We start from the raw sequence: 144179 nt of genomic DNA on the forward strand, positions 1-144179 counted from the left end.
ATAAGACCTAACGCCGAACCGCAAAAGAGTGGGTTGAAATCGAATCTATGCATGTAATCACGACTCTTCTACTGCTACCGATTGTTTCCCAAAGAATTACGCGCCATTATTTTTGCAAATTAGCTTTTGGACAGCTAAAAAAATCGTGTGGTAAAAACGATGTGTCTGTCCCTAATTTTAAAATTTGTTCACCTTTTTCAACCTGGCATTTTGGTGCCCTCCCTGAACGTGGTGCCGTAAGCACGTGCTTGTTTTGCTTATTGGTTACAAAGTCTTTATTAATTCAACCATTAAAGTCGACGAGTACAAAAAACTTTAAGCTAGCTCTCAATTTAACATTTTTTTTAAACATTAAATATTTAAAATGATTATCTTATCAGAAAATTATCACCAATTACTCTAAGAAAACTACTACTCTAAGTAATCCGGCACTGTTAACAATGTATTTTTTATGTGAAACGTGAGTGAAATCTCTTTAAAAAATCCGTAGGGGTCGGATTAAAAACTGTAATTAAGTCCGACTCACGCTTGACTGTACATTTCTAATAGGTTTTCCTGTCATCTATAGGTATAGACCTATTTTATGTATTTTTTTTCAAAATTTTAGACCTAGTAGTTTCGGAGATAAGGGGGGGGGGGGGGGGGGGAATGGTCATTTTTTGCCTATTTTCTTGAATAACTTCTAAACTGTTGATTCGAAAATTATAAAAAAATTATTTGAAATCCTTACAATAAGCTCTTTCATTTGATATGTAACATGATATAGTTAGAAAAATTTTTTTTTCATTTTTTCATTTGCCCCCCAAAAGTGGCCCCCATGTTTAAAATTCATTTGTGTACGTTACATGTCCGTATTCGGGTCACAAACTTACATATGTGTACCAAATTTCAACTTGATTGGTCCAGTACTTCCGGAGAAAATCGGCTGTGACAGACGGACAGACAGACAGACAGACAGACAGACAGACAGACGCACGAGTGATCCTATAAGGGTTCCGTTTTTTCCTTTTGAGGTACGGAACCCTAATAACCAAAAATTAGGTATATTTAATAATTTAATATTTAAAATGTATTCTTGGAAAGTAGCTAAATACGAAGGCACGTTTTTGAGCATTTGTCGATTACAAAATATTTTACTTTGATCATGTGTCTGATTTGATTGACTTACATTCATTAAAATTCTGTTCAACATAAAAATATAAATCTTAGCAAACGTTGGGCTTTGTTGGCGAACAGTTTTCATAATAATTGTGACTCAAGATGTGCGCATGTCATGCCGAATATTCGGTATTCGGCCGAGTGAGGGGCCGAATATTCAGTATTCGGTATTCGGCCAAACTCACCATTCGGGGCATCTCTAAAAATTACTATCGACGGAATTATATATACGTAACTAGAACTCACATCAGAACAGAATTTAAGGTTCTTATGTGGACACAATACAAATATACCTAGGATTTCACTAATTCCGTCTTTAAATCCGCTGGAGTACCTAACTGAATTCGCAACGTCAGCTTCAGGTGTTAAATAAATAATTAACTACGAGTAAAATAATCTTTACTTAAATAAATGTTTATGATGTTTATCTTACCTTCGTCCGACCTACAAAACTGTTTTTGATTGAATATATTAGGCTCCGAAATTTCTATGAGGAAAAGTTAAATGGAAAAGTTAGGTACCTACGATCCAATTAGATAGGCTAGGTCAGAGCTTTCGCCCCGAGAGAAAATAAATAAAGAAGGTTTATTTAACAGAACCATAGGTAAATAAATAATCGCTTTTTCATATTTTTTGCGTGCGATATTTATTAGACATGTAATTATGTGTAGGTAACCTATAGTATTTTTTCCTCTGGTGGCGTGTCAAAGTTTTGTGATTGAAGGTCTCTTGTTTACTGAAACTCTCGCAACTTTTAAAAATTCTCCGAACTAGAATCTTATTCAGATATGTTTTCTAATTTTCTGACGTGAAAAACGAAACAGTTTTTCTTTTCAGTTGCTTTATTTTATATTTACCTACATTTATTTTGACAATTTTACCTAAATATCTACTCTCACTGGCATTAATGATGACTCACGTTAGACTGGGCCGTGTCCGGGCCGGAGATTCCGGCGCATCGTTTTCTATGGAAGGCATCACGTGATCACCTGTCATGTAAAAAAAAGAAAAACCTGTCATGTAAGAAAAGTAAGCGCCGGAAGCTCCGGCCCGGACACAGTCCGGTCTAACGTGAGTCATCCTTTAATCTTCCATATTTGAGTGGTGGCACAGTGGTGGTCAAAATCGTGGGTTCAATAAAAAGACGTCAAGAGATGACAAGATTCGCCTGTGTTGTATAAGAACAGAAAAAAAAAGTTCACGAAAAAATGCAAAGACAAAAAATTCGGCCAGCATCCTTATCATACACAGATAAGAGGTTGATCAGACGCGTGTCTTTAATTTAATGCCAATAATAATCAATCGCAATCAAACCCGTACGCGGTAGCTTGTAAATAAGAATAAAAGGAACAAAAAAAAAACAACAACCAGACCCTATTAATATTTTATTAGTAAGGAAGGACATGATTTAACGAACCGGTAAAAAATATATTGTATTCTTTGTTAAGTAAAATGAACCGTATAATAGTCTTTTATATTAAAATGCTTTTAAAAAGGCCGTCCTACTAAATCTTAATGGAACTGAATAATAAGGCCTAAAGGTTTAATGGTTTAAAAGGTTCTTTGAATCGGTTGTGGGTACTAAGGAGTTTAGGAGGGATAGAAGTGTTGATTTACTATGTATTTGGGATGGTGGCAGTCGATAAAACGTTTAATGCTATAGGAGCATTCAGTGTTTACATAAGCTGAGCCAAAAAACTAGGTATTTTTGCGTCCAATAAAACATTGAAATAAAATTAAGTGGCTCCTGTTCTGATTAGGCATTGTTTGTGAACAATAATTAATATCCGGAATTAAGTCGAACTGACGATGGCGTCTTGTTAAGATTGTCGCGTGGTAAGTACCTATTCATTTTATTTTCTAATAAGTTAAAGATTTCGAAAGTAAGTACCTACGAGGCCCGTTCATATAATTCCGAGCGAACATGTGCACCAACGAACATATGCACTAACGAACTGGCCCACTTCGTGGGAACTACGTAAGGCCCGTCTTTACGAAGTAATATATACCTAAGTCAATGGGTTAAGTTGACATATAGGTCGAACCGTGTAACGTCGCTATGGAGATGGAGAGGGAATCCGTTGTGTGACTACGGCCATGAAGACCAAACTAACAGCACATTGTTGAACGCTGCTCAAACGGACGTTACCATGGCGATATGAGGGAACTCTATTATGAAATCTAGAAAAGGCAATAGCTACTACGTAATTGAATGTACACTTTTAATACAAATCTTACAATCTACAATATAATACAATACAATACAATACAATACAAATCCAAAAATTTAAAATTACTAATGTCTTAACCTAAACTAACAACTAACAAAACTAAAACTATTCACAAAATTCGTTCCGAGTTCGTTCCGTTCCGAGTCCCTTTTAATTACATTGAATTAAGAGAATGTGGGATTTTTACAGGCCATAATATTATGATTCAATAATTAGGTAATGCGTAGTCGGAATATTAGCGCTATGCGCCCTTCGGTTATCTATAATTGTTATATAACTGAATATAAAATTTTAAGCCCCAGCACCATCTGTTATGTTTAAATCTATCTGTCGCAGTCGGATCGTATAATCCGCCGTATTACATTACGGCTAGCCGTTTTCAAAAACAGGGGCGTTTTGAAATGCGGCGGTTTAACGATTAGCCGGATTGAATGCGGCTGAATGAGAATCCGCCGGAATGTATTCGGCGCCATACGTTCTTCAACACGGCTAGCCGTAATGTAATACAGCGAGTCATTAGCCGCCGCTTTGACAGTTTTTAGTTCCCATTTTTAACACCCGTGGCGCTGCCTGACAAACGCTGGGGTGTCCATCAAATCTGGAGTTCGTCGGACTGTTTCTTTTCAAAAAACATTTCTTTCGCAACTTAACTAGACGGAGCCCCGCTTCGCGGGGCTCCTATTTCTGAGCGGTTTGCCCTTCGGGCATCTGAAGCTACCTAACGAACCTAACCTACCTACCTATTGATTTAGTGAGACGTCCGTGAAAACATTACACTTTGGGGAAAAAAGCGTAGGTAGGTAAGTAGGTTAGGTTCGTTAGGTAGCTTCAGATGCCCGAAGGGCAAACCGCCCAGAAATAGGAGCCCCGCTTGCGGGGCTCCGTCTATTTAAGTTGTGAAGGAAATGTTTTGGAAAAGAAACACATGTAGTGCGGTGGGACCATGGTAAAAATAAATTAAATTGCAAACATTGTCAAACTCCGGTTACGTAGGCGACCGAAAGAACTGGTCACTCTACAATCTAAAATAGTAGTACGATGCGGCTAAACGTTGGCCGCCTTATTGAAGAACATATCGCAATGACAATCCGGCTAATCGTCGAACCGCCGCATTTCAAAACGCCCCTGTTTTTGATAACGGCTAGCCGTAATGTAATACGGCGGATTATACGATCTGACTACGACATATCTACATACATATATAGTATCTATATCTCGGTGGAATATTACAAATCCTTTAACTACAGAAAACTGACATCGGTCGTTCCGTTTTGGAGATATTTGGGAACATTCATTTTTATATACCAGTCCCTCACCTAAATGGATAGGATACCGTCTCCGTTCCGCCGGGGGTAAAAAAAGCATTTGTATATTTACTAAAAACCTGTGAAAGTACAGAACATGGCAACACTAGCGGCATCATAAGGCCGGTACATCTGTCAAAGGGCTCGTGTGTCGGCTTGGCTTTATGATGGTATTTTTACAGGCAGGTACAGGCTTTGAAGGCCTGCCGTGCCGCCCGCCAATTATAATCTACTTAACTCAGTGTCCACGCACGCACGGCTCCCGTCGGATAGCTACGGGTGTAAGAGATGATTTTTTATGATAATAGCGAGTTTGAACGAGAATTTAACTATCTGACAGACGAGACGCAGGCGATCATATCTGAAATGTTGCCTGCAGCTTTGAGTTATTTCGATTTCTGAGAAAGACTGTGTGAGAAATTACTTCCGTCTTCTTAATTAGAAACTACAAATTGTATTCTAAGCACAATTATAATTAAGTTGCGGGACATACTGTATGCATATGCACTATATATAAAAGCACATCACTTTTATACACAGATTGGGTAGGAAAACTGGTTTACCAATAACGAATGTAAACGTTTTCTTTCATAAATAAAATTGGGTTTCTTTCATAAATAAAAGTCAATTAGCATTGACTTATTTCTTAACAACAGTTTGAGTATTTTTAGTTATTCCGTGAATCCGTGATATAATTGTAGGTACTTAAGTAATCCTCTTACAAAAATTACTTAAATTATTCAACGGAACCTTGGCTACTCTACATTCTATAAGTAAAGCTCTGAGAAGCGAAAATTAGTGCAGAAAAGATGTAGGTACATCAATTACTTTTATATGTGAGGGAATAGAATAGAATAGAATAAATGTTTATTGTATAACTGTGTACATACAAAGGTGGTAATTTACAAAAGAAATAAGTATCAACAGTTGCCTGCTAGGGCGTACAATTATGGTAGGCAACCTACTTATCTTAAAACTAAGCTTATAATACTAATATTGTTATCTGTTAACTTGCAAAAAATTCGTTGACATCATAAAATACTTTATCTATTAGCCAGTTCTTGAGCCTCCGTTTGAACATAATTCCGTCTAGCGCTTTCATGTCTAGAGGGAGATGGTTGAAAATACGGATAGCCATAACAAAACTGCTCTTTTTGTACATAGAGTTGTTAACCCTTCCCTGAGAACGTCTTCGTATGTAGTAAATTATTCTGTTTTTCCGCCCACAGCAGGTGTCGCGACGCTGTTTCTCATTCTTGAGATCGATCGCATAAGGTAAATCATTAGTTACTTATTTCATTAGTTATTTGCAAAAAATAATATTTTTAGTTTTATTTTGCAAATAAATTATTATTATGAATTATATTTAAAATTGAAATTAATATTTACATAACATAATATACGACTTGACGATTAGACGACCGGTCTGGCCTAGTGGGTAGTGGCCCTGCCTATGAAGCCGATGGTCCCGGGTTCGAATCCTGGTAAGGGCATTTATTTGTATGATGATACAGATATTTGTTCCTGAGTCATGGTTGTTGTCTATGTATTTAAGTATTTATATATTATATATATCGTTGTCTGAGTACCCACAACACAAGCCTTCTTGAGCTTACCGTGGGGCTTAGTCAATTTGTGTAAAATGTCCTATAAGATAAAAAAAAAATTAAAATATCTATGTCTGGTACTAATATTTGTTGCTAAAATTGTTATACAAAGATAATACAGCGAGTAGAAATTTTGTATATAACTTTCTTTGTGTTCCAATTTCAAGCAACTAAATCTAGTACCAGGCGCAGATACTTATATGTTGCTTGAATGTTCATGTCTTTCATGCTATTTGGCGACGGCTAAGTTCGCGTGACTCTTAAACAAAATAACTGGATAGTGCAAGTTAATGATTTGTCTTATTCCATTTTATAACCAGCAGTAAGGATGTAATTTCCCGATTGAAGGATAATTATTAAATTTATCTATTTATTGTCACGAACTATGAATTTATGATTGATTCTCGTGCCAAGAGTTTCATTTTCTATTTATAATAAAATTCAATAAGTTACAGTTTTCGATTCGTAACTAGTTCCGAATTAGGAATAAGTATATCCCTTTCGAAACCTAAACTGCTTTTTGGCCCTAGCTTGCAAAATTTGTTACGATTTACGAAAGCTAAGGAGAAGCATAGGTAATATGAGGTTTTAAGATGGAATCACATCAAAAGCGATTCTCTTTACTTTGTCTTATTCAAAAACACTGAACTATTTCATCTGTTAGAGAAAAGTGTATGGGTTACTTGAAGGGTTAGGCGTTCGCAAAGAATTGACATTTACACTAATAAAGACAGATAAAAAATCACAAGCGCCTGTTATACCTAGTAAAATTTTCCTACATGATACTGTACCTACTCATTGCTACTGTACCTACTGTAGGTTTTGTATTGTAAGTATTACAACGCGATAAATACCCTTGTGTAAAAACTTAGGTGTGAACATTTTTTTCCAAGATGTCTTAGGAAAATATAATGTACAGCGCTATACGGTCATTTCGTTAAGACCAGAATAAGAATATAAAATGTAAACAGCGCCGCAGCCCGGTAGCGAATTTAGCAGTGCTCACCAAACAAAGTTATAAAATTTAATGAGGTGCCAAAAATGTTCAAAAAGAACATGTGTGTAATGCGTGGCTAATCAGAGGCGGCCGCTCCAGGGCTCAACGAGCCATTCATTATCAGTCATTGCGGGATGTTTTGCTGGAGTTAACATTTTCGGGATAAAGCAGTTTCATTTCGGGGTTGGTGACCGTCAAAGTGGTCGGTGAGGGATAAAGGACATCATATTTTATTATGTCGGGATGCCGTTGACAGGTCGGAGAAGTGGAGGGGAGGGGTGGCAGCCGGCGCGGCGCCCGCGCTCGCGTGGCCCTCTCGCTTGAGTCACGCGCGCCTCGTAATGCTTGCATAATAATAATGACGGATGCCGATCGCGCGGCGGCGCCTTTGATCTGCGCCGCGTTTGATCTCGCCGCGGAGCCGGTCCCGCTGCCCCTGCGCACTGTGCACAAACGAGCCGCCGCTTGCCTTACCTTTATTCGGTCCGACGCCGCGCAGCGAGAAGTTCGGCCCTTCGCTCTAAATAGAGGCTTTATTTTGTAAACAGCGGGAGAGCTACTGTGCGCGGGCTAGCCTGCAGAGTAGTGCGCTGCGGCTGGCCGTGGAGCGCGCGCGTCAGTATGGGGTGTGCTCCGCGCTCGCCTGCCCACGCTGCCCACCCTGCCCACTGTGCCCAGCCTCGGCGCGGGCGCTGCCAGTGATGAGTGCGCGCTGCGGCGGACGCGGCCGCGCCTGCCTGCCTCGCTTCCTCTGGATCACATGGATACTCTGTGTACGCATTTATTTATTATTTTGATAACAGTGTTTGTTTATATTGTGACGCTATAGAGCTTGGCTCTATAATATAATTGGCAATCGTAATGAAGTGGAAATGGAGCTGAAATTACTTCGGTTCCCTATACTCTCATTTTAATATACATGTATCGGTAGGTTTATTATTATAATTATGTACATACTAGAATGTAGTAGTAGTAACTAGATTATAGTTTGGCGCGTCTTCGTCTCTGTAGACTAACCCCGGATCTCATACTAACTTAACAGTCTTTACATACATACATTTCAATTCGTTCCATGGTTTAAGCGTGAATAGTTAACAAACAGACAGAGTATCTTTCGAATTTATAATACGTCTCACCGATAAGGCGAAGGTCCCTCAAAATAGAGTGCATTTTTATAAAAAGAACCACAAAATTAATACCACTTTGATTGATTATTTCCGTAATATTCCATTATTTAGCCTGCTCCTCTGCTCCTTTACCGAAATTAATTTAATGGAAAATGATAAAAATGCCACAAATTAGGCACTTAACAGGAAAATACCATTAAAAGATAGAAAATAATGTCGTCGTAAATTAGCAAGGATTGATGTCGAATTCCCTTCGTTCTTTTATTACGGTATATACGATTTTTTATAGCGAAACATTAAACTAAACTGGGTTCTTTGCGATATGTGGTTTCCGTAGAATTTATATCACTCTTTGAAAATCTATAACAATGATGCATAGTCTAATCCGCTATTATTAATGCCGACTGTACCTATGATATTAATTAATGTTTGCAGAATAGATAATAAATTTCGCTCAGGTACTAATTCAAATTAATGTCTGACTAGCGTAGATATCTATATTTTGAAATTGAATTAACATAATTATGAATGTTAGGTAATTAATAAATGTTATTATTACGATTTTCAGTCTTTTTACTTAGATAGAAAGCCAATATTTGTATGGGTTATGTTGTCCAAGAGACTTAGATTTTTATTACCAGATACTCATGTGATTTATTTAAATTAAGTAGATGTCAGATAATGTACGTAATGACGACGACGCTGACTGCAGCGTCGTATAGTAGGTAGCATCCAAAGTATTCAAATAGTTCGGTACGTCGTACAAATAATATGGTGTACCGAACTATTTGAATACCTACTTTGGATGCTACCTACTATATGACGCTGACTGTACCTGTGAGTAGGTAGCTGGTTAAGTGGGTACAAATGTATGATTATTATCTACATAAAGTAATCTCACATGTAAATTACATCGCTGTTATCTCAGTACAGTCACGGCCTTAAGGATGACTCACGTTACAACGGTCCGGGCCCGGCGCGGGGCGTCCGACACTTCAGTTTGCTATAGAAACTATCACGTGATCACCGTCACCTCTCATAGAAAAAGAAGTGTCGGAAGCCACGTCCCGGGCCCGGACCGTTCTAGCGTGAGTCATCCTTTATGATTTTTTTACCAATGCAGTCGGCAGCAATGTCGCGCCGCAATACTGCAACAGTAACGCTGCGGCGCGGCGGTAGCACGTTACGGTAGCATTTTTATCGCTTGTCACCATGCCTGTCACGTTCTAACAAGTATGTAAGTGCGAAAGTGACGGGCATAGTGATAGGCGATAAAAATGGAACCATGCCCGCTGGTGTAGTCTGAATTCGTACAGTAATCTTTAAGCGATCCTACTTTTGTATATCTGTCAACTCTGTGCTTTTATCAACTAATAGTACATTGTGTATTAAGGGCGGGAAATAAGAAATTACGAACGAGTGTCAATTTTAAGCCCGACGCGAAGCGAGGGCTTAAAATGTTCACGAGTTCGGAATTTCTTTACCGCCCGTGGCACACACAATGTTTTTCATCACACTTGTAAGGAAAAAAAGGAGAATTAATAAAAACAAACTTCTGTATAAAACACTTTTCCGCCCTAGGGCGAAAATTTCAATTTCCCGCCCGCAAGCCCTACGTGTAAATAAGTGTTTTTCATCACACTTGCTCGGAAAAGATTTTTTCCGCCCTAGGGCGAAAAATTCAATTTCCCGCCCGCAAGCCCTACGTGTAAATACATCTTTTCCGAGCAAGTGTGATGAAAATGTATATTTACAGGAGGTTCTAACCACGTGTGTTGTGGCCACCGTCCCGCCGGACAGTCTGCGGCTCACGTGGCTCTCCAACTCCTCGCTCGTCTGCAACGATGCTTCCCCGGCCGGGTAGGTCTCGTGTGATATTGAAGGATCACTCACGCTAGTTTATAGAAAGTCGGAAGCCTCGGACCCGATCCGAAGCCATCCGAGACCGTGAGTCATCCGAAGCCGTTATTTATAATTATTAAAGTTTAGCGACACTATAGGGACCTTGCAAGACCGGTCATTGTGGCACTCTATGGGGGAGGCCTATGTCCAGCAGTGGACGTCCTCTGGCTGATATGATGATGATGATGATGATAGGGAGCTTGCTCGTTGGAGTGTCTGCCACCTTGTGGCTTAAGTTTAAATTTTAAACTTAATAAAAAAATTGAATTGCTTCCTTTAGCATGTTCACGAGTTCACATTCTCAACGAGTGAATTGCAAAAAAAAATTACGTAATTAAGCGCAGCTGTGATTAGTCTTAACTTAATTGATTCGTGTTAGGAAAATTAACTATGTACTTAAATTGTATTGTATTGTGTTTAATGTACTTAATTCGTACACATAGGTAGGTATTAGTCTAATAGCATACGCCAGCGGTTCTCAAACTTTTTTCGTGACGGAACCCTTTTGGAAAGCGAAATATTAGACGGAACCCCAAATTAAATATTTTCGTTCGTCACTGTCGACCAGATATACCTATTGTTTTTTTCTTATTATTAGAAGTATTTTCGCGGAACCCCAACAGAGGCTTTGCGGAACCCTAGGGTTCCGCGGAACACACTTTGAGAATGGCTGGCATACGCTATCACACTTTCATGGTATAGCTTAACTGTGGTAACACAATGGAATCAATTAACTTTAGACTAATTACAGGTGCTTAACTAGGTATGTACATTTTTTTGCAATTCACTCAAACAGTTATTATATCTAATATTAATAGTTTGTCCGTTTCAGACAATTTGTGTTAACTGGAAAGAGGCAAACAGTTACGTTAGCTTAGACGGACTCTATAGTCGTAATGCAGTTCAGTAGATACCAATTTTTCCAACGACTTATTTAAGGTTAATGATTCCAGGTATTATATCCGGCGCGGCAGCAACAGCGAACACTGGGTCGTGTACCTCGAGGGCGGCGGCTACTGCTGGGACGCGGCGTCGTGCGGCGCGCGCTGGCGCCGGCGCCCCGGCCTCATGTCCTCGACGCGCTGGCCGCGCGCACGCCGCGCACCGGCGCTGCTGTCCTCCGACCCCGCCGCGAACCCGCTGTGGCACGCCTCCAACCACGTGCTCCTACCCTACTGCTCCAGTGACATGTGGGCCGGAACACGAACGGCACGCAATGGTAGCTTTGTCTTTGCCGGCCGACTCATCGTCCGCGCAGTGCTCGCTCAGCTCCTCCACGTCGGCCTCTCGGGACGACTCCTCCTCGTCGGCTCTAGCGCGGGCGGCGCGGGTGTCCTATTCCACGCTGACGCTGCCAGGAGAATGCTCCGACCCTACGGTATTAGAGTCGCCGCGGTCGCGGACTCCGGCTGGTTCCTGGACCGGCCGGCTAGAACCCGACGCGCCTCTTCAGCGGATACTGTCGCCCGTCTTGGCCACTCATTATGGCGCGGCTCACCTCCGAGCTCCTGCGTACGAGAACACCCGCAGAAACCGTGGCTCTGCTACTTTGGCTACCGGCTGTACCCTCATATTCGCACGCCGCTGTTCGTGTTCCAATATCTTTTTGATTCCGCGCAGCTGGCGGCGGAGGGCGTGCGCGCCCCGCGAACTCGGGCCCAGTGGGACGCCGTGCACGATACCGGTTCAGCTATTCGGGACAGTTTGAAGCTGGTTCGCGCTACTTTTGCTCCGGCTTGTCTCGCTCACGGAGCATTAGCGCGTCCAGAGTGGCTGGCTATAAACGTTTCTGGGATAACATTGCCGCGTGCACTGGGATGTTGGGAGCGTCGACTGTGGGGCGGTGGCGGGGTGGCGAGGCGCAAAGGCGGTTGCGCGCCTCGACGACTGATCGAGCGGTGCTCGTGGCCGCAGTGCAACGGTTCGTGTCCGCGGCTGCGCGATCCGCGCACGGGCGAGGAGGTGGCGCTGTCGGCGCTGCTTCAGAGCTTCGGCCTGGACGTGCGCGGCGCCGCAGCCGCCATGGGGCTCGACGCGCGCACTCTTACGCGCATGAGCCACAGTGAGCTCCTATCCCTACTGGCTTCGCACTCTTGATGCCGAAAAAGAGACTGTTTGTGCTTAAATGCACGATTTATCTACCTCGTTTTTGTTGTACAAGTACAATATTAATTTTAAATATTTATTGTTTTCTGATACTATTGTATCTTATTTAAGTAAAAAGTGACAAGTAATAGTTATTTTATTTTCGCCCAGATGTATTCCACGTTTATAGCAGGCTGTCGTAAATATCGTTATAAAACCTTCCACATGCCGCGTTATGTAGGTAATAAAATAAATCCACGTCAGTTCATTTGGCACAAAATATATTTATATACGTAGGTATATACAATTTTTCGTTACTTTATAAGTAGCGTCAATACCTAAGGACTAGTTCTGGCCCTAACTAACTATACAATACTAAAATTATCTCACTATTGTCCGGTGGACGTTATATTAAGAAGTCGGGCAGTGATCTTAGCGCAGCGGATATCTCTGATCAGCTGGCGACGTTTTAAATTGGCCAGTTTAGGTGAGGCGGTTTGGTGCGGATCCTTGCTTGGGGGAGCCACGGCGAACGGTGCGCAACTCGCACAAGTGATTTCAGAGCATTCACATGGATACCGCCGCGGCGGGAGGCTGGTCGCGAGCGACGTCATAACTGACTGCTCTGCTTGGTGGCTCGGCCCCGCTCGAGGCTTATCGCTATCGAAACATCGACAACATCATTGGCTAGGAAAAAGTCAGTGGAAACTATGTTAGCGTTTTGCCGCCAGCGCGTCAGTAGACGCTGCGTCACGTTGCGGTTAACCGCATCGGCGTTGTTTCTGAGCGACCCTCGGAGGAACAGGATGTCGAGCACGGTGGGCGTGGTCTGCGCCATGGCAGAGTGCATGGGCGACCGAGCGTTGCTCTGGTGTACGGCGCCGATGGCCTGGTCTAAGTACGTGAATAGCTCGGTCGGGTTGTTCGTGTTCGCCCAAAGGTGAGGTAGGATCGGCCATAGCCAATTGTTTTCTGGAACAGCCAACAAGTAAATAAATAAGGTGCCAAATGGCAGAACAATATAGTAATAACTATTTCAGGGTTCTAGTTGTCAGGGTACTACTATTTCAAATTTACAATTGTTACAACGTAATATCTTGTTATACCTATTTCATCTCGTTTTAGTACTTAAGTTAGCAAAATTAATCACAGTAAAAAGATAACTATTATTACCATAAACATGTGATTACTAATCACATGTTTATGGTAATAAATGTGATTACACTAAACATTTTATTTAATTGTGTGTTGTTATTGTCCTACGTATAGGTGTGCCAGTAATCGTATCAAAATGTTGATAAGGAAACATAATAGGATTTTTTTTCAACTGAACAAAGAAATGTAAAGAAACAGGATAAGAACACACCTACACCGACAAGTGTGCTTAGGAATGTGTTGAAATAGAATACATAGAGCAACAAAGGTCTGTCAGGGTCGTGACGTGAGGTCGTCACCAGAAGGAAATTAGGGATATTTGCCTTCCCCTCCAGAAAAAAGGCGTAATTGCAGTACATTATTATATTTTATACATATTTCATGTTAAGTGTAGGTAAGTAAATATAATAATGGCTAGTACATGTAAGTACCTAAGTTATCGAATTGTAGCCTCATTGTCAGGCGCGGATCCAGCCCTCAAAAAAGGTTGTGGTCACAGACAACAAAAATTTATTAAAGCATACTTATCGCTCAATTGCCTCTAAAAGTTTGACTAGACTTTTATCAGTTTTAGAGATAACTATCAACATCATAATACCAATAATATTTTGTAATTGATATAGCTACCTGTTACGTATCTATAAATCAATCATTCATCAGTCTTATTACGTACGTAACAATTAATCCCTCATTAGCTTAATACAACGATTTATTTGCGACGATTAAGTATGATCAATCAGGTTAATTATATTCATTACATGACTTGTTTTCAGGTAGGTATATTTTGCTGGTTAAAGTTAAGTGAAACGCGATATGTATTTATCTGGTAGAGCATTTTAAATGTGGTTGTTTTGAATGTGGTCTTGCTAAATGTAACATGAACTTACTTAGTAAAAAGGCGAAATGTATTAATTAAGTTAAATAACAAAACCCTAAAAACGGATTAGGAATTTAGAAATAATACTAGCAATATCCGAGTCATGCTACAATTTTTGCAATATTACTGTCTGTAAACATTAATTTGTATTTACCTACAATATAAAAAATGGAATGGGATGAAACAATATTTACATTTCCACTAAGCCGGGAGCTAAGTCTACGATATTACTTTGGTAATATTAATATTACATTATATTCGGTCAATTTGCGTCAGACTACACAGTACCTACTCAAATTACAATGATTTTTATTTGAAAATCTGGCATTTACCTTCTGTATTGTATTGTGTTAATATGGGGACTAAATTTTTTAAGTATGAAATGTGTGATTCTCTCTCCTTATGTTGGAAAAAACATGACTAACTTAGAGTACTTAGACAGAACTTATCTCTTTAAGGATGACTCACGTTAGGCTGGAGCTTCCGGAGCATACTTTTCGATGGGGAACACCCAAATATTCCGAAATATGTTTTTCCGACTTTCATAACCTCGATTTTCATAATCACGATTTTTTATACGTCCGAAATATCGAAATCACGACTTTGAAAACCACGAAAGAAGAAAATCACGACTGCGCTATTTCCGAATACTTAAAATCCGATTGTCATATGAACGAAAGCTTAAAGTTCCGATTATTAAAAAATCCGATTTTTTTTTCCGAATTTGTCTATTCCGAAAAATCATTGACCGATCGGAAATAAAATAATTCGGAATTCAGAAATTCGATCTTTTGTAAACTCGGAATAATGAAATTCGTGATTTTCAAAAGGGAAGTAATTAAATGGTCAGCCGTTTTTAAAATTGATGTGAAAAAAAATGCATTTAAATCATGTGGACATGCTAGAACTGCTACCTTTACAGAAACCAACTGTTACTAGAAAAGTGGGTTAGGATAGAACTGCAATCTTCACAGAAGCCAACTGCTACTAGAAAAGTGGCTTAGGTTAGAACTGCGACCTTTACGGAAACCAACTGCTACTAGAAAAGTGGGTTAAGTTAGGTTAGAACTGCGACCTTCACAGAAACCAACTCCTACTAGAAAAATGGGTTAGGTTAGGTTAGAACTGCGACCTTCACAGAAACCAACTGCTACCAGAAAAGTGGGTTAGGTTAGGTTAGAACTGCGACCTTCACAGAAGCCAACTGCTACTAGAAAAGTAGGTTAGGTTAGAACTGCGACCTTTACAGAAACCAACTGCTACTAGCGAAGTGGGTTAGGTTAGGTTAGAACTGCGACCTTCACAGAAACCAACTGCTACTAGAAAAGTGGGTTAGGTTAGAACTGCGATCTTTACAGAAACCAACTTCTACTTGAAAAGTGGGTTAGGTGAGGTTAGAACTGCGACCTTCACAGAACCCAAATGCTACTAGAAAAGTCGCTTAAGTTAGAAATGCGACCTTTACGGAAACCAACTGCTACTAGAAAAGTGGATTAAGTTAGGTTAGAACTGCGACCTTCACAGAAACCAACTCCTACTAGAAAAATGGGTTAGGTTAGGTTAGAACTGCGACCTTCACAGAAACCAACTGCTACCAGAAAAGTGAGTTAGGTTAGGTTAGAACTGCGACCTTTACAGAAACCAACTGCTACTAGAAAAGTGGGTTAGGTTAGAACTGCGACCTTCACAGAAACCAACTGCTACTAGAAAAGTGGGTTAGGTTAGAACTGCGACCTTTACAGAAACCAACTGCTACTAGAAAAGTAGGTGTAGGTTAGGTTAGAACTGCGACCCTCCCTCCCCTAGAAACTTACTGCTTACAGAAAAGTAGGTATAGGTTAGGTTAGAACTGCGACCCCTACAGTAAATAACTGTTTTTAAGAAAGTAGGTTTAGGTTACGTTAGAACTGCTACCCCCCGTAGAAACGTAGGTACCTTTATTTATTAACAACAAATTCGGAATATCGTTATTCGGAATTTAAAAAATAGGAATCAATTCAATTCGGAATTTAAAATTTCGGAATTATGACAATTCGGAATTCGTGATATCAAAAATCGTAAATGTTAAATTTGGTGTTTCTCCCTATCGGAATTGTTATATTCGGAATTATGTGGTTCGGAATTTAAAAAATCGTCGGTTTTACTATTCGGAAATATAAAACTTCGTGATTTTCATCGTTCGGTAATTACGACAATCGGAATTTTGATGGGTCGAGCATTTAAAAATCGGTATAATAAAATTCGATATTTTAAAATTCGGCATAAAATATTTCGGAATTATATTATGTAGTGTACCCTTTTCGATGACATGACAGGCGATCACGTGATGCTTTCCATAGAAAACGATGCGCCGGAAGCTCCAGCCCGGACACGGCCCGGTCTTACGTGAGTCATCCTTTACGTGCAGTTTGTATTTGTAATTCTACCTTCTGATTAAATCTACTAATCTATTTCATGGCATTATTTAGGTGCGTAGCTACAAAAATATGAGATAGTCAGCTTTACAAAGGCTGGGCAAAGTCATTGAAGACAGACAGAAACATTGGATCCCCTGGTTTCGGCGTTGGTCCCGAAGTCCCGCGGGTACGCCACACTGTCCCAGCTCGCGCTTCATCAGCTGAATCAATCCTTACCTGACACAATTGCATTATCCACGTAGCTGAAGAGTAATCGCTTGTCAGCGTCCAACAGAGACTGGACAGTGGGTCCCCTGGTGCCGGCGCCAGTCCCGAAGTCCCGCGCGAACGCCACATGCGGTCCCAGCTCACGCTGCACCAGCTGGATCAAGCCCTGGTGCACGGCACGGATGGGCGAGCCGTCCGGCTCGTAGAAGCCGATCGGGAAGTGGTGCGCGTCGAGGAAAACGATCTGCGGAAATAATTAATTTGAAATATGTATTTAAATAGTTAAAATGAACAACCGCTTGCCATGAAATGTCCGCTATTATATCAACAGTTGATGTTTGACGTACACTTGAGCCTATAACTCGGTAGTTTTGACTATGAAACTATGTGCCAAGAGGCATTATAGTGTATAAGTACCTAGTAGGTAAAGTCAGCAAAGCTAATAGTTTTGCTAACTGTACGTACAAGCATTGATTATGTCGGGATCTTGGAACTAGTTCGAACTGTAAAGGATTGTAACCAAAAATGCATTCAATATTTTTATCTATTTGTTTAGGTTGATATGATGAAATTCTAAATCGCGTTTGTATCCGTTCTTTATAAAACCGGAAAACATGCAGAATCTTCCCATCTAAGAATTTTTAAGAGCTTTAAAGTCATGTTTGCGCTATACAATTTAATTCCCTGATCCCTTCTTAAACAAATACAATACACCGAAGGTCGACGGATCGCCAGAGGTCAGAAACATAAATGTGCGCCATTAAAGTTTAAATGGAACATTAACGGGAACCCTATTTAAACGTTTTGTGTTTTAATAATTACTTCTCTCTCAACCTAATAAACTATTAGGTACCTGTGTTTATTTTCATTACACACCGTGTTTAACACTATATTATTACTAGACGGGCCCGCAGCCCCGCTCGCGTAAATGAAATAAAGAGTGTGTCAACCCTGCCAGGGTTCATAACGGTGATAGGGATTTCTTATTTGTACCCGTTATTTGGATAACTTAATACGCAAAATATCTGAAAAAAATTATGTGATTTGATAAAAGGCAAAATTATACTTTTTCATCTACGTAGTTATTTATTTAAAACTCGTTTCAACATAAAATTATTATTTATTTTTATAAGCCTAATTGCAAAAACGTTCATTAGATTAATTTCCGCCTTAAGACGAATATGGACGACCACCGCCCATAAATCGCCTTTTGGTACAAACGTACGTACTCCCCATTTCCCTTTCTGAATACTAACATTACTTACTACGGTTATGTGAATCCTGGCCTCCGAGAAAAGACAAAACAAAACACACCATGTTTCTCGGTCTTGCGATAGCTCTCGCCAGTCCCCATGGCCGAGGATAAGCAGATAGCGAGCAACTACGTCGTTCCAGCGGTAGGTACCTATGACGTCCAATTGGGCGTCTCCCATTTCGTTGTCCCAAGTACGCTCTCGTCACGGCACGATCCTCTCCCATTCTCTCTAAATGTCCGAGCCAATGTAAGCTTAGCCACTTTTGTCTCTCAGTATTCCGCCAGTTTATCGGAACACATCCTTATTTCTATGGCAACAGAGTTATATTACGATATTTGGCCGACTGCTGACTGTACGTTTGCTTATTTTCACCAGGTCGTTTCGCTCAAAAATATCTGAACATGCACTTAAATTTTATCTACCTACATTATAACTTGCTATCAACTTTAATTGTATTTTTGGCCCATCTCGGCAGCCCGGTCCCCGGACGAATTTGTTTGCCGAAGCTGTGAAAGTAAATCTGAATAACATAACTCAAAAAGAAATTTAAAACAACAAAATACAAATTACTATTGATATTGATAAGTCATTATCAGTCATTATATGGCATGTCACTCGTATGGGCATAAACTAAGGTAAAAGGTTGAGGTTGACAGCACTTTTTATTTTACTTCGAGTAAAAAAGGCCGAAATCACTGCATACCAACATAACAAACATAATTTTGGTTATTTGAAGTTCGAAACGAAACCAACCGAGAGTTTCCGAAAATAGCCGATAGTCGTAAAATGAAGAATGTTATGAAAATTTCTTTTGCTTATTGTAAATTAAATACGCATCGAAAGCGATAGTTTTTATGCTCTAGATATATTCTCATACTTAGATAATAGATTAGAACAGTTATTTCTTATCATACGTGCGTCGTATTTGAGAAACGTGTCAAAAACTTTTTTAGAAATTTGTAAGGCGCCATCTCGCTTCTTCTCTCGTTTTTTATCCCGTTCTGGTTTTTCAATTTTATATATATGATATATCTGCGTTTGGTTGCCTAGTTTTTCATACCTACATTTGATAGTGCCCCGTCCGAGTGTTTGCGCGCAAACCTCACCAAAATATGAACTACGTAAATAATTTCACGAAGCACTTATTTCAGAAATATTTGCATTTTATATGTCCGAAGTGCATGGTGAGGTAACTAAAATCATTCCAACGATTAGCAAGAATAGGAACTTTAGGCAGGCAGGTATTAGGCATAATTTTTTGTGGTCCATAGCCGGCAGGGTGGTAACAGTAATGGAAATATGTAGCTAGTAAATTGAAGTACCGACGTAAAATAAAATCTTGGTATCGCGTTTAGTTGTGTCGATGAAAGTTGTTTTCATTTTATATGCGGTTTTACATAATTACTGTTTCATAACATGATGTTGATGGCCTATATAGTTCAGGTGTATAAAAGATTTTAAGACTAGTAGTAAAAAAAATGCAAAAGGTATAGGTATGGTATAGGTATCATTTTGGCATTAACTACTTACCGGGTATAACTACCCTATGAAATGAGGCATAAGATAAGATCTATGAAATTTTACATTTAATGGTAAAAGCGATTTCTTACCTCTTTTGTGCTATCCAAAAACGCTCTAATTTCTTTGAGCAATGGTACTAATGGACGGACTCGTATTAAGTTATGGTTCAACCAATACCTGAAAAAACAAAGAATAAAATATTAGTCTTTTGTTAAACATTTCAAAATGTATAAGAAATTAATTTGCAATACAAGTATGTATAAGTAAAGTAAGTAACCACAAAGTAACCAACTCGGTACAGCAATGCGCGTCGTGTGGACGGGAATGGGACTACCTAACTCTTTAAATAAAACAAGCACGTTTAGAGTAGGTACACGAGTATTACATGCATTGTAAAAGATATATGACCAATTTATCCTTTCTTCGTGTAGCGTCGCATCGCACCTTTATTATTTTAGTATTAATGTCATATCCAGTATGCACCCTTAGGGCCCAATTTAATAGAAAGACAAACATATACAAGAGCTTTAAACATATTAAAAAAAAGTAAAAATAAATTAAAAGCTTAAAAGTTTCCGCAGAGTGCAACGGTCGTGTCACAAGTTAGATGATGTCAGGTACAGTCAGAAAACAATGGCGAATCGCGTCCCAGATCGACCGATTTTCCGTCGATATCATGGCATTATGTTTGAGACATTAGATAGGCTTGCGTTATGCAAGTAATCAAGGAAACCACGCGAAGCCGATTGCTCGCAGTTTCCACGTAACGCTGTTTAATGTTTATCTGCTTCGTGTATGTAACGCAATACAGGGAAAATTTTATCGTTTTGCGAGATTGTATCTCGATAAAGCTTTGATGTCGTTTCGATGATATTTATTTGTCTGCGGTAAAAATGGCATTAGCCCTTGATTAAAATGGGTAAAAATTCAATAGAAATAAAAAGTCCAATTATGCGTTTGCTTTTAAGATGGTATAAACGACGCGAGCCTAATCGCTAATGCCACCCGCCAGTTTAGCAAGAAATTATCGGTCATCGTAGTGTAGTAGTGTATTCAATTGCCAAGGAAACCACGTTTATTAAAACAATAATATTTCTTAAGTAATCGGCGATACAATAACATGTTAGATCGCGGATTCGCAACGCAATATTATTGTTGTCATTAATAATGATTTTCAATTGTTGTCATTAACAAAGTAATGCTTGGTATAATCATTTATAAACCATGTTCATTTTATTAACATTGATTACGATTAAGCATACGGAGCAATCGTTGTTACATCCAACTGTTGACTGGATACGGATACCAACAAACTCACGCGTGACGGTGTGACTGTGTGACTTGTGCAAGTCACGGTATCCGCCATATGTAAATATAGTAAGTTGAATCATCGAGAGCGTGGAATTGCATATGTAGTAGTATTGTTTGTTTACAGGCATTCTATATTTGAATTTTCTATTTTCTTGTACTATCAGCATACAACCACTACAAATGCAATTCCATCTCGATAATTCAACTTATAACCGGACTATGTTTTTATGTATGTGTGTGTTATGTGGTTAGAGCAAACGCTCGAATTGCGGAGGTTGCGGGTTCAAGTCCTGCCGGAAGCGTAAATTTTTTCATTCTTTTTCCTTTGATATAAAATTCGTAAGTACTATGTTTATCTATCACGTATGTTTATGTAACTTATGCTGGTAGTTCCTACCAACAACAATAGGCTATTTAATGGGGATTAATGTCTATTCGAACCCAATAGTTGATATTGCTAAGTAGGTTGGTACTCGAAGCAAAAAAACGATCAGGACCACAAACATTAAATATCTAAGATAAGAAGAAGTTGCCTCAAAGTCAATTTTAACAAATTCATTTTGTCTCGATACTTAGCAAAGATGAGTAAAACGTATTAGATGTGGGAGTATTGTAAAAATGTCTCGTCATACAAAACCATCAACTACTTGCCCCCTAGTTAGGATTATAATCAGATAATCACATTATAACGGAATGTGATATTGATAATGTACCTACAGTCGACGTTAGCAGAGATAAAAGTATACGTATCGCCTTATTGTAATGAAGCTAGATAATACAGTAAAATTATACATTTTGCGTTTGCGTCAAATCCGGTAGTTCTGATTTTTTTCAGACTTGTTTATGATGTTGGCCCAATGAATAATCCAAGTTTGTGACCTCGAGCGCCGAACGCAACTTTGTCAAAAATCGAATAAACCGCAATTTTTTTTAGATTTGAGCGATTATAACCCTAAAGTACTAGTTTTTGATAGTAACTTCCTAGGGCGTTTTTAAAGTAGACTAAATTTGCTACAATAAGACACTAGAATTGTCTCTGTACATCTAATATTTTCCGAGATAAAGACTTTCAAAATGTATAATTTTTTCGAACTTGTATTCGTAGGCTAAGTAAGTGCAGTGAGTATACACTTTTGTCTCAGGCGATGCCGGTTGGCACAATTGTTTCTAAGGTAAATCAAAGCTGATTTGGCCCGGTAGCCACAAGATCGTACCCCCGCCCCCCAAATTAGGATTGACAAAGTTGCGTTCGGCGCTCGAAGTCACAAACTTGGATTATTCATTGGACCAACATCATAAACAAGTCTGCAAAAAATCAGAACTACCGGATTTGACGCAAAAGAGCCAGGTTACAAAAATCGACAAAGTTACTGGATTAAGATGACAAATTATTAAGACAATCACGTCGTCTGTAGGTTGTAGGTATACTATCACTATCAGGTACTATCACGAATTAAGGTGTAGCAATTAACTGCCGGTATCTTTACGGCAGTTGCTATACCTTAATTCGTTGTATTATGGTTTACGATAGGTCAGTGAACTGTTTTGACGATGGTACTTAGTGGTTTAACACAACGAGCTCATTGGTCCCGCATCCCGACCACACACGGCCGATTAAGTAAGTAAAGTGGGTGCAAGTAGTTCGCTCCACCGGAAATTACATAAAAAGTATAATATTGTTTCAAGTTACAGAAGTTGGCAGAGGTATAACCACAATCTTTTTATACGATCGATTTAGGTTGTAAGACCAATTCTGAATATTGTGAGCAAGTCCTATACCCTCGTCGGAAACTCACAATAAACAAAAAATGACTAACATTTCAACGGGTAATATCTGATCTCAAGACCCCTATATCAAAATGGACGCATTTTGATGGAAATTGAATCTGATTGCAACTTTTCTTAAGGGTTTTTACCATAATTGCTAACTAGCGAAATATCTACATATCATTGCTATTACCTATCATCCTCATTAGGATAGAAGTCGTAGTACGCGACTCTGAAATCGAAGTATCTGATGCCGTGGACGAGCTGCGCCCAGATGGAGCGGTCCTGGCACAGCACGAAGCTGTCCCGTGACACGGTGCTGATTTCCGTGTCGAAACGCCAGGCGCCTGCGTTGTGGGTGCCAGCTAACGCTAGCTCACCAATACGTAGTTTGTTGATTTCGCTGGAACAACGATGGGATAATAACTTATACCTACAGCTCATAGAAAAATCAAGTGGAATCATAACCAGGGTATCACAATTGACTATTTGATGGTTATGAAAAGGTTATGACGTTACACTAAACGTCATAACCTTTCATAACAATTTTTAACAGAATTGGCAAATAGAGGCGAGGTTATCAATTCGACCATATTTTTATTTTTTGTATGAAAATTACCTCAGAACTCCGTCATTTCTGAACCGATTTGGAAAATATATGTTTGTGTTTATAAGTTTATAGCGCGATATTTGTTAATAACGTGACTGTTTGGTCAAACAGGAAGGAGACCTGCTGAATCATATTACTTTTCATTGTTTCTCGGATCCGTTAACAACACATAACAGAAAAGACTCATTGACTACCACTAGTTCATGATTATTTGCAAACAGTACTCACTAAGCGAAAGGAAAGGTAGGTTAGGTTAGGTAATAACGTTATCCGCCGGGTGCCGGTCAAGTACGGGTTTCTGGTATTCGGCCGATCATAAAAGGGTATAAAGAGGGTCATTGGGATGATCGCGAGGGGTTATATAGCGGGGGACAAAGCACTTAGCTAATTCGGACGGATGATGAGAGTGACAAAGCGTGAGAAGGACTCCGCGGTACCTTCACCCTGAGTCTTTGAGAGTTCTTCAGACAGACAGGGCCGGTAGCGGCCCCGTTGGAGTTTCCTCCGAAAACATAAAAGTAAGGGCATTTCCTTATTATAGCTTGAGAGAGGTAACATCCATTTGCAATTTCTTCTGCCAAAACCTGGTTTGTAGAATTATAAAATGTAATTGACCGAGCGTTAGCGAATGTCTCCGTTTCAGCTTGGACAAAAAACTTTCGTATGTCCGGATGTTCTCCTCTGCAGGTCTTATTTCTCAACAAATTCTCAGGAAATTATGTGAGCAGGTATTTCTGGAAAATGTTCAAAATGGCGGAGATTGGTATAAAAACCAGCAGGGTCCATGGCGCTTAAGAACATTGTGAGTTCGCTGTGATAATGACCCAATGAAAAGTAAGTATATTTTATGTATAAGTTTATCGCTAGTTCTACAGCTCACAAACCCACTACACTGGTACTAGTTATGTAACTTACGGGTTATCCTCCATCCAAGACGGCTGTATCTTCAGACAGTTGTAAGATGTGATTAACGCACTACCATCACCAGCCCCAGCCCACGGCCACAGGCAGTGTGGCCCCTTCAGCCCCGGGCCCTTGTCCCAGCCGGCTGGCAGCGCCGGCTCCCCCAGGGATATGGTGGTGATGACGTAGCCCTGATCCGCGTCGATCGAAAACACTTGAAGGGCATTGTTCCAGGAGCCTGGTCTGTCATCGAACAGCCCGATCTGCAGACATTGTGAATAGGGTTAGACATAGAATCTTTGAGCGTTTTAACCGCGCCGGTCAAATGTCATTGTCATCTCACATTTGGGTATACCTAAATACCGCAACGTATTAAGGACAACTCGAGAAAACTTTGATCGAAATGGACTTTGTATCGATAGTTTTTAACATGTAAATAAACTTAGCTATGTCTGTAAAAATACAATAAATAAATAAAAATGAGTAACACATAGAACTGATTCCCGTAAAAATTCAGAATTATAAATGGTGCATTTAACATTTAACTGATACTATTGTGAATTCAACAGAACAAAATAAAAATGCCAATCAAATGGTAGTTTTACCTTCGTGAATGACATGAACTTATTTTAAGGTTTAAGTAAAGATATCATCTATAAAAGCTTTTGTAACGCCGTTTCAACTCAAGAGTGACACGCACATAAAATTGAATTTGTATGCATAAAGTTTTAATAACATTCAGTTGTATAAGTGAGAAAGTTGTTACATTTTAGGAAATATGCGATTATCTGACGGTAAATCAACATTGCGATTTGTTCTGCGTGAACATAATAGCCGATATAGGGCACGCGAACATAATATGATTATTTTTTAATAATTAGTATACATATAGAATAAAAGTGATGTACTTAAGCAATAACTGTTACATGCATACCGTGTTTGCCTGCAATTGGGCGGATATTCTAGCAATATTAGTTTATAACCTGTTATTAATAAGTATTTATGTATCGCCTAATAAATAAATAAAAATGATAAAAGCTTGTTTCCTGTAAGTATTTTACAATGTAGGTACTCGTAGGTACTTACATAACAGCGAAACAAAGAGGCCATCTATGAATCACCGGCTATCAAAAACCAAATAAAAATAAATCGCGATTTATTGTCAAAAACTAAACGCATAATCAGAATCGCAGAATGGGGTTATATACCGGGTCTCATAATTTTGATAAGGCTGGTAGAAAAAAATCGGTCAAGTGCGAATCGGACTTGCGTTCCAAGGGTTCCGTACATTACCCAATTTTTAACAATGTATTTTTTTATGTGGAACATGAATGAAATGTCTTTAGGGGTTGGATCAATAACTAAGTAATTAAGTCCGACTCACGCTTGACTGCACATTTCTAATAGGTTTTCCTGACATGTATAGGTAAAGAACTAATTTGTGTATTTTTTTCTAAACTTAAGACCCTGTAGTTTCGGAGATAAAGGGGGGGGGGGGGGGGGGGTCGGACAGACAGACAGACGCACGAGTAATCCTATATAAAGGTTCAGTTTTTTCCTTTAGGGTTACGGAACCCTAAAAAGGGTACTAGATATTGCTTTTGCTGTGGTTGACAAAAAGATGACATAATGTATAAGCATTTACCTTCTGCGTGCCACAGATGTTTGCGTAGGTAGGTAAACATGCGTTATAGTAAATAGGTACCTACTTATATTACATAAATTATCTATGTTTCATTATTTCTTTCCCGACCTCTTTCCTTATACGCATTCTTCTTATGACTTATGGTAATTTTATCCTTTGTGTACTCGAAAACAAATGGATAAGAGGGATTCTTGCAAATTCTATTATTGCCTAACGTCTAGTGGTGGCATCGGATGTACCTACATCTGGAGACAGAGATAAAATCCGCTTATGGATCGAACCAGATTAAAGTGTACAGGGTGGCTAAAAAATAACTGCATTCCTGTTGCCAGGGAGGTTTTGGGATTATACTGAGCAACTTTTAGTATGGGCCCAAACCCGAAATCGCGAAAAAAAAATTGGCTGTTTCATACATTATGGCTTTAAGTCTTAAGTATTAGATTTATATACACAAACATATTGGTTTAAACCCTGCATTTGTTGGAAGAGCGAGGTTTTCTGTTACAAGCATATCTGTTGCTTATAAGAAGATCCCAACCAATATTGTAGCAAACTTGTACAAAACCAATAAATATTTTTTCATTTTTCATTTTTTTTCATGGCTGGTCCATTTTCTATGGAAGGGTAAATCTTCTAGTTTTAGTAGGTAAGTATGTTGTTGGATATGGGCTCTGGGACCTTGCCGGACGCCCCAAAACTCAAGTGGTCAAGATTCCCGCGAAATAATGTCACATCAAAATGGCTGCCGCAGCGTTCCGAAAGATTGTATTGCGCCCTAACTTTACTGTGCATCGCATGTCCCTGTTACACCCGTTTTAATGTGTAACTCGCCACAAAATAGCCAATCGAAGAAAGTTAGAGGGATGCTAATTACAACGTAATATTTCCGCTAATCAAAACAGTATAACCGACGGATCGTGTAATCACTCTCATTCAGAACTATCTAGAACTATCGTGTAATTATGCAAATTCCTGCAAAATCACTTCATGTTATTACTGGATCTGCAAAAAGCGTTAGTGATTTGTTTCCAACATGCAATGTATGGACGACGTGTACCAGTCGAGTAAACCGTGTGATTGGGCACTTCCACAGTCATTACGTTTCGTAACAAGTGCTAAGGTGTTGGAGTACAATTGTAGATGACAGAGTGTGACCTACATGCGCGGGTGGTAAATAAAAAGCGATCTTCAGCGAGCGTCATCTGACATCTCCGAACTACTACTTATGTAAGGGAAATTTACGTTTGAACGAGGAAGTGCGTATACTTATGTCGTTATTTCCTTCACAGATAAGGTTATTGTACAAAATAACATTTGGTTTTATCTCGCAAATACTACAGGATAATTTCTTTTTATCTTTTTATTTTTTGCCTCCATATTCAATGGTGATTTCGTGCAATTCTGTGAAAAAACAAATTATCGTATACTTCTTATTGTGAGGTATTTTCACTCGACGGGGCAAACCCCACATTATTTTCCTTTATTATCTAATTAAAATGAATAATCTGAACAAGCTCAACAGTCTCCGCGTTTATTCGGATTTATGACTGTTCTTACCGTCAAGTTCCATCGGACACGCGAATAAAAGTAATATAAATAAGTGAGCAATCATTCTACTCTCATTTTACAGTAAGAAAGTAAACATTTTTTTTATAATATAAGTATTCGTGATCTCAAGAATATCTACTTGCCATTGTGCTAAGAGTCATTTGAGTAATTTCCCTATCTTTGATATTATTTTTTTAATGAACGCAAACTTTATGGGGATTTGCTGGTTTACAAAGTTTTTACGAGATAGGTATGGGAAAAGAGCTAAACATTACTTTTATTGCAAAATTAAGTAACGGATTACAATAAATCGATAAACCAAATAATTTTGTATCATGTCTGAATCTATGTCACTGACAACACATAAATAAATAAATAAATAAATAAATAAATATTATAGGACATTTTTACACAAATTGACTAAGCCCCACAGTAAGCTCAAGAAGGCTTGTGTTGTGGGTACTCAGACAACGATATATATAATATATAAATACTTAAATACATAGAAAACAACCATGACTCAGGAACAAATATCTGTATCATCATACAAATAAATGCCCTTACCAGGATTCGAACCCGGGACCATCGGCTTCATAGGCAGGGTCACTACCCACTAGGCCAGACCGGTCGCCATAGCTATTAAGTACCTACTATTAGCTATAGTGTATACAATAATAATAATTTATAATTACACTTTTTGGTACAGCGTCGCAGTTGGTAAAGTCCCAGTTGAGCTCGATGGCGTCCTGGAGAACGACCCGGTCGCCTTGGTTGATGTTCGGCGAGTGCACCGTCACCCACACACGCCCGCAAGCTGACTTCTCCAGCACCTGCTTCTCAGCTGACAAAATATCACAATATTAGAATATCGTCTTCAGCTTTACGAAAAATTCGAATCTATAAAAAATATGAGGAAAACAATATCACGGGTTTACATCGTCGTTTTATTGTTAAAATTCTAAACTAATTGTATCTAAATGTGCAAAAAGTTGGTCGATACTACCGGTGACCAGAGAGCTGGCAGCTTTCTCTCGTAGCGCATTAGTATTGCCATTCAGCGAGGGAATGCTGCCAGCATCTTTGGCACAATGCCGCGGGGGCATTGTGCCAAAGAAGTTTAGTTTTTAATTTAATTGATGTTAATAAATAAAATAAATAAATAAATAAATATTAGGGGACATCTTACACAGATCAAACCTAGCCCCAAACTAAGCAAAGCTTGTACTATGGGTACTAGGCGACGATATACATACTTGTATAGATAAATACATACTTATATACATAGAAAACAACCATGACTCAGGAACAAATATTAGTGTTCATCACACAAATAAATGCCCTTACTGGGATTCGAACCCAGGACCATCGGCTTAGCAGACAGGGTCACTATCCACTAGACCAGACCGGTCGTCATAAAATTATTTTATTTCATTGTATCTAAATTGTTAAATTAAGTTAAGTATAACTGTATTTGTAGGTACGTAGGTCTTGATACGCGTCAGTTTTTCTGTTCTAATCTAGAAATATCAATTGTATCTGGACGAGATAACATTTACCCATTAATTCCTCAATCCTATTAATATTAATTGAATTCCTTAGCCGTTCTTATTATCACTGGTTTCTACACGTTCCGTCCTCAAGTCAAGGAGAGTCATATGAAACTGTATAGGCTTTAATTTACGTAGAGTAATTAAACACTTCAAACGAATTAATTGTTCCTAAATTATAATTAGCTTTAAATCAATTTAATCAAAGATGTTAATATACAATTGTACATACCTACATACTCGGATTCTAAATTATTGTTTAATGTGTGTTTAAGATAGGTGTACAATTGTACATATCTATCAACACGTCATTATGGTTGAATGAGGTTAGTTATAGATGTTGGAAATTTGTTAAAAACGTCACTATTTGTATAAAAATCTGGGTACGAAGTCATGGGCAAGTGTGTTAATAAATTATGAAGGTCGCATATTTTTAGCCAAGTGGTAAATAATCAACAACAATATTTTACACGATTAGGGCGGTTCAATTTCCAGTAGATAAAAATAAGACAACAAATTATTTTATAACGAATGTGGACACAACATCGTTGTCAACAATCAACATATTGACATTTTAACGACTTTATCACAAAATCCCGAAGTGCGTTAATTAAGTAGCTATTTACACCACCACGTGCCACCGTCACCAATGATGAGTTCCCAGTATACCACAGACAGACTTACGTACATACTTGCTTAAGCGTCCTGAGGATGCGGCTCGTTTTTATGACGGGCTCATTGGACGGTACGCGGTATGGGATGAACTTTACTGAAAATGGTTTGATGAGTAAATAAATATATATGACACACAACGATAATGAAAGATAAATGTATTATACACAAATAATTGAAAAATAGATGTCTTATAATTTATAACATATGATTTGGTATTGCGTGGATGTCTGAAACGAATGGAAAAAAAGATCGATAAGAAAAAACTAATTTTCATAATCATAATATTCATAATCAATGTCATACCTACATTTCTTAATCCAACAATTTATTTTGTTTATAAAACACATTGTATTGTATTTAATTTGTGTTTTTGTTAGGTCAGCGAAATAATTGCCCCATTTATTGGAATTGGAAAATTAGTAGTAGGGGAGCCCACGATGCTAAATCGGGATTTACTCGAGCGTCATACAGACCTATTGGAATCGAAATATTAGATGATAAGAAGAAAAAAAAGTTATATAAAGTTTTTTTTTTCTAGCGAGCCGGAAATCATCTACAATTTTTTTTTAATTTCGGGGGGTTGGTGGAGGGTTAAAAATCGTTAAGCAGTTTGTGGGTTTGGTAGTTTTTGTCCACTTTAATTTCATTTTAATTTTTCTATAACTTAATATAACACTTATTTGTAGGCATTTTCTTAATCTGACGAACACAAGTTTGACGCCTAATTTTTACATTGTAACCATCAGATTAAGGAAATGCGTGTAAATAATTATCAGATTTAGTAATAGCACAATTATAGCGTTAATTTGGACTAATATGACCAAATTGACCAAATCCACAATCTGCTTAACAATTTGTTGAACCCCCCACCAACCCCCCACCAACCAAGGGCTCAACATAGATGGCTAAAAGGGGTAAAGGTAGACTACACGGGGTAGCATATCATTCATATCTCAATCTGACGCGCTCGAGTAAACACAAAAATCCCCTCTTGGGCTCCCCTACCATAGGGTATCGGCTGCATGTTGTCGCTTGCGCGTTTGGGTCATACCATACATAGCAATTATTAGGTACACATCTCTTCTGTTAACCCAAAGTTAAGGGCTATAAAGTCAAAAATTCTGATGGAACCATTATCCGCACTCCTTCTCTATTAACTTGTAAGATAAATAGTTACCGTAAACTAACTAACTTTGAAAACTTTGCTCTTATAAACCTTTGCTCTTTAACATAACTTTGCCCACCGCGTCACAGTTCAGTAAAAGCGAAATAACTAAAAAGTCATCATCTTCATCTTCCTCTCGTTGTCCCGGCATTTTGCCACGGCTCATGGGAGTCTTGGGGTTCGCTTGACAACTAACCCAAGAATTGGCGTAGGCACTAGTTTTTACGAAAGCGACTGCCATCTGACCTTCCAACCCACAGGGTAAACTAGGCCATAAATATTGGGATTAGTTCGGTTTCCTCACGATGTTTTCCTTCACCGAAAAGCGACTGGTAAATATCAAATGATATTTCGTACATAAGTTCCGAAAAACTTATTGGTACGAGTCGGGGTTTGAACCCGCGTCCTCCAGATTGAAAGTCGCACGCTCTTACCGCTAGGCTACCAGGGCTCTTAGCGAAATAACTAAAAACTACTAAAGCTAAAAAGCCAAACTAAAGCTGTGTAAGCTAAAGTTTTATACTTTTATGGTACTTACAATGCGCACATGCTGTTAACTGTCCTTAGGAGTGACAACTTTTGTATATAATATAATGACCCATTGCATCTAAACTAAAATGTAGGTGAGAAAAATACGTGTGACACTTGCACAATGCATGCACACCCTTATAATACTATTAATAATACTATTACATAATCTGTGCTTATGTGAGGCCTTTTGCGCGTAAGGCCTTTGTCCTGTTTCACCGGTGTAAACAAGTTTTAATACTGATCCAATTGATTTCAAATTGATCCGATGTGGGTATGGAGTGTGACCCACATGGTATATCCCTATCCAACCAATTGTAAAGAGTACTTCAGCAATCTTTGCAAATTGGCATTTTGCAAACATCGACCATAATACCTACTATGAACGTCATAAATGGGCTACTAGTAGGGTTTGCACGACGGATCCGAAATGTATGGGAAGATCCGCGGATCCGGATCCAGATCCGGATAATTTCATACATTTCGGATCCGGATTGCAAACCCTAGCTACTAGATGTTGCAGCCGGCCCGATTCGAACTTTAAAATACGTTAATTAATAGATCTAGAAACGATATGGATTAGATATGTCAGTGTCAAATGTGACGTTTCTTCAAACATAAAGTCAAAACTTTTCCTCAAAATATACCTTGTCGCTACTTTTGTGCCAGGGGGTGACGTCACGACTAAACTGTATAAAACAGCGAACAACAGCAACAAAAAAAACGTCTAAGACCATAAGTGGACAAATCGATCGTGACATTGCCACTCATCAGTGATATGGTTACCGATTAGGTTAACATATTAAAGCCCTTTTTGAAATAACAAGAGCTACTTCCCTTCTGTTACTTTCTCAAGTTAAATTGGGCCACGGGATTCATTTCACGGATGCGGTTTAGCATGTGCAATTGTGCACGGCTGTGCCGCTCGGCGTTCCCATATGACGTTCAATTAAAATGCAAATGGTACCCCAGTTCCAATTATCATGTTGCAAGATGACGCGTATTGCTCGTAAACATTAGAATGCATGCGACGAACGCGCGAAAACAAAAACAGAACGTGTTATGTAATGTAACAGTTGCGGTTATGGTACAGAGCGTTCAACATTGGTCTTGTCTTTGCTGATCGACTGCTGGTCGCTTCAAAATATGTAAATACCAGTAGAAACATAGACCCTACTTGGGCCATTCGAGGGTATGTAATCAGATTGGGGTTTATTTTATTACTATTATGAGCCCATTGTGTCCCACCGCCGAGCAAAGGTCTTTTTCCATTCTTCGCGGTTTTATGCTGATTCTGGACGATCTGTAAAAATTACTTCAAGCTATCCCGCCATCGCCGATGAGGTATGCCGGCTCCTTGCTTGGTTGGACCTCCCACTCAGTGGTTAGATTTTTAAATATAAAAACCTTGCCTTTTTGGAAATGGAAAGTCCCAAGTTTAGGGAAGAATGTATGTTTTCCCCCAATAGGTAGGTATTTCTATTGTCATTTGCGGTTTTTCTGACTTTTCCTGACTAAATGATGCATTTTCACCCTACATAGAACTACCTTTTTTGGCGTCAGTGAATCACGTTTTAAGATAAATAAAACCAAATGAAGACAAATTTTATATCTGTTTACAATCCGTGAGCGAATTCTGGGATTTCTGGGAATCCATGAGCTGCGGAACCGACAGGAACAGGTCAGAACCTTGAGTCAACACTATCGCTGGCAAATTTCAGTCGGAAATCTAAACGAGCTCCCAAGCTATCATAATAATAATAATCAACGAAAAAGGGTTTTTTATTATTTCTACTGGGGTACTGAAGGTACTTACGAATACGATATTTACACTTTTACCGTCTATGTTATCATGCATCACTGTCGCACTTACCACGCACTTACAATAGTTACTTATTAAAATGTAACAGCCACGATAACATACCATTAAAACGCGACCATTTTAGGCTGTTCGTTGATCTCAATACTCAATTCCAAACTTGCAAGTCGCTAACTAAGCTATTCTCGCTATTAAGACTTGCGGTCAAAAATACGAGAAAACAATAACGCCACGTTAAGGAAGTTAAGGGGCTATGTTCAAAGTGCTTAGTGGCGGAATTAAAAGCTATGACAACATTAGCCATTAGCCATGCCACAAAATGTGAACTTTAGTAATAATGTGTTAAAATAAAGATTTGAATTCTGTCGCTAATCGTATTACAAAAAAAAAACAGCTTCTTACGAAGTCTTTTTAGCTAGGTTAACTTAAAAATCAGGAAAAATCACTGAAGAAATAATAATATCCGGTTTCGGTGTCTGTGACTGATGTCCGGATATTACCCGTAATCTTAAACCGTCTGAAAGTCTGTAAGAGTCTCAAAATTAACGTCAAAGCTCGAGTCTCTCGCTCGTCGAAGAACGATAAAAGCCACTTTATGCTATCCGATACGATATTAGTACACAAGCAGACCAATTTTATAAGTACCTATGGTAAAATCTTTTTATGTAAGCTACCTACCTACCTATCATGCTATGTGAACGGTTGTGGGTTCCGTCTGGCGGCTATGACCCACAATAATTTCTTGAAAGTTTAGGTACATCATTTGAATATTAGGGTCCAGGAAAGTCAGTCATTGTTATTACTATTTTTGTCATAGCGTGCGCTGCCTTATCTGGCAATTTACATTACATAGGTATATACCGATACAGATATTCGATATTCTATGTGAAAGGCAGTTCGTCGTCGGACGTGTCGGATAACGTAAAAGAGCTCTAATGTAAAAAGGTTTTTTAAATACACACGATGCATAGATCAGAAATGATTAAAACATTTTGATCCGTACTGAGCCCTTTTTAACGCCTAAAAATATATTATTAAGTATTCATGGTTATATGTAACTTACACTTTGAACTGCGGCCGACATCAAAATGAGATAGGTAATATTAATTTGTAAACTTCGAATGCCGCTCCGTTTACTGATAATATTATAAGGAAAGCGATTTGAACTTGACTGACATTAAATTCCCAGACGGATACATTATAAGAGAATCTTGCGGAGTATTCAAAGAAAAAGTTATCACTAACCTAGTAAGAAATGAGTTTGGTACATTACTTATACTGAGTATATACATATAATTATACCGGGGGTTTGTAAATTGAAATATCCCCGTTGCCACTGGAACGCTCTTGGAAAATCAATTTGAATCAGGATTTTTTTGCTCGAGAACATGGTAAGTTAAGTTTTGAAGCGGCGAAACGATAGGTAGGTGCAATAGTTTTTTTTTGTCTCCTTATTATTTTTGCCGTTAAAATCCTAGAAATTCTGCCGGTTTCCTTTGTTAGTGAAAGTTTTCACGCACTTTTTTCCATCGCAGTACGTTCTCTATATGACCATTGGTTGGGCTGCCCTGTCCTAATTTGTAAGGCCTTATCCTAATAGCTACATTCCAAGAATAACAGACATTGCAAGAATAACAGACATTGCTCGCCACTCGAGCGACAAACGCGACAACTGTACGTGACAAACAGCGACAATATTAATACTGCAGCTGCTGCCACCCTCTTGTGTCCTATGTGCCTACTCGTAGTAAATAATATAAAGTAATTACTTAAGACCACCAACTTAAGTAGTATTAAGACACCAGTCCGAACGGAACATCTCAGAAATCAAGTCAGCAAGACTACGCTAGCTCGGTCATCTCGAGAGGATGCCAGCGGATAGGGCGGCCAAAAGAGCCTGCGTGGTGGGACGCCACGTCCATCGACGACCATCCGGTCGACCTAAGTACCGCCGGAAGGACCTGGTTGACAGGGGCTTCGAAGGCTAAGACTCATTTCGGGTCGCTAAGCCAACGGAGTAACTAAGTACTTACTTAAGTTTGTTTTTAGTTATAATGAGTGATTTATGTTGAAATAATAACATGAATAATAAATTTAATAAAATCTCCCAACAATGAAATTGTAATCGAGTAGATCTATTTGTAATACGTATGTGTGTATATGTACCAAAGGTCTCGTGGTACTTTACGTTGATTAACAGTTGTGACTGCGTTACAAAACACGGATTCTAATGACATAATTGCTAGTTGGCAATGTTCGTATGCATTACACATTACAGGACCGAAACGGCCTGTCTCTTTATTACTCGAATATACACAATACCATTTGTATTTGGGATGAAATAGGCTCTGCTTTTGAGTCTGCACGCACACTTCCTATGTGCCTGTTACGGCAGTGTTATGAAAGATTTGGTGTTGTTAATTGTTTCTACAGTGTTCTTTGATGTAATGGTTTATATGTACACTGTAACAAGGATAAGGAAGCAGTTAAATGGTTTTTAGTAGGGTTGAAAGAACTTCATCTTTGTGTCAGTTTATTATGTGCGTGATGTATGTATAAAACGTCATAGGCATGTGAAATAAATAGGTCAGGTGGCAATCGCTTTCGTAAAAACTAGTGCCTACGCCAATTCTTGGGATTTATTGCCAAGCGGACCCCAGGCTCCCATGAGCCGTGGCAAAATGCAGAGAAAACACGAGGAAGATCAATGATGATGTATGTATAAAACTAAAAGCGCTGATCACACTCGTTGTGACAAAATTTAAACTTTTATCTATATACCTATTTCCACATTGGCACTAAATGTTTTATTTTAATCATTTTATATCGCTATTTATTATTTCTTATCGTTATTTAACATTACTCCATTTTCATTTATTGCTAAAAGTAGGTACATAAAAAGTGAAATTTACCTTAAGTCATAAAGTCTTATATCGACATCTTATTTATCGATATCAAATCCCTAGAACATTCTAGGGATTTGATTCGGGGCACATGCCCCGAGTTATCAGAGGATTGCACATCACATAAGTATTAATAAGGGTCGGTTGCACCAAACCGTCTGTCACTGTTAAAGCGTTCGCAATTTTTTTTTGTATGGGAAATTTCATACTACTCTGCTGTTTTACGTCAGTCTGTTAAATGTTGGTGCAACTGGGCCTAAGTGTAATTTACGTATAAGTAGGTATATACTATAATATTATTAAAAATTTTATGTAATCTTTGACCTGTAACCTAACGTTATTCATAAATTTTCACTTTATTTTTTTATTTTCATTCACCGGCTTCATAGACGTGTGTTTAAGTAATTTTTTCGAGTCGTTTTCGTGAAATCGGACCCTATACTGGAGCGAACGAAAAGACATTTCCAATGTCAAAAGTTATCACTAACCTAGTAAGAAATGAGTTACGTACATTACTTATACTGAGTATATACATATAATTATACCGGGGGTTTGTAAATTGAAATATCCCCGTTGCCACTGGAACGCTCTTGGAAAATCAATTTGAATCAGGATTTTTTTGCTCGAGAACATGGTAAGCTAAGTTTCGAAGCCGCGAAACGATAGGTAGCTACAATAGTTTTTTTTTGTCTCCTTATTATTTTTGCCGTTAAAATGCTAGAAATTCTGCCGGTTTTCTTTGTTAGTGAAAGTTTTCACGCACTTCTTTCCATCGCAGTACGTTCCCTATATGACCATTGGTTGGGCTGCCCTGTCCTAATTTGTAAGGCCTTATCCTAATAGCTACATTCCAAGAATAACAAACATTGCTCGCCACTCGAGCGACAAACGCGAAAACTGTACGTGACAAACAGCGACAATATTAATACTGCAGCTGTTGCCACCCTCTTGTGTCCTATGTGCATAGTCGTAGTAAATAATATAAAGTAATTACTTAAGACCACCAACTTAGTAAGTAGTATTATGACACCAGTCCGAACGGAACATCTCAGAGATCAAGTCAGCAAGACTATACGCTAGCTCGGTCATCTCGAGAGGATGCCAGCGGATAGGGCGGCCAAAAGAGCCTGCGTGGTGGGACGCCACGTCCATCGACGACCATCCGGTCGACCTAAGTAGGTACCGCCGGAAGGACCTGGTTGACAGGGGCTTCGAAGGCTAAGACTCATTTCGGGTCGCTAAACCAACGGAGTAACTAAGTAAGTACTTACTTAAGTTTGTTTTTAGTTATAATGAGTGATTTATGTTGAAATAATAACATGAAAATAAATTTAATAAAATCTCCCAACAATAAAATTGTAATCGAGGAGATCTATTTGTAATACGTATGTGTGTATATGTACCAAAGGTCTCGTGGTACTTTACGTTGATTAACAGTTGTGACTGCGTTACAAAACACGGATTCTAATGACATAATTGCTAGTTGGCAATGTTCGTATGCATTACACATTACAGGACCGAAACGGCCTATGTCTCTTTATTACTCGAATATACACAATACCATTTGTGTTTGGGATGAAATAGGCTCTGCTTTTGAGTCTGCACGCACACTTCCTATGTGCCTGTTACGGCAGTGTTATGAAAGATTTGGTGTTGTTAATTGTTTCTACAGTGTTCCTTGATGTAGTGGTTTATATGTACACTATAACAAGGATAAGGAAGCAGTTAAATGGTTTTTGTAGGGTTGAAAGAACTTCATCTTTGTGTCAGTTTATTATGTGCGTGATGTATGTATAAAACGTCATAGGTTATGTGAAATAAATAGGTCAGGTGGCAGTCGCTTTCGTAAAAACTAGTGCCTACGCCAATTCTTGGGATTTATTGCCAAGCGGACCCCAGGCTCCCATGAGCCGTGGCAAAATGCAGAGACAACACGAGGAAGATGATGATGTATATATAAAACTAAAAGCGCTGATCACACTCGTTGTGGCAATATTTAAACTTTTATCTATATACCTATTTCCACATTGGCACTAAATGTTTTATTTTAATTATTTTATATCGTTATTTATTATTTCTTATCGTTATTTAACATTACTCCATTTTCATTTATTGCTAAAAGTACATAAAAAGTGAAATTTACCTTAAGTCATAAAGTCTTATATCGACATCTTATTTATCGATATCAAATCCCTAGAATGTGCCCCGAGTTATCAGAGGATTGCACATCACATAAGTATTAATAAGGGTCGGTTGCACCAAACCGTCTGTCACTGTTAAAGCGTTCGCAATTTTTTTTTGTATGGGAAATTTCATACTACTCTGCTGTTTTACGTCAGTCTGTTAAATGTTGGTGCAACTGGGCCTAAGTGTAATATACGTATAAGTAGGTATATACTACAATATTATTTAAATTTTTATGTAATCTTTGACCTGTAACCTAATGTTATTCATAAATTTTCATTTTTTTTTTTTTTCATTTACCGGCTTCATAGACGTGTGTTTAAGTAATTTAGAACTCTGAAAATGATGTCATACTTCATCTTTGTGTCATCTATTGTTTGGAAATAAAATTCCTATATGAATGGAGTAGGTACAGAATTGTGTGCATTAAGTACCTTTTTATATTATTAAACAATTAAATCAGTGATCTATATTATCACTGCCTCACAATAACTTTTGCAACTCTAATAAGCCAGAACGTTATAAATGACTTAATTCTTAAATGGCAAAAACTGCCTGTACGGATATGATGGTCATTATTGTCTACGTGACAGCGTGACAAAACGGCGTCTGTCACTTTCTTTCCCCCGGTGTTAAAAAGTGACAGTTATTTTATCACGTGGATAAAGATGGATAAAGCCATCCATAATACGCAGGCTGGACTATAATGGTCAATTAGTTACTGTCCTTCTTCGTGTCAAACTTAATAAATTTAAATCTTCCTAAGATTCATTATAGGTTGGCATTATAAAATTAAGAGGTTTGGATTTATATTCTGGAATTTTAGTATAAAGTCAAATTGGGATTTAGTAAGATTAATGAATAAGGCATCATTGCAATTAAGCCGCAACAAAACGCGCGTAAAATTTTATGCAAATGGTATGCTAAATACTCATGAATACAGGGTACCGCCTGTTGTATTTTGACTTGAATTATTATCTCGACTAATATCAAATGCCCATAGAAAAAATTAAGTATTTGTCATAAAATTAGCCTTTGCGTGAATCACATGTTTTATTTTTGCAAACGAGCTTTGCAACTAAACGGAGCTGAGTGGCAGCAGGCGTGGCTCACTCTGCGATTTCGTTGCTTTGCTACAGGTAGCTGAAAAGTACATCCGTTCCACACCAATTTTGGTGGCTAGCCATAAGCCGCGCGTGGCGCTGTCGCCACTTAGCGGCCATATCTGTCCTGATCGTAACAGACGCGTTTTGTTAGAGAGTGAGTCTTCTGTACCTAGTACTATTATTTATTCTGTGGTGGTAGTAACAACTGTCTTAAATTTTGTCGCTTTTTGCATTCGTCGTTTCGGTTACGAGACCACACACAATCAAACACTGCTCGACCGAAGCTATGAAAAAACAATTACGGCACATTTCGCATTTTCAAACACGTAACGATTATGAAAACAAATGGAACTCACGGCCAATAGAGGCGCCTAGCGCGGTGGCTACAAGCACGATCACGGCGTACCACGACACAGCCATCTCAGCCGGTGGCTAACACGCCACTGAACTCTTCGCCTTGTAATCGGCTGCCCCGGCGCAGGCAAGTTGGGTTTTCTAAATAACCAGTGTAACGTGACCTGGAGATTATGCGGCATACGCTGGTATGCTGGTTCCGTGTGCGGTGAACTAATCCACTCTTAGCAAGCGCTTGGAATTATGCAACCATCATGCGCTTGCGTTCTTATCACTGACATCCCCTCTTGCGCAACATACATTGCGTAGCAACCTCAAGGCATGCTACAATGCATAACAAGTAGGCGAGTGATAGAAAGCATTGTGGTAGAAATTTTAGACAACAGGGGTGGTGATGGTAGTGTATGTGTAGGGGCTTCCGACAGCTCCCACACTTCCGATTGAGCATCGTGCAAAGCACGCGACCAGGTTGCGTATTGTCAAATCCTTGCAATTCTCAAATGTTAAAAAATAGCCTCCGTTATAATAACTCTCCTATCCTATCCTAAATTTTCTCTCTCTCTCTCTCTCTCTCTCTCTCTCTATGTCTTATTCTTGGTCATAAACTGTATTTGTGCCAAATTGTATCAAATCCGTCAAACTTATACATTTTTTATATTTTGTAAAGGTACTGTAACAGTCACATAAATTCCTTTTAGATCAAGATGGAATGAAACATTAAGTCAAAACAACCGACCGTTAATCTCTGCCTCGTGCGGGATTAGAGACGTTTGCGGCTAACAAAACTTCGAGTTGAAGTTTCGAGTTATCCCGGTCTGTGGGTATTAAGATATTGTTGTGGGTTACCTATGGCTACCTTTGCCCGCGACTCTGTTCATGTGAAATATCAATTTCAATTTCAATTTCAATATCTTTAATGTCAAAAACCATTATTGAAACCATGGAAATCGTTGTATCCAATGAAACCAAATAGGTAAGTAGATCAAACAGAGGCGTTTATTGAAGGTACGATTATATAATGTATCGAGGTTAGGAAACTATATTTAGTTTGTTCACACGCGCTTGTGCTAACTTGGAATAGTTATGTTATATGTATGTACATACATTTTTTATACATATCACTTATTTTTCAACTACATATTAACTACCGTAAACCGGGGTGAAAAGACACGATTTTCAACTTCAAGGATGATTATCGCTAATAAAAGTAAAAAAAATTATGATATAATTTTTGAGTCTTGGTTAGTTCTTCAGTTTTGCATTAGTGAAATCAATTTTTACCCACGCAATTCAGAGAAAATCAATGAACACTACCTGTTTTCGTCATATCCTTAAAACGGGGTCGATAGACACAAGAAAGGGGTGAATAGAAAAATTAAGTTTTAGTTGTCATAGGCATCGAATTTGGGCATTATTACGTTGATACTCTATTGGCAAATAGTAATCTGTTAAACTGTTATTTGATACAAAATTGTTTTTTCATGTCTTTTAACCCCCAAGGCGTGTTTTTTCACCCCTTTGTGGTATCTAATCACCCCCTAATGTGTCCACTGACTCCTTTATCATGTAAAATTGCTTGTTGATAGTTTTTTATAAAAAAATGCTTCATTATAGAGAAAATTGGTGATATAATTTATTATTTAGGTACTACAGATACTATATTACCAGGTTAGCTAACTTTTACTTTGTTAATGTCACTACATTTACCGCTAGACCAAAGTTCAGACAGGCTTCATTTCTTACCTCGGCGAAGCCTTACTTTAGAGTTTAGAGTTTAAAAAATCTAACTTTTAGTTTGATTAAGTTCTTTTGGTATCAAAGTAGAGAATAAATAGTCTACTATATAGGTATTCCAAAAAATCTGAGTTTAGAGTTGTACGTACAACATATAACAACTTGAAAGAAAAAGTTCAAAATTTCTCTATTCCCCCCGCGATTTCTGTTGACCCCGTTTTACTGTACCTACATACATCTTTGCATTTTATCATTAGTACAACACAGCAATAAAATCATAGATTAGTTTAGGATAATTTATATACTCGTAGTAAGTTTATTATAAGAATAAATATCTAAATTTAAATCAGCATAATCTATTTTTGCCGCTGACTGTACCTGTGTTCGTTAACAAAGGGGCAATGAACTAAAGCACGAATTGATTACGTTGTATACAATTGCTTAAAATGATTAACGATTAATTAGCTGCCAACAGTTCCATCACTGATACAGGAATGTGTCATCAAAATCAATCATTCACATCAAAATCAATCATAATTAATAGACCAAAGTATACCTTTGTTTGTGCAAAGTATTCATAATAATCAATATACTTTCGTACATACCTGACCACTCTGATAAGAGTGTGACGACAAAGAAGACATACCTGATAATTGGAAGTCATAATTAAATATGAACATCGTTAGGGTCTGCGTTCGATTCGCCGACATTTTTTAAATTACGAGTAAATACCATTCGAATTTATTTCATTCAAAATCTTGAATATATCAGTGTTCCAGTCTAATCCGTATAATTAGAATGAACGCTGTAGAATAAATTGACTTTGGATTATGAAAATAAGGGTCAGTAAAAAAAACTGCATGTACAGAAGCCATTAGATATATCGGAGCGCCCAAGGTGCGCCCCTATTGTCAAGGCGTTAGAGTGCGTGTTCAGATATTCTTGAGCACAACGGCCGCGCCGATATATCTGATGGCGACTGTACAATTCGGTAATATACACAATAACTGTAACAGTTACTGAAAACCAGTTTGAATTTGGAATTTATGTCGACAGAATACGGTAAGCAATTATAATGAGTTTTCCAATGGTAGATTGTTAACCAAGGGATGAAATGATGCTTTTCACCCGAGTTAAACACTCTACTTTTCATTTCGAATACGAGGAAAGTAAAATGCATGTGTTTTTTTTAAACATGACTAAGTATAAGTACATTTTTATAGTATTTTTTGAGGGTACTTTCAATTAACAATTTAGACAAAAGTATCGTTATTTATGGAATGGGGAGTCAAATATCAGAATGGAAATTGTATAACAAATCCATTTAAGTATACCGAAATTTCAATTGCTATTCGTAAAAAAATTAATAAAATCGTACTTGGAACCTAAAATGCTCTAGTACAGAAACGTATCATTTTCTGCACACCTTTTAGAACAACAATGGCCCTCTTTTAGAGCATGAGAAATGAAAAAGCTATTATTGCCGTTATGCGCATTGGGGCTGAATTGGCCAGCAGGTACATTGGTCAGCCATCCAAGGCAAAAAAACAAGTGTTCGCTCTTACGCGACCCGAGAAGACCACGTGCATGCCCCCGGATGCGGGCCATCATCTCTTTGAGCCGTCATAAGGCAGACTTTTCACACCTATATTTGTATTTTAATCTAATTAACCTTTACAATGACAATGGTGTGCAGCGAGCAGAGCGCAGGCGGTATGGAGTATTTCTATATTTGTGACGATTGACGAAAATGACTTGCTTTTTGTAAAGTAGGTACGTTCATGCCTCAACTGGCTTTAGGAGTCATTTGAAGGTAGACTTTGTTTACTTTTATTTCAATACCTAAGGATACACACTATAGGACTCCACTGTATGATGGCGGCAGGAAAGGGTGTGGTACCTAATCTTCTGGGGAGTCTTTAGAGCGGAGTTTCAGCGAACATCTTTTAGTTGATATGATAGTGATAGATATACATAAATCAAAATCTTTTTCCAACTTCAAAAGAAAGTTTTTTAACTGACCTAATTTACCGCTATCAATGTCAAAGAATAAATTAGTAGCAATCGTCTGAGGAGTCCCCAGAGCCCTATTACGTACCTATATAACTATGTCGCAGTTGACAATTTGGCTGACATGCGATAGATTGATTGAATCCACAAGTACTTATTTTATTTATCCAAATCAAGCTTGCCTCCTCATTAAGGATAAGTTATCATTGTTTGATGATATCGAAGTCATTGACGTCCGCAAAAACGCAGTTTGATTCAAACTTTTGATTATTGATAGTGGATAATATTATAGAGAATGACATAGCTCTTTATTTATTTATATCGTTTAAACTGGCCACACCCACGATCAATTTCAACTGATAGTTTTCATTACAAAATAAACAGAGGACACTTAAAATAATCGTATCAACTAAGTAGGCAACTCCATTCCTTTATTCCATTTGCTACCTAATTCCGGACATTTGGTTTACTAGACAGTATTAAATAGTACACCTATACCTAGACATAAAAAAACTTGGGCTTTACACCCAGGAACAAATAATGTTATTTTAATAAAATACTAGAGTTGGTGCGGAAAGAGAAGAGTCGTCGAATGTATGGGGCCCAATACATTCCACGACTCTTCTCTTTTCGAACAGACTCTATAATTTGTGTTTCAAATAGTCACATTACTAGTTATAGTATAGGTATATATTTACATAAGCTATAAACTGAAATAGATATTTTATACGAATTATGCGATCGAAAAAGTCACCAAGACCTACAATGCCCAGGCCCGAGATCAAACCAGCGTCTTCAGACGCCATCATAGGCGGCCTATCTAAGTATTTCAATTATATTCACAACGCTTTCCGGTGACTTCTGGGAGTCCTACACTGTCTAGCTGATCTTGTGGTCTAGTTATATGTGGATATATTACGTACATACACTCTCATTATTTAGTATCGAGATTATTTAAAAGACGTACTCCAGTTGCGCCTCAGACAAGAATCCGGTACAGACGTATCTAATCAGCAAGGTCATTCGGATCTCTGAGGTCAAGGTCTGTATACTATTAATTAATCAATGCTATTAATATCGTAGTATAATACCGAACACATACGGGAGAGTATGTATGTATCACAGACTCAGACTCATTCGTTGTATTTGTTAGTACCTACCTAATAACTAAAGTAAGGCCAACATAGCGAGATAAAGAATAAGAATAGAATAAGAATAATATATTGAGAAAACTTTATTGCTAATGCGTGCATGAAGAATATAGGTATATGTCACCGCGCCGTAAAACTGTAAACACTCTTTTAGTTTAAATCTCGCTAGTTAAAGTAGATTACAAACTAACCTAATCTACCAACGTTATATTATAAACTAACGGGTGCACAATTTTAAAAGTTTAAGTGTTTAATTTTTTTAATAAATAACAATCGAAACAGCCCAAATGTCGGTTTCCTCTGTACTAACGGCTTCCTTGTACCACGAATCACGCAGCAGCCTTCGTCGAGCAACTGACTAAACTATTGTGTACGGGAGATAAGGGCAGTGTACCTACTCACTATAGCAATATAAATCAGTATAATGGTATAATAAGTTTTTTGCATTTTCGATTCGTTGGCCTTATATTTAATTTAGCGCCGAAAGCTCATCACGTAGTTTAATTTGTTACAAATAGATCGCGCGAACTATAATGGACAAGTGACAGTGACTGCTGTCGGTAACAATGTTACTATTGTTTTTTCAGCTAAGATAAGGTTTGTTGATTGCGAACTAAGATGATTTATCGGCGTATTGTGGTCGCGATTATCGCGCGTGACATGGCTTGATCCGTCATTTCCTGAGACGAGAGCGCCATAATCACGTAACTATGCATAACTATGGTTTTTGTATTGTAATATTAAATAAGTAATGATTTTTATTAATATAATTGGCCGAGTTAACCCATTTTGTTGTAGCCCCGAACCTGAAAGTAGGTTAAATGTTTTGAACTAGACGCTATTGTAGTCTACTGTAAAGTAAGATATTGTTATACCTACCTACAATACCTTCCTAGGTATTGTACCTTACATAATTAACTAACTACGAGTATATAGTTAGTTGGAAGAGGAGTGTCTGACTAAGGAAGTGAACATACCTATCTAGTCTAGACTTGAACAGATAACTTCAGAATGTAGGTAGAGTTTAAACAATAGGAACTGGGTTGTTACGAAGCTTTATATGTAGATACATATATGATTCGTTTTTAATTAATAATTGTTAGTAATATTAATGTCATAAAATATATTATATGGCCTTTTTAACTTTTTAGACCACAAATGCAGAATTTCTAAATGGCGATGATTTGTTTCCAATTTATATAACCCTGAATAATATTTTTTACTTCTCTGATTAAATTAACATCGCAACACTTAATAACGAAACTTTAAGTAGGTACTAGGTACATGTTTATAAGTGAATTTAGTCTATAAATAGTTCCCAAATGGCTTATATATGGTACTAAGGAAATACTACGTGTCATGTAAGTTGTTCAGGACAAAATATATTTTTGAATTTGAAAAGAATAGCATAATTGTATAAGGAATAACTAAATACCCACAGGAAAGACAGGAGTGGCTTTGACTCTAGCACCAGAATAACATAAGACACATTCTGATCAGGAGCCATTGCCGTTCAGTTATGTTAGGCGTTCCGTCGAGTGCGTTGAATGATAACTTTGAACTTGTTTTAAAGGTTCAGCTTTTCCATGGCACAAACAAAATATTTACAAAAAATACAACATTTTCAACCAAAATTCACAAAAGCACGAATGTACGTACGTTAGGTTAGTTTGCTCAATATTTCTTATAACTATTTGTAAATATCAAAACAAAAAGCTTTATTAAGGTAGATTGTGTATTTGAAGGTTAGTTTCCGATTCGCCGGATTCTTGTTTCGACAGATTCATCTTTCGCCGGATTTTCTTCACAATTCACAATGCGAGTAATATATTTAAGAGACTATGACGAAACAATAAGAATCCGGCGAATCGGGTTCTAAGTGTTCTAACCTTCAAAATGTTGAAATATGGGTTACAGTAGTTCAATATATGAAGTATGATATGTAATATCAGGTAATAACAATCACTTACACCAGTACATCCACAACCACATGCACAAAAAACATCAAAATGAAATGTTCGAAACTCTTATTTCGCTGCGCTGATTGAAGTGGTAATTAATGGAAACCAAAGGTTTTTGCGTTCTGTCGAATTCAGATCTCAATTATTATTTAACTGTTAAAATATACACATTAATTCCCGTTTTCCCTCTCCCGCTTTAAGGAGACTTAACTTATTAATATTTTTGTGAAGGTAAAATATTTATGCAACCTTTTTTCAGGCCGTTTATTTATTCGCTCGCAATACAACGAATTAAACTTTAATGGCTTCTGGATCCAGCGCGAAATCCCCGCTTACTTAAATAAATCTGGAATTGTTTGCCGGTAGGTTGGTTTATTACCCCATGTGTAAAAAAATAATAAAAATATGATTATGTAGCTTTCGTTTTGTATCACGCTGGAACAAATGTGGTCTTGGTTAGGTTTTGACCTATGGTCGTTTTTAAGCTAATATGTAGAGATTGTAGAGTCAGCATTGTAAATAACGCGGTGTCGACGATGCTACAGGTAAACAATAAAGAGTCTTTTGTTTTTGGAGTGTCATACCACGTCTTTCCGATAAGCACGTTGTACATATATTGCAAAGAGTATCATAGTATGTACGTATAGTATTGTTAATGGCATTGAAATTATACGACGATTGTAGTATTGTCAATGTGCATACCAATAAATGCGAAACTTATTTGTCCTATTTTCCGACTTCGAAAATAGGCCAAATCAGTTTTGCATTAATTGGTATAGATTAATCTTTATATTTATTTTTATATATTTAATTTCTTTTATTTAATGTGTTTTAATTTACGGTTGATATCATAATACTTACTGTCACTCAAAAAACCATATCCACCGACCACTTTTTAGCAAGCATTTATATTTATAATAATAGATCGAGCTCACCCCGAGTCTAGACAAATAGTCTTATATCTCGAACTCTCCCGGGAACTAACTTTGTACTGAAAATAGTAGGTACTGAAGACGTTCCTTTTGCAGCGATCTGAAATAGAAGGATAAAGTTCCTATAGAATATCTCCACTTGACTCGAATATTGATAACAATTTACGGGAAATGGATTTAATATGATAATATCTCTGTACGGAAAATAAATAGTTAAAGATACTTAAAGATATTAAAAATTAAAGTAATAAAACTATTTCTTAAATATAATTAACTTAAAAATACCTAGGCACGTAGAAGGACTTTTTTGAAAAAAAAGTTTGTTTTCTTTTTTGTTTTATTTTTTTGTTTAAAAAGTAATTAAATGTAGCATATAGCGTTGTTGTAACACGGGCATTACATTTAACTCAACCAAACAATTGAAATCTGTGACATATCAATGTCATTTCGTACATCAATCGACCGAGATTGTACTTAAGTTTAGTAGCAAATGTATGAACTCATTCTAAACACTAATCAATATGTAAGCCGGCCCTAAGGCAAGTGTACACGCTTGTAGAGGCCTTATAGGAAAAAAATAATTTATGGATTATCTCCGAAATGGACTTAATTAGAACATCGGTGTCTTTGAGAAAGTTACTTGATTTAAGCTCAGGAATGCACCCTTGAAATTAACGGAAATCAAAAAAAACACGGTGTATAACAATTGTCAAGACGTTTGCCCGATTAGTCCGAGATAGGAGTAAGTAGCTTTGATTAAGAGCATCGAAATCGATCCTCTAAATCTTCCAAATCCTTCTTAAACTTGAGCTTTGTCCGTGTAAACGCCAGTGTTTTGTCAAAACAAAACACGCGCAGTTGTACCGTTTTTCATTCCATTTGGCAACGGCGTCTGGGTTAATTGTCGGCCGGTCCTTTAAAGGCTTTGATTAGCCTTGCACCCTTCATTTTTATGCACAAACTTTTATTGTGGAATGTGAAAGGGCGAAAGAATCGCGGCGTGAATAATGAAAAGACAATTTGCGTTGACGATGCGAATCCTCGCGGGTTCAACGCACGGCGAGGACAGGCGGCGCGGCGCGGCGCGGCTCGCGTAGCCCTGCATCCATGATGAATGGCTTACTTTGGTCTCTGGCTTGTAGCTCTTTCATATTATCACGAAACTGAGTATCAGAGCAGATATCAGGTCTTCTAATATATCCGCTTTCCCTTATCCTAATTTGTCTTATTCCATTCCCACCTACATTCCAAACCTACTCGTATTAGCTAATGAATGATATCTATGAACTCAGGGATCTGACCAATATTCTTATATTAAGCGTATCGGGCTCGGTCTCTGAGAGCCGACATTATTTAAGATATCGAGAGAGGCCTGTAAAGTCAACGCAGCCTAGCTATTTCTGTGGGCTATAAAATGCAGGGCGCAAAAATAACTAATTCAGTTTTGATAGCATTTATTGGTTCAGGCGGAGTATGTCACTTTCTTAGGACGTCACATTCTGAGGACGTCACATTCTGAGTTCGTCACTTTCTGAGTACGTCACTTTATGAGAACGCCACTTTCTGAAGACGTTACTTTCTGAGTTCGTCACTTTCTGAGTACGTCACTTTCTGAGAACGCCACTTTCTGAGTACGTCACTTTCTGAGGGCGTCACTTTCTGAGAACGCCACTTTCTGAGGACGTCACTTTCTGAGTACGTCACGTTTTTTAGCATAGGTACGATATCATCATCATCATCATATTTACGATGACGTCGCGGGTCGAAGCTAGCGCAACATATCATCTACAGTCCGTTAACTCTCAGAATGACCTTCGGATTTTAGAAAGATACTTACATCGGGTATCGGCGGTAACACGCGAAGGTGATACTGCTGTTCTGCTTTCTTACTCACTCGCAAAAAGTTAGGGATACCTATTGTCTCAATGTAAAACAAGCCCTAACTTAATGACGTTATGCTTAATATTTGGTTGATGACTATATTGCGATTTGACTTTTTGTCATAATCTAATTAAAAAAGAATCAGAATTTGAAAGCAGAACGTCACACCGTCATTTACTACTTCTGGCTGAAATTATACAGAGTGGTAATAATAACAGTCACATATTTTTTTGTAGGTAAGTATATTTTTTATAGTTTGTGTTTTTTTCTTTTATCTCAAATTTTTATTAAAATTTACTTTAATATAAAAAAATAAATTAAAACAAAAATTTTAAATTTAGTTTGTAAATAATTATACAGTACTTAAAAGTCACATATTTTAATATGAATTTAAATATTTATCTACTAGTTATGGTTTATGGTGGTATTAACTACTCTATACAGGGTGGTACAAACCTCGAAGTCCAAAATTTTTAAGTGAAAACTTCTTTAGCGGCGCTGTGCACTTTTTGTGATGGGGAAAAAATGTTAAACTCGCGACAGGTCACGTGACCGTAAGATTCGTAAGACGTAAGACGGACACGTGACCTGATCGAAAAACTCTTACAATGTCATTGAGTTTTTACTTCTGCCGGCACTCCCGGAGTGCAACCCGTTGTTTTTTTTTAGATTCTTCACTACGTGGGCTCTATCAGATTACTAATTTGGGAACTTTCCACCTCGATTCCTTTGACCGGTGACTCTGTCAAATTATGACTATTGTCACTTTTTTTTACCTTTAAAAAAAACTTAGGGACTAGCAGTTTCTAAAATAACCAAAAGTCGTTGAACTCGCTTGTTTTTTTTTTATTAGGTAAAATCTAAACTTGACCTGCTTGAACGTAAAACTTTGACTTTTGTCTTTTTTTTCCAACTCGCAGCCAAGTGAGGATGCTGATTTTTTTAGCAACTGCGTCGTTTGTAACGGATTATGTTACAAAACGAAACATTCAAAAAAGTTCAATAGTTTTTTAAAATAATTACATTAATTGGTTCACCCCGGAATTTCTTAACAAAAGTTAAAAGTTCAAAAATTCTTAACTCGAAAACTACGAAAAACCGGCTAACATACATATTCAATAATTTAATTGAGGAATCTAAAAAAAATTTTAGACGTCGTGGTATAGACCACCCTGTATAGTTTGAGTGTTGGATTGCAAGTTGCAACTAAATCAGTACGACGCTGTAATTTTCTATTACGCGAATACGTCCGATTTTACCCGAAAAACGAAGTTCATTCCGAGAGTGAACGGACTGTAAGTGGTGAATGAAAACAAATTTGTCATTAAATAAGAACAATAAAAACTACACTCATCCTTTTCTTTTGGGTGCTAGTACTAGTGTAAGACAAAGATAGTATGTTTATCTCTGTCTATGTTTGAAATGAGACAGTCCTTTGACAAACTATATAACCTTTTTGTAGTTTCGGATTTTAAATAGAAAAAAAATCAGCGATGTCAAATCGGCGACATGATAGATTTTTATTGTCAGGCTAAAAGTATGCTAAAAGTATAATGTAATATTAATTTAAAAATTCATCGTGTAACCTATATAGGAAGAAAACAAACAAATAAATTACATTAAATATATGCAGAACATGAGAACTATGAGAGTATGGATCACTCCATACGCAGAAGTGATTGATGGCTGAACATATATTCTGAAATTCGGCAACGATATGAAGAAAAAAACCCTTTGACGCCTATATTCTCCACAGGTGACAAGAGAAGAAATGTTGTCTGAAACAAAACTGCAAGAACTGATTTTTATACGCAGATATCCAAAAATTTACACTATCATCAGAAAAAAGACGTGAGTTTATATATGGAGACATGACAGAAGACGCGGTATGCTGAAGAATATGTTGTCACGAAAGGAGCGGCAGTCCGTTTAAATGTAAATATGTGGGAATGACCTTCTACTGGTGTCAGCGAGCTTGCTGTGATACCTTCACCAGCTAATCACAGCGGCGAATGATAAAATCATGGTTCCTACTGTGCGAAACGTTTATGTGTATTGAATCGAAGCTGTTGCTAGCCTAACTCCAATCTGTGGCTAAATGTTTTGGTGCTTGTAGTTTCTAAGTATTCTGAATTAAATAATGATTTAAACATAATTAGATTGTTTTTTTATTATTTATTTCTCTATTTTCACTTTATTGCACGAAACATAGGACATTTTGCCAAATGGAATTCTCTACCAGTCAGGCGTAAGGCAAACAGAGATTGGTATTGGTATGTAGGATATAAAAGCGACCGTATGTCGAACAGCTAATCTGGTTGCTGGCAGTATACATATTTCGTGCAAGTATATTATACTGTTAAATCGTACCTATGGTAAAAAACGCGACGTACTCAGAAAGTGACGTCCTCAGAAAGTGGCGTTCTCAGAAAGTGACGTCCTCAGAAAGTGACGTACTCAGAAAGTGGCGTTCTCAGAAAGTGACGTACTCAGAAAGTGACGAACTCAGAAAGTGACGTCCTCAGAAAGTGGCGTTCTCAGAAAGTGACGTACTCAGAAAGTGACGAACTCAGAATGTGACGTCCTCAGAATGTGACGTCCTAAGAAAGTGACATACTCCGCCTGAACCCATTTATTTGATGTCTATTTAGTGTAAGACATTGAATTTATATACGTAGCCGTGCTCAAATGTGTATTTTGAAATAATATTTAGTTCCCATGGATCGTGCTCTATAAAGCGTAGGGATCGTACGCAAGCGCGCTAAGGCTTCAGCCCCCGCCCGCCCAGCCAACGCCAGACCTCGCGCGCGGGCGGCCGCCGCACACCGGCCTCGAGCGCACATGAATCGATACCTAACAATCGAGTGCCAGTGCCAAAACACTCAACGACTCCTCAAAATTCTAAACTGACATTAAAGGATACTGCCATAATGACAACGAATTATTTTTAATTTTTTTTACTGTGACCAGTGTGTGTTTACAAGTGTTTGCTGAGTTTTAAGTGAGTATTGTTGTAATGGGATTTGTTTTCAATATTTTGAGATCATGTTTGATTCTATTAGGTTATCTCTGAATGAAAAATTTAAGGGATTACGCTAACGAAGAGACGACGTGCCGTATGTTGGTACATTTTATGAATTCATTCATTATTGTCAGTTACACTGGCTAAACATTGAAATAGGTAATATATCGTTTTATAATACGTGAGAATCCTTACCTTTTGTACAAGATATTAACCTAGATAATGATAAGCGCTGGTGGCCTAGCGGTAAGAGCGTGCGACTTTCAATCCGGAGGTCGCGGGTTCAAACCCCGGCTCGTACCAACGAGTTTTTCGGAACTTATGTACGAAATATCATTTGATATTTACCAGTCGCTTTTCGGTGAAGGAAAACATCGTGAGGAAACCGGACTAATCCCAACAAGGCCTAGTTTACCCTCTGGGTTGGAAGGTCACAGACGGCAGTCGCTTTCGTAAAAACTAGTGCCTACGTCAAATCATGGGATTAGTTGTCAAGCGGACCCCAGACTCCCATGAGCCGTGGCAAAATGCCGGGATAACGCGAGGAAGAAGAAGATTCATTATTGTCAGTTACACTGGCTAAACATTGAAATAGGTAATATATCGTTTTATAATACGTGAGAATCCTTACCTTTTGTACAAGATATTAACCTAGATAATGATAATATTAGTAAACAACATGTGTCCCTACGCAAACCAATCGTACCTACTTAGTATAATTAACACATCAACTTTATGATTAGCAAATCTAACGGTCTGGTAATAACAATTAAACTACTTTTCATTTAAAAAATATAACGTTTATATACAAATTACGCTATTTCTGAAACGGACATTCGTGTGTTTCTACTATTTTTATCACAACGGATTTATGAATCAAATTTAACATTAATTGATAACGCGTTCATTTTGATGTATTGTGTGATGTATTAAAAGGCAGTTTAAGCGGGAAAATTGAAGAACAATTGATTTGTTTTATATATTGTTGCAATTCTTTAGGTATAAAAAAGGTCCAGCTGCTCAAAAATTTACATATTTAGCTACACTCTTACGCCTTTACAATAGAGTTACGTTTAGGTTATTGTATATCCTGTTCGAATCGTTATATCACATGAAGGCAACTGTCATAATTATAAACATACTGTTCCATAATCGTCAATCTGGAACACCAGTCACATATGCGACGCCTGACTGAATGTCTGGATCTGGAATACCTACTAATACCTAGATTTTATTTAAGTACCTAAATAAAAGCAAGTATCTACTTGCACTAGCCATTATAGATATATAATAGCAGAGAATATGCAATAGTGGCCGCAAAAGTTATGCTCTTTTGATAATATGTTATGGCATTAGGGTCTTCCCAACTTACAAAGCTGTGTGTAATATAAATAAGTAGCATCTCTTCAAACAATTTATTTAGAATTTTCAAGTCTCACCCAAGACAGTATTTTTTCCACTTTTAAATTTATTCTAAGCTTAGTAGCATCGTTAGCAGACGTTTCTGCTTGTTAAAAATTATAATTTATTTAGATTTCGCCGATTTCTTTCGCCTTTATAATATTAATAATAATGCCAATAAGCCTGACATTGTGATAATAGATCGATCGCAACGTCGGGCCGTGCTCGTTGACATCACCATCCCCCATGATGAGAATCTCGTGAAAGCCGAGAAGGACAAATCCAGTAAGTACCTAGACTTGGCTCACGAGATAACCGCCATGTGGGATGTTGATTCGACGATCATTGTCCCGATAGTCGTTTCAGTAAACGGTCTAATAGCGAAGAGTCTCGACCAACACCTTGAGAGACTCTCGCTAGGTGGTTGGATCAAGGGTCAGATGCAGAAGGCGGTGATCTTGGACACGGCGCGGATAGTCCGCCGGTTCCTCTCTCTGCAGCCCTGACCACCGGTAGCTTGGGCCTTGCCCCGCTGCTGGCGGCACCCTAGGTTAGGTTTTTTTATAATGTGTTTATATTATTTTTTTATTGTTTTGAAGTGTTTTTATATTTTACTTTTATATTCATATTATAAATAACCTAACTTAAGCTGAGAAATAAATAAAGAGAATATTATTATTATATATAGTATGGATTAGTATGAATTTTGCAAATGACTTCGATTTGGGTTCCACCAGTCATTCACAAATCCGTTGGCTAGGGCTCCCCTTGCACGGGTCAGAAAGGTTTGTGCCTAATTGCTCACAGACTGCCTCCACAGACTACGCATCATGGATCGTTAACGAAAACTTGTATCACCGCGCATAACAACCCTATGTTTCATTCGGAAAAAGTACATAATATATGAACTTGATTACACAATAATACGGTGTATAATAAAAGGCACCACGAGGCTATTAAGAATGGTCGGTATGGGAATGAGAGTAGGTAGCCTTAATAAGACATACTTCTATACAGAGAAATTTTCAGAGACTGATTTTGTTATGTCTGACCATACTCTAGGAGTGAATAATATATAGGTTATATTTACTGAACAATTTATACTACAGAGCCAACCCCAACACCGCGAAACAAAACTCTGCTGTCTCATATATTTCCGCAAATCACATGTCAATGTTTTCTATGGAACGGTAAATTTCGGGGTTGCCTCTAGTAAAAATTGTTCAGTATGCCATATAAATTCACTCTTTCGAGTATGGTCGGACATAACAAAATCACCCTGTATATGTCTAAGATATGATTATATAGTGGCGCAATCCCGATGGGTCGTCCGCCGCATGCAAATAATGTCGATTTCCTGGCAACCTCATACTTTGCATTCTGCGAGCGACCCCGAGAGCCGGCGGTGTGTTATTGCGCCACAAGAATCTCTAATAATGTCTCTAAGCGATGCGTCGTCTAGAAGGTAACTGGGTTGGTAATCTGTGGTTGTGCCCGACGTATATTGATGATCGTACTATTACCACCGTACGTTGCCACCGAGAATAACAATCTCGTTTCCATAATGAAAACAACAGTTCTCTTTATGTCCTGTAGGTACTGAATAATTTCTTAAATTACCTTCTGAGGCAGCGCTTTATTTCGCTTTATGAAAAGTACATGCTAAATTACATAAGTAGTTTACAAAATAATATGTAGATTAGAACATATGCACTGCCAGCGACCTGCCATCGCCATGCGGTTTCTCTCTTCGTAGGCGCTTTTCGCTACATACGGGTTTTCCCGTATTATCGCTTACGCTCGTAGCACGTAGCTTGCACTGGCACTGAATCGGTGATTTCTGATAGTGTAGGATTATTGTTATTCAAGGTGACATTATTATTTTGCAAATGACTTCGATTTGGGTTCCACCAGTCATTCACAAATCCGTTGACTGGGCTCCCTTTGTACGGGTCAAAAAGGTTTGTGCCTAATTGCTCACAGACTGCCTCCACAGACTACGCATCATGGATCGTTAACGAAAACTTGTATCACCGCGCATAACAACCCTATGTTACATTCGGAAAGCTATTCAAAAGTACATATGAACTTGATTGCAAATAATACGTTGTATAATAAAAGGTACCTCGAGGCTGTTAAGAATGGTCGGTATGGGAATGAGAGTAGGTAGCCTTAATAAGACATACTTCTATACAGAGAAATTTTCAGAGACTGATTTTGTTATGTCTGACCATACTCTAGGAGTGAATATATAGGTTATATTTACTGAACAATTTTTACTACAGAGCTAACCCTGAAACCGTGAAACAAAAATCTGCTGTCTCATACATTTCCGCAAATCACATGTCAATGTTTTCTATGGAACGGTAAATTTAATTTCGGAATTTCGGGGTTGCCTCTAGTAATAAGATCTGTAAGCCGGTAGTAAAAGAATAAGTTTTGGGCAAAAATTTCATTTTTGGTACAAGCTTTTATCGCTGACTGTACTTTTCTTACGACAGACAACTAATACTCATCGAGACAATTCTAAAAACCCCTAACACAATTAGGTTGCGTTGTGTCATCACAGAGTTCCTATGGCCACCTCCTGTCTCCATCATCAGATCAGTTCGACAGTACCATATTATTGTATTGTCATCAGAACTACATACATGCCTATTTTCATGACGATACGATCCTGGGAAGATGGTTAAATTAGTTACCTTAGATTCCATTACATAGTTACATCAAACAGAATAGATAGTATAGAGGGGTCCTGTCATAGTAAATTTTGTAGTCACAGTAAATTTACTGCCATCTATCGACACACGACTAAAACTCAAAATGAAAACGTATAAAACTATCGAAAAAAAATTATATATATGGATAAATAATTTTATTATTTTTATATCATTTTGACCAATGTTCATTCACTGATACCTATGTGTTAAAATTTTTAAATATATAACGGTGTCGTCAACGCCATCTAGCCGACCATAGGCCAAAGGTGTGTGCGCCATCTATCCGAGAATGACTTTTTCTTGATTTCCGAGGCACGTTTTTTTCTTAGACTTTATTCATCTTATACGGAGTTACATATGTCTTTGGTTACATACAGGTCGACCTAATAAAAGCTTGTTAAAAATTGTTCAGTATGCCATATAAATTCACTCTTTCGAGTATGGTCAGACATAACAAAATCACCCTGTATATGTCTAAGATATGATTATATAGTGGCGCAATCCCGATGGGTTGTCTGCCGCATGCAAACAATGTCGATTTCCTGGCAACCTCATACTTTGTATTCTGCGAGCGACCCCGAGAGCCGGCAGTGTGTTATTGCGCCACAAGAATTTCTAATAATGTCTCTAAGCGATGCGTCGTCTAGAAGGTAACTGGGTTGGTAATCTGTGGTTGTGCCCGACATATATTGATGATCGTACTATTACCACCGTACGTTGCCACCGAGAATAACAATCTCGTTTCCATAATGAAAACAACAGTTCTCTTTATGTCCTGTACTGAATAATTTCTTAAATTACTTTCAGAGGCAGCGCTTTATTTCGCTTTATGAAAAGTACATGCTAAATTACATAAGTAGTTTAAAAAATAATATGTAGATTAGAACACATGCACTGCCAGCGACCCGCCATCGCCATGCGGGTTCTCTCTTCGTAGGCGCTTTTCGGCGATAATACGGGAAAACCCGTATGTATACGGGTTTTCCCGTATTATCGCCTACGCTCGTAGCACGTAGCTTGCGCTGGCACTGAATCGGTGATTTCTGAAAGTGTAGGATTATTCGGCGCGATTCGGGAAATGAATTAGAGATTCACTAGATGGGTGAATCAACTTTTAAATGTCCACATGATGAAATTATGGATTTTTATTTTTATTTGTTATTGTCCATATTTATATACTTTATTTAAAAGATAAGTTTCTCTAGTTTATGATTATGTATAAAGCAGAGCTGTTTTTTTAAGAATTTAGTGAATATGACGAAAAAAATTCACCAGCCCAAATCTGCCCTATCCCCTGGACCACTATCCGAAAGTATTTTTAAACATACTAGACATCAATTATTGTTTAAACAATTATTTTAATTACATTAATTACACAATGCTGTATAATTTTTTATCTTTATATATGGCATATACTCACGAAATTTCACAATATATCCCTAAAATGTATCCCCTGGACAACTCTTATTTCACATAATCGGATTTTTAGAATTAAAACGCGAAATAGTTATAGTGATGTAAGAAAATGGCTCCTGCTACTTTGTTTTATATTGCATTATTGTACCTTTAAAAAAATATGAACTGCTCTTTAATTTACAAAGAAAAAAATAAAGATATCTGTTTTTCAATCTAGGGACAACTTAGTTGTCCCATAGACATATCTGGTTGTCCAATGGAAATATTAATAATAAATCTTAAAGAGGGTACTAAATGAAACAAATTTAATAAAATATCAGAAAGCACCAACATATATATGTATGTTAGTGCTTTCTGATACTTTATTGAATTTGTTTCAGACCCTATAAAAATCTAAAAAAGTCTAAGAGACAACCAAAATGTCCTATGGACAACCACTTCCGTTGTCCAAGTGACTAGTTGTCAGAGGGACTTATCTAAAACTTTGAGCCGTATAATAAATTCTAAAGATTTTTTGTGTTTATTTCACCCTTACGGTAAAATATATGTGAAGTAGTATCTGGTACAATACAATTTATTGTAATATGTTAAGTATTTATGTATTTATGCCAGTGGTCCGATGGACATATAATAAAGCCACCCACACTCTCCAACAGTACTCGACCGACTGACGCCGCGAGTTTCGTGTAATCAAAATGGCGAGTAGGCCTATCTGCTTACCAGAAACTTGAACTTGTCGTCAAGTATCTTGCTACGTTATATATATTTAGATTTCATAGATAATTTATGGTTGTCCAGTTGACCTGCATGACGTGGATAATTCAAGGGACAAAATTTAAACACAAGAAATTCATAAACCGTTACATGCAAATATAACAAATCGGTATATTTTATTGATGATACTTATCCATAAAAATGATTATGTGTTTAAATATCAATTCCACAACAGTATTTTTTTCATAATACAAAGTTTTACGGTGCACTGTTGCAAGGGGACAATCCGTCCTACTATGGATAACCAACTTTTGGTCTGTTGGACAACCAATAAAGAACGGGTAAATTGTAAACAAAATGAAATGTTTTGTAATAAAATGTTAGAAAATATTAACAGGAACATAGCGGAATACTAAAAAAACTCATACTTTTGTATAAATTTGTATTATCGATCAGGGACTCTGTACGTGTGACGTTGAACACTAAAAGTTTATTCACCCAGATATGAAATAGTAAAGATATGTGACGTTCCACGGCAAAAGGTACCATGGTCCCGGCTGAATATTGGAGCGGCGTTAATAATAGCGTAAGCGCCAGCCGCCATAAGGTCGCGCCCGAATCGCGCCGATTGTTATTCATTATTTTGCAAATGACTTCGATTTGGGTTCCACCAGTTGACAGTTACCTACTGCCACGAGATAAACGCGAGCAACGTCCTTGTCAATTTTTTTTCGGTAAGGATAAGGATAGTTAGAGTTCGTTATTCTGAGTAGAAATAATATGAAAATTCTCACCTCTAATATAAAACTAGGGAGTACAACTTTTAATAGAAATACCCGAATGTCTACCTTAGTCGTAGGTATAAAGTACATACGTGGTAGTCTTAAAATTTTAGAAATCCTACTTTTTGGATTTGAGTCTAATTACTCTTCTTGTCTTCTAAGAGTAAATCTTTCTTCTTCTTTGTTTCTGATTATAATTATTTTTGTCTTAAAAACGTAGGTACCTATTTACGTTTTGCACTTGATATACGACACCGAGTAAGATTGTAAACCGTTCAAAGTATTCGTTTACAATCTAACGATGGTTAGGTCAGGTTAGTTTGTAATCTTTCTACCGTCAGCGAGATTGTAAACTGACGGCTGCTTGCTTTTACGATTACATATACAAGTAATGCAACGGATATTGCACGAAAATTAAGGTCTCAGTCAACATCCGCCCTCTTCGCTATTGCTATATTGCAAATTAGAGTTTGGAAGCTACGCTTACCAAGTGACCAGTGAGAAATAGGCCTAGGGTTAGGGAGAAAACCAAAATATCCGAAAATTAAAATATCCGATTTTAAAGCGATTTCTTATCGATTTGGTACTCACAGCGCATCTCACTCGCAGAAATACAATATAAGCGAGGCCGAATAATGTCAAAAGGAGATCAAATTGATACTAATCTATATGTTAGAACCGGCCTCCTAACTTAGCTGTATTATACGAGTAGCACCTACATTTTTGGATATAAAACAATCTTAACCAAGTGAAAAGAGGGTTAAGATTTATGTCTGTCTTTATGCCTCTCGCGTGCTTGGTTTTGTGTAGAAATGACAGTAACTGCAATTTTTATACAAGAAGGTATTTTTTAGGGAGGCGACTATCCCCTGACAGTAACCAAATTACTTATTGAATTGTTTTTTTTTCACCAATAAGCCAAATTTGGCGAGGTGAGTATATAGGTCATACTGAGAAACTTTAACTATGGGACGAAACCTGAAAACGCGAAAAATATTTTGGCTCTCCCATGGAAAACATCGATATCTGATCAGACAAAATGTATGAAATAGCGATGTCATGGTTTTTTCCCGTCATACTTACATAGTGTTACTTGAAATAAATGAAATGTATTATTATTTATTATAATAAAAATTGCTCAAGTATGACCTATATATTCACATCGCAGAATATGGCTAAGGGTTGAAAAACATCCTGTAAATGATAAATGAGGGCTTCGGGGAAATTGCTCGTATAAAAACTACAGGCGTTCCGTGTTTGATTATTACGAAAGATAAAACATGGTATAATGAACTTTTTCGAGAATGAAACATAGTATTATCAAGCTGAAAACTGCTAAATTTATTTAAAATTCTCCTAAATCGCCGCTACATATATTGTAAATAGGTAAGTAGGAAAAACACAAATGCCCCGTAAATATTTCTACCTCAACAAAATACAAATCGTCGGTTTTTGTTAATCGTATCTATATCGCCGGAGACGTCTACAACTTTGTCCGCGTTGAACGGCCCATTCGAACATTAAGATACGTCAAATATTACGTCTAGATACGATATGGATTTAGGGTTGCCAGATCGAAAGGCGCTATTATCGGGAAAAAATATAAATTTATCGGGATTTTGGGACTTAAGTCGGGAAAAAATAAACATTCAAATTAAAGTAATTGTATTAAAAACGACGATATTTTATATTATTGGCACTACGTCAGCTGCTCTGCCCATAGACGTTTTTATATAAAAATAGAAAAAAATCTTTGGGATCTTGAACAAACAAAAAAAAAATCGCGGCGGTAAAAAACAGTTCGGAACTTGAAAGTATTGTTTTATAACGTGAAGCTGTTTTTCGGGACAATTTTCACTTTGTCGGGAATCGGGAACACATGCTAAAAATCGGGAGAATCCCGCCAAATCCCGACCATCTGGCAACCCTATATGGATTAGATATGGCAGTGTCAAAAGTGACGTTTCTTCAAACAAAAACGTTCGAATCGGGCCGGGAATCGATAAAACTTTGTACCACATTTTCACCTCCTTTGGGGTTCGATTTCAATAAATCCTTTCTTAAAATAAAAGTAGTGGAGCTCGACAGTATTTGGAGAACTAGTTTCAAATTTTAAGGTCCTAATAAATAACTAAAATAATATGTAACTTGTGTAAATGTAATGTAATTATGTGATGTATTTTATAATTAATGTAATATTGGTGTAATGTTTTAATTTGTAATACAATAAAATTATAATACTGATTAAAATACCTGAAACTAGATAATATTATCACATAACAAGGTTACGGCCCTAATAAATTGGTGTGCTGTAAGGTTTTTTGTTAGTTCAGTGTTTGAAGATGAGCAGTAAGATACAAACCAAATACATTTACTTTAGATTAAGCAGGACTTTGCCACTTAGAATACCTATCTAATTAATTTCATTATACTGCAGATACTTAGGCTTAGGTAGCGTGCGCAAGCCAAGCGAGCGAGTCAATACGTGAGTTCAAAGTGATTCAGTGGAACAAAGGAGGACTCGGGGGACATGTTCCCTTATCTTACTTCATTATTAAGGATACTTCGACCCGTTGGGATCGCTGTGTTAACTCCTTTGCATCTCTTAGCTGGTAGCGTTACCTGTCACCTTAACAATAGCGTGACGGTTTGGCGCGTAGGGTTCTTAGTTTAGTTTCGATTTCTGATGTCTATTTTTAGATATAAGTACTTACGTACACTTACTATAAATATTAGCTGAACACTAAGGGCGCCCGCTAGCTGGCGCGGTTGCACGGAGCGTGTGGCGGTTTCGACAAAAAAGTCGTGAATCCTTTAAAATTACCTACTTCCTTTGTAGTCACATCCTCAAGGCATGATTACGTATTCATGGACAATTAATGTGTAATAATTACCCTGTACAAGTAATGAGAAGCTCTTGAAGTGCGCGAACGGTGGATGCTCAATTGCCCTACATTCCCCACCCGACCACAAGTATGCCGCGGCATTTCTAATTGATTTCATTGAGCACGTGCCGGAGTATTGTACAAGGTATTGCTAATACGTAGTTTGAAGAAAAATGTAATGACAATGACAATGAATTTGATTTCTCACTCGCGCTTCTATGCTATTTTAACTGTCACGTCCAGTAAAATTGGGCGATAGATAGGTAGATAGACAAGAGAGGGAAACTCTATTCCTTGATTTGCCATGCCACCATTTTCTACTGACAAAACTACTTTGTAAGACTGTAATAAGTATATCTGATGCTATGTACTGTATGTAATAGACTGGCTACCTCGTCACGTGTAAGTTAAATACAATTATTTTACCCCTTGCATAACATTAAGTAAGTAAACACTTTATTGTACGAAAAAAAGGAATCTAGACACGCGGTAGCGTGTCCAGCCAAGTTCAAAGAAAAAGGAACTGGCGACGCAGCAACCGTGTGTAATATTACACGAACCATTTCGAGCTACTTTTGACCCCTTGACAATTTGAAACCTACTTAACCTACACTAATGAAATTTGGCACATGTATTCAAGCCCCTTAGCTTGTCCAAAATACAAAATTTCATAAACGTAGCTCAAACAGTTACTGATAAATTAACGTTTAAAAACCGGCATTTTTGTGACTGACTGACATATAGATCATAAACCTAACCCACTTCCAGATGACCTAGAAACTTGAAATTTGGCATCAAGGTAGACTATTAGGTGTATATAGAGGGAAAAATCTGAAAAGTGGAAATTATTGATATTTCGATGGAAAAAAAAAATTAATACTTATAGACCAAAAACCTAACCCACTGCTAGATGACTTAGAAACTTGATATTTGGCATCAAGGTAGACTATTAGGTGTATATAGAGGAAAAAATCAAAAAACTGGAAATTATTGATATTTTGATGAAAAAAAAATAATTAATACTTATAGACCAAAAACCTAACCCACTTCTAGATGACATAGAAACTTGATATTTGGCATCAAGGTAGACTATTAGGTGTGTATAGAGGGAAAAATCTGAAAACTGGAAATTATTGATATTTCGATAGAAAAATAATAATTAATACTTATAGTCCAAAAACCTAACCCCTCTTCTAGATCACTTAGAAACTTGATATTTGGCATCAAGCTAGACTATTAGGTGTATATAGAGGAAAAAATCTAAAAACTGGAAATTATTGATATTTTGATGGAAAAAAATAATTAATACTTATAGACCAAAAACCTAACCCACTTCTAGATGACTTAGAAACTTGATATTTGGCATCAAGGTAGACTATTAGGTGTATATAGAGGGAAAAATCTGAAAACTGGAAATTATTGATATTTCGATGGAAAAATACCTAATAGTCTACATTAGGTTTATATAGAGGGAAAAATCTGAAAACGGGAAATTATTGATACTTAGATGTAAAAAAAATAATTAGGTAATATTTATAGACCAAAAACCTAACCCACTTCTAGATCACTTAGAAACTTGATATTTGGCATGAAGGTAGACTATTAGGCGTATAAAAAAGGAAAAAATCTGAAAACAGAAACTTTATAACAATTGACCGCGCGTTAGCGAGGGTCTCCTTTTCAGCTTAGGCAAACTGCTTTTATGATAAATACCTACAATAGTAATTTCTGTACAAAAAGTAATGATATCCCAACAAAAACATAAATGTGAAATGAGAGCCAAGTTCAATATTAAGAATATGTGTTGTTGTTGACTCGCTGACAAAAGAATTGAGATCTATATGGGTGCCAAGTTCTGTGTTGTGTAGAAAATCCTGAAATTATAAAGGATTTGTCTTGGCTAGTTTTTACGTATAGGCTACTTTTCTAAAATTTGGTTTGTTGGTAAAAACTAGCCAAGTCAAATCCTTTATAATTTCAGGATTTTCTACACAACACAGAACTTGGCACCCATATAGATCTCAATTCTTTTGTCAGCGAGTCAACAACAACACATATTCTTAATATTGAACTTGGCTCTCATTTCACATTTATGTTTTTGTTGGGATATTGGTTACATCAGATAAAACATAAACATTATGGTTTTATTGGAGAAATTTTCCTGGACTTTGCTCATTCACTTTTTAAGGAAAAAAGACGCATTATTTTCAGCTTCGTTAAGTGTGTTTAATGTTATTATGCATTGTACGAATATTAATCTACTGACTTCTGATGTAACTATAAGTAATGAAGTGTTTTCGGTAGAGCCTTCAAATGTATCGCGTGTGGTAGATAAACTTTTAGCCACACCACACATGATCCTAATTACGCGGTTAAGTTACACCATTTCCGCTAGTATTATCGAGATGAATTATTATTATGAACACAAATACGAATTCGTCTTTACAATTGTATAGGACATAGGATCATCTAAACACACTTCGCAAACTGGCTCATTAGCATTTAGGCATTTTATATCATATACTGCCGGATTCAAACTTTAAGATACGTCAATTAATAGATCTAGAAACGATATGGATTAGATGTGTCAGTGTCAAAAGTGACGTATTTGTTTGAAGAAACGCCACATTTGACACTGACATATCTAATCCATACCGTTTTTAGATCTATTGATTGACGTATCTTAAAGTTAGAATCGGGCCGTCAGTCTGATTTATGTATTGTCTAAATTCCCCGTTGCCCTCTAAAAGTTTGGTCGAGGTGACCAAAACTAGGGCGGCATTTTATGCGCAAAATGGCGAAATTGAAAAAGTTATAACTTTTTTGTTTCAGGATGAGAGGAGCCAAGGCAATTTATCTGATCCTATTTTTTGGTCACCTTTCTGCGTTGCCGGATACAATAAGGATTGGTAAGGAAGGATATTAACGTATTGACTTGAATATTTCTAGTACGTACCTATACATACATACTTATGAGTAGGTATGTTGTTTATTTTATACCTAAGCAAGAATTGATTCTACTTCTCAAACTAACTTCTTAGAATCTGTAACTTTCTAATATTTAAAGGACGAATTATATTTTTTACGGTAAGTACCTACCATAATTAAATATTAGAACAATTAATAAATCCATTGTTTGGGAATTTTAATAGAATTTATTCATCAACTGACCGAAAGCAAGTATTTTTTTATTTGAATAAAAAATACTATTAACCAAGAAATCAGGAGATACGATGACACTCATCGTTGATAGTGATAGTAAGGATTGGTTTACATACTATCACATCGACATAATGTGGAAATAGTCACACATACATACATACATACATACACATATTTACATAGTGTGTAGACTTCTCGTAGCATCTGTCATCTCGGTACATTTATTCCATTCGTTTAGCGTTTGTCGATGTACGATTGTTATCTTGGCTGGGCCCCCTGTCGTGAAATACGTGGGTAGACCATAGATACGATTCATAATTATTACTTCGAGAAACATAATTAAATCTTTTTATTTAAACACTCCAAATTAGATGTGACATAAAGACTGTTAAATCGAAATAATATTAATACCTATTAAAGTTATCTAGAGTTACACCAAACAGTCTGCAGCGATTTTGATAGCCCACGCAGGGCAAGTGTTATTTATACGTCATAATTTCACAGAAGTTTGACATTTGAAATTTGACTTTTCTTGCTCTAACTCTACTTAAGTTTAATAAGTAAACTAGTAATAATTCAAGCGAAGTTTGTATATAACACAAATTCCACAGTTCTAAATTCTCTAAATAATTTAACAGAAAATTAAGGATTGTAAGAAGTGACGGATAAAGTAAAATATCTGCTAGCGATATAATTAGAAGACCCGAGAAGGAATGCTTTTAAATTGATTCTTGTAACTTTACTCGCTAGGAAAGCAATTATTTAATGATTAAAAATACTAAGTAAGTACCTTACTCGTAGGTAATATAGGTATATCTATTTAGTCTTATTCCGATGGACTGATGGTTGATTTGATACTGACATCTGCCAAATGTTTTAACAATGATGTAGGTAGGTAGGGTATGTAGGTAGGTCATAGTTAGTAGGTATGGAAGCGCCAGCGACAGCATCAACAGAGATAAGTCTCTGACATCTCTGATGGCTTACATCGACGTGATTGCATGATTACAACCACTGCCCTATGTTATTTATGCTGTCGTGTACGTGTTTCTATGAATATATTTATACATGTGCTAGCTGTAAAAACGAGAGTATTATAATATCCAGTCTATCTCAAAATTCCTCTTATAGGTACTGTTATCATATATATAATAAATAAAACTAGCAAAGCTCTTTGGTGTCCTGAATAAAAACAGGTCTTATCTGAACGTCTATTTCAAATGAACGAAACTTTCCAAATTAGTTAATGGCTGCCTAATTAGTGACGTCGTAAAAATTTACGTCGTTTTAGTAAAGGTACATAAATATAAGTTAAAATTCATCCATGCCAGGGTTCACCTTGACTAGATTAATTACTTGTAAATATAAACATTTTCTCTTGTAAATGTTTCGTGGTTGAGAGCAGACTAAAGTTACCTACGTCAAGTGAATAAGTAATATACATAATGTAAACGTACTGGTGCTCGACGCGGTCCCAGTACATGTCATCTTGAAACTTAAGTCATTGTTAATAGAGGTGACAGCAAGGGGTCATCTATTGGGCATTAGCATGTCGAGCACTAGTACGTTTACCTTACATATTTTGGTGGCGTAGTATTTTGTAAGTGGTAGAAGACAAAGTGAATGCAACTGCTACAATGTCAATATAAAAATACGACTTGGGTACAGTAGGGTCACTGTGGAGCTATTTAAGCTAATTTTATTCTAGCACAGTCGCTTCGCATAAATAGCGGCGTTCAATCTTTAATAATCTTAATGATTTGTTAATTTCGCAGTAGTAAGTGATGTTAAATTGAGATTAAATTGACATTGATTTATGTACATAATTGTATTGTAATTTGCTTAAAACTTTGGGCAAAGGTAATCCAATCTGAGGGACGTTAGCAATGCGGTGAAACGAGATGATGTAACGCATTTTAAGTGAATCGCACATGTAAAATAACATTGCTTTTACCAATAAATGTCTAATTTTGATGGCTCAACGCGTAATGAAACGTATGTATAGGTACACACAGCCAGCGCGTTTTAAGTTTCTTTGTAAAAACATAAAGCAAAGTACAGGCAGTGGTCGCGCGACGAGTTATGCTATGTTACGCTACGCTATGTTACGTGCCCATTCATTAGGATTACGATCATAGTTAACCTATGTGTGGCAGGTGGCCTGTTCCATCCTGAAGATGACAAGCAGGAGGTAGCGTTCCGCTACGCCGTGGAGCGCGTCAACGCGGACCGCGCTATTCTGCCGCGGGCCAAACTGCTTGCGCAGGTTGAGACCATCTCGCCGCAGGACAGCTTCCACGCTTCCAAGAGAGGTAAGTTAGAAGCAATTACATATATTTAATATGTAACTCATTTTTGTGTTTCGTTAATTGCTCGACATGTGGATCTCTATACCGAGGAGCTTCAGAGCCGTTTGTATTAGGGTCTCCCCTGATATATCGACGCGCATTCGGCAAAAGCCGATAGGAAAAAGCTTTATGTCCACGCAATAAGAGCGAAAAAGTCGTCGTTCGGCTCGGCTCGCATCGGCCGACGCGTCGACGGCTTTTTCGCTCTTATTGCGTGGACATAAAGCTTTTTCCTATCGGCTTTTGCCGAATGCGCGTCGATATATCAGGGGAGACCCTTAGATATCGAAGCAGACAACTGTAGGCAGCCTTGGGCACGAGTTTACGATCTTACGAGTACAAAATTTAGATAATTTAAGACACTAATTTTAGGACACCAAGATACGTACGATACAGAATTATCTACCTACTGTACCTACGTGCATACATATTTAACGAATACCTATATCATTTGAAAGGAAAAGAATGAGAGAAATACTCGTAATTGCCACACTCGACGTGTAGAGTGGCCCTTCTATAACTCAGTTGTTAAGGCAAACGCCATTAGAGATGAAAGGTCCAAATCAATTTTTCGTTTGAGGGCTAGTTTAGTCGAGTTATTGCTAAAACGATTGAGGTACGGAAAAACCGTTTAGGATACGGTTAAAAGAGTGGTCCAATTTAAAGCTTGTTTTTTTTAATTCGTTTTTAGGTATTGGAAATTCGTTTACCGTAGAAATAAATTAGCTTTGAGCCAATATCTCCATTTGATACATAACATATACATGTAGGATAGGTACTTTAATGGCGTTCAGTTTAGAATAAACAGGTATACACCAAAACGGTTCTAGGATGTTTTTGATATATATATAAACCAGGTAAACCCTTACAAGCACTGTTGGAAGGGTTTACCTGTAGCCTAACTACAGGCTGTACGTAAGCATCCAATTTAGCGAGGTGGGTTGACGGGATGACAAACTCTTTCTTTTGAATACAAAGTAGCTCGGGGAACTTTTTAAGAGCCTATTTCTTCTACAGAAATTCCTGACTATTTACTCTTTTGCACAAAGTTATTTCGAGAGCTAAGCTCGTCCAAGAGCGAGATTATGAATAAATATTTTTTCCGACGTATAATACTTCAATATATATCTTTCGAGTTGTTTCACACATTTTGTCATAGTATGTATCAAGTATGTATATCATTTTTATTTTTGTCAAATATCAAGAGAAGGAGAGAAACGACTGAGGCGTATCTCATCGTAAGTGATGGCAAAATACACATCCATCATCCAATTTTCTAAAAACTGATCACCTATTACGCATACATTCCAGAAACCTAGAGCAATTTACAAGTAACCTTAGACTGAAATTAACATCTTGCTCGTAGTATGCCATCTGCTCCGAAGCGGGGTGGCGGCCATCTTCGGCCCCCAAAGCGCCCCGGCGGCAGCGCACGTGCAGTCCATCTGCGATACCATGGAGCTGCCCCACCTGGAGACCCGATGGGATTATCGCACTCGCCGGGAGTCTTGTCTCGTCAACCTCTATCCACATCCTGCTGCTTTGAGCCGGGTATGTATGCTCTATACATTATGTCTCAACACACGGAGCTGCCCCACCTGATCTGGTGGGACTACCGCATGCACCACGAGTCGTGTCTTGTCAACCTCTATCCGCAATCTTCCTTGAGCCGGGTATGTACATATGTCTATACATCTCTGAAACACAAAGAGCTGCCTCTCCTGATCTGGTGGGACTACCGCGCACACCGCGAGACGTGTCTCGTCGACCTCTATCCTCATCATGCTGCCTTGAGCCTGGTATGCCACGTGATATATGCAACTAATAAAGTATAGAGCAAGTCGAATCGGACACAATTTATAGTTGTTAAATTGAGATAAGGTGCTCAAAATTGGGTATTTTAACACGTTGTTTGCCATGAACATCACCGGTGGGATCAAGTAATATTCTCTGTGTGGCCGTGAGCATCACCGGATTCACCGGTGGGATAAAACGCTCATTACCTCTTTATTAACCTCAGTAGTCCTATGCTGTGAGCATCACCGGTGGGATCACTAAATTTGTTTGGGACGTGGGAGCAAGACTTTAGGTGAAGTATGGTGGGCAGCCAACGTGTTAATTGTAAGATCGAAGGACTTGATTTTTTCTCATTTAATTTTACTTGTTACTAACAGGCTTATGTGGACCTGGTACGAGCGTGGGGTTGGAAGTCGTTTACAATCGTGTACGAAAATAGCGACGGTCTAGTTCGGCTTCAGGAGCTACTGAAAGCCCATGGGCCTTTAGAGCTGCCAGTTGCCGTGAGGCAACTGCCGGACTCACATGACTACAGGTACGTAACTTTTACCAACAGATACCAAAGAAATCTTACATTCTGTTATTGATTATGTAACACTAAAATCTTTCATACGTCAAAAACAAACGATTCATATAGTTACAACCATTTAGGCTACAAATATACACATGTAAATATTCGGGTAACATCATTAACTCCGTAAAATGCGAAATGAGTTCAGTAAATGTTGGAACTATGTTAGTTAAAAGTTATGATTACCTCATGTTAAAGTTGCATTTCATTAAACAAATATTATTCCTCATACATTTACGAGCATAATTTCATTGGTATAAGAACAAAGTAGTATATGAAACGAAACAATAATTTTGGCATGATTTTAAGTATTATGGATAATTTCCGTGAAATAAATAGTTAAACGCGCTTCCAACGTCTCTATCTTTATTTGAAATTTGAAGGCAATCGTTTATCCAACCAGGCCTCTACTAAAGCAGATTAAGAACTCGGCGGAATCACACATAGTGCTGGACTGTGCGACAGACAGGATTCGAGATGTCTTACAGCAAGCACAACAGATCGGGATGATGTCGGACTACCACAGCTATCTCATCACCTCTCTGGTAATATTGCTGTCTACTAACACAATACCCACGGATTACCTAACTAAATACTCACTACTCACTCGTGTTTGAAGTATACCTATGTGTAGCTTCCCATCAGAGAAGAGTCCCTATGCTTCATCTGCAATAAGGACGCGTCTATCAGAATTTCTGTTGGAATTTCGGATGGACACGTCCTTATTGCACTTGAAGCATAAGGACCCTTCTGTGGAAAGCCACGTATAATAGCTCATCGCTTTGCACATGCGACATTTTCAAGAAGTATTAAAGGAAAAATCTCGACCGTCGTTAGTGAACACTGCCGGCGGGATAGCTGATACTTTAGCTTAAAACTTTAGTTATTCTATTTCGATCCCACAAATTGGCGCTACGAACATAATCCTCTCATAGAAAATATGTGAATATGTCGCTTACAAAATGTTGATACCTCTTATTATTTTAACAGGACTTACATAGCGTTGATTTAGAAGAATTCAAGTACGGTGGAACTAATATAACCTCACTGAGATTGCTAGACCCTGAAAGGGCGGACGTGCAAAGAGTAGTCAGAGACTGGGTCTATGATGAGGCAAGGAAAGGGAGGAAATTGCAACTAGGACATACCTCTGCTAAGGTACATTTAAAATTGTCTACGAGAACACAGATGAAATAATAGATACTACCCTACCACACACTATAACTCATTGAAAAATCATTTTGCATTTGAAGTTTGCTGTGAGATAATACTATAAACAAAAAAATTGAATGAGTTTTCCATAGGCTGTTATGGCTCTTAATGTGTGGTTGGGCAGAATAGCACCATGTGTTAATAAACATTTTTTTAACGCGTTGTCGTCGATGAATTTTAACGCAAATACTTAGCGTTACTGTTTACTTGCAATCTCATGTAATACCTAAATAATATGAAATAGAATGCACTATGACGAATTGGGAATAGTCCCAATTCGTATAGAGCCTTAACCTTCTTTTACAATAATTCCTAGCCGTGGAAAGCATCCGGAAATCATCATCATGATAACATCAAGAACGTTATTCGTTCTTGATATTTTAACTCAATATTAAAATACTTGCGATTTAGGCACTACCAGTAAGGCAGTAAAACATATATTAATAATGTTATCAATCTTTCGTATTATTCCAGTTTTCCTATTATACCTTTTCATCCCACTCACTACATTATCAATAACAGTAACCTGTACCTAAGGTGTGTGTACAGTAGAACGGGGTGACTTTCAAATGCAGGGGCGACTTTAAAATTCTAGTTTTTAAGCCATAATATATTTTTATGCGAGATTTTTTACAGTAAGTGAAGATGAATATATAGTAATCTAACTAGTTACAGGAACATTTTCAGTAAATAATGAATAATGGTAATTGTATGGCCGTTTTAAATCTATCAAAGTAACCCCAAATTTTCCAAAGTCACCCCGGTCTATGGTACTGAGAGTGTCTGGCCCGAAAATATCAAAGTTAACGACGTAATACCAAACTATTGAGCAATTCCTAAAATAGAGATAGAGCAGACTAAACTTGTTTAGCATAATGATATTGCTTGTTTTGTTTACAGGAAAACATGACCTTTATAAAGGTGAGTATACAAGTTTACAAGATATTTATTTACTTTACTAAGTTAAATTGTTTACTAACCTCAACTTAATCTTCAAAATAATATAACATTTTCATTCAACTACATACGCCCTATCTCGAATTAAATTTACACGTAATAATTACCTTCCTCCACAAACACAGTTTGTGAATGTTTTCGACGTATTTATTTTGTAGAATTAGGATGTAAGTCTGCTCTATCCATTACAAGAAGAGCCTAAGAATAATTACGAAAATATAATTAGCTTTACGGCGGTAGAATTATGTACCAGTTCCCATCGCTAATTCAATAGTACCGGGTTCAAATGACATTTATTTCGTCAGTGAGCTGATTTTAACACATTTACTGCTTAAAAAAAACAACGGGTTGCACTCCGGGAGTGCCGGCAGAAGTGAAAACTCAATGACATTGTAACAGTTTTTCGATCAGGTCACGTGTCCGTCTTACGTCTTACGAATCTTACGGTCACGTGACACCTGTCGCGAGTTTAACATTTTTTCCCCATCACAAAAAGTGCACAGCGCCGCTAAAGAAGTTTTCACTTCAAAAAAACTGGTGACTTTCATCTAGTGCGGTGACAGTCCAAAAGTGGGTCTGTCAGACTTTTGTACTATGCCTAGCAGATTCTTTCGACCATCTTTGTGCCTTGTACTAAAAAGCAAAACAGGCCTGGCCGACGATACTTAAGTACTTATTTGTTACATTTTTTGATTACCTACATACTGTTAGTTGTATTTGCGTCTGCGAGCCCAGCCAAGTGACAATTGTTTATAAAAAAAACTTTCTTAAGTAACGAATGGAAATGTTCACGCGACTTTTCGTTCGCATCCGTAATCATACGTTTTAAGTTTCGATTGACGTTTGTCGACTAAGTTAAAGGGCCCCAAGTTCGTGTTAGTACGTTATTTCGTTAGTTTTGTTTCTGGCGCAAATAATAAGGAATTCTAATATTTTTTATTCAAATTATACATATGAAAAAAATCTGTATTATTTAATCTCTTCAATAAAATAATAACCAATATTTTAGTGATTAAACTGAGAGTAATACGACGGTCGAAACTGTCAGAAGGCCGCGAACAGCTGTGTTGTATGCGTGCACTTTTTTTAGGCGTAAGGTGCGCGCTCTCACTTGTTAAGCTTATAGGAAGGAAAAGCTAAACCCATTCGAATAAAAGTTTTTGGGAGTGTTTCTGTGGGTTCCTTAGTATTTGATTTGATAAGAAAAAAGATTGAATATATGCATAGAAATACCTTAAATTGCAATAAATCGACTCACGAAATAGCGGTCATTTTATTTTTCGTGTGTCTCCTATTTCGTGCCACTAACGAATCAAGGATTTTCTAGATACATTTTGAGTGCTTGTTTTTAAATATAACAACGAAGATAATTAAAAAAATAAATTAGAAAACAATTAATGTATTTCATGAAGTTTCGTATGAGCGAAATTCGGTATATGTTTTTTTCACTAGAATTCTCATAAAACGAGTTTGAATTGAATGTGATCCGAGTTAAAATTTTAAGGTATATTCCACGTATATTCTCATATTAACTACTAGCACAATTTTATTTATAATTCAATTTATTTGATTTATTTTTGTGTATTTAGTTTTGATTTATATTTAACGTATAAGATAGTTAATTTTTTTTTGTAAATATTTTTTTTTAATATTTTTATTTATATAGTTTGGCTTTTAATCAAGTATTAAAGTACCCATATGGTTTACAAAGTCTTCATTCAACCATTAAAGTCGACGAGTACAAAAAACTTTAAAATAGCTCTCAATTTAACATTTTTTTTTAATTATTATTTTTAATTTGACCTTACAATTACTCGTACGTAGGTAAGACCGTTAAATATTTAAAATGATTATCAGCAAATTATCACCAATTACTCTAAGAAAACTTTATTCCGAAACAGGGGACACGAATTCACGAACTTAGGAGCTGAGCTAAATTTGTATCACGAAATGGGAGCCAAATAAGAGGTTCACGAAAAAATTCATATAAAAAAAGTTTCAACTAAAACCCTACAGTTTATACATATGTCGTAGTCAGATCGTATAATCCGCCGTATTACATTACGGCTAGCCGTTATCAAAAACAGGGGCGTTTTGAAATGCGGCGGTTCGACGATTAGCCGGATTGTCATTGCGATACGTTCTTCAATAAGGCGGCCAACGTTTAGCCGCATCGTACTACTATTTTAGATTGTAGAGTGACCAGTTCTTTCGGTCGCCTACGTAACCGGAGTTTGACAATGTTTGCAATTTAATTTATTTTTACCATGGTCCCACCGCACTACATGTGTTTATTTTCCAAAACATTTCCTTCGCAACTTAAATAGACGGAGCCCCGCAAGCGGGGCTCCTATTTCTGGGCGGTTTGCCCTTCGGGCATCTGAAGCTACCTAACGAACCTAACCTACTTACCTACCTACGCTTTTTTCCCCAAAGTGTAATGTTTTCACGGACGTCTCACTAAATCAATAGGTAGGTAGGTTAGGTTCGTTAGGTAGCTTCAGATGCCCGAAGGGCAAACCGCTCAGAAATAGGAGCCCCGCTTCGCGGGGCTCCGTCTAGTTAAGTTGCGGAAGAAATGTTTTTTGAAAAGTAACAGTCCGACGAACTCCAGATTTGATGGACACCCCAGCGTTTGTCAGGCAGCGCCACGGGTGTTAAAAATGGGAACTAAAAACTGTCAAAGCGGCGGCTAATGACTCGCTGTATTACATTACGGCTAGCCGTGTTGAAGAACGTATGGCGCCGAATACATTCCGGCGGATTCTCATTCAGCCGCATTCAATCCGGCTAATCGTTAAACCGCCGCATTTCAAAACGCCCCTGTTTTTGAAAACGGCTAGCCGTAATGTAATACGGCGGATTATACGATCCGACTGCGACACATATATAACTTACTCAAAAGCTTTCAAGGTATTGATATGCTTAGTAATATTTAAAAAATATATACAAACTCTCAAGAGCCTTAACCTGCCGAAACAGGGGCCCTTTACCTTAACGATTGTCATAACGATTTGCTAAGTTGTCCCTACATTTTTTTTACACAGACGGAAACTGCGTTAATGTACGATGCCGTACATTTATTTGCGAAGGCCCTGCACGACCTGGACACGTCACAGCAAATCGACGTGCGACCTCTGTCGTGTGAAGCTGAAGACACATGGCCTCACGGTTACAGTCTCATCAATTATATGAAGATCGTAAGTATTTCTTCTGTATAGTTTAATTTGTTTTTTGTATGAAGGATTATACCTATTAAAGATATAGGTGCGAATAACGAACATGTGCCTTTAAATAGTTTGATTTCCAATGATTTAGCTGATTCCAATTTTCACTTAGTCAGTTTTCCCCAAACATAGAATTTTAAGAATCATTACACAGGTCTTTTTGTATTTATAGCCGACTTAAAATTTCATTACATACAATTTTGTTTCTTACTCGTACATTGAATCTCCGAAATCAACAGTTGGTTCTTTAGCTTTAAAATTAAGAATTTATCGGATAAAAATTGCAATTGTACTGGTTCTCGTTAATTTTCAGCATTCCGCGAAATGAATATTCATCTTCGCTATGTGAATCAACCAAATGGACAGTCGAGTAGAAAAATGGCACGGTGTGCTTGTTAAATAGTAACTAATAAAACTTAAAACAAACAGCGGGGCGAGAAATGTTTAATTAGCACCAGCAATTAAAGTTTTGCCACCTACATTCCTCGCTTCCGTCTGAATATTAGGCACCTAAATACCGAATAAAAGCCGGCTAAACAGTGAGATTAAGCATCACTTAGAGTAGAAATTAATTCAACATAGCTCTTTCTACCTCACTCATGTGTAGTATAAAGGAGACAGGATATGTACCTACTTGTTTCGAGTTGAGAATGTAGGGCGCATTAGTGGGTACTAGGATTAGTTGTCCGCATTGTTAGCGAGCTTAGCGACTGCCGGTGTTCTAACGGGGCTACTGGTCATTCATATATGAGTACCTATTACATTAAAGCTAGAACATAATTCTTATGATTCATAATTATTAACGTGAACTACGATGTTTTACATGTTTATTGTAGAAACACTTCAGTTTTATTGTGCCATCCTGCCATCAAAGTTAAACGAAAAAAAAACCTCTTTGATTAATAAACCAGGTTTTGGTTGATAAATAAATTATCAAAGCATGTCGTAGGAAGCATTCCGTTGGCGAAATTGTAAATGCACTATTCCCCCATGTCACATTGAAGTCGCGGGTTCGATTTCCGCTTTTGTTACTCTGTGCTTGTATCTTTGCACTAGTTTGTCGTTAAAAACATCTGCAAATAATAGTACAGGTAACAATATTTATAATCTGAACTATAAATCATATTTTTATTGACGTTCTTGTCAAAGATAAATCTTAATATCGCCAAGGATTTTTTGCTTGGAAGTTTACGACGCTCATTCATAAAACACCCCCGTAAAAGCTGAATGATAAAAAAATAACTTTTCTCCTTGTCATGACAGCTCTGAAGTAGGAAAATTGTATTGCAATCCCTAACTTTTTTTTGTGAATATTGAGATAGAAAACTTTGTTAGGTATCTTAGAGGTAATATTATAGTGCTTATTTGGTCATAACTTTTATTAACTGTTTATTCTCTGGTTTTCAATCCTAATGTAATGGTTCATAACATAATAATAACGTAATGTTTACCAAAGATCAATTGTTTTTGACCTTGTAAGTCACTTGAATTAATGTTATTTATTTCCCAATAAAAGACAAGACACGCACAAAAATGTTAATTTGTCTTCGGCTTGGTCTAAACTAACTTGCTAGCAGCAGTCGACAACCTATTTGCTAGAAAGGAATTCACCGAAACGTGCGGCACGAACACAATCCAAAGTTCCCACCGCAACTAAATAGTTGAACAGGCTGATTAGGTAAGTTTCACAACGCTCGTTTGTTTCAATACACAGGTAGAGATGAAGGGCTTAACCGGAGTTATAAAGTTTGACCATCAAGGATTCAGGAGCGACTTCACTCTCGACATAATAGAACTCACAAGGGACGGCCTCCAGAAAGCCGGTATTTGGAACTCCTCTGAAGGCGTAAACTATACAAGATCTTACGGCGAAAATCAGAAGCAGATTGTCGAGATCCTGCAAAACAAAACCCTAATAGTGACGACGATTTTGGTAAGTACGCACCGACATCAATCTTTTGGTAACATTTAACTACTCTCCTGAGTCCCACAAAGCCTAAATTAGCGCACACAACATTTGTGTTTACACTCTCCTAACTCACATAACGTGTAAATTACCATCACATTGCATAAGTAAGAAATATAGTCGCTTATATTATACTTATATCTATTACTTTACATCACTACCTACTTGTGAACGTATTGAGAGGTCGGCCTCGGAAGTAGATGTTGGCTTAAGAGGGGGCTTACGCAAAGTTGTAGTTTTTATATTGAACATGTTAGGTACACATTTTTACAATTCACGAATTCACGCGGAAACTATCATATTATTATATTTCCAAGGACAGACTCCAACCGAAACCAGTTGGCTCCATCGAAAAAAAAAGACGAAAACATTTATTTTTAATTGTATATCGCAAATAGTATATTGATAATTTTAGTATAAAATAGCTGGTGATATAGCCGAGGGGCGTGACGAGCAAATTATATATAAAAATTATATTCGGAGTTATTGAGGTGAAATATTAAAATAAAACCCACGCCGTGGCCAAGAGGTCAATTCTAAAGCCTGACCAGGAATTATATCTGAATACTGATCGGAATTATACTGATGCGGAATTTCATTGGAACTAATTTCTTACACTGGCAATAATTTTAATGATAGGTTGTCACTGTTGTCAGTGTCATTGTGGCGGTTTACTTGAATAATACTTAAGTGTTGAATATTAAATAATAAATGACAAGAAATGGCCAAAACTATACATAATCAAGAGCGAAACATTGTAAATAATGTTAATAATATACTGCTGGAAAAGAACCATTCGGGAAATTAAACTATTTCGCTACGAAACATATATTTCCAAATTAACATCAGAGCTGACAGGTAAACAAATCAAAATGTCATTATAGTCTGGTTATTACGACTTGTTTATTGTAGTGTTATGTTATACAAGCGAGGAATTACTTAAGTACAGTAACAAAGATGTGTTTGAAAAATATTTACTATAGGCAAAAATATACCTATATAACATACATTTTCATTTTTAGTTTTAATCTTGTGTCGATAGATGGCAATAAATTTACAGTGACTACAAAATTTACTATGACAATAACTCTCTATACACTCTATTCTCTTTACTATGGGCTTTGGAGACGATCAATTTTGTTCATTGACAATGTAGCAGCCCCTATGTAAGGTAATTTTGACCTATGTGTGACGCGTAAGAAAATACATGAATTTTATACGGTAAAAGCCGACACTAAAAAAATTTGAACACCGAATATTAGGATTCTGATTATGATTAGAGTTAATAAAAGTATGTAAGTCAAAATAACGAGTTGCCAATCCACATTGTTCAGACTATACTGAACTGTTGCCATATAAATGAGAATAATAGCGCCCTCTTGACAATGATCATATATTCCTGGTCAGGCTTTAATTAAACAATTTGTTATGGTTTTGATCTTATTATACGACCTTGACGATCGTCTTGGAGATTGGCGCGCATCTCATGTATGACTTTTAGTGCAGTAAATGAAGCAAGTTGTTGTATGGAGACCCATGCATTAATTTCTCAGTCGATGAAATTTTGCTTGGTTACTGTATAGTATGAGCCGAAACTAACATAAAAAATATCTAAAAAAAAACACTCCTAAGTTAGGTATTTAAACGTAAAACTACAAATCTGTTTATATATTGAACTGAGTAATTCCTCCGTCCAAAATTATTTTACCAAATAAGTTATTTGTATCAGTATGAAATACTACAAAAAAATCTAAATCTAATGCCCCTGGCGTGGGATGTAACATGTGTTGATACGCTGGCCCCATCCCACGTCCGGGGCTCTGCCAGGAGGCCAGGGACGGCAGCAGACGACGCCCAAATTACCAAGTGTCGCAAATATGCATTCTTGAAAACGAATTATGTATTTGCGGCACTTGCAATTGAAACTCTCGGTCCTTGGTCGTCAGACACCAAAAAACTAGTAAAAGAAATTTCTACCAAACTAGTCTGGGTGTCTGGCGACCTACGAGCTGGCGCTTTTTTTGCACAAAAACTCAGCCTTACTGTGTAGAGGGGGAACGCGGCCAGCGTCTTGGGAACAATGCCTCAGGCTAATTTAGGGCTAGATTTATAATGTATTTATTTTGTTATTTAATCTCTGTTTTAACCATTCATAAGAAAACTGTCACTTTTAACAAAAAATCTAAAACTTTTGTCAAACATGAGAATATTTTTTTATGATAATTCCTTTTTTTGTCGCTCATTTTCATCGCAAAATTGCTCTGTCATTTTTTTCTTCTTATATGATCTTAGAATATAATTTGGCGTAGTAGGTAAGAAAAAAAAAATGCATACCCAAATTTATGTATTTTAGAACTATTAAAAACTGAGAGTGGAAAACTTCTCAGCCTGATTTATTTTTAAATATGTACTAAGTAGTCACTTGAATCCAAAATATCCAAAAGAAATATCATCCCTTGTACACCCCGCTTCCTACACACTGCTCCCGATATGTTTAGTTTTTAATACGCTCGTTATTTTTTGTATGTTTTTATAGTTGAATAGAAAGACAACTGTGAACTTAATTCAGTAAATAAAATGGATAGAGAAATTTTCCACAGCGAGTAAAAAGGCAATTTCTGAAAATAGTACAGTTAGATGGTAATTTTTTTAGATTTTCATTTTGTATATAAAACTGCAATAAAATGGCATTCCAGTGAAAAAATTAGACTGAGCAATTTTCCGGTCCAAGACATGCCAAAAAATTATATTTTATTAATATTGGTATTTCTGCTGGGATATTTTTTTTGATATTTCATATATTGTTGCAATACGTTACATGAATATGTCCGGTGAAGAAAGTTTGAACGGAGCATTTTTCCGTAAAAAGATATTAACGATTTCAGACTTTAGGTATTTACTTTAATTCTATTATTATTATTATTTGGAAATTTATACAATACTTTTTATTTATTGATACTTTATCATACTGTAAAGTTTTTTCTGGCTGAGGAATTACTGCGGGGTCCACTACCTTTATTTACTACACTATTTCACTTCATTTTGCATGCACCAGTCAGCGTGAGCGATCTTCAAGGTCGTATCAAAATAAGATCTTTTGATCTTGCATAAAACGTAAACGTAAACTTGCCGTAACGAATTGTTAAATCTGAATAGGGTTCAATGTTTCGTGCGGTGCGCCATATCTTTTGTTTCCTTCTAATTTCCTAGCTCTACGTCCCCTCCTTAGCAGGTACGTTAGTATTTTGTCGCGAGTAAACGAGAAAATAAGTACCTTAAGTAAATCGCACTTGAATATAGAAAAATCACATGATGCTATGATGTAAAGCTACTTTTGCGGTCGACATATTTACTTTGACGGCAACATATTACTTACATTATTTGGTTTCACATTTACATATTCAATATTTCCATAGAGTTCTCCATATTGTATGCGGAAGGAAGCAAGCGAGAAGTTGACAGGAAATGCGCAATTCGAAGGGTACGCCATCGATCTCATTCATGAGATATCTAAAATTCTGGGCTTCAATTACACATTCAAGCTCGCTCCTGATGGCAGATACGGCTCTTTCAATCGGGAGACTAAAGAATGGGATGGAATGATAAGAGAATTGTTAGAACAGCGTGCTGACGTAGCCATTGCGGATCTAACCATTACATACGACAGGTACGTGGGTACCTACTCGAACACTTACAATATGTTTGGTACTTTATTCTCACAAAGAAAATACACATTCCGCTTTATACAATTCTTTTTTAACAGGGAGCAAGTGGTCGACTTCACAATGCCTTTCATGAACCTCGGAATTTCGGTTCTCTACCGCAAACCTATAAAGCAACCACCGAACCTGTTTTCGTTTCTCTCGCCATTGTCTTTGGACGTCTGGATTTATATGGCCACGGCATACTTGGGTGTTTCAGTGCTACTATTTATTTTGGCCAGGTACGTTCTTTCGTTCTTGCTAAAGCAAAGCCATTTAATATTTTGTAGAACACCCCTCTCGTATAAAGTAACCCACTTTTTATTCGTGTGCTAAATGCGCTAATCCAATAGGTTTACTCCGTACGAATGGCATCAAACGCGGTCGCCGGACGGAGAGAAAATGGAAAATATATTTTCACTCGCTAACTGTCTGTGGTTTGCCATTGGATCTCTAATGCAGCAGAGCTGTGACTTTTTACCCAAGTAAGATAACTAATAGAAGAATTGCGCAAAAGCGATTTTGAAAACACATTTGGCATTGGCACTAAAATGTTTCAAATGTGGTTTTAGTGTCGCTGGAGAATAGTGACCTCAGCGAAATCAATACAGTTTGAATTATGAAAAGCTAGGACGGTCGAGAATGACTCGTCCTTTTTCGAGGAATACTGTTAGGAACATCCGTAACATTTGGGTACTTTTTCCGTGCGATAGACAGAACCCTATTTTCCTAGAAAATACGCTCAGACCATCAAAAAGATAAGCGAGAGAACGCTTTGTCATTTGTCAAAGTTGTAAAATGTTAACATGCCAAATTTCTCTAAATCGTAAACTGTCAATAACTTGGAATTATGAACCAATTGATTCGCGAAAATTAAATGAGTAGTTAAGAATGATGCTTCAATATATAACTTACCTAATTATTTACTTATTGGCTATTTTCCGATTTGGACATAATTTTGAATACTTAGCAATTTTACGCCTTTGGCCTTTGTCAAATAAATGACGAAGTGCATGAAGAGCAATTGATGGTGAGCGTGAGTAATGGACAGTCATTAAATGGGCGGTATTTGGGCGCAGGTTCAGCCCGTACGAGTGGGACAGCCCGAGGAACTGTCTTGACGAGCCGCAGGTGCTGGAGAATCAATTCACTCTGTTGAACTCGCTGTGGTTCACTATCGGCTCCTTGATGCAGCAAGGTTCGGATATCGCACCGAAGTAAGTCCCATCTACTACTAACGGTTGGCTAAAATTCTGCACCCTCAGTTTTCAAGTTTCGCATACTGGCGCAAAAGGTTTCTGAAGGCACTTTGTTTGGTCCTATTCGTTAAAATGAACTAGCCGATAGTGCAAATATTCTTTCGTCTTTGTAAATACGGAAATGTAGCCTTCGGTTACTGCGAAGCTTGGATGAAGAACTCCTTTTCACTAATTAGTTTCAAAGCGACCACAACCCTTTGTGAATTTCAAGCATCGGTAGTTACTGAGTAAGTAAACCTACACCGTCCGGTTTAAATAGAGATGTTTCGGTACTTTCGATGAGCTTTGGATTCACAATAGTTAGCTATGGTTTTGACAATTTTGTTTTGGAATCCGGTATGACTGTCCGATAACAGTGCACCAGATAAGATTTCTCTGTGCTTGTGTAGTATCCATAGCTTGCTGCATCAAAATTTAAAGTTAAGTCATAGATAAGTTCTAAAGATCGATGTTACATGTCTTCAACTTATTTCTTTTTAAATTAATGTACCTACAATTCCATGCCATGCCATGTGATGTGAAATATGTAACATCGATCTCAGAAGCTACTGATATCAAAACTGATTGAAGACACATCTGAGTATTTAGTAGATAAGCTACAAAGATTCTCATTTGAGATTACATTTCACGAGTTATCGAATCACTAGACTTTCAATTCAAGTAGATGCTCAACATGTTCAAACGTTAGTTTAGTGATTTCAGCTCCTTTGAACACTTAATTTGATGTAGCGGCACTTAGAAACCTGATCAATTAAAGACTTAACTTTTGTAATCTGAATGTATTGCCAGAGCGGTTTCAACAAGAATGGTCGCTGGAATGTGGTGGTTCTTCACTTTGATCATGATATCATCGTATACTGCGAATTTGGCCGCTTTTCTGACCGTCGAACGCATGGACTCGCCTATTGAGAGCGCGGAAGATCTCGCAAAACAGACAAAAATCAAGTATGGCGCTTTGAAAGGAGGCTCCACCGCTGCTTTCTTCAGGGTAAGATTATTTTTACGATACTCGTGTAAAAAATAAAGCTGTAGACAACAAAATTAAGTATTTTGCATAATAACTTTTCACAGTTACGCATCTATTCAAGCCGAGTAAATACTCGCGTATTAGAAGCAAGCGTTAATGAAATGTAAACTAGAATTTGCGAAATTTGTTTTTGGCGTCGCTTCTCCAAATTTACGCGTCTTTGTTCTTCGAGTGACTATTTAGATGATGGATTCTTTAGATAAGTCAGTTAATAGTCTTCTAAGTAAATATATTTTCAAAGTCTTAATTAGAATATAAAGTCCTAATCTAATGCGTTGATAAAGTGACATAGTGGATTATAAGGTAATATAAAAATCGTTCATAAATTTTCATTGTCGGCCATAGTGCCGCAACTCAGTTTCTGAAGGCACACAATTTTACGTGATGACACTAATATGTTTTGCTTAAAGTTTTGACAAATAACTTATAAAAAACATATGATCAAGACGGATGAGGATAAGGCTATAATCCTATTTTTGTGTTGCTCATAAATGTCATAATTTAATTTAACTTCAACAGGATTCAAACTTCTCGACTTACCAGCGCATGTGGTCGTTTATGGAATCTGCGAGGCCGTCAGTGTTCGCGACCACCAACAAGGAGGGCGAGGAGCGTGTGATGCGAGGCAAGGGCGGGTACGCGTATTTGATGGAGTCTACGACCATCGAGTATGTGGTCGAGCGCAACTGCGACCTTACGCAGGTCGGCGGCATGCTCGACTCCAAGGGCTACGGGATCGCGATGCCACCTAGTAAGTTTTTGTTCCAAATCGTCCTTATCTAATGCCGTGCTTCTTCTTCTTCTTATATAAGGCTCCAAAGCCTATGTATCACTGCGACCATCGCTGATCTATTGTGAACGCCACCTACGTTTTTTGACATGAAAGCCAAAATTGTTTGACATGACTGATTTCAAAATCTCGTTATTTCAGCTTTCAATTAATGAAATTCCAAGAAGGTTTTAGTAAAAGTTTGCACTTCATGACTTTTATCGGTATTATCGCCGCTTTTGTTACCTTTGCTGTCGAACATTATTGTACTATTTTTATGATGCGGCCAGATGGAATTTAGGGACAGCTCCTTTGTGAAAATATGAAATGTAACAAATCAATCTAATAATATTCATCTAAGGGTGCGTGGATTCCTGACCTGACATGCATGGATTCGCCGAGTGCCAAGCCGATTATATCAAAGAAAAAAATAACTTTTTGGAATGTATGAAATAATCGGCTCGGCACTCGGCGAATCCCTGCATGTCAATGTTGGGTCGCACCCTTAGATGTATATTATTGGATTGATTTGTTACATTTCATATTTTCACAAAGGAGCTGTCACTGAATTCCATATTTTAAATGCAGAAATATTTTATCATTGTCTAGATTCCCCATACCGCACTGCTATCAGTGGTGCTGTTTTAAAACTGCAAGAGGAAGGCAAATTGCATATTCTGAAAACGAAATGGTGGAAAGAAAAAAGAGGCGGAGGATCCTGTAGGGTAAGTCTAGACGGTAACTAGGGAAATGGGGTTAGTTATTACAATTCTAAATATCAAATCAAACTGTGACTGTGTTTGTGTGACTATACTGTAACTGTTATTGGTGTAATTGAGTTGGTAGTTCGAGTTAAGTAGATGCAGTTTACACATTACATAGCGCGTCGCCGGTGGCGGAGAGTCCTCTTGCAGTTAGAAACTTTTTATCATAGTCACAAACCCGTATAAAGTTTGACTCACGCTAGATCGGGCTGGAGCTTCCGGTGCTTCGTTTTCTATGGAAATCACCACGTGATCACCGATCAGCCGTCATGGAAAATGACATGTCGGACGCTTCGGCCCAGGCTCGGCCCGGTCTAGTGTGAGTCATCCTTAAACGTGCGTCAAGCCTGGCAAAAAAAAAATCATGGTTGGATTTTTGTAATTTTAATGCACTGAAAACAATAAGTCCTGTTTTAAATTTTCCGTGTTTTACGATGAGGCGCAGAGCAATCATGCCCCGTATAGAGAAGCACTTGTTACTTGAAAATATATTTTGTTTATGGTTAATAAAGTTAAAATTAATGTGCCAATACACGTTGGCGCGACTGATTTGTTTTAAAGAAATAAAAAATGTGGTATGTTTCAAAATATTTATTAAATATATTAGATAATTCAACTACAAAAACTTGAAACAGAACTCAAGTTAGACACGATGCCTAAAATACAGGAAGCTTAACTAACTAGCTAACAAATCTCTTTGATTCCTAGGATGAGACATCAAAATCGTCGTCGACAGCAAACGAGCTGGGTCTCGCTAACGTCGGCGGCGTGTTCGTGGTGCTGATGGGCGGCATGGGTGTGGCGTGTGTCATCGCCGTCTGTGAGTTCGTGTGGAAGAGTCGCAAAGTTGCTGTGGATGAACGGGTGAGTTTACGTCATAATAATCACTTTATGGAAAAAATCAAGGTATGCAACTGGGGAAGATAATAGAAACTACAGCCATAGTAAATTTACTCTAAAGGTATGTTAAGAAGAAGAAGAAGAAGTGGCCAAGTATGCAGAGATTGAAACTTGTCTTTAACATTGTAAATGAGTGCATGATACTTATTAATTGTCAGCATCGCGCAAGTGACACTGAATAAATTACAAGTACCCAAAGTTTAGGGTGCTCAGAGCAATGCATAGTGCATTCCGAACTGTGGAAATAATAAACAAAAGCACCATTAAGTAAAATTTCCCATTGACACACGTTACAAATAAGTTATTTGTAACAACCAAATGATCAAATTTAATTTTCTTTATTGATGCTAGAACGAACATTTACGACTTCTATGGAATTAGGTTAATAATAGGGCCCTACCTATAACGATAATATTGATAATGAACTAACAATGTCACACTAATAATTACCAACATGTTTATTTATTTGTTTCAGTTCTTCTTTTTATATTTTTTGTTTCATCGTTAACTTTATTTTGTTTTAGGTTTATTTTTAGTCAGCACATGGGTAAATCTTTACGATTTAATAATGGTATTTGGCTAACATCTGCGTTTGTGACTCCAGTAGAGTAGATTAGGTACTTTTGTAAATATGTATTAGTAGTAACATAGTCATATGAGTGAGTCAAGATGCGCGCGAACTTTTTTTTATCTGTATTGTGAAACTTGACAGCCAGACATGGGTAGCATAGCACTTTCAACAAGTACTTTTTGGACAGTACGCACTAAAGCAGTTTTAGCAGGGTATGCACTATGCAGCCGTGGTTAACGCTATTTAAGATGAAGTAGGTAGATCTCATAATATATTTATTTATTTTCCTAATGCCGCCGATAACACTATTTATTTATTTTCCTAATGCCGCCTTATATCGGAACTACAGAAAGAAGAGGTACAATTTTTCTAACTAATAATGAGTTTTTTGTAATAAATTTGAAACTGTACCGTGGCTTTGTGTGGTCAGGCTTCACTGTGTTCGGAAATGGCCTCGGAGCTGCGATCGGCGCTCAAGTGTCCAAGCGGCGCGGCGGGGGGCAACTCCTCAGGCCCAAGGGATGGGGCCTCCTCTCCATATCTGCACTATGGCTTTAGCACCAAGAGCCAGCTTCACTAGCGGCCAACATCCGCCTCCTCGTCCCCGAGCGACGTGTAGGCGATCAAGGACTTGTGAGAGTGACTGTGACCATCTGATGAGCTAGCACCGTCCTAGGGTGACATAAATAATTCCATTCTTACTAGCAAGTGTAAGAGGGCATGCTTTATATCAGACACAAATGCGGTGCTAGTTCCTCTGAATCTTGTAAATATCTAACTCATATCTCGATAGTACGTATTGTATAGCTGTAAGGGTATAATCAATGTTAACGTGACAATTTTCTTAGCAGAATTGAGAGTCAGACTTTATTATCGTGTAAAAAGTGAAGTAGGTAGTTTAATTGAATATGAACTCGTTTGACACGTCGGTTGTTTTATTTTAGAACGTTAATTTATTGAAATGTTTATAAATGGTTTATGACTTTTATATTAAGATCAGTGAGTAGCAGCGCATTATAAGGCAGGACCGTTAAAATCCTACAACTTTTGTGTTTGTGTTTTACTGTAGGGAAAATTATATTGCTTTCTGTCGGGAAAAGATTCTAAGTAAAATTATATAAACACAAAAGTTCTAGCATGTACATAATACGGTCTTGCCTTATTAGAAAATTTTCCTCCATTAATTAAATCAAAATGTTTGAATAAGATTGTCTTCAGATGAAGATAATAATACGTAATGATGTCAGAAGAAGGTAAAGTTTTTTTTATAAAATTGTTGTAAATAGATACAATAATACTGCCATTTTTGTGAAAATATTTGATAGTTTTATTGGTGTGGATTATACATTAAAAATATGGGATAACACCCTTTCATCGACTGGTGATAATTATCTTTACAGATAATTATACTACCTACACGGTCTTGTCAGAAAACGAAAGGCTAATCTTGATGCTAAAGTCATAGATATAATAATATGATATTTGCCAAAACTAAGGCCAAAAATACATAATATATGTACCTATTTGCACATTTTTTTTACTTTATTACAATAAGTGGATAAAAAACTGTTTTGGACGCAACAAATGTTAGAGTCGAAAAGGTAAATAATTAGCTATGTAAATTGAGAAATTTTTTATCCAAACAATTTTGAAATTGTATACTTAAATTTCATATAAAAAAATTTTGGAATTCGTGTTAACTCAGTGCTACGCTGCCATCCGTATGCCGCGGCGGTAAAGAAACCTATTTGACCTATTCAACTACGGAACCCTAAAAACGATGAATGTTATGATACTACATGTTAGTTCTAAAAGGTCATATTGGGTTCTAATTAAATGTATGTCTTTGATTTTTTTTCCAAACTGCTTTGTATGATCGATTATGTATGCTGTAAATAGCTTTCTTACAATTTTCCGCCCTTCTCAAATCGGACACCGGCGTCGCTCTGAATTAAACCCAAATTAGAAATAACTTTAGAGATACGTGTATAAAAGGAGCAATATATAAATGATAACACATACAATAAAATGACCATTAAATTGAAATAATGTACTAATTAGTGTTACCCGACTTATTAATAATAGACAGGTTGCGATTTGAGATTTGACCGAATGAGCAGATGATATTGTAGAATCTACAATACTATCTACAATGTAGATCAAAGTACATAAAGATAACGATTGAGATAAAAAAAATGTAACGAACACACTGAAATCGAACTACCACTACGAAATTCTCAGTGAAATTTAGCCTAATAATTGTGAAACTTCAAATATCACAGCCTAATTAAACGGAGAGATTGCAAAGATTTGGCCAAAAAGCAATTTGATGATCTGCTCAAATTGTGCCAAAAAAACTTCGACTAAATTTACTATGTAATAATAAGTTTCTAAGTTTACGTTTCAACCTCGACAACAACAACAACCAATACTCAATTTTAAATTAATAAATACTTTTAATAAGGTGTTTAGTTTCATTTTATGATAAAATAATGATTCTCGGTATATTAAAATGGCCAATTGCCGTCTAGGCGTCTAATTATCGAATAACCACAATCGTAAAATGAAATCATATTTTCACAACGAAGCGCATGTTTATATAAGTTGATTGTTGTTGATTTCTACCTCATGATAATATACTTACTACAAAACAAAGCTTATAATGTTTATCATAATGACAATGACAATAGCTTAATCCCTAGTCTCATAATAAAATTATGCAAATGTGTCTACCTTTTAAACGTTTATACAGCTAACACAAATATTAACAGTAATAGTAAGTAAAATACCCTAAAAGCAATTCATAAAGATAATTACTCCCAGATTTCTCTATTACGCTTATAACGGCGTTGGCTGAACTAATAAAACTCCTGAATATAAAGATAAGAAATCGGGTAAAGTTAACCCACGTTCATAGCGCTTTTACTACTTTTATACGATGTAGGTGCGCAAAACTTGTTACCTACTGTGTTCATTTATACGAGCTCGTAAAAGGTAGTACCTATCAAATATTGCCTTGTCATGAAATAAACAGCCTTTTATTTTATTTTAAGTGCGCTGCGACAGGTCGTTATTGTGCTGTTACATACTGGAAATGGAAAAGCTGTATGAAACCGATTTGATTGTTATTTCATTTATTGGTACAGTAAACAATCTAACGGCAAATAAAGTTACCGTAAAATGGGGTGAGTAGGGTCAAAACTGAAATTCAAACCTCGATAACATTTTATTTTTACATATGAAAACTGAATGGTGTATATAATAAGTGTTCCGGACGTTTGTATTTTAGTTTTTATTTTATTTTGGGTAGTTCCATTTCATAACTTTGACGATAAAGAGGAAAACCCACCTCACCCCGTAGTGCCTCGTATTTGGGGTGAGAGGGGTTTTCATACAAAGGTGATTTTGGAAGATTGTTGGATCGATTTTTTTTATTATGCGTATTACTATAGCTCCATTTTAAATTGGAATACATTATTTTTGTAGCAGTAGCCTTAAAATCCCTTCTCACCCCCCTCTCAAACCTTCTCTCCCCATTACCCACCTCTCCCCGCGAAACCTACTCACCCCGTTTTACGGTACATTACGTTTTGATTTTCGTGCGATTATGATAATACAATATGACATACAGAAAATATTCACGATGCTTGCAGAAATATTATGTCATGTCTACTTGAGCATACTCTGTACGAAAAATGCATGATTCATTTTGAATAGTGAAACTTGTCACTGCGCCAGTTTGCATAATATATTAATCGCCATGTAACTAATGCCGTCTTGTAAGTAGTTATTCTTAATACAGAAAACTAGCTTTTCAGTTAGGTCAACAGAGAAAAAAAATTATTGTAATGATACACATTTTTCCCTAGTCGGCACTGTATCTTGTAAAAACTAGACGCAAATTTAAAAACAAAGCTTGCAATGTTTTAATTTGAGCATTGTCTGTAAGGTCCCAGGGGCACAATAGAAGCATACGTCCCGCCTGAACATGATACGAATGTATGATAGCCCCGGGTGCGAGTGTTCGTTACACGTAGTGATGTGTGTGGGAATATTCCCCTATATATTAGGGCATATTAATCGAAAAGTTGAACATTAAGCATTTTCTGCAAGGTCTCAGGGGCACAATAGAAGCATACGTCGCTGAACACGAGAGCCACGGGCTCGAAAGCTGTATATAAATAGATGTTATACACTACAGAAAAAGTGACCAAGCCTCCGGTGGTCGAGGCCAGAATTAAACCGGGTTCTGCAACTTACGTGGCTAAAGTCCTGACGACTAAACCACTCGGTCACGGCGGTACCCGTCCCAAATTCTCGAGTATATGCAATCTTAAAAAGGCTAGGCGACGTTGACCAACTCTTTAAGGGCAAGCCGTACACGCTTGTCCCTCCTATACGATATCCTATATGGCATAGCGAGAGAGATGGTGGTGATTTTAATGAATATTCATAAATTTGATTTCTGGGAACTACCTAGTGTTTTGTCTTAAGAACAGTACCATGGGAATATTTTCCGTGGCCTGTAGAATATATTCTTTTAGTCTGGAATAATTAAGAAGTTATCTAGTCAATGCTAATGACCCTATTTACAAAAACATATTTTGCAAGATACTAGGTAGTAAAGTTTTCAAAAAAACATAACTTTTAAAGACGAATAATTATACTTAATTGTGTTGTTTTGAAACAAACCTTTGAAACATAAACGTATAGAGAATTAAAATACTCCGTAACCGTAATCCTTTGAGTTGAATATTCTGGGAACGGCACAGCACTAGTTACACTTCGTATATTTGGTGGGACAAAGGCGTATCTGGCTAGAATAGTCATAGTTAGGCCATTGTCCCACTAAGTTACTACATGTTGTGTTGTCTGAACAGTGTGCTCCATTACTCTCTCTCACCCAGTCGCAATTTCAGTGGAACCTGTGTTGAGTGTACTCTCCAATTACGGAGGATTATTATTTATTAATAGTAGGTCTTGCTACTCTACTTTCAGTTTTAGGGATTATAAATATTAAATTTAAGGTAAATAGGCATGTCTGCATCGGACCCTTGGCGATATCGGTCGTTTATTCTGCTAATGTTTGGCGATGATATATTCAAAGACAATTTTGGTATATAATCTGATTTTAGACACACTGGTAGTACTGGCTAATAAAAGGCGATTTAGTGCGATCGTCCACTTTCGTCTTAAATCACGTGACACTGGGACATCACTCGACTGAAATTTCAAACTAACCTCGATCGCGCTACCCCTTGGGAATATTAGACCAGATTGCAACCGCTCGAAATGTGATTATTACGCTTATTTGCGGTGATTATATACGTATTTCGAAGCATTGTTTACTAGTGAATACAAAATGAAATGATGGGAGGTAATATACCTCCTTAAACATGGTATAATAATATACTCCGCCTGGTACTCTATTCCCGTCTTTTCTAGGTCACCTAACTGACACAAGCCTACGTCATCATGCGACAGCGCTATATGATAATATGCGATAGCGCTATATATAGCGGCCATGTTATTGTGACGTAGGCCTGTGTCACTCTGGGAATAGAAGACCATGTTTTATTAGACCATGTACTTAAATAATGCATTAAGTACATAACTTTACACCTGATATCGTTACTTTCTGGTAAATGTGATCATGAGAAATTGAACACAAATAGAAACATATTGATGATAACACTCGGTTTACAAAAACAGGAGCTAATGCTTTTCAAGAGTATAAGTACTTACCTATGTTTATATTATAATTTTATCATGCCGGTTATAGGTGAATGCACTATGTTAGGTATCATTAGATTAGACGATGTAGTGGAAGTATTTTTACATTCACGATATAATTAATAAAAATCTAAGTTATCTAAGATAATGTTTAATAATAGTGAAAGTAAAAAAAAAAATCTAAGTTATTTGTTTTCTTCTTCTTTATGACAGCAGACAAATTAATTATTATTTATTTCTTTCTTAGCCTGTTGTGTCTAACTGCTGGGCAAATAGTTCCCTCTCTTTCTTCCACGTACCTCAGACTAAAAAATTCAACAACAAGATATTAATTTTGGTAAAAATGTTGGAATGCATCTAGGTGCTTACCTAGATTAATTTAGTTAGTTAGTCTTGCATATTAATCAAAAAGACATACTTATTTAACAGAAAACATCTACCTAATAATTGTAATATACTCGTAGGTACATTAATTTATAACCTATAATATTTGGAGTCCCACTGTTGAGCAAAGGCCTTCCCCCTCGATCTCTATCCGTCTCGGCACACCCCGGACACTGGCGGTCAAATGTATGAAACAAACGCGTTCCTACGCACACAGTCTAAGCTCGTGTGGGTGAACGCGTACCATGCTTGTGTGAGTGAGATAAGACGGGCTAGGGTTCCCGCCATTTTGTTGTCAAGTTCGATGACCTCAATGACTCAAAACTCATTGCGCGAATTAGGAAGAAATAAGAATCGTATTATGTTGTAAGGTGGGTATCTAAGCTCGATTTATACAATAGTTTCCTATTTTGAATCAGTATAAACGAAGTAACAACATTTTTGTAAGGAAATTCAGGCCACCAAAATATTACGTAAGTTGAAAACATGATTTTTTGTTCATATAGATATTGTGATGTTTTCAGTGTGATCTGATAGGTTTAGGTCTAAAACAGAAAGGGTAAAAGAAATACTAAACATAAGTACCTATTGTAAGTTGGTATTCTACTAAAACATAAAACACTTTAAAAATAACTGGGTATATATGTACTTGCCTTGATTCATCCAATGGGAATCTGTAGAACTTTCTTTTAGTTTTGTCGTTTATAGAGCTTAACAACCGTACACAGCACAACACACGCCCATTGCAAAAAGATTTGTAAATTTGTTTAATATTTTACGTGGCCTCCGCTCTGCGCACCGCGTCGTCGCGTCCTTGCCAGCCGGTAACTGAGAGGTAACCGAGAGCGGGTGAGCGGCACTTTCAGCGGGAGGCAGGGAGTGTCCATACTGTACGTTAGTACTATTTATTATACTGTGGTCTCGGCGGTTTACTAACGAATGGGCCAATAACGTTTCCCAAAGTATCACATCCCAAACTATGTTTCCCAAATTATCATTTCCCAAAAAAATGTTTGGCAAAACAACTTATCGCAATTTTTCAGTTAGCAATAGCCTTTTTTGGCAAGTTATTGTTTAGCAAATAATTACTTGGACAAGTTTCATTTTACCAAGTATTATTTAGTCAAATAAGCATAACATTGCATGGCATATTATATGTACGAGTATATACATACCAATAGATATTTTTATTTTTGTTTTATTTGAAATACTTAATCCCAACCTTGGTATTTTTATCATTTTGGTTATGTTTTACGCATACCTACGGATGTGATTAGTTGAACCATAAACATTATAATTTTTAAGAAAAAAAAACCGTTTTCTATGGGGGCCCGTGAAAGATTATTGTAGATGGTGCACTATATAGAAAAGGAGGTAAAACCACCCACTTTTCTAGTAGCATTTCGTTTCTGTAAGGGTCTTAGTTCTAGCCTAACCTAACCCACTTCTCTGATAGCAGTTCGGTTCTGTGAGGATCGCAGTTCGAACCTAAACAAACCCACTTTTCTAGTAGCATTTCGTTTTTGTAAGGCTCGCAGTTTTAACCTAACCTAACCCACTTAACGGCTTTTTTGGAATATAATATTACCCAATAAAAATCGTTTGCTAAATATTTTTTTGTCCTAACAACATTTGACAAAGTAAAATCATGCCAAGTGATAATTTGACCAAATAAATTATATGCGAAGTGTAACTTTGCTAAAGGTTCCTTTGGGAAATGAAACAATTGCGATAAGTTTGTTGGGAAGTGAAATTTGGCAAAAGGTATTTGGCCCAAACGAAAGTACACCGGTCTCGGCTTTGAGCAATCTCCGGCCAGACAGTGAGTTATAATTATTAGAACATAGTGAGATAAGTATAACAAATATAATTTATTAGATAAAGAAACCGTTTATTTCAAAGAAAGTACTTAATTCTAATTACATTGACGTGCAAAATCTTTAATATGATAATATTATTATGTGCGTAACTCGTGTTATGGTAAAATTAAATTATTCTTAATTGATAGGTTTATTTACCTACTTGCTTTACCAGTACGTATGTTTCCTTAACATTATTAAATTATTTATCAAATCCCTACTTAATATTATAAATACGAAAGTAATTTACTCTGTCTACTAACTCGTATTAATAGTAGTAGTAGTAGTAAACTCTTTATTGTACAAAAATACATAAGTATTAAAAATAATATACAATTAGTAAGAAGTACAAAGGCGAACTTATCCCTTTGAGGATCCTTTCGTTTCCTTTTTTGATTAACGTACTGAACCGATTTAGTTGAAGTTTGGCATGGAAATAGTCTGTCTGTTGTTTCCATGATATTCGTGATAACACTTATTCTATGTAAGGATATACCATAGAACACCGGATATTATTAGTTAAAGGGGCTAAAAGAGGGATGGTTATTACTAAGGAACAAGGAAGTACTTAGCTAGTAAATTACATAGATGTTCTAACTTAAAATATTTTTTACAATACAGTGTTTAAACCGTCGGGTAAGAGGCCACGCTAGCGATGCCGCAGTGGTTTCCGCGGTTCCGCGCCATCTTGATGTATCCGTCGAGTCCCCACGACTTGCCCCACGAGTTCTTGACCAGCCAGTAGTCTCCTCCGCGTGGGTCAGTGCCGTAACCGACAACTAGAACCTGTCAATAATAATCAGTATGTAGGTAAGCTGACACAAATAATGAAATACGGATTGAAATTATATCGTGGTAGACCCGTTTGTGTAATGTATTGCATGGTATAATAATATACTCCGCCTGGTACTCCATTCCGAGATTCGCGTATGACCTAACTGACACGCGCCTACGTCATCATGCTGTTTACAGGTTCTCAAACTTTGAAATGTGGGAGAATTTTAACCAACGGTGAAAATTATTTTAACGGCATTAATTTTAAGTTATTCATGTAGAAGCATAGTAAAATAAAACAAATCTAATGTATTAAATTAAACTTTATTTATCTATACAAGACAAACGTTTGAAAAACTAATTCACAGTTACACATTAATTACCAAGCTTACGGCGTGAAAAGTTTGGAAAACACTGCGACTGCTGACACTGATGAGCGAGAAGGAAATAACAATTAACACGCGTTCGACAAGGATGACGGTCAGGGCATGAAGTTATCTAGATCCGAATTGTCAAATGTGCACAGCGCTATCCTGTGTTGCCAGTAGTATAAACAGAATTACCCGAAAGTCTGAAATTTCTTTCGTGAATCGGAAGATATTGCTAACGAGTAATTAAAAATGACGTGTTATTGTAAAATTTAAGCTAAAATACATAATGAAAATTATAAAATTATAAAGAAATATTTTAACTTATTAACCATAGGTATAATGTACCCATGTAACATGTTATGTTGGAATAAAGTGGCAATGTTATTGTGACGTAGGCCCGTGTCACTCTGGGAATGGAAGACCATGTTTTATTAGACCATGATGTATTGCATTTTAGTTAACGATTCAGTTTATTCGTTTTAAACTGGGATTAACTACATAGAAAAGAAGATACAGTAGCACATTATTAAAGATTTTTATGACCTACATCACACAAATTTTGACGCTACCAGATTTTTACGAAAAAAGTTAGAGGTATCCAAGACAGTTTTACAGTATCTTGTAAAGTACAGATTTCCACACTGTCCCAAAAACTTACGGCATGGTCAGGACTGTTAGTCCTACAAGTTTGTTCATAATACACCCCCTCCGCGTACTGTTGGAACGTGTTGGGTGCATCGATGGCGACGGCTATAGGCCCTATCGTTGCCACTGCGTCCATCAACTTCCCTTCGTCTCCTTGCGGTATGGACACGTAACCGGTGCAAGTGGCGGCGGCGTTTCTAGAGTTGTATCTGAAGAAAAAAATAAGCTTAAAAAATGTTTTGATAGCCCTAGATAAAATTCGAGTAGAGCATTGGCACGAATCTGATCTTTCTGATATGATAACTTCGGTATGTTTTTTTGTGATGTGGACAGGTACCTATACTCTTTCTTTTTATGATATTATAAGTAATATGTTTAAAATATTTTCAAATATCATATGTAGCAAGAACTTACTCTAAACTAGAGTCCGTATACGCTATGTTTGCACCGACATGGAATTTGCTGTGTAAATTTATCGTGGTGTGACTCTTACTAGTAAAGTATCTCCAAAGGAAAGCTCATCCTGTTCTAGCTACTCTCAATCCTGACTTCATTCTGACCTGCACTGTTGTTGATCGGCCTGGTAGGGGTAGGACGCGTCCCCACTGATCCCGCCGTTGTCCTTGATGTACTGGAAGGCGCTGTTCATCCAGCCGCCGTTGCAACCGTTGTTGCCGTACTTGTTCGTACAACAGTCGATCAAGTTTTGCTCCGATAAGGACACCAGTCGTTTGGTTTTGATGGCTGTTTGGCCTTCGAGAGCGCCGGTCTGTTGAGCAAAAGAGTATGTTTGTTAGATATGTCACGACCACTTGTTTCCCCAGAAAAGTAGGTACCTATGTATACTTAGTTTGTTAGGGTACTTGACAATAGCACAAAATAATCAATTATTTCGTCCAATCCACAGTAGAACGAATGATAGTATTCATGAATGAAAATATTAGGTACTTAACCATACAAGTTATTACAACTGTGATTCTAAACTTGTTTCTATAAAATAAAATAAATAAAATAAATATTAGGGAACATCTTACACAGATCAACCTAGCCCCAAACTAAGCAAAGCTTGTACTATGGGTGCTAGGCGACGATATACATACTTATATACATAAATACATACTTATATACAAAGATTACAACCATGACTCAGGAACAAATATCTGTGTTATCACACAAATAAATGCCCTTACTGGGATTCGAACCCAGGACCATCGGCTTCGCAGGCAGAGTCACTACCCACTAGGCCAGACCGGTCGTCAATTCTATGCAACAATTTTTCCGAAATTTTATTTTCTCGTTCAATAATGTGAAAAATAGAAATGTACAATGTTTTCTGCGGGCGTTCAAATCAAACTTCGGCTTTTGAAAGCGTGGTTAATTTCCTGGTTTACCTACTCCTGAAACTCGCCTTTCCGGCTCGTTTGAACGGGTTTCCTTTCAATAGGTTTAATATTGATCAACGGGCTTTTTATGTTTGTACTTTTATCGTCTGGTATCAATGCCATCACGTTCTAACAAGTGTTACCTTTTTCGTACTAGTCATAACGCTTATCGATTTTTTAAAAGTTGCAATTCAGAAAACTTACAGCACTGAAGGCCCAACAGGAGCCGCACTGCTTCTGGTCCTTGACATCCGTAACCACGCCCCGCTGACGCCAGTCTACCGTCGCGGGGTAGTCTGCCAACATAGGTGTCCTGAAGGGCTTTGTGTGATTCGCAGCATCACGACTGAAGGTAGATAAGCAAAAAAAATTGGACATTGTTTTAATGGGACAGAAAATTCTTACTCAATCGTTTCATGGAGCTCTAGTGTTAAGAAAATCATTATTATATTACATGGGTACTGAATCTCAGATAAGTACCCAAGTTAGTTAACTAACTTAACTTTATGCTAACTTTATGTCCAGGAAAATAATTTCGGAGCGTATTTAGTTACTTTAATACACAAAGTGCAGCAGGTAAATTGCAGCATTATTTTTTTCTTCTTATTCTAATTCTTATCCTGTTCTATTTTAATGTCGAAAATTAAAATAGAACAGGATAATCAAAAAAATAATGTTCGAGGTAGACGCAAAAGTGATGATGAGTGCGCTTGTGTTTATATAGTTAGGTACCAACGGACAAAGAATTTAATTTCCTACCCATTTTGTACTTTGTTCCAGTGACAACAGTATGAAGTATCTAGACTTTTATATTGATTGTCACTGTGGCAATGGCAAGGTGCGAAATGGATCGGAATTTAAATTCTTTGACTGTACCTACCTACTTGGACTCTACTTGAAATCATTGCATTTTTGAAGTAGGTAAGTGCCCATCTATTTATTAGAAAATCCCAATCACTTACGCGACTCGGTAAATGAAACCTTTCATTTTCTTGTTGAATTCGGGCCCCATCATGTCGCAATACTTGTTCATTTTTAGTTTGTATGAGCGCATCCCTTTTTCGTACATTTCATTGTGCTTTGCTATCTTGTATTTGTTCAGGGCGTAAACGCCCATGCGGTGACGGTCTTCCGATTTGGACGTGTAGTGCTTGTCGTACTGCAACTGAAACCGGAGTAAGATAGTAGTTTATTAAGTATTTCATTATTATAGTTCATTAAGTATTACGACTCCTTTAAGTCGCTATGGAAGGACTGCTGAGGTATTCTTGAGTGACTACAATTTGGGGAAATCTCAAGAAAGTGCAAGCGGTATCCTTGAGTTTCAAGTACCCATTGGCTAAGCGGGCGAGTCGTTGGTCACCGACTAGGTATAGGAAAAATTGTACACAGATACAGTTCCTACATTAGCAGGTTTGGAATTTGAAGTTGTCTACTAAGATTGCCTAAGAAGTAGTTAAGATAAGATATAATGTTAGTAAAAAGTACACTTTTAAATTATAAATTCTTAGTAGAATAAATTATAAAAATCTGAATTATTTACCTTGAAATCTTCCCACTCCTCATGGACAATGTCTTCGAAGGTAAAATGGTGACGACGAGCCACAGCCGTCATCACGCATAGAAGTAGAATGAATGGTTGCATTCTGATAAGGTAGGTATCATACAAAAATACAGTTTATCATTTTGGGCAATGAACAACTAATGTAATAGTGCAAAGGTTTTGATACAAAAGTAGTAAATAAAATAGACCACCTTCAATTATGAAATGTTAATGTTCTTTTATAGTTTTTTACTCTGGATTCTTTCTTATACGTATATATACATTTCTTTACACCTTACGGAGTAAATATAATTAGGATATTCTACGCAAAAGTATAAATACCATAGCTTGTTTTAAAATAGAAGATAAAACAATACTCTTTTTTTTTGGGCAGTCGTGTAAAATAGAGGTTAATGTATCTGTCTTGTCTATAGAACTAAAACTTCACTATATTATGATACATCTTTAAGATAACTAACTAATATATAGAGTTAGGACAATTTATCGCAAAAATAAATATTGTATGAAACATGATACATTTTTTTTTAACCATTTTGAAGTATAATCTGGAAATTTTATAAAGATACTGTGTACTGTGTACATGTGTACATGAGTAAATAATAATAAATAATCTTGTCCTATTTTGAGATATAAATGATTTTTGATGGTTATGCGATGATTTGTCCCATCACTGCTAATATTGTATCAAAATAAAAATATACCTGAGATTTTGTTCCGCTAATATACGACGACTAGGTGGCTGCCAAGTATGGGAGTCACCTTATTTTTGTCAAACTTTGGCAGTTATGTACTTTTATATGCACTTAATCCTTTAAGAGCTGAAAGAAAGAAAAATATGGTATGACTTATAAAAGGACTGGGATATCCATATCGACGTTTTGTTTATAAAGTGTTATCGACTTTAGGGTAAATGCACCAAGTATTTACTTGCCGACACATCTATAGTACCAGGGAATAAAAATATAAATGTGCTTAGAAATAAGTGTGCCTCGCAAAATTCTTTTACAATAATAATAACTCCACGATGAAATTCGGCCACGGCGACTACTACTGTCAATCCCGGTGCTGTCGCTGGTGTGCTTGCAAGTGGATGACGTAGCCAAAGAGAATTTAGACTGGAGGAATATTGTCAAAGTAAATTATGTAGTCAGTACATTTACTGCCATCTTTCGACACAAATTATTAAAACACAAACGTCATTTGACTTTGACCCTTATTCTTTCACTGATATGTGTTAAAGTTGTTAAATATCAAAAAGTATCGCCATCTACTCGAGAGCAGGCCAAAGGTATGGCGCCATCGCTCGAAAAGATGCACCATGCCTTTGGCCTAGTCTCGAGTAGATGGCGATAATTTACTTTGACAATCCGCCCCCTATTTCAAATTCTCTTTGACGTAGCCGATGTTATTGGTGAAAATTGCGGGCGGGTGAGCACACTATTAATGTACAGTCGGCGTCAAAGATATGTTTGCACTTTTGCGCATTACTCCTTTGTAATAAGGCGAAAAATGTAAACATATCTTTCGGCTCCAGGCATATCTCGCTGCCACCATGTAATCAAACACCGAGCTCAGATTGGACTTCTCAGACTGGTTTATTAAAATAATAACGGGAAGATATATTACTTTATGGAACTACCTACAACAAACGTCAACTGTACTTATAAAGAATTGCAACAGGCGGTCTGGATTTTATTCCATCACGCTTGACATCCAGCTTTAAGCGCCGCCGAGATTCAAAGAGAGATCTCTAAATCAAAACAAGACAGCGATGTCTCATGAGGCAGGTGACGGAGCATACCGCCCAAATTAAAGTGTTGGGTACAGTCACCTGCAATAATATGTTACACAACGAAGGCCGCAAAGATATCTGACACGATCTAATTTGTAGAGCCTTAAGGCTCTTATGAGCGTGTCACATATTTTTGCGGCCTTCGAAGAGTAACATACTATTGCAGGTGTACATGACGCTTTTTTTTTAATACTTCTGATAAAGCTAAGCCGAGATTTGGCATAGCATTAGACAATCTTTGCTTTAAATTCAAAAATAAAATGATAGTTTTGCGGGACAGCGGCTGATAAGTAAAAGGTACCTTTGACGGGTAAACTTGGACTGATTTAATCGATATGTGCTTACATACAGTAGTGCTACATTCTTAATCTACGCTATACAAACATATCTGAACTGAATCAGCGCGTGACGCGCAACTTAGGAGTTGTTAGCGCAGGTGATAATATTTTGCAGACCCGCATACAGTTTTTTGCAGTTTGTTAAGGCCACCAAAATAACAAAACTTGCGCCTTTGATGCGCCCCCGACCCAAATAATTAATTATAGTTTCTATCATGTGTGAAAAATCACTTTTTATTTGTTTTAATAGGTACATCCTGATAGAACTAAAATATTATATCATTAACCACCACTACACCCGGTAATTTAGGATATCAGCCAAATTATAAAGCATTTTGAAAAGCAACTATAGGTCAGCATTTTAGTGAAAAAGTAACAAGAAAAAAAAAATGCCGGATATTTCTGTCGGTAACAAGTACCTTTACCCGAGACAATCACAATTATTGGGTGCTCAATTACGATGACAACCGCGACCAGGTACATGCACTTGTCACCACGATTAAATGCGCTGATTACAATAGGCCTCGACGAATGGGGCGCCCGTACCTGCGGGTGTTCGAGCATCTTGCTTTCGTACTAAAGGGGAGACCGGGGTTTGTCGTCTCTTACGAGTGTTCTTGTCGTCCTATGGTACCCCATAGAGTAGAGAGAGTCTCTTACGAGTAAGAAAGGATAACCAAAGTAGTAAATTATATAATTTACTGTAAAATGTGCCTACTTTGCTCCCACTGAGTAATTGTGCTCCAACAGTCTTTACCTATATAAGAAAACTATATCACAACCTCATTTAAGTGTTACAACACGATAGTAGTGATTGTCTTGTTTAAATCGGCATATATATCAGCATACCTATCCCCATATAATAATTTTAAATTTTATTTAGTATTTTGAAGCATGGAGCAAAGTAAGTAGGCATATATTACGGTAATTTTGTTTTTGTGGTTTCTTTTTCAAACTATATTAATCTTCTTTTATGAAAAAGTTTTTTACTTAAATACTGATTTAGTAAGTAACTAATTCACTGCAGGATAACTGAAACAAAAGCAAACTTTATTGTGACTGCAAGCTATTTTCACGTAGAGTTTGCTGCTACGTACGACCCTTTCGATATCGCGTTTCTGGTTCTCTTCCGTTCTGCTGTCCAATCGTACAATACAGTAGCATTTCATTACAATGACAACTCGTAACTATTTTTGAAATGTGACGTACTGTGTGCGGTGTACCTAACATATGTCTGCCATAATTCATAATGAATTTTGCTGCTAAGTATTTTTTTTATCGCTTCAAACTTCTCACCCAGCCCCGTTTTCCTCTGGGAACATTGACATGAAATCTTTTAAAAGAGATACATAATAACCTAATCTAATTAAATTGTTCTACATATAAATGAGGATTCAACTTTCTGCTTTGTTACCAATTTTGTGAAGTACTCACGTTTCAGAAAATGCTTGAATGGTATTTTAGCTATGGTTTTTAGTTTTAGTGTTATTGGCCTTAAAAAGGCATTCATATTATCTATATTATTGCTGCTCCTACTTACATTGTAATTCATATAGGAAAATAGTGTGAGTATTCAAATTCATAACATGTTTCAAAATTACAATTTAATTTTAAACAACTTAAATACAAACATTATATCGGGTGGAACAGAACGAAGGATTTTTATGCAAGTGGGGAATTATTTAGGCTACGTACTTTATTTTTCAGTTATTAATCACGATAATATTTCTAACCGTTTTTTTGAGATAAGTACAGTTTGTTAAACATTAGTGCAATAATCTGTATGTTTCAACCCTAGCAAGTAGATCCTATTGAATGACATGACACGCGTCAATTTAAAATGTAAATAACTTTGTAGGGTTGTCACTGATATAAAAATATTTCATTTTAATTATTATATTTTACTTTTTAATCCAGTTTTACGATTATAATAACTCGATTGTAGATCACTTAGATAACACTATCCTTTCAGCTCAGTCTCTAGAAATGTTCCACCCTGTAAACGTTTCCTTTAAAGTTCTAAATGGAAAACTGAAAAAAGGGCGGGAAACTTCGTGCGCGGCGGACGCGGTTTTCGTAACTAAAGTTTTGAAATTGTATTTTTAAAGGATTGGAGTCTGTATTTAGTGTATATATTTGTAGATTTAGCTTTAGTTTTTAATTTTATTAAGTAGTTAGGTGTACATATAGGGTTAAGTGCTAATTATATGTAATTTATATGGGGGATGGCCAGACCCCCGACCCTGGGGGAACGATTCCCTCAGGGTCGAAAACACCAATAGATATTTTAATTTCCGCGATAGAGTCATCGATGGATACTGATGCGTCAGTATCAAATACTACGGACGTAACTTTAAAGAGAAAAATTCTTTCACGGATGACCAATTGTAATAAAAGAAAACGCAAATCTGGGTCAAGCAAGAATAAAAATACAGATTGTGTTTGCGTTGCTGAAGCAAAATTAAAAGAGAATGCTACCAATCATCCACAGCCAACAGTAAATCCGAATCCCATTGTAACCTCGAATTCTGAAAATACAAATACTCTTAATAATAACTCCCCACCTACTCATGTGCCTGTTGGTCGTGACCGCTACCAACAGTCTGACATTGCACCTTTTGTTGTACATGTTCAAAAAGAAGCTACCAGTGATGGCACAACTCTCCATCCTATCACTTTTGGTCGTTTTATGCGACAAAATAACATTCAAGGTGTTGTGAACGGCAGTCTAAAGAGAATAGGCAGAAATAGAGTCAGCATTGCATTTGCTACACACACTGATGCTAACAATTTTTTAACCCTTTATAGGGCAATTAACGATTTCGGTCGCAAAAGTGACCACTTGAGTACCTATATTTGTGTAGCTCAAATTTCAAAAATATTTATGCATATAACGTATTTTGTGATTATTTGTGTAAACCATGAATGGGCAAAGGTCTCAAATGCGACCGCGTTAACCATAGACAACAAAAACCGGTAATTTTGACGCGACATAAAAGTGGTCTCGAACGCGACCGCTGCACTATTAGAAAAAAAAAACATGCAGTTGACAGCTATGCAACAATTATTTGGCGGTTTTCTCCATAAATAATGAACAAAACCAGGAAAAGGTAAGTTATTTACGTAAATTTATCTTTAATTATGTCTTATTTGTGCAGTTTTAAGCAAGTACATTCATTCTTACAAGAATAATCGGGCTTAGAAGTGAACCTCCCGGTAAAAAAACAATCGGTCCGTAATTTGCCCCCTCATGTTCAAATCTTATATTTTTATGTTAAAACATAATATATTTTGCTGTAGTTTTCTATATCAAAGGCTGAAATAATATATTTTGATTTACAATTATTGTTTTTGATTAATTGCAACCGGCAAAGATAATATAACCTTATCATTTCTAAATTCAGGTCCACTTTTCACTCCTCCAGCTTCTACCATGAGAAACATTAACGTGGTCTTATGTTTTAGATGTACAGGAAACGATACTTCACCGCTGCGGAACTGGAAGATCTATCAGATGATCAGATAGAACAGTTATTTTCACTGACTGATGAACAGGCTCTGGATTCAGATATTGGAGGAGATGATGATGCGGAAGATATCTTAGATGTACCAGCCAGAACAAGAAACATACCAACTAGAGCTTCAACCCATATAGCTACATCTTCTCCACCTTGTGATATTCAGGAAGAAATACAACCTCAGCCTCTTTCTCGCAAAAGAAAAGTCCCTAATGGAGACATAACCCAAGAGACAGGCAGCACTATTTCACCATCACCACCACCACCAGAGGTACGAGTACAAACATCTGAAAAACGTAGACGAGGAGCTAGAACCAGAGGAGGCACTAACGCTGCATCTAAACGACAAACTGTGAATGACATAAACTCTCCATCCACAAGTGCAACAGGGTCATCAGTGCAACACTGTAGCCAAGGTAGCCTTGGTGGCAGAGGAAGCCATGGTGGCAGAGGAAGCCATAGCGGCAGAGGTAGCCGTGGTGGCATAGGTAGCCGTGGTAGGGTGTCTGCAGTATGTGGAGAAACTCAAGCAACTGCAAGCCAGCCATCTCAGGAACAGTTTGATTTTAAACGAATCTACAGGACCCCCCAAGAGTACAAAGGTTTTAAATTCAGTTCATATGCAGGTATTAATGTTGAAGTTGATTTGCTCAATCCGTTAAAAATATTCACTTTATTTTTTACCTATGATGTTATGACCAATATAATTGTTGAGAGCAACCGGTATGCAAGTCAAATGGGCACTTCATTGAATTTGTTTCAAGCTATAACAATATAACAAATAAGAAATAACTTATAAAAGGTAAAAATTTGTCCAATATAACTAAAGTTCCTTCAGGTGTAACCTATAGAATAGTATAATATTATAACAATGATTGATCTCATTTGTGCCTTAGAATCTTTTCGTTAGTTGTAAACTTTAAAAGTTGATTATTTAATAAAAACGATATTATTTTCTTAAAAGTTGTTTAATTGTGTGGTTTAAATAAGTTGTAGGTGAATGAGCAGTGGTCAATATATAGACCGCATTGTATAACGCTGTATGATCACTGGTCAAATGGATGACCACCCTAGAAGTAACATCAAATGGTCAACGGTCATATGGTTGACCGCCAATTATCTCGCTTTTCCGAAAATTTCCAAAAATTTTAAGAAATTAGATTTTCGGTATAACCCTAAACTACAATATAACTAAAAATAAAGAAGATTGCCCAAAAAAAAATCTTGCCCTATAAAGGGTTAAGTAATGACAGCTTAGGAAATAACAAATACAATGCTTTCATCCCAACTTCCAATGTCACACGAATGGGAGTGATCAAAGGCGTACCACTTGACTTGACTGATGATGAAGTACAGACTTCTATTAACCTGCCAATTGGCTGTGGGCCAATTATAAAAATTAGAAGAATAAAAAGGAAAATTGTTGTCAATAACACTACTCAATTTGTGAATACTGGTACCATTATACTTACTTTTGATGGGCAAGTATTACCAACCCGGGTGTACACGTGCTACATGGCCTTGCCAGTAGAACTATATATATATCCAACGGTTCAATGTTTCCTTTGTTGCCGCTATGGGCATGTTAAAAATCAGTGCCGCTCAAATCCAAGATGTTTCAAGTGTGGACAAGGTCACTCTGGTGAATCTTGTGATGTAGAGGAGGATGACTATCAGTGTTGCTTGTGTAAAGGTTCACATCAAGCCACTAGCAAAAAATGTTTAGAATTTAACAGACAAAGAGCTATTAAAGAAACTATGAGCAAAAGTTGCATCTCTTACATGGAAGCTTCCAAAATTCACCCGCCTGTGTCTAAGGTCTCATATGCTGAGGCTTTGCTTGCAACACCATTGTCATCTTCTTCACAAACACAGCACGATTCACAGAGTTATCAGGATAAAATACCAGAGTTGAATAACCCATCTTATAAAAAAACTGTTTTTCTTAAACCCAGGGCTCCTGTAAAGTTAGGCAAAGGGTATGATAGGTATGCTCATTCAGAAATAGTAAGACAACCAGTTATTCATAGGGAAAAACCTGTTTTTAGTAGTGGTAACTGTAGTAGTAACAAAGAAGAAACGCCTAGTATTGATGCTATAGTAAAAGCTCTTATGAATTTAATGTCCCAATCTAACACAGTATCACCGTCCAACGTTGCAGCAGTTATTAATGCTTTATACCAACTCAGAAACAACAATAATGGATCAGAGAGCCTTAGTGGTTCAGTGGAATGTTCGCAGTCTAATCAATAGAAAACAAGATTTAATACATGTTATTAATAAACATGATCCCTTTCTAATCTGTCTTCAAGAGACATGGTTGAGAAAGGATTCAGTGTTTAAAATACCAGAATATGTATGTCTGAGAGAAGACAGACCTGATGGGTATGGTGGAGTGGCCATACTTGTCAAAAACTCTTTAACATATAATTATATCACTCTACCTGTACATAGTGATGAATTATCTGTTATAGCAGTGGTTGTAAATAGTATTTGTTATGTATCATTATATTATAATAAACCTAATAATAATATTTTTAAAGAAATTGAAGAACTTTTTAAGTTCCTGCCTAAACCATTTGTATGCTTAGGGGATTTTAATGCTCACCATGAGTTCTGGGGCTGTGCTCAAACTTTATACTATGGAGAAAAACTGTTGGAACTAATTAGCTCATGTAATTTATGCATATTAAACACTGGATCTCCAACAAGGCTCGCTCGAAATCCAAGTGCAATAGATCTGTCCATTTGTACTCCAGATCTTGCTTCATCTATATCTTGGTCAACTGCAGTCTCCACTTGTGGTAGTGACCACTTTCCTATTCTCATTACCTTTCCTTACTTTAAGAAGCCTCAAAAGCATGTCAGACAACCCCGTATTAAACACAAGTTAATAGACGATAAATGGGATCAGTATAGAGATGCTGTAGAACAAAAAAATAATAATTTGCCAGAAATAAGCCATTTGAATATATTAGACAGTTCACAAGCATTTGCCACAGCTTTGGTTGAGGCTGCTAATGAAACCTTTCCATTGAATAGTAATGGTCCAGAATTCATTCCATCCCCACCTTGGTGGGATTCAGACTGCACCCTTGCAGTTAAACAAAGAAAGGAGGCAGAGAAAAAGTATTGTCAAGAAATGACTGATAATAACTTTGATAACTACTTAGAAGTTGCTAAATCCACTAAAGAATTACTTAGAACAAAAAAGTTTGAAGGGTGGCATAGGTTTTGTAAATCATTAAGTCCTAATGTTTCACCATCTATAGTTTGGCAAAACATTAGAAGATTTAGATCAGCATTTAAAGACACACAGAGTAAAATATCCCCAGTTTTAGCAGAACAAGTCATGGATCGTTTGGGCCCACCTTACGTCCCAGAGCATCCTATGATTTTAAGGCCACTCATGTTATCTAATAATAATCCTGAAGATGTTTTAAATTCCCCTTTTTCACTTTTTGAACTGAAAGGAGTACTTTCATCAACTAAAGACTCCGCACCCGGTGAAGACGGGATTCCTTACTCTTTCTTGTCAAAACTTGACGATAACAGTCTTTGTTACTTCCTTTCTTTGATTAACAATGTTATGATAACAGGCTCTGTTCCTAAAGAGTGGAGGACTCAAACATTGATTTTAATACAGAAGCCGAATAAACCCAATTCAGATCCCACATCTTATAGACCGATAGCTTTATCAACTGTACTAGCTAAAGTTGCCGAGCACTTAGTAAAAATTCGATTGGAATGGAATTCTAGAAAATAATAAACTTTTATCTTGTAATCAATTTGGTTTTAGAAAAGGTAAATGTACTCTTGACAGTTTAAGCATTTTTACCACAGATATCAGAATAGGTTTCTCTAGAAATGACTTTTTAGTTGCTGCCTATCTAGATATAAATGCAGCGTACGACAACGTCAACATTTCAATTTTAAAAAATAAATTAATTCAACTAGATGTTCCCAACTTTTTGATTAATTTTATAATAAATATGTTGCATGAAAGGTATATAAAGTATTCATTGGATCAGTCAGGAAATGAAGTCATTAAAAGAACAGTTTGGAAGGGCCTGCCACAAGGATCTGTCTTGAGTCCTTTACTATACAACATTTATACTTATGATTTGGAACTTTCTGTTGAAGGGCAGGTAAATGTTCTTCAATATGCCGACGATTTGCTCTTATATGTTTCTGGGCGATCTTTAGAAAACATTAGTAAAGTATTATCATCATCTTTGGGTGCCTTAATTAATTGGTTGAATAATAATGGATTAGATCTTTCGCCGTCTAAAAGTTCTGTTGTAGTTTTTTCACGAAAGCAAACTATTCCACCTATTAACATAAATTGCGATGGTATTCCATTAGTAATTAAAGATAATGTAAAATTTTTGGGAGTTATACTGGACCGTAAACTTACTGGAATTCCTCATTTTGAATATATTGCATTAAGATGTGAACGAAATCTGAACATTTTAAGATGTCTGACAGGAGCCTGGTGGGGGGCTCACCCTTTTACTATGAGATTGCTATACAACGCTTTGATTAGAAGTGTTTTAGATTATGGCACTTTTCTTCTACACCCTGTAAATGTTAAAGCTATCAAAAAAATTGATACTATTCAGTCTAAGGCTTTAAGATTGGTTATAGGTGCAATGAAATCGAGTCCAATAAGTTGCTTACAAGTAGAATGCTGTGATCCACCTCTTACGTTTAGAAGACAGTTTCTCTGTGATAAATTCTTTTTCCGTACTCTGCAACTGGATTCTCATCCATTGCTTTTAAAATTAAAGCAATTAGCTGATCTGGTCGGAACCTGTAATTATTGGTCCCATAAGGATTCTCCTTGCCTTGTTAAGAGTTTTAAAAAATATCAAGCTTTAGAAGCACCCACTTACAGAAACGCGACTCTGCCTTTATATCAACATGATTACAACAGTCTCATTACAGATCCCGATATTAGATTTAACATAGGGTTATCTAAAAATGATATTAATCCAAAAATGGAATTTATGAATTTTCTTAATATTGAATGGGCTGATTGGCACTGTTTATACACAGACGCCTCCAAACATGGCGATAGGAGTTGCGTTGGTGTTGGAATTTTCCATTCACAATACAAAGGATTACAACTTATCAAACTGCCACCTGAAACTTCCGTCTACACTGGTGAATGTTATGGTTTACTTAAAGCTATAGAATATATACTTATGCTGAAGATACCAAAAACCATAATTTTTTCAGACTCTCGCAGTGCTTTAGAAGCCATAACGAGGTTCCCATTTAAGTCTCATAAACAGTCTCCAGTTGTCTTTAATATTAGAAATCTTTTATATAAATGTTCACAGAAGAGTTGTGCTGTCGTGTTGGCTTGGGTACCAAGCCATGTGGGCATTCCTGGGAATGAAAGAGCTGACCAATTGGCAAATGAGGCTATTCACGTGGGAGACATTGTGCCATACCATAATTATTGTCATGACTTAATAAATTTATCAAAAGTTTATTTGTATGAGGATTGGAATGGGATTTGGAATAAGGAAACCTCAAAAGGTAAACATTATAGGCATATTCAGCCGTCAATTCCAAGGAAACCATGGTTTAACAAAATGTTTTTTTCGAAAACTGTAACTTCTGTTTTGTGTAGAATGCGCCTGGGGCATGTTTGTTCCCCGGAGCATTTACACAGAATAAATAAAAAGCCGGATCCTCATTGTCCTTGTGGTGACTACGGGGATCTGAACCATATTTTCTTTGCATGCTCTCTTCATGATCGGTCTGATTTCCTTTCCAGCCTTGAATCATTACGCATCCCATTTCCTACATCCATAATTTGTTTGTTATTTAGCAACTCGTATGATATTTATAAAATCATATCAGTATTTTTAGAAAAGAATGATATAAAAATATAGTTTATAATATTATAATTATATATATTACAGTAAATCCAATCCTTTCCTTTCCAAATTTTCGTCTTATCCGTATTTCCTAATTCCTTGTTTCCCTAACTTTTAATACCTTCACAACTTGACATTGGCTAACGTTCCAAAAGCCATAATAGAAAAAAAAAAAATGGAAAACTTCTAACCTCCATTTAATGGAATTCAGGGGTTAGCAACGTTAGCCGATGATGTTCTCGGAATCAGACAAGGGGATATGAGGCGCTGCTGGCTATACCGCAGTTATTGTCCTGGTTCCGCGCCATCTTGATGTAGCCATCACGACCCCATCTCTTGCCCCAGGAGTTCTTCACAATCCAGTAGTCATCTCCGTTCTCGTCTGTGCCGTATCCCACAACTAGTACCTGTGGACATGGGTCAACTTTAATAAGTGCCATTATCAATCTTATCACCCCTAAAATAATGTCCATTGTCTATAGTATCTATGTTTCTATCAGCCAACAACATGCATGTGCTCCCTGAGACTTTCATGAGGTCATATTTGTACAACTTTGGGTTTTTTTATCAATTAGCACTTTTCTACCCATGGCTCCCGTACCAGTACTTGGATATTTCGACCTTGAAGATACATTGTTATGTGGATTGAAGGAGGGGGTGGGGGTGGGGGGGGAACTAACTTAGATTCTGGGCTCCTATGTACCTTGTCACAGAGATTTAATTGTATGAAATTATAAACTGACACAGATGTCGTGTACTAAAGAAAAAAATACCAAGTCCTCCAATAGCTTTCCGTAGTTTGACTACCTACTTAAAAAATCACAAATCAAAATTTTTTATGATTTTGATTTGTTCTCTAGAAGAAAATGAAATGTACCGTAAAATGGGGTGAGTAGGGACATAACTGTCATTCAAACCTCGATAACATTTTATTTTTACATTTAACGATAAACACAAAATTCCACCTCACCCCGTAGTCCCTCGTAGTTGGGGTGAGATGGGATTTCATACAAAAGGTGATTTTGAAACGTTGTTGAATCGATTTTTTTTTATTATGAATATTACTATAACTCCATTTGTAATAGGAATATATTATTTAGGTAGCTGTAGCCTTTAAAAACCATCTCAGCCCCCTGTCATCCCTTGTCTCCCCATTCATAAGCCGACTCTCCTCGCAATCCTTACTATACCCATTTTACGGTACTTAAAGATTTATAGGTATGACATAGCTGATGCGCCGCAAATGAACGATAGGACTGGACACGGTGAAACTATAAATGTTCCTTTGGATATTTAAGGATGACTCACAAGCTCCGGCCCGGACACGGCCCGGTCTAACGTGTGAGTCATTCTTTATGCTTACCGCATGGTTGTGTTTGTTAGGATTGCAATTCTCTTCATAGTATACTCCGTCGCCGTAATGGTGGATTGACGGCAAACAGTTAATGGCTACAGATATAGGGCCAACAGTTGCTACCGCCTCTTTCAACTTGTTTTCGTCCCTCGGAATTGTTACGTATCCTTTGTTGGTTGCGCCTAAATTCTCGGGATCATATCTGTAAAAATGGAAATATGAGATTTAAATAGTTTTTATGAAGAGTGATGATAATAGCATTGTACGTAGTATGTGTCTCCTCATGAAAGGCGCAGTCATTCGCAGAGGCTAAAGATATCATGTTTTTGTTTTGTACTTAGATCTTTTTCATATGCATTGTGATACACCCTCCGCCCCTTGGGCATTTAACATTTATAACAGTTGAGATTGCATCACTACAAGATGTATGGAATTAGTTTGTTGTTAATACAGACTGCGTATTATTTTACCTGCACTGGCCATTCTTCGCTTCATATGGATATGAGGCCTCAGTATCGATCCCGCCATTGTCCTTAATGTACTGGAAAGCATTATTCATCCATCCGCTCCTGCACCCACGACATCTGTAGTTGCTCGTACAATCGATCAAGTTTTGCTCTGATAGAGATATCAAACGATTAGTCTTGATAAAAACTTGGCCCTCAAGAGCCCCCGTCTGTTAAGCAGAAAACAGTTCTGAAATACACTTGAATAATTACTTGGAAAAAAAAAAGATCTCTTGTAAGTATAGTTACGAGTACTAGTACATAAGTGTTAGTAAAATTGAATTATCATCATAATAATCATTATTTCTTTTAATATTCCTGATTAGCGGGCCAAGGGGGCGATTTTTGAAATTCGACCGCTCGATTTCGTGCATTTCGTTAAATAATATCTCCGCTACTAGGCATTTAAATTCTACTAATAAAATTGAAAACGAGTGGTCAATACCACTCGATTCCAAATTTCTATCGCTTGTATTTCAAAAATTAGCATTTCGCCGTTTTCCACCGATTTTCGAGTGACGAAATCGAGCGATCGAATTTCAAAAATCGCCGCCCAGGGCTTGCAGAACCGTTTTGCATTTGTGTCGATTTTGAGCGTTAGCTCTTTTCAGCGAACTTGATATCTTTTTCTCAGTTGATTGTAAGGACCTCCTATTGTAAGGAGAAAAATATAGTATCGACAGTATACAAGCTCGGCAGTAGGTATATGTTAATATACGTGCGTGCGTGCAAGTAGTAGGCGTTAGCCTCGGGTACAAAACTGACGCTCCGAGCATGCACGCTCGTAGCTGACGTCGGCTACCACCATTGAGCGTGCGTTCCGTGGCCCCCGGGTAGCAGGGGAGAATCTTCTTAAAGTACAGGGGCTTAGCCAAGATGCCAAGGTAGCCAAGACAATCGTAAATCGAAAAACACCAAACGGAAAGAAAAATTGAATTGGGACGACAGATTCTACGAAAAGTCGTGTGACTATTTCCATAAGTACATTATTTGTGTTTCGATTGCATGGGAGTGGCTCTTTGGCGGAGAATTCGTGAGAATCTTTACCCTTAAAAAAAGCTACATATTGGTACTTACGGTGCTGAAGGCCCAGCAGGAGCCGCAGTGTCCCTGCGTCTTGACCTCAGTCACTGCTCCCTTTTCCCGCCAGTCCACGTAATCGGGAATATTAGCAAATGATGACGTACGATCGTTGAAAGCTGGTTCGTGTTGTGTAAAATTGTCACTAAGGAGAAATCATTAAAATATTATTTGACACCCTGAGTCACGTTTTATAAAAGGAATCGGTGTTTATCCATCGTTTTAACAATTGCAAAATTCAATTCAAATTGATAACCTCCTCTTATTTTGAAGTCGGTTAAATGGGTCAAACAGATCACTGTGTTAGGTCTTTAGAACAAGAGTTAAGGGCTATAAAGGTTAATTTTCTTATTTAACCCTTATCCACGTGAAAAGGTCCTCCTTTTATTTAAAGAACTATGATAAAATCATTACTTACATGCCCACAAGCTGTTAACTATTGCCCACAGGAGAGAAAACTAGTGTGTTCGCGCGAACAGTACATTTTTCTCTCCTGTGGGCAATAGTTAACAGCTTGTGGGCATGTAAGCAATGATTTTATCATAGTTCTCTAAATAAAAGGAGGATCTTTTCACGTGGATAAGGGTTAAATAAGAAAATTAACCTTTATAGCCCTTAACTCTTGTGTATGTCTACAGGAAAGACATAACACAGTGATCTGTTTGACCCAAATAGACTTCAACTTACTCGATATCGGGGAGAGCACCGTACATATTACGCTCAAACTCGTCGTCATCCAAGTCAGAGTACTGGTCCAGCTTGAGACTGTAGGAAACCTGTCCTTGCTCGAACCGCATGTTGTGCTGCATAATCTTCATTTGATTTTTAACGTAAATTTGCAAGCGACGCATTTCTTCCACCGCTGATTTATAGTGTTTCTTATGCTCTAACTAAAATAGGTAATAATTGGAGTTGATGAAAGCGATTCAAAATTCTATCTACGCTATTCTACTTAACTGGCATTTGCAGCGTTGCAGCACAGTTTAAAAATATTGTATGTAAATATTTCAATAATAGGATAAATATATATTTTTTTAGATTAAAAAAATCTAACATGCCAATAAATAGACTGATAATCCTGATTTATAATTTGATTACATCATTCATCATCATCATCATTTCAGCCTATATACGTCCCACTGCTGGGCACAGGCCTCCTCTCATGCGCGAGAGGGCTTGGGCTATAGTCCCCACGCTAGCCCAATGCGGATTGGGGACTTCGCATACACCTTTGAATTTCTTCGCAGATGTATGCAGGTTTCCTCACGATGGTTTCCTTCACCGAAAAGCTAGTGGTAAATATCAAATGATATTTCGTACATAAGTTCCGAAAAACTCATTGGTACGAGCCAGGATTTGAACCCGCGACCTCCGGATTGAAAGTCGGATGTCATATCCACTCGGCCACCACCGCTCCATACATAAGACATTTGATTACATAAGTCACAGTAATTAATTAATTATAAATATTAGTTTACCTTGAAATTCCCAAATGATTCCAAGTCGTCTACAGAGACCGCCATCACCGTGGCCATCACAAATACAAGCAAGAACGCACCCTTCATTGTATTTGCTGTATATACCTATTTATTTGAAACATTTTGACAATGCACAGGATAGAGTAAGAGATAAGTAACAAACAATATAAATTTATATAATTTTCGGCTTTATTTATTGTTGTTTGTATTACTTATATTTAATTTTTATTATTTAATGTAATTTATTGTAATTGTATCAACAAAAATAGTGAACAATAACAATACTAATAAATATAATATTTAGTTAAACGGCTATCGGATATAGGTATGTAATTTTTAAACAAATTATAAAAAAAAGCATTTACCTTTAAAATTATGTTTGAATCAAAGTTGATACCGGTACAGTCGACTTTCTATACCTACTTGAACAGTTGTGCCCTCTGACACTGAAATGGTGACCGCTTCGTATCAAAACCTACTTATATACATGTTTATACTTATTAGTCTTGTATTCAGATAAACACTTCTCTTTGGCATTGAAGATTTAGATAATAAATTTGTTTCAAGCATGTGGTTTACGATGAATGGAATGACGTGTGAACTGCCAGGCTTTACGTATTGACACTGATTTAGAATGTTAGCAGATTCATAATATATAAGGAAAATTGTTTATATCGTAACGTCTACGTGGAACTGAACTAAAACTGAAACGATTCTATTATATATTTGGCTTGCGGTAGTTGAAAGACAAACGTCCATTACTAATTTAATATAAATATGTATATTTTCTATAGATTAGCGAGCCTTGGAATCTTTTTTGAAAAATATGGGTTTGTACAAGATTAAAGGACGATTCACGCTAGACCGAGCTGGGGCCGGGCCGGAAATTCCGGCGCTTCGCGACAACAAAAAACACCACGTTGAGGTTATAATTTAGAATGAAATTTTGATTATGATGTCGCATTCGTGAGACTAAAGAAACGCACAGAAAAAAAAAGCTTTGGTCTAAATGTCGTTCAGAACTATAATTAACTTCCACAATAACAATTATTCAACAGTTGGATAAGAAGCGGCGCTAGCGATGCCGCAGTTGTTATTACGGTTGCGCGCCATCTTGATGTAGCCATCCCTACCCCATCCCTTGCTCCAGGAGTTCTTCACGAGCCAATAGTCACCGCCGTTCGTGTCCGTGCCGTAGCCCACAACCAGGACCTGACAAAATTACTCACATAACTTCGCAAGATACTTAAGGTAACATACGGATTCAGACTGCACCAGCGTTACTTCAGCAGTATTTCGGTGCGACATTGCTGCAATGATATCAAAAATGACAAAAATTCGGGCATTAATATTGATTTTGACATTTTCTGCAGCAATGTCGCGCCGCAATATTGAAGCACTGCACTGCAATAATGCTGCCGACATTATTGTTATTAAAAATCATGAACATAGAAAAGCATCTTTACTCTCAAAATGTCTAAATTACAGTATTTATGTACAATGGTGTTAAGCTTACCCCATGATTGAGTTTAGATGAAGAGCAATCTTTTTCATAGTACACTCCATCTGCGTAGTGCTGGAATGCGTGGCCGGCGTCTATGGCTACTGCTATGGGTCCAATGTTAGCTACCGCCTCCTTCAGTTTATCTTCATCATTCTGGATCGTCTTGTATCCATTGTTAGTAGCGCCTGAGTTTTTAGCATTATACCTATGGAATTATATTTTTTCAATTATTGATTAATAAAGAATTTAGTGAAGGTTACTAGGTTTTAGGCAGTTGGTCAGCCAAATCTGCCGTAGAGCTAATAACCGCTGATGTAATCTGAGGGCATACCAAATACCGCTCCTGCATATTCGAGCAATAGAGAGGCGGATAGGTTAAGCAGGAAAACTGACCCCACCACCATGTGAGCTAGGAAGAGAGAGAGAGAGAGAGAGTTTAGTGTGGATATTGTACACTTGTACAGTCTATATTGTTGACTGATAATATAGGCCACCTTGTTTAATGCATGCTTAGACTCTTACCTGCATTGGTCATTCTTCGCTTGATAGGGATATGAATCCTCAGTGTCAATCCCGCCATTATCCTTAATGAACGAGAAGGCGCTGTTCATCCAACCGCCCTGGCAGCCATGGCACCCATAATTGCCCGCACAGTCGACCAAGTTTTGCTCCGATAGGGATGTCAAGCGATTATGTTTGATGTAAACCTGGCCTTCGAGAGCACCCGTCTGTTTGTCCAAGAAATTATCGGAGTTAGAGCTTTTTTATAGCTGACAAAGTTATCTTAATTCTGGTTTTAACGAAGGCTATTTATGCAAAACAAGGATTTTATTCCAGTAGAAAAAATTAAAGAGATTAAACAGTGTATTTTATAGGTATATACAGATCTATCTAATCTAAGCGTAAGTAGTTATCTTCATAAGACCCCACCTAGACAAATTCAATGGTAGCTCATCACAAACTCGTTCTCCTAAAGCGCCACTTGCACCATCCCACTAACCCGGGGTTAAGCTATTAAACCGTTAACCCAGTGTCAAATTAAGAGTACTATAGGCGGGAAAAAGCATTAATAGTTACATAGGTACATCAGAATATTATGTGCCAGAAAGTTGAAGGTTAAAGATAATTGACTAAGCGCCACTTGCACCAACCCTGTGTCAAATTGTACTGATAATCATGACAACTCCAGGTTTAATCGGTTAACCCCGGGTTAGTGAATGGTGCAAGTGGCGATAAGAGTAGAATTATGTTTGACTCACGGTACTGAAGGCCCAGCAGGATCCGCAACTTCCCTGGTCCTTCACGGCCGTCACTGCTCCCTTGACACGCCAGTCCACCTGATCCGGAAGGTTCGTAGCTGCTCTTGTAACACGTGAACCGTGACTTGTGGAATTGTCGCTAAGAATTCAAAATTTAATCTCAATATAATTCTTAGGTTTTAGTCAATTATACCCACTTGAATAACTTACCTTTTTATCAACTATCTAAAATAGTTACCCAAGTTAAATCAAGATAATACACTAACTCAGCTTTACAAAAAGATTGCGCGAGCAATCTAAAAATTGTAACCTTGGCAAAATATCTATATTACGTTTTTTGTTTTATTTATTTACATACAATATATATACTACTAAACGAATATTACGTTTATTTTCGAGAGTCACGTTTTTCAATTCGCCTGGATCTCTTTAGTCCCGTCACAAAAAACACTTTGAGTTTCACATTTGAACATACATCCACATACATATTTTTACACATTATTATCTACTAACTACTATAACGTAAAATAATCGCGTACTTCTATATACTTAAGCTATAAAATTTCCTCTAACAATTAATTTCTCCTGTCTCGGAGAAAAACTCAAGTAAATAATTAAGTAAATAACCAATTTAATGACATTAGCTGCGACTTAACTCACTCAGCATGGTAGATGAGACCATTCATGATATTGCTAAATTCTACATGTTCCATGTCGGAGTATTTGTTCACTTTAAGTTTAAAGGAAACCTGTCCTTGTTCAAAGAGCTCGTTGTGTTGGACTATATTGTATTTGTTCAGAGCATATATTTCCATGCGACGCATTTCTTCTGCCACCGACTTGTAAACTTTTTTGTGCGTTTGCTAAAGCAAAATATACAGATTATAGTATATTTTTATATTTTCTAAATAAATCTTTAATGTTAACATAATGTTACCTTGAAACTTTCCCACTCCTTTTTGAATAAATCTACCAAGGATATCATGGCCGACGCTGTCGCGATCACAGATAGAATCAGGATCAGGATACCACACTTCATTTTGCTTTTGAACAGACATAACATTTAAGTAGGTACATAGGTACCTAACTGTTAGAGTTAGACCAACAAAAGACTGCAGCGATTTTGATAGCCCACGCAGTGCAAGTGTTATTTATACGTCATAATTTCATAGGGCTATCACAATCCCTGCAGACTTTTCTTGGTCTAACTCTACATACTTTTAAGAAACCTTAATTTACTCGAAATTATATTTGGAAAAGCTTCAGATTATAATATAACAAAGTCAAAAAACAAATAATTGAAAATAATCGGTCACCATAAAGACTTTATAAAGATTCAAAAGAAAAAAAAGGCAAGTGAGAACGTCAAAAATAACTTATATAGGTATTAAATTTATAATAAATCTCGATTGCAAATTTAGCTGTCCCACTACGGTTTATCTAGAATTCTAGATACTTCGGAAATATAGGTAAGTATTTGATAATTTAAGTGTGATATAACTACAAGACGAAAAAGTTAAATGCTAGTTATGTGTGTAAGTTAGGTAAAAAATACTGATAAACATGCCTTTCCGTTAAATTATTCTTTAAGTTTAAGTCCCAAACCAGTGACCTTGCTAATTTAATGGGCTACATGATTAAAAGTTAGCTCGATAGGAAAACAAATTGAAGCTTCCGCACTTGGCTGCGTCTCACTTTACTTTTCTTTATAAGTACATGTAAACCCACCTAAATAATTATAAGTTACAGACCTGGAGACTTGTGTGGTGTTACACTACTAAAAGGAAATGTATTTGACCACAAGAGTGACCTGACGGAATCACAGTCAACTTATATATGTTTACCTTTGCCTATTTACCTTTACAATCTAAGCCTAGACAATACTACTTAGTGCAGTTGTATTTAGCATTATGCCTTAGATAAAGCATTTGCAAAGCGTTTGTGGTAAATGGTATGACGTGTGAACTCCTAGGATTCACATGTCTGTATAATTTTAATATTTTTGTCAACGTTTATTCCTGTCTTATCTGTAAAAACCTGAAAATTAGTAAGTACTAAGTAGAAATCAGGATCGGACGACAAATGAATACAAACGGAATAAATATATCTTTAATGGGCCACTTAGCTTACAAGTCGAATATCTGAAACATATTGAGAATTGTTTCATGAGCCTTCGGGATGGCTGCTCAACGGAGAAAGCCAACAACAATAAAATAATGACTAGCCTTAGCCAATAATAAATTTATATGTCGATGCTTCACAGAAAGGTACGGAAAATGTATATATTTTGTGTTATCGAGCTCAAATGAAGCAAATGAGTTGTGGCATGGATGGCAAAATGAGCATGCGTCGTATTGGCAGTGTGCAGATGGGGCAGTATATAGGATCGAGTAATGTGGCGTAAAATAGAAGTAGGTATTTATAAATGTAAAGAACTCCGTACAGACAACTTGATAATATTTTGCATTATTAGACTTTAAAACCATATCGGATGGAATATTTAGCACGACTTACAACAATTGACAACAAACGAACCATTTACAAAAGGCTTCTACATATTTGTGTGACTACGTCCGCGTGTACACGATCTCGCAAACATCTTTGTATAGCTAACGCAGCTAGGAAGAAAGGCACAGTGGAACCTCGCTGACTCGAACATACCTCGACACTCTAACGGTACAGTGAAACCTCAATAAGGCGAAATCCTCGTTAACACGAACTATAATACTATTCCCTTCCCTTCAAAGCCCAAATCGTAATTTTTAACCTCATTTAGACGAAGTACTTAACTACTGAAATCATATTTAATTCCAATATAGCACTGATTTTAGATCCGGATTATTAGTGCTTAGTCATATAAACATATTTAACTCGTTTAAGAAATTTGAAAAGTGTCTGTTAAAAATAACGACATAAATAATTTAGCATGAATTTTCTGCACCTCATATGCGCATGCTTCAATTATAGGAAGTGGATTTATTCGAGAGTCCTGAAAGTGCTTGGAGTCCGGCGTGCATCCATTTAACGGATGTGCTGCCGCCTGTGTATATACTCGTATAGCTACTGTTTTCCTAATGTAAAACAAAGGATCGGCCTGGAAGATAAGTAACTACTTAATAATACTAATCAAAATCAAAAAACCTTATCAAAATTCGTTTATTATCAAGCAACAAAGGCCCATAGATAAACCTTACATAAAAAATACATATAAATTACATAAAACTTAAAACTAAACACTATTTTGGCGACAAAACGGCGTGGTTCCGTTGAATCGTCTCGTCGGATTCGGCAGTTTGCCCCGGAACCTCTGAAACACGACACCCTTCGGCCAGAAGTCGGCGCACTCGAGGATGATGGTCCCCGGCAGCGATCGCGGCACGCGCACCGCAAAAGTTGAAGTAATAAACTAGAATAAACAAAATGTATGTCTGCCCAATACGAACTTTAAGATACGTCAATTAATAGAACTAGAATTGATATGGATTAGATGTGTCAGTGTTTCTAGATCTATTAAATGACGTATCTTAATGCTCGTATCGGGCCGTGTCGCGAGGTCTCTTTTGGGGCAAAGTACTAGTTTACACCACGACAAATATTACTGAATGACGTGGCGTCAGATTTGAAACAGTTTAGCGTTATTCATAAACGTCTGTCATGTCTAACGAGTCGTTGATAATTGTTTGTTCTTATTCGTCATTTCGACATGATTCTGTAAAGAGAAATAAACATTTAATAGAGGTTTGCTAAGTTTCATGAATATTTAAGGGGATTAACCGCCATGTTTGTCAGCTGACATTGTTATGTTCTTGTCAAGAAAAAACTTGTTTTACAAACTGTTGAATATTCCATTTTACTAAACACTTGGTAAAAATGACGGCTTAACCCAGCTGTTGTTCATTGTGTACCGTAAAACGGGGTGATTAGGTTTCGCCGAGAGAGGTGGGTTATGAATGGGGAGAGAAGGTTTGAGAGGGGTGTGAGAAGGGATTTTAAGGCTACTGCTACAAAAATAATGTATTCCAATTTAAAATGGAGCTATAGTAATACGCATAATAAAAAAAAATCGATCCAACAATCTTCCTAAATCACCTTTGTATGAAAACCCCTCTCACCCCAAATACGAAGCACTACGGGGTGAGGTGGGTTTTCCTCTTTATCGTCAAAGTTATGAAATGGAACTACCCAAAATAAAATAAAAACTAAAATACAAACGTCCGGAACACTTATTATATACACCAATACACCATTCAGTTTTCATATGTAAAAATAAAATGTTATCGAGGTTTGAATTTCAGTTTTTTTACCCCACTCACCCCATTTTACGGTACACGGAAAAGGAAAATAAATATAAGAACGGGCTGTCAGTTTTCATCTACTACTTTCCTATTCACGATTCCATAGACATCATGTTAAGTTCATTCGTTCATGAACATCTGGGTCTTTGATGTGTCATTATTATTATCCGAAATACTCGCGGCTCGGGTAATAAAAAATTAAGATTAGTGAAATCATAATTATGTACAAACACTGAAATGACTACTACTACTTAATGGCGCAGCGACCAGTGAATAACTAGATGTAAAAGAAAGTAAATTGCAATTGCAAAAACATTGTTTATGGAAATATAATTAAAAAAAAAGTATATGTGATAGGCCATCTCTTTGGTACATATTTGTCTATTGCAAAACTTATCTAGTGACCTATGTACTAGCCGCTTGCTAGCCGCCCCTTTCTCAATCCCATCATATTTCATATGTCAAGCACGCTAAGCGTTAGTAACGAAGTCAAATATACCTACATTTTCTTCGATGTATCATTTTTGTTTTGGGTTTGTATCTCTCTGTGTGAGTCCAGTTATGAGGCGAAGGGAAAAAGGGTTCGTAGCCAATCCCCGCATAGTAATAACGCTACGTAGCACCTGCTACGGACTCAGCTGTTGTTTTTCCTCCTTCTACCAAAAGCTCGATTCTCTAATGAAAATTGTATCGGAAGCGGATTGGAACATCAAAATTAAATAAAAGTAAGTTCAAAAACTAAAACCCGACTACTGCAAATCGCGCTTTAAAAAGTATGAAACAAGATAGAATTCGTATCTGAAATTATTTATTTATAATCGTGGCATACGAGCATGGCGATCCTTTGAATATCTCTGTAAATATATAAAAAAAATAGTTAATTATATTACGTTGTATTTTTTTATTAAAAAAATGATAACATTTATAATATTTCCTGTTTGATAATTTCAGATACGAATTCTATCTTGTTTCATACTTTTTAAAGCGCGATTTGTAGTAGTCGGGTTTTAGTTTTTGAACTTATTTTTATTTAATAAATTTTGGGGTCATGATTTCGTTACTATTTGAAGTCACTTTATATTACTTTTGAGAGGGCGTCCTCAGTACAGAAATGCACGCAGAGCGCCGCATAAATCGGGCTACGCCCGACTCCTTTGGCATAGGCGCCGAGTACCTCGTACGTCGGAACACTTTGGAACACGTACAGCGTGCCTCGTACGTCGGGCTACGCCCGACTCTTTTAGTATGAAACGCGTACAGCGAGCCTCGTACGTTGGGCTACGCCCGACTCTTTTAGTATGAGGGCGCCGAAGGCGCCCGGCTTTGGAACGTGTAAAGCGTGCTTCGTACGTCGGGTTACGCCCGACTCTTTTAGTATGAGGGCGCCGAAGGCGCCCGGCTTTGGAACGCGTACAACGAACCTCGTACGTCGGGCTGCGCCCGACTCCTTTAGTATGAGGGCGCCTAAGGCGCCCGGCTTTGGAACGCGTACAGCGAGCCTCGTACGTCGGGTTACGCCCGACACTTTTAGTATGAGGCGCCTGGTGCCCCGCTTTGGAATGCGTACAGTGTGCTCCGTACGTTTGGCTACGTTTGACTCTATTAGTATGAAGGCGCAGAAGGCGCCCGGCTCTGGACTGCGTACAGCGCGCCACGAACATCGGGCTACGCCTGAGCCTTTTTGTGTGGGGGCGTCTTTTGGACCGAGTCCGTTGCGTCACATAGGTACGTTTCAGTAAGCTTTTTTTGTCCTGCAATATTTTACGAGGTGAATATATGTACTAAGCAACTTTTACTATGGGACCAAACCCGATCTCGTAAAAAAATTGGCTGTTTTATACATTGTGGCTGATCTGGACTTCTATACCTACTCACGTTATAAAATATTGCAGGTCATTGAAAAAGCACCATGTATATAGCGGCCAAAGATTTGCAAAAACCTTCTTGTATCGCCGTAGTCGCGTAACACGCGGATAGAATCCAGAGCGCTTGTAGATTCGTAGTTCGAATTACCTACCCGATAAATTAATGCTTTATCGGGTGCATGCAAGCAAACTCGGGTGCAAAAGCTAACAATATGTATGTAGACGACAGAACCTGTAAAAGAAACTTAAAACTAATACTTACCTATACTTATATCTAAATATACCTTTTTTACTTACCTATTCTGTATTATGATGACTTCTTATATAAATAAATCTATACTTACGTATTGAATGGTGAGCGCGAGCGACATGCAATACTATATATACATACCTAGATGCATAGATGCATACGTACCTGTATCCATGGTATAATAATATACTCCGCCTGGTACTCCATTCCCGTCTTTTCTAGGTCACCTAACTGACACGGGCCTACGTCATCATGCGACAGCGCTATATGATAATAAGCGATAGCGCTATATATAGCGGCCATGTTGTTGTGACGTAGGCCCGTGTCACTCTGGGAATGGAAGACCATGTTTTATTAGACTATGCCTGTATCCAACCCGAATCAGTTGCTAACTGACCACTGTCACACACAGACGCTGTCCCTCGCGGCCGCTACCTATCTTTCATTTCTCATACTTACGTGTTTTTCTCCTGCTACTCTTCTTCCCTGCACCCCTTTCACCGTCTACAGTCTACAATGTATATATTTGAAATGTGCTAATTGAGCTCTTTCAAATTATATACAAGACGTCATCATTACTTATTTTAATTTTTTTGGTTCGTGACTTTATGACCTCTAGAGGGCGCCGTGTTCATTTTTTTGTGACGTCATATAGCCTATAACCAGCGGACAATTAAGACGATTCGAATGACAAATCGTTTGTCAAATTATAATGAGTACTTTAGAAGTTATGAGGGAACAGATGAACATACATACATACATACCCACATACATACCGGTCAAAATCATAACCCTCCTTTTGCGTTGCCGTAGTCGGGTAAAAAGATTTCTTTTAGAGCCTAAATGGAACTAAAATGTGATAGTTAAAGGTTCGCTAGGTATCTGTTTGTTCGTTTATCCCATGTGTTATTCTATCTGCCCGATTAGAACTTTAAAGGGGCCCACAGATTAACAGTCCGCCGGAGGGAATCGGCCCGTCAGTTAGAACAAAAAGTTGACAGTTCCGAACAACTGACAGGCAGATACCATCCGGCGGACTGTTAATCAGTGGGCCCCTTAAGATACGTCAAATATAAGGTCTAGATACGATATGGTTTAGATATGTCAGTATCAAAAGTGATGTTTTTGTTTGAAGAAACGTCACTTTTGACACTGACTTATCTAAACCATGTCGTATCTAAATAGACGTACCTATCTTAAAGTTCGAATCGGGCCGTAATAGGTTTCTTTTTAACAAGCTTTTATTAGGTCGACCTGTATGTAACTAAGATGTAATGGAATCTAAGGTAACTCATTTAACCATCTTCCAAGGATCGTAGCGTCATGAAAATTGGCAGCTGTATGTAGTTCTGATGACAATACAATAATATGGTACTGTCGAACTGATCTGATGATGGAGACAGGAGGTGGCCATAGGAACTCCGTGATGAAACAACGCAACCTAATTGTGTTAGGGGTTTTTAGAATTATCTCGATGAGTATTAGTTGTCTGTCGTAAGAAAAGTACAGTCAGCGATAAAAGCTTGTACCAAAAAATGAAATTTTTGCCAAAAACTTATTTCAATTGTAGTTACCAATAATTTGGTACTTATACTTTCAGGATCATTTGAAAGCTTTGTGAAACTACTTAGGCAAGTTCAAAGTTCATAAGATCCTTAATGAATAACTTCATATCTGCAATACGTATTACTATATTATTATTCATCTTTGCTTTACCACGTATTCTACGAATTCAGTAATTGCACTGAAAAGCATCTTACCTGAAGCTAAAAAGCACGTATAATTAAACTTAAAAGGAACACTTAATTATTCTCTTATATGCGGCGAGCTCTGAACTATCATATACGTAATTCCGTTTTCCCAGAAATCTGTCTCCACTGGAGAGTCATCATTAATAAGATTATTGCAGTATTTTCGTGCCCTAGGGCATAATAATGTCGATTCATAATGATGAATACGCCCCAAAATTACATGCTTCCCGAGGAAGACATATTAAGAGAAATAGGTCATATTTTTATTACTCATCAGCTTCATAATATTTTTGTTTTTCACTTTACTGTCGGAACGAAGCGTAAATAATGTTTGAGCCATGAATCTGTCTATTTCTTTAGCATCCAGATACTTTAATGTCGTAAAGGGTTTTCTCAACTCTCGATTCGCTACTTTAGGTTTGGTTTCAATAAGTAATAAATAATAAGAATAAAATATAATGAAATTGGTACTAATTAAATATGTAAACATTTTATGTATGAAATTTATTCTTTTGAAGCTTTTCATTTAACTTGATGAATAAGTATTATCATCATTTAAAAATATACAAAATAAAGAGCTTCTTTTTAAGATAATAGTTAATTTTACTTTTTCATTGATTTTAAACTCCAAACATCGAAGAAGCTTAATTAAATTAATTAGCATAAAATTGACAAAAATTAAAAATATCAAAAAGCAGCATTAATTTAAAAGATTCACCTAACTCGAAACTAAACAAAGACTATGCCACGACTGCTTTAGCAGTGTCAAACTGACATATTCGCTAGCGTGTGCGTAACTTACTTTCTATACATCTCGCTATTTTTTTCCCTTTCTATAAGATGCGAGTACGAGCGAGATGCATAGAAAGTAAGTTACGCACACGCTAGCGAATATGTCAGTTTGACACTGCTAAAGCAGTCGTGGCATAGTCTTTGTTTAGTTTCGAGTTAGGTGAATCTTTTAAATTAATGCTGCTTTTTGATATTTTTAATTTTTGTCAATTTTATGCTAATTAATTTAATTAAGCTTCTTCGATGTTTGGAGTTTAAAATCAATGAAAAAGTAAAATTAACTATTATCTTAAAAAGAAGCTCTTTATTTTGTATATTTTTAAATGATGATAATACTTATTCATCAAGTTAAATGAAAAGCTTCAAAAGAATAAATTTCATACATAAAATGTTTACATATTTAATTAGTACCAATTTCATTATATTTTATTCTTATTATTTATTACTTATTGAAACCAAACCTAAAGTAGCGAATCGAGAGTTGAGAAAACCCTTTACGACATTAAAGTATCTGGATGCTAAAGAAATAGACAGATTCATGGCTCAAACATTATTTACGCTTCGTTCCGACAGTAAAGTGAAAAACAAAAATATTATGAAGCTGATGAGTAATAAAAATATGACCTATTTCTCTTAATATGTCTTCCTCGGGAAGCATGTAATTTTGGGGCGTATTCATCATTATGAATCGACATTATTATGCCCTAGGGCACGAAAATACTGCAATAATCTTATTAATGATGACTCTCCAGTGGAGACAGATTTCTGGGAAAACGGAATTACGTATATGATAGTTCAGAGCTCGCCGCATATAAGAGAATAATTAAGTGTTCCTTTTAAGTTTAATTATACGTGCTTTTTAGCTTCAGGTAAGATGCTTTTCAGTGCAATTACTGAATTCGTAGAATACGTGGTAAAGCAAAGATGAATAATAATATAGTAATACGTATTGCAGATATGAAGTTATTCATTAAGGATCTTATGAACTTTGAACTTGCCTAAGTAGTTTCACAAAGCTTTCAAATGATCCTGAAAGTATAAGTACCAAATTATTGGTAACTACAATTGAAATAAGTTTTTGGCAAAAATTTCATTTTTTGGTACAAGCTTTTATCGCTGACTGTACTTTTCTTACGACAGACAACTAATACTCATCGAGATAATTCTAAAAACCCCTAACACAATTAGGTTGCGTTGTTTCATCACGGAGTTCCTATGGCCACCTCCTGTCTCCATCATCAGATCAGTTCGACAGTACCATATTATTGTATTGTCATCAGAACTACATACAGCTGCCAATTTTCATGACGCTACGATCCTTGGAAGATGGTTAAATGAGTTACCTTAGATTCCATTACATCTTAGTTACATACAGGTCGACCTAATAAAAGCTTGTTAAAAAGAAACCTATTACGGCCCGATTCGAACTTTAAGATAGGTACGTCTATTTAGATACGACATGGTTTAGATAAGTCAGTGTCAAAAGTGACGTTTCTTCAAACAAAAACATCACTTTTGATACTGACATATCTAAACCATATCGTATCTAGACCTTATATTTGACGTATCTTAAGGGGCCCACTGATTAACAGTCCGCCGGATGGTATCTGCCTGTCAGTTGTTCGGAACTGTCAACTTTTTGTTCTAACTGACGGGCCGATTCCCTCCGGCGGACTGTTAATCTGTGGGCCCCTTTAAAGTTCTAATCGGGCAGATAGAATAACACATGGGATAAACGAACAAACAGATACCTAGCGAACCTTTAACTATCACATTTTAGTTCCATTTAGGCTCTAAAAGAAATCTTTTTACCCGACTACGGCAACGCAAAAGGAGGGTTATGATTTTGACCGGTATGTATGTGTTTTTTCCCTTTCTATAAGATGCGAGTACGAGCGAGATGCATAGAAAGTAAGTTACGCACACTCTAGCGAATATGTCAGTGTTAAACTGGTGGTAGCCTTACATTTAGACTAGAGATGCACCGGATATTCAGTTACTATCTGGTATCCGGCATATCCGGCCATTATTTGAACATCCGGCCGGATACCGGATAGTAACATTGCTTGATTTCGAAGTAAACAAAGTTGGAATAAGATACAGTCACGTTTATAATCCTACTCGTTTATTATTTTTAAACAATTTAACAATCCACTTACTTGCCCGCGTACTCATTACGAACCAGTTCACTACGAAACAGGTCAAAACTTGGATAATGCGACTCTGAAAAACCGAAATGTAGGTATAGTTCCACCGGCCGAATATTCGGCGGCCGGATACCGAATATTCGGCCGATGGTCAGGCCGAATATCCGGCATCCTGTATCCGGCCAAACAACTATCCGTTGCATCTCTAATTTAGACACAGAAGTATCCATAAAGGAGCAACTTAATATTGTCATTAATTTATGCGATGCCTACTGCCCACAAAGCTGAAGGTCGAAGCAAGTTATGGCATCATACGGATCAACATATGGGACAACAACACACATCCATGGGACACTTCCCATACTAAAGTGCCCATTCTCCTTTCATTTAATGTTCTACCGTGTAAAACTCATCTGTCAGTTAATATGTAACAAGCTTGTGAAATATGTAAACGTTTGGGTGTTATCTTCACTAATGAAGAGTCTGGAGAGGCAGTTATAAATCAATGCGCCCGCCCTGAGGGACACATGCCCAATATCAAAGCTGCAAACACAGCACAAAAACAATCTTATCTTCTTCTCCGTAAAGATCAATTTCCAAAGATGGGAGTAAAACTTTAGTGCCCAAGTACGTGTAATTTGTAGTGATGGTCCGTACACTGAAATATTTTTGATTCGAGGAAATATTGCAGAGGTTTTGGTGGCATAATATGCATTTTAACATAACAACGTTTTAGTTTCATGTTGAATATTTTTAATCTCCATGTTTTGTGTTTTCAGTCCTAAAAATGTAGCGAATGAGAGTGATTCCCGTGATCATTTATCAAGTAAATATTTGCTGAAATGGCAAACCATCCATTCTTCAAATAATATTAGACTAATAATATCAGTCAAAAAACCTGGTGCAACACATTAATAAGTATATTAGTTTTAGAAAGTTGGGCCCCTGAAGCACGACACTACTGACGTGAGTAGCATTTGCTGATATATTGTGTGTCAAGGAGCAATGGTCCCACTGTCGTTGTAAATGACTATCGATTTACTCGTGTCCCGACGGTAGATACCTGAAAAACGCTTATTTTATTAGGGTCCCAAGATGTCTGTTATTGTAATGTGCTTGTTGAATATGTAGTAAGTATGAGCTATGAAGTAAAAAGCTGAATAAAATCAAACATTTTATGCAGATATGCAAGGTGTTGAAAGTATTGTTAATTCTGAATTATTTCCGTTTTTGATTTACTGAAATATAAATTAATAGCAGACACAGCACATTAAATTTAATATCAATGATACTGGTCTCAATTAAATTTAAACTAAGATCAGCAATAACTCACTTAAAGCGGACATTTCGAAACCAAACAAATAAATACGACTGGCGGGAATAAGAGCTCGTGATTTATTTGCCACAGAGCGTCGGCTGGTGACAGAATGCTGTCGGCGACTCGCATGGTATGTTGGCAGGATTGAGTTATGGTTACGTGTTGATGTAGACATCCAAATAAAAACCTTTAAAATTCATAGTTTAATTTATTGGTTTAAAGCAAGTATTAGTATTCTAGATGACGTCACATCACATTAAATAATTGAAGTTATCAAATTGAGATGTATTGCGTCTTCCTTGTTGTTTTTAGCCCTTTCAATTCTTAAGATGTAGGCCTCCTTCAATTTTGACCATCTGTTATATTCTGCGAAAATAGACATAAGTACATTACTTAGATAGTAGTCCAATCCTAAATAATGTATGGAAATTATGACGCGATTCCGGCGAAACTGTCATGCCGATACAATATAATTTTGCTATAGAAATGCGATGAATTAGTCATTAAAGTTTCCTTTACTACCCCATTATTTTATATGTTCATTATAATTTAATCAATCTCATGTCAGGTAATAAAGGAACAACGTTACGTAGTTAATATTATCACAAATACAAGCCATTGCATATATATACCTTATTGCCATTTTAATTACGAAACTTTGCAGCTTATATTAATTAGCATCCTCGTTAACTTATCCCAAACAAACCGCCATTTAGGTTATCTCTTCTAGTTCATTATGCTTCAACAACGCCTATGAATTTACAGTTTTTAACCTTTGGTGACATCAATGTGATAATTTTTAATACAACCGAAAAAGTATTTAAAGCTTAAAAAATGTTACCTATACCGTGGAGTTGGGATTTTGCTTGTTCAATCTAAGTTGCTAAAATGCGGCCCATCGTTTTCCTCTCGAATTTTAAAATACGGCTTTGAAAAGGAGTTAAAGCTGAAACATTTCAGATAAAAGTCGTAAGTATTCGGCGGCGGAGCGAATTATTATCGATTCAGTGGTTTGATCAATAGCTTTTCGCGAAAGAAAACTGTTTTCGCTATTTTAAAGTATTTGGAGGTTCTCAAGTAGGTAATTGTCTGAAATGTTGGCGTTATATTGGAAATTTATTTAAAAATTAAGACGCACCCGTGGCCGCTGATGCTAAATCCTATTAGGTTAAGTAAACGGGGCAAAGATAATCAGATTGAATTAGAATTACATTTCAATTCAGTAAAGACACACAATGCCCAAGGGCACAAAGGGAAAATTAAATCTTAGCATCAAAAGATCGCTGTTGCAAACAACTAGGTACGATGTAAATAAAATATTACAAACTTTATAGACTGAATGATCCAAATGATTACAGAAAGTTACAATAACTTTTCTAGGTTGAATTTTAAATTGTACTATGGATTTACTGCTCAGATATTTTTTTCAGTCTCCAGAGAAAAGTAATACCAGATTAAATGTACTTAACCCTCGTCTAACCTCGAGGGGTCAACCGCTAATTTGAGCCTTTTCGGCTCATGTAACTCAGAATCTTAGGTCAATAATTTTATTTTTCATAATGAAAATCAAGATTTTGACATTACAAAAGACTGACCTATGTAATGAGGGATTCCAGAAAGCCCCAAGCGATGGTATAAGAGTAAATAGTCCGACTGTCGATATGTCTGATTTTCTCTGGTCGCCGTGACCGCTATCGGAGCTAAAGTTTTGTATGACAGCCGCTCCCTCGGGCTAGTGAGAACACGACGAGCCAGGGTTTATTCTCCAATGTCTATTTGATGTATCAGAATTATATCCGAAACGTTTTCCTTTCAATCTTTACGTACTGGGGCGCGCCCTCCAAACGAAATAACGCATGCATGTAGGAAATGGTAATCAGTGATTACAGTAGAGCAGTAACAGTCTCAGTCGATTTTTCAAGAGCACTTGATTGTCTGAATATAAATCTGCTTCTTTCGAAATTGAGTTTTTACGGTTTTGATCACAAAACTGTAAAGTGGTTTGAAAGCTATTTACATAATCGATCACAAATTGTGAAAGTATATTGTAGTGACGGTTCTTCACTTTTATCCGAAAAAGCTGATTTAACAAGAGGAGTTCCACAGGGATCGGTGATCGGCCCACTCCTGTTCATATTATACTCCGCAGATATAAGGTCCCACATCACGCATTGCAAATACCACATATATGCAGACGACATACAAATTTATATATCATGTAAGCCGGCTGACATTGACAGTGCTATAGAAAAATTAAACCAAGATCTCACCTCAATAGCATCATGGGCCACAGAAAACTGCCTGTTGCTTAATCCAAACAAAACTAAATACCTAGTATTTGGCAGCAGGCAACAACTGGCTGGTGTCAGTATATCAACGGATGTTACGTTAATGAGTACACCGGTTGAGAGGGTGTATGAGGCGCGTAATTTGGGTCTCATAATGGATTGTGGACTACGTTATGAAAATCATGTCTCTGAGGCCATTAGGAGTTGTTTTTACAAGCTTAAGGTTTTATATAAAATTCGGCCATATTTAAGCGAAAACCTCCGCTGTCAACTAGTTGAATCACTTGTCCTATCAAAATTAAACTATGTGGATGTAGTGTTTGGGCCTAGACTTCTTGCAAAAACAAAAAGACTCATTCAACGTGTTCAAAATGCCTGTGCTCGCTTCTGTTTCAATATTCCGTTGAGAGCTCACGTGACTCCATTTCTGAACAGCCATAAGATCCTCAAAATGCAACACCGTCGTAAACTGCATTTGGCTTGTCTGCTCTTTAGTGTGCTTAAATATGGAACCCCGCCATATCTCTTCAATAAGCTTTCTTGTATTAAGACGAAACAGGAGCTGAGTTTTAAATATTTTAGGTAAATATACCCGTCTCGCTAACGGAAGCGGCACCTAAAAGTAGTGCGATAAGGACAAGGCGAAAAATCCTGCGTAAAAATCTCAAAAATCGAGGTTTCGTACTCCTCTGTTTCCTCCTCCAAAACTTAACCAATCGTAACCAAATTTGGAAATCTAAATGATTATGAAATTATCTGTGTCGGACCGTTTTGCTTTTTTGGCTAATTGATATCAGTTTTGAATGCCACGCCTCTCATTGCGGCATAGTCAATTAGGCCATTTTGGCCATTTTTGAAGGGCTCTAGCGCCTTAAAAAACAAAAATATCAAAAAAAGCAAAACGGTCCGACACAGATATTGACAATATTAATCTGTAGGGCTACCGCCAATACCGAAAATCGTCAATTGCGGGCATTTTTCTCTGTCACTCTAATTACGCCTTCATTGGAGTAAAAGAGTAAGATCCCCGCAATTTGCGAATTTCGGTTTTCGCGGTAGCCCCTCTGTGTTGAAAATATCATTGCTCTAGCTTCAAAAACCACTGAGGAAAACGAGGAGTACGTTTTTATGGAGAAATGACCACTCCCGTTGGCTCTTAAGCTCCGCGAACGCCGTAACTGTGGAATTCAATTGTTAACGCCGCGCCATGCCACAACAGCTTTTCGGGGAAGTTTTCGCTATGCCGCGTCGAAAGTCAGGAATAATATACCCCCGCCTTTGAGAAACCTGCAAAGTATTCATAGTTTTAAGTCAAAGATTAAACAGTATTTACTTAATCACCAACTTAGCCAGGAAACCTTCAGACTTGATACTAGCTGCCTGTAGTTTGTAATTTTACTTATGCTTACCTCAAGTGTTTTGTTCGTTTGGCCTGACAAGGGTCCATCATTCCTTATACGCCATACTTAGTAGAGTGCTGTTATGTTAGTACTTCGTACATTTTCGTAAATTCGTCATCCTACAATGCTGTTTTGTTAATAAGCTAATCTTACAAGGTTTTATTAACGTAGATTTCACGAACGCTCGATACAAGCTCGATTGGTTTGGTCTGTCATTGCTTTTTAGTTAGTGTAGCCACTGTTGGCGCTAGGAGTATATGCAGCTGTAATGCTCAGCCAAGGTATGGTCGGACCGGATCGATACAGCGATTGCGAGCACGATGTTTGTTTTATGTATTAAATAATCTTAGTTGTAAATAGTAGTTATGTTGTAACTTCTTGCTGTGTAACTTTTTTTTTTTTTTCTTATTTGACTATTTATTTTGTTTACTGTATGTTATTTCTATGTCTTTTTTCTTCTTGTCTGGTATAGGTAAACCAGAACTTTGGGAGTATTGTCAAGAGGGCGCTCGTTTTGAATTTTATATAGCAACAATTTGTATAGTGGGGACAATGGAAATTGGCAGATGATTTTTGTTTTATTCCGACAACTTTAATAAGTGCGAAGTTTGATGTTTGGATATTTCTTCGGTTTTTACGCTATAAAATTCGTGAATTTTACGACGTATGACACATAAATCAAAATCATCCAAATCTATTTTCTTTTTTTGTTTTCTTTTTTTTAGGTTTGGTCGTTTAATTCCGCCCTTACGCCCTTCGCTAGCAATCCGTGATACCGATGCATGCGATACACCTAATACACAAATCAAATTATTACAAGACATCAACCAAATCGTGACGACCTGACTATAGTGACATTTGTCCATAAGTTTGAAACTTACCCGTCAATTCAGGTGCTAATTTCGTTATGTTTTCTAATGGAAGAAATTTCTCTCCCGCACGTTTTTTTCCCAATGAATAACTATATACACTATTTACAACTTTTTTCTCTGTAAAATCTAAAACTTTCGCCATGATTATTGCAGTCTAATAATAATTCACACGAAACTAGACAAAGCAATGTTTACATTGTCAATATTGACAACTATCATAGAGGGTAGATGTTGTCTATTATTAAAATTGTTGCCATTGCTAGAAATTAGTACCAACAAATTTCCGTAACATGGCGCACCCTCAATAGATCCTGGTTCACCTATACCTCCCGTGATTCTTCTCACTTGATGGTCTCATCGGAAGATCAGCGCTGGAAGCCACCAGCAACATGCTGAGATGGGACCATTTCGTGGCACTTTAATCTTATTTTATGTTTTCTTTTATATAATGTAATGTATTGTACCGATTGTTTGTGCTTAGCTTACGAATAAATTAATTCTATTCTATTCTATTCTATTCTAGTAATGCAAAACATTATTTTCATCACTCACTCGTGAGTTATGGCTTTTTTTAATTATGTCACTAATTTATACGAAAAAAGTTTTACATTGAAAATACTGACGTTTGTAAATTATTTTTTACACAATTTTCGATTATGGCTGAATCCGGGTGGGTCTGTGCCTTCGAATCCTAACCTGCCAAAACAAGACAATATGGCGGACGAATGTTTGAAATGTCACCGTATTTAAGAATTATTTCGCTTAAAATTTAGTTTTTTCTTCGCAAGTGTGATGAAAAACATTGTGTGTAACTCCGGGGGTAAGCATATTGTAAACTCGAGTCTTTAACTCCCTCCAGCCTGCGGCTGTCGGGAGTTATAGACCTCGTTTACAAAATCTCGCTTACCCCCCCACGTTGCACAATATACTATAATGTGGCAGATCTACAGGCAACTTAATTAAAATAGGAAATTAATAAATAAAATAAATGATTTGTAATGATTTTCGTTTTAGTAGGTAGTTTTATTTATAAGTAAGCCATTATTTTATTCTTGCATTTTTTTTAATTCTTGTAGGATTCGGCAAATTCCAATGGAACCGCCGAAACAACACACCCGTCGGCCAGAAGTCCGCGCTCGCGATAGTTCCCAGCACATGTAGTAGTGCGTAACGAAAATTAATCACATGTCATATTGACCCAATAAACATATTTATCCTAATAAATTACTTCAATTGGATAAATTTCCGAACATGAGCCTTCGTACGAGCGCCATCTTTCTCAGATCCCAACTTAGAGCTCGCTTTGAAATGATATCCTCGGGAGAGCGTCTCTGTGGTGACACGGTATCAAACCGCAGTCTTTTTGGTATAGTTTCCTGTCCTTTGGATGATATGTTTCTTATAAAATATCCCATATATCAATAGTATTATCTACAGAATCAGTGTCTCATTATATACCTAAGTAGAAACGGCCAAGGTGCTCACCAATATGATCACACCTCTATAGTCAAGGCGTTAGAGTCAAGTGCGTGTTCAGATATTTTTGGGCACCTCGGCCGCTCCGATATATCTGATGGCGGCTATACCATAAAAATAGTTTTCGCATAAGCCTTACCCATCTTCCCGTCGCATATATTTCACTTATACTCGCACATAAACAAAGTGGTGAAAAGGAAAACTCATTAACGTCATGTCAGCACGCTCGCGTACACCTCGCGTTTTGGGAGCGCTTTCCTGCTAAAGTAGGTAACCAGGCGAATATGACTCCCTTGAGGTCCATTTAGATTTTAAATTATTATACCAACATGATATTAATGTCCGTACGTAGCTCTAGCAACAATTTATCAGTGCGAGCGAGTTGCACGAGGTATTGAGTCATGTTTATATATTTTTCTTTATTTGAATGAGCCTCGTTATGCAAAGCGTGCAGTTGTTTTATGAGATAAACGCAATGCATTTTACGCGCCCCATGTGATTTGCACAAATAAGATCGGGTCATGTATATGTCGTAGTCAGATCGTATAATCCGCCGTATTACATTACGGCTAGCCGTTTTCAAAAACAGTAGGGGCGTTTTGAAATGCGGCGGTTCGACGATTAGCCGGATTGTCATTGCGATACGTTCTTCAATAAGGCGGCCTACGTTTAGCCGCATCGTACTACTATTTAGATTGTAGAGTGACCAGTTCTTTCGGTCGCCTACGTAACCGGAGTTTGACAAGGTTTGCAATTTCATTTATTTTTAGCATGGTCCCATTGCACTACATGTGTTTCTTTTCCAAAACATTTCCTTCACAACTTAAATAGACGGAGCCCCGCTTTGCGGATGGACACCCCAGGGTTTTTCGTAGTTTGTTGTTGTTATGTCAGGCAACGCCACGAGTGTTAAAAATGGGAACTAAAAACTGTCAAAGCGGCGGCTAATGACTCGCTGTATTACATTACGGCTAGCCGTGTTGAAGAACGTATGGCGCCGAATATATTCCGGCGGATTCTCATTCAGCCGCATTCAATCCGGCTAATTTAAACCGCCGCATTTCAAAACGCCCCTGTTTTTTAAAACGGCTAGCCGTAATGTAATACGGCGGATTATTCGATCCGACTGCGACATATACACATACAGGTAGCAGTATTGTAAAATGAATGATAATTATAACGTCCAATATGTGTGATCGTCAACTTCAATAAAACTTAAGGTGATATTCGGATGTTAACTACGTCTTTGTTGCCGTCGGTGTATCTGTCCATTTTCTTGATAAAATGAGTGACAGAATAAACGTCATAAATTGCGATTATGAAATCGCGGCGTTAATGTGGCAGCGAACATCACCTTTAAGATGAAAGAAAACTTAATGCTGCGGATGCAAAGGCGTATTGTATTAAGTGCGCAAAATGCTATGAAAGCCAGTGAAAAAAAAAACCTTAAAATTATATCATTTAATCCCAGAGCCATGACAACGTGTCATATATTTATGCGCGCTCCGTTAAGTAAAATATAGGTGACTGTACATGACATCTAAAAACAAATCCTTGAGTCCTTCATCAAGCTCCATCAGATGAGGGTCAAACTCAAGCTCATTTAGTATGAATGGAATAGAAATATTTGAATCCGCAGTGACAGATAGCAATAACCCTTAAGGTATGTCCACATTGTGCCGCTATACTACTGTAGGATATTTTCCTTATTACGTTAATGTATTTTTAGAGTAGTCAAAGAGAAATCTGTATGTTTTCGCCATATTTGTTTGACCATTTCTATGTATAATTTTTATTTTTAGTGAGGTGTTTTGAGATATTTTATTTCCTTTCTTAAATTGGAACTTTAACTGGCGTGGGGTCATGAGCCTATCATTTTATTTATTTTTAAATTTTGTTTTATTATATAACCACCAACATAGATAGTTATGTAATTACATATTTTATAAAAGTACGTGTTAAATTATCTAAGCACATCACGTGCCTCAATGAAGCTAGATTTTCGCGCCTGTATTTTATTTCGCAGCAAATCCGATTCTACGAAACCCACCGCTTGAATGTAAGGTCTTTTTTCGTATCCAACTAAAATACTTTGTTAAGGCCCTACCAAAGCCGCGAATAGCGTTTCGTAAGCCACACCCGCTAGCTTCGTCCCCCCCGCTAGCACGCACACATGGAAGCGCTTCGCGGTGCACTTGAACTCCATCTAACTTCAAAACAGTTAACTACCATAACGCGAAACGCGGTCCGCCAGGAACTTAAATTCGGACAGAAAAGAAATAGATGGCGTTGTTACTAATGGCAAATAATAAAATAATTACATATATTGTTGTAATAAACTTAAGACTACGTAGCCAGTTTTTATTGTTGATTTTTGGAAGATGCTAACAGCATAGTTAATTGTAAGTATTATAAGAGTATTGATAATAAGAAAATAACACAAGAAAAGAGAGAAGATTATTTTTGGTAAAATATTAAAATATGATGAAAATAGATTTACTTGGGATTTACGGTCACTAAATGCAAATTACAACCTTATTGATATGGAATTAGATTTTATTCATGTACCTAGTATAAATATATCGTATCTCCATATGTGTGTTCTACCGCTTGTACAATGATGGGCTGTGCTTTGAAAAATTGTTTGACATGATGCCAACTCGATGCCAACGGCCGCTTTCTATCACCGTACCGCTCGCCGTCGGTAGGATGTTCATCCTCACATTATCGCGCAGTGTGAGGCCCCTCCCGCGGACGCTCCCTGCCGAGGTTTTCTCCTGGAGCTCCAGTGTGGGTGTGGGGTTCTTCAAGAAAGGTATGTCGGTAACGCGACTGCTACAACCCTGGGGTTACGGGCGTCCATAGGCTACGGCGAAAGCTTACCATCAGGAGGTCCGTATGCTTATTTGCCACCAACTCATTATTATTATGTATGTCTTTCCCATCACGGAACAATGGTGTTCCGGACCTTTGGGAGGCGTGCGCGGAGCCGAAGCCAACACGTAGAGGCCCTTTTGACACTTTAATGAAATGTAAGGGGTACACCGAGCGGAGGCTGCCCTTGCCCGTGTCATGGGACGCACGCAGAGGCAGCACCCGCCAGGGTGTAAGGACTATTGAGAGTTGATGGAATCTAAAATGAACTAGGTTATTGGGTGAAAGCGATAGACTAAGAACTGAGCTATGGGGTAAAAAACCGGACGCCTGCCTAATAAAACGGTATGCAATTTTATTTCCGGCAGACGGTGACTCGCCCTCACAAGATGGGCCCCCACAAAAAGCGACATCTAGGATGGCTCAAGGGCAACACCGGTGTGAGCGGCTCAGGGGTGTCGAGAGGTGTGCGCCGCTTTCTACCCAGTGGCTGTTAACAGCCACTGTGCCAACTCGCGTCTTATGCATATTTCACTTCCACCCCTGGAGCTTATAGCTCTAACGACTCCACTCTGGCCGGCCGGCTAAGGCAAGCCAGAGGCAGAGAATCCTGTCCCACCCACCCTCCTTGCGGGTAACAGAACTCTCCAGGAGCACTCGGGTACGTGAGGTCGCTAATCCCCAACAGCTCGCCACAAGCTGCCCTGCGTTGACTGATTGCACTGGTAAAACCAGCGGGCGATGGGGTCGTCACATCCCTACGCCTTATATATATATTATTATTATTATTATAAACGATATTTTAGACTTCTAAGTACATAGGTATATACACCGATAGATAGTTAAATACTTTAGTCTATGAGACGATATCCTTCTATTCGCGCCTACATTTTTCAAAGGATCATGCCGAATTTAGCCTACGATTCGATAAGCATATATATGTCGTAGGCCGATCGTAAGATCAGGCAGATCGTAATGTTCCTGTGTAATGTTTTGACGATAGTCACATTAAACCATTACATAGGTAGGATAGGTTCGTTAGGTTGCTTCAGATGCCCGAAGGGCAAACTGCCCAGAAATAGGAGCCCGCGGGGCTCCGTCGACTCAGGGAACGAGTCAAAGATTTTCACGTTTCACGATAGGCCTAGGAATTTCACGATATGCCTGATCTTACGATCGGCCGCCGACATATATATGATAAATTTAATCATATTTCTTACAATCTCATACATATATTAGATTCCAACAGACACTTCTTAGTAACAAAAATAAGTAAAAGAGTAATTAAACCAAATCAACACATCCTGCGCCATTACATAGAATCAATGACAGTTTATAAATGGACGTCTAGAGCTAAACAAAAATGTATGGCAGCAGAATACATTTCTACGATGTTCCTGATGGTTGATGCTAATAACGCTTACTTATAATGTTCTTCAAAGAAAAACATTCATACCACTAACGACATACTGTTTTAAGCACTAAGTATCAAAATTGCAAACAGAACTGCGATAGGTACAGTAAAAACTTTTTTTTCCAATGACTTTAATTGTAACATGCCCAAATGACTTACGTCAAAAGTGAATAGCGTGTGAATAGCGAACGAATATAGAACGAATAGAGTCGCTATGGATTGTGTTTTCATATTAAATAACATTATTTATTTGATGGTATTGTATGAAATCTAGATGAGCACCAATTTACAATTAACTTTCACCGGCTTTCCCCATTGGGGTCGTTTATTTCTTCTTTAAAATAAATTATTGTTTTTTTTATAAAATGTTATTTGATATCAGGGTATGAATAACAAAATAGGTTTAAAGTAACTAAACTAAAACACGAATATTTATACTATGTAGACTTAAAAATACATTAAAATACTTAAACTAAAAGTAAAGGGAAAATGTATATCTAACTTATTTATAAATTGCGTATATGATAAAAACCTACAAGTTAAGAATCCTAATTTATTTGAAATAATTTAAGTTTATTATTAACTGCCTTTTAGGCAAACATTAACAAACTTTCTTTTTTGGAAAAGTTATTGAATTTATTATAACAAACCTGTGATGGTTACTATATTCCCTTCTCTCTCTGGAACTGAAGTAAATATGTTTTCACCACACCAGCTCGGAAAGGCTTACTTTGCACTTCAAAAACTGATAGCAAAGTTGCATTTTATTCACATGTGAGGCAAAGTAATCAAATGCAAATTTTGAGTTGTTTTCTTATGTTTGCTGGTAGAATTGACTTTTAAATGATGATTTTGGATGATAAATATTTAAAAACATTCATTTGATATTTTACATTAAATATTTGCTTCGGGTTGGTGTGGTGAAAAATGTTGTGTTTCACTCGGAGGCAAATTTTGTTTAACCCTCGTGCTTTGAAACCCTCGCAACACTCAAGATTCCATTTTCGAACCACTCGCTACGCTCGTGGTTCAACTTTGGGATCTTTCGCTTACTCGGGTATCAATATTAGCACGAGCGGTTAAACAACAACTTTGCACCCTTGTAAAACAAATAACTATTACTTAAGTGATTGGTTTTACATTTGATGCTATAACAATTTTTACTATAAAATAGCTCTAACTGTTATACTCTATTCCGGTTCGCATGTTATGGCTTATTAATTTATGGAACGCGTATTAAATGTATGTATTATCATAGGTATTTAAAAAAATCTATTAACCTAATATCAACTCATTCGATTTTTGTTCCTTGACAGCCTTTAAATGCCTAATATCATGGATATGTTTACACTATTTACGGCATCTTATTTCCTTGTAATAAGGCATAATAATATTTAACATATCCGTACGATGATACCTTATTGATACCCATTACGGCAGAATTTCTAACCTCAAAATCGTAGAGAAATCCCGCTTTTATAATGTTCTGTGAAGTGTCCGTGAATTTCTAATTACTGTCGGGACTTCCATTTCATGTTTAGAGCCTGATAATATACCTCCCATGTTTAGCGAGTGTTGGGCCAAACTTGTATGGGAGCGAAACATCATCCTTTGCCGCCTTTTTCTACTGACAAGATCTGCTTGACCAACTATAGATGTTTCTTATAAAAGAATGTTTAATTTAAGTAAAATGATCCAACTTAAGGTTTTAAGGCACTTTCCCTCCAGAGCCTATTAATTTTTTCCACCCAGTATAGTAGACAACCATTTCTTTCGACTCAATAAAGTTTTATTAGAAAAATCGCTGGTAACCCAGGCGACACGTTTTGAGTCATCGCAACATACTAAAAAGCAAAATTTGTCAAAGTAATTAAATGTATGCCAAAAATACCGACAAATTATGTTGAAACAATGAATATCAAAACAAATGTCATAAACCAATCATCATTTCTTTAATTGGCAACTTTAAGAAAGGGACAGATAGATTTAAGCCTCTCGCTCGGCACGTTTTTCTCATTCCTCCTAGTCAAGCTAAAACAAACTGTATAATGATAGTAACAGAGTACAGTGTATTACATATTTCACTTTTTCCACAGTATCCTGTCATTAATGTCATTATTCATTATAAATTATAAATTAGGTATGTGAAATTGTACTGGCGTGCGGCTTTCAAACCTATGGTCGCGGGTTCGAACCCCGAACCGTGTGAGTTTTTGTAAGTAGGGATCTTTTTTTAGTGGTACTTAAATAATTATAATGTGACCTAGAGTCCTAGAAGATACAACAAATAGGTACTTATGAATAAATACTTACGAATAAAACTTTTCGTAATATTAAAATAACATAAGTAATTATTTTATTAATACACATATTTCATTAATTTTAATTTATTTGCGTAAGAAACCTTATGAAACAGACAAGATTTATTTTAAAATTTAATAATTTTATTTTACGATTTATTTTTATATTACAATAAGATAAGCAAAAATAATATGTTTATAGATATTTTCGAAAAAAAAAATACAAAAAGTTGAGGATGGTTCAGTTTAGAACCGAAGATCGGTCACTCATAAGCGACGCAATTTTCACTGATGCCTAATATCACACAGCCACCAGTACATTACAACAACTGTCGAAATTTCCTAACCCGTTGTAATTGTTCAAAGAGTATATATTTTGACTTAGCTAAGCAAACACGCACACATGCGTAACGTATAGGCCTGTAAAGATATCACCACCTGTAGTAGACCTCCGATTCCGTTACTACTCAATGGAGCTACGACTCATCGTTTATTGGATATGTAAATTTTACGTAATCCGGAGCGCTGCGCGATTTGACATAGGTCTTACCTCTTTGAGGCCCGACGGCCATCTAACATTACTGGCATAAAGGATGCACTTATGACTTTGACGCATGACAGAATGAGAAGCCGAATTGCGTAAAATGGGCGTTTTCAGTTGAATTCATAAAATCAAAAACGATGATAAATCCGTTGGTATAATGATAATAAGTAAATATTCTTTGCCATGACAATTAAGACGAGATGAAAACCTTTACTTTAAAGTGGATTATGCTGGATATGGATGTGTTTTCTAGTTGCACTGAGGTACTTAAGGAAAATGAAGAGGTAACTTTGGATTTATTTTCTATCGAGAAAATTTTAAGCATTCGTGTTTCGACTAGCATGAAATCTCTTATCATATAGTCAAGAAACATATATCCGAAAATCACATCTGTTTATTTCCGGGGCTAGCC

At 37.1% G+C, this 144179-nt stretch overlaps 6 protein-coding genes across 10 annotated transcripts; 2 read left to right on the forward strand and 4 right to left on the reverse strand.

Annotated features, from left to right (window-relative positions):
• Positions 1-7297: 7297 nt before the first annotated feature.
• On the forward strand, positions 7298-12560 carry LOC134794332 (palmitoleoyl-protein carboxylesterase NOTUM). Its single transcript, XM_063766123.1, has 3 exons — positions 7298-8070; positions 10181-10284; positions 11280-12560. The coding sequence occupies exons 1-3, from the start codon at positions 7999-8001 to the stop codon at positions 12421-12423; spliced, it is 1320 nt and encodes a 439-aa protein (XP_063622193.1). The 5' UTR covers positions 7298-7998; the 3' UTR covers positions 12424-12560.
• Positions 12561-12675: 115 nt separating this feature from the next.
• Positions 12676-40018, reverse strand: LOC134794329 (PI-PLC X domain-containing protein 3). Of its 2 annotated transcripts, XM_063766120.1 has the most exons (8): positions 39912-39999; positions 29864-29944; positions 28321-28469; positions 24448-24698; positions 23116-23325; positions 19934-20021; positions 17077-17311; positions 12676-13383 (listed from the first exon to the last, which is right to left on the reverse strand). In XM_063766120.1, the coding sequence occupies exons 1-8, from the start codon at positions 39973-39975 to the stop codon at positions 13022-13024; spliced, it is 1440 nt and encodes a 479-aa protein (XP_063622190.1). In that variant the 5' UTR covers positions 39976-39999; the 3' UTR covers positions 12676-13021. The 2 variants fall into 2 exon arrangements, with proteins under 2 accessions (XP_063622190.1, XP_063622191.1); XM_063766121.1 differs by lacking the exon at positions 29864-29944 and having other exon boundaries at positions 39912-40018.
• Positions 40019-52263: 12245 nt separating this feature from the next.
• On the forward strand, positions 52264-87997 carry LOC134794319 (glutamate receptor ionotropic, kainate 2). Of its 3 annotated transcripts, XM_063766088.1 has the most exons (19): positions 52264-52579; positions 65351-65427; positions 67837-67992; positions 69395-69579; positions 70203-70360; positions 70800-70941; positions 71387-71554; positions 72509-72529; positions 75613-75765; positions 77507-77725; positions 81175-81425; positions 81522-81701; positions 81813-81944; positions 82539-82676; positions 83508-83706; positions 84265-84496; positions 85124-85239; positions 85987-86142; positions 87180-87997. In XM_063766088.1, the coding sequence occupies exons 2-19, from the start codon at positions 65352-65354 to the stop codon at positions 87327-87329; spliced, it is 2832 nt and encodes a 943-aa protein (XP_063622158.1). In that variant the 5' UTR covers positions 52264-52579; position 65351; the 3' UTR covers positions 87330-87997. The 3 variants fall into 3 exon arrangements, with proteins under 3 accessions (XP_063622158.1, XP_063622160.1, XP_063622159.1); XM_063766090.1 differs by lacking the exon at positions 82539-82676 and having other exon boundaries at positions 87180-87994; XM_063766089.1 differs by lacking the exon at positions 81813-81944 and having other exon boundaries at positions 87180-87992.
• A 7352-nt stretch (positions 87998-95349) lies between these two features.
• On the reverse strand, positions 95350-99512 carry LOC134794577 (procathepsin L-like). The gene is made up of 6 exons (XM_063766386.1): positions 99441-99512; positions 98860-99062; positions 98102-98243; positions 97076-97284; positions 96529-96724; positions 95350-95511 (listed from the first exon to the last, which is right to left on the reverse strand). The coding sequence occupies exons 1-6, from the start codon at positions 99510-99512 to the stop codon at positions 95350-95352; spliced, it is 984 nt and encodes a 327-aa protein (XP_063622456.1).
• An 11667-nt stretch (positions 99513-111179) lies between these two features.
• LOC134794337 (procathepsin L-like) lies at positions 111180-115506 on the reverse strand. The gene is made up of 6 exons (XM_063766129.1): positions 115419-115506; positions 114628-114830; positions 113938-114085; positions 112825-113030; positions 112364-112556; positions 111180-111407 (listed from the first exon to the last, which is right to left on the reverse strand). The coding sequence occupies exons 1-6, from the start codon at positions 115503-115505 to the stop codon at positions 111246-111248; spliced, it is 999 nt and encodes a 332-aa protein (XP_063622199.1). The 5' UTR covers position 115506; the 3' UTR covers positions 111180-111245.
• Positions 115507-116451: 945 nt separating this feature from the next.
• LOC134794336 (procathepsin L-like) lies at positions 116452-120041 on the reverse strand. Of its 2 annotated transcripts, none has more exons than XM_063766127.1 (7): positions 119910-120041; positions 119119-119224; positions 118842-119044; positions 118182-118320; positions 117445-117650; positions 116935-117127; positions 116452-116630 (listed from the first exon to the last, which is right to left on the reverse strand). In XM_063766127.1, the coding sequence occupies exons 2-7, from the start codon at positions 119218-119220 to the stop codon at positions 116466-116468; spliced, it is 1008 nt and encodes a 335-aa protein (XP_063622197.1). In that variant the 5' UTR covers positions 119221-119224; positions 119910-120041; the 3' UTR covers positions 116452-116465. The 2 variants fall into 2 exon arrangements, with proteins under 2 accessions (XP_063622197.1, XP_063622198.1); XM_063766128.1 differs by having other exon boundaries at positions 119933-119957.
• Between the last annotated feature and the right edge of the window lie 24138 nt (positions 120042-144179).

Source organism: Cydia splendana, chromosome 10, assembly GCF_910591565.1.
Source record: "Cydia splendana chromosome 10, ilCydSple1.2, whole genome shotgun sequence".
In the NCBI taxonomy this organism is placed as follows: domain Eukaryota; kingdom Metazoa; phylum Arthropoda; class Insecta; order Lepidoptera; family Tortricidae; genus Cydia; species Cydia splendana.

What these genes read in the sequence shown, in the direction of transcription:
- LOC134794332 (XM_063766123.1), top strand. Translation starts at nt 7,999, where the DNA reads ATGAGTGCGCGCTGCGGCGGACGCGGCCGCGCCTGCCTGCCTCGCTTC. An exon ending in GGATCACATGGATACTCTGT is followed by an intron (nt 8,071 to 10,180) that starts GTACGCATTTAT and finishes GTATATTTACAG; the next exon opens with GAGGTTCTAACCACGTGTGT. An exon ending in AACGATGCTTCCCCGGCCGG is followed by an intron (nt 10,285 to 11,279) that starts GTAGGTCTCGTG and finishes TAATGATTCCAG; the next exon opens with GTATTATATCCGGCGCGGCA.
- LOC134794329 (XM_063766120.1), bottom strand. Translation starts at nt 39,975, where the DNA reads ATGGCTGTGTCGTGGTACGCCGTGATCGTGCTTGTAGCCACCGCGCTA. An exon ending in TCTTGGATGGAGGATAACCC is followed by an intron (nt 23,326 to 24,447) that starts GTAAGTTACATA and finishes TCGTTGTTCCAG; the next exon opens with CGAAATCAACAAACTACGTA. An exon ending in GGATAATGCAATTGTGTCAG is followed by an intron (nt 13,384 to 17,076) that starts GTAAGGATTGAT and finishes TGGCTGTTCCAG; the next exon opens with AAAACAATTGGCTATGGCCG.
- LOC134794319 (XM_063766088.1), top strand. Translation starts at nt 65,352, where the DNA reads ATGAGAGGAGCCAAGGCAATTTATCTGATCCTATTTTTTGGTCACCTT. An exon ending in GGTTCGGATATCGCACCGAA is followed by an intron (nt 82,677 to 83,507) that starts GTAAGTCCCATC and finishes ATGTATTGCCAG; the next exon opens with AGCGGTTTCAACAAGAATGG. An exon ending in GAGGCGGAGGATCCTGTAGG is followed by an intron (nt 85,240 to 85,986) that starts GTAAGTCTAGAC and finishes TTTGATTCCTAG; the next exon opens with GATGAGACATCAAAATCGTC.
- LOC134794577 (XM_063766386.1), bottom strand. Translation starts at nt 99,512, where the DNA reads ATGACGGCTGTGGCTCGTCGTCACCATTTTACCTTCGAAGACATTGTC. An exon ending in CCTGTTGGGCCTTCAGTGCT is followed by an intron (nt 97,285 to 98,101) that starts GTAAGTTTTCTG and finishes TTTGCTCAACAG; the next exon opens with ACCGGCGCTCTCGAAGGCCA. An exon ending in CTAACAGTCCTGACCATGCC is followed by an intron (nt 95,512 to 96,528) that starts GTAAGTTTTTGG and finishes TATTATTGACAG; the next exon opens with GTTCTAGTTGTCGGTTACGG.
- LOC134794337 (XM_063766129.1), bottom strand. Translation starts at nt 115,505, where the DNA reads ATGAAGGGTGCGTTCTTGCTTGTATTTGTGATGGCCACGGTGATGGCG. An exon ending in AATCATTTGGGAATTTCAAG is followed by an intron (nt 114,831 to 115,418) that starts GTAAACTAATAT and finishes TACCTATTTTAG; the next exon opens with TTAGAGCATAAGAAACACTA. An exon ending in CCTGCTGGGCCTTCAGCACC is followed by an intron (nt 113,031 to 113,937) that starts GTAAGTACCAAT and finishes TCTGCTTAACAG; the next exon opens with ACGGGGGCTCTTGAGGGCCA.
- LOC134794336 (XM_063766127.1), bottom strand. Translation starts at nt 119,220, where the DNA reads ATGAAGTGTGGTATCCTGATCCTGATTCTATCTGTGATCGCGACAGCG. An exon ending in AGGAGTGGGAAAGTTTCAAG is followed by an intron (nt 119,045 to 119,118) that starts GTAACATTATGT and finishes ATTTTGCTTTAG; the next exon opens with CAAACGCACAAAAAAGTTTA. An exon ending in CATCTAAACTCAATCATGGG is followed by an intron (nt 116,631 to 116,934) that starts GTAAGCTTAACA and finishes TAATTTTGTCAG; the next exon opens with GTCCTGGTTGTGGGCTACGG.